Source organism: Acartia tonsa, chromosome 8 (genome assembly GCF_053477335.1).
Source record: "Acartia tonsa isolate MP-2025a chromosome 8, ASM5347733v1, whole genome shotgun sequence".
Taxonomy (NCBI): domain Eukaryota; kingdom Metazoa; phylum Arthropoda; class Copepoda; order Calanoida; family Acartiidae; genus Acartia; species Acartia tonsa.
This window is the reverse complement of record NC_137267.1, coordinates 28,867,781-28,989,676: the sequence shown is the minus strand read 5'-3', so window position 1 is coordinate 28,989,676 and position 121,896 is coordinate 28,867,781. Positions and strand designations below refer to the sequence as shown.

The 121,896-nt window shown below is 32.3% G+C and overlaps 3 protein-coding genes across 4 annotated transcripts; 2 read left to right on the top strand and 1 right to left on the bottom strand.

Moving 5' to 3' along the window:
* The first annotated feature begins 739 nt into the window (after window positions 1-739).
* On the top strand, window positions 740-22,832 carry LOC145325315 (cytochrome P450 3A11-like). Its single transcript, XM_080168258.1, has 17 exons — window positions 740-840; window positions 2,436-2,527; window positions 3,261-3,357; window positions 3,904-4,003; window positions 4,644-4,735; window positions 5,070-5,137; window positions 5,538-5,609; window positions 5,997-6,067; window positions 8,610-8,680; window positions 8,845-8,958; window positions 10,073-10,156; window positions 10,421-10,530; window positions 10,835-10,910; window positions 12,360-12,442; window positions 12,794-12,859; window positions 22,180-22,275; window positions 22,534-22,832. Exons 1-17 carry the CDS (start codon window positions 742-744, stop codon window positions 22,607-22,609), a joined length of 1,467 nt encoding a protein of 488 aa, XP_080024384.1. The 5' UTR covers window positions 740-741; the 3' UTR covers window positions 22,610-22,832.
* A 12,742-nt stretch (window positions 22,833-35,574) lies between these two features.
* On the top strand, window positions 35,575-45,267 carry LOC145326553 (uncharacterized). Its single transcript, XM_080169924.1, has 13 exons — window positions 35,575-35,659; window positions 35,906-35,940; window positions 37,697-37,761; window positions 38,374-38,510; window positions 38,954-39,040; window positions 39,835-39,923; window positions 41,017-41,072; window positions 41,413-41,461; window positions 41,834-41,924; window positions 42,513-42,602; window positions 43,674-43,713; window positions 44,252-44,306; window positions 44,791-45,267. The coding sequence occupies exons 1-13, from the start codon at window positions 35,620-35,622 to the stop codon at window positions 44,872-44,874; spliced, it is 918 nt and encodes a 305-aa protein (XP_080026050.1). The 5' UTR covers window positions 35,575-35,619; the 3' UTR covers window positions 44,875-45,267.
* A 53,750-nt stretch (window positions 45,268-99,017) lies between these two features.
* Window positions 99,018-110,384, bottom strand: LOC145325314 (uncharacterized). 2 transcript variants are annotated; one of them, XM_080168256.1, is made up of 3 exons: window positions 109,635-110,384; window positions 103,194-103,278; window positions 99,018-101,513 (listed from the first exon to the last, which is right to left on the bottom strand). In XM_080168256.1, exons 1-3 carry the CDS (start codon window positions 110,217-110,219, stop codon window positions 100,516-100,518), a joined length of 1,668 nt encoding a protein of 555 aa, XP_080024382.1. In that variant the 5' UTR covers window positions 110,220-110,384; the 3' UTR covers window positions 99,018-100,515. The 2 variants fall into 2 exon arrangements, with proteins under 2 accessions (XP_080024382.1, XP_080024383.1); XM_080168257.1 differs by having other exon boundaries at window positions 103,203-103,278.
* Between the last annotated feature and the right edge of the window lie 11,512 nt (window positions 110,385-121,896).

Genomic DNA, 121,896 nt, shown 5'->3' with positions numbered 1-121,896 from the left:
GGATTTTAAGGGACAAGAAAAAGTACGATAAATTTATATGTATTGTATACCTGTTGATGATAAAAAATTACCCCTTGTGTATATATTAAAATTATTGGTTGAAAAGTTTTGCCAGTGTGTAACTTTCTAGGTCATAAAATATTATCTGTATACTGTTTTTTTAGTGACACATAAGGTTCTGGCTAATCTTAAATATTTACAATTTTGTTTTCACACTTTTATGTTTTCAAATTCTAAATTTGTTGTTGTTATCAGGAAATTAGGGATGGCACCATTGAAAATAAATTAATATTCCACACAAATTAAAAAATTCAATGCCTTAATTATTTTTATAACTTTATGGGGAAATAAGGGTTGAAGATTGATTTGGTCGGCATTGCCCTATCCCTTCCCTCCTGTGATACAAAATTTTTAAATCTTCTTGATTGTTCAGTTTTACTTTTAGTAACTTACTAAGTTACTAGTGGTGTTTTAGTTTAAGCGCATAAACTTTTCTTAAAGTTTAATATTTATAATTCTTAGTGAATAAGGGTTGGTTAAAAAAAATTTACATTTAATGAAATTCAATTGGTTGGTTCCAAACTTTTGAACCAATAATTGTAATCTACTGTGGGGTAAATTTTATTTACCATCTAAGAGATGTACATACAAGTTTAATGTCCATTAATAAGCTCTGACAATTCTATAACTTTGATCTGTTTTTACCTATGACCAAATACATATACATACGTTTTAGATAAAATGGGTTTTGATATAGTAACAGGAATACTGGGTGTAATATTTTGTATTACACTCGCTCTTGTTCTTTACCTTAGAAGAAAATATGGGTGGCATGACAAGGTAAGAAGCGGAGCTACTCTTTGAAATTCTTATTTCATAAAGGATTTTCGAAATCCTGATCTACAGACAAAAACCTTAACCCTTACAGATCGGGGGGGGGGGGGTCATATTGACCCCCCCCCCCCTCTAGTTTTTTCAATGTCATTTTTTTTGTAGGTAAGATGGAGAGCTGTGACTTCATGACTTTTTAAGTTTAGTAATAATGCGTCGGCAAGAGTTGATTTTATTAGGATATCTGGTCTGTGTCGGTCGTGGTGTCCGGTCAAAGTCTGTTGGGTAGCACCAAAATTTAAAAAAAAATTCTAAATAAATCTTAATTTCTACATTATGACTTTTATGTATAAGGTAGAAACATAATTTTTTTTGGTGAATACTGAGATATCAATGACCTTATGAGAAAAGTGGTGTTATGACCGTTTGACCGCACCCTGAACGACTTTATGACCGATTTTTGTCCGGCTTTTACTACAGACATATATCATGAATATCGTGGCTTTTATTACAGCTAGAGACCTATAATTTTTTTTGGTAAATTCTTAAGCAACAATAAACAGATTAAAATATTAATTGGCGCCGCCAACCGCCGTTTTACCGTCGTAACTGCCGAAAATAGCGGTTTCCGTTATTTGCCGTTTTTCGGCGATGATCAGAAAAAGTAATTTTTTTGTTTTGAAAAATAAAAGTTCGTTCTAAAATTTGGCCATCCTAGCTGCACAATTGGCCGCTCTACAGCTGTTTTAAAATTTAGCGGCTGGCCGCTAAAAAGCGGCTAAGGAGCGGCCTGACTGATATTACTAGAAAAAGTAATTTTCTCTAAAAATACACATGAACCACCAGAAAAAAATTGTACGTCTTTATCTGTAACAGAAGCCGAGATAGAGGGGGGGGTTAATATGACCCCCCCCCCCCCCGATTTATTAAGGTGGGAATTGGGGCCTGATCTGTAAGGGTTAATACTTTGTATATAAGGTTAAAATCTATCAATAAACAAGAAAAATACTTGCAGATCTAGGTTATAGAGCCAACTTATCACAAGACATCAAAATTAATCAATATATTATCAAATATTTGATAACATTACTGTATTATAACTTACTGTTGTAATGTAGAGGATATTGGACTGTAAAATACAATTGTGCCAAAAGATTTTAAACTAACATATCCATTTGTTGGCTCAAAAACTTTGGTACTTTAATTGTATTTTAATTGTAGTACCCAAACTTTTCAATCATTAACTTTAATCTACAATTGGATAGTTTTGTTTATCTGCACTGGGGGATGTATATCAATTTATCATCCATTGTTTATCACTTGAGAGACCTGATTATCTAATTGCAACTTATACCAACAACGAAATTACTTCAATAAAATCACGAAACCTGTACTAGATTTTCAGCTGTCGTTGGGGGCAACACATAGTAGAACTGACCACCTTTTTAGCTGCCCCCCCCCCCCCCCCCCAATATTATTTTATATTTATTTCGCTTGTTGACGATACCTTATTCCTGATCTCATTGATTTTCCGCTGTTTATAATCAAAATCATCCTTAATATTAATATTATATTTATAACATGCTTGAAATATATTTTTTTAGTGTGGTTACCCAGTAGTGAAGCCCCACTTGGTGTTAGGAAGTGGCCCATTTATGCTGCATCAAACTAATGTTATAGAAACTGATACTAAATGGTAAATACTAAATACAGTGATGAAATACTTAAATATAAAAGTCCGACTGAATGTCCGACTGTCCATCTATATCGAAGGATCTCGCTAACCGATAAACCTATATGGTTCTCCTATATATGTTGTGGCTTCTCTTTGGTGTTTGGAAGTTTTATAACTAATTTTGAGGAGGGACCACAACCTTTCTAAGAGAATTCGCTCGTAAAAAAATGACTCATAAATTTTTAAAATCCTTTAGTTTTCAAAATTTATCTAAACAGACAGACAAGAAATCTTACTACTCATAGCATTATATAATGAACGACCTTTGTTTGATAGTGTATGGTAATGAATTACGCCTGTCTTGGGCCAAAACATTTACACAACCTTACTATATATATAACTAGCGGCTTCGCCCCTAGCCTCTAGGGGCTTTGCCCCAAGAGGTGATAAAAAAAGTTACGGTGAAATTCGTAAAAAAAATAAAAATAAAAAAGACCAAGGAAATCTTTTACAAAAAAAATGGGGGGGGGATTTTTTTGTTTTTAGGGGGGTTGGGGGTGTCCCACCCCCCAATAAAAAAGCTTAAAACCACCACAGAACCAGTAGGTATGTTCCCTGAAGAGTAGAATCCGATCGGTTCAGTGGTTACCGAAATCTTAAGCTTCAGACGGACGGACGGACAGACGGACAGACATCAAGCTACTTTGTATTATAGATATAATTTACAATATCATCTATTTCTGTATGTAACTAGGACCCAAATGTATGGTAAGATCTTTGGAATATACCAAGTATGCGACCCATGGGTGTATGTTGCAGATCCAGAAATTATCAAACAAATTTGTATCAAGGTAAGGCTAACTTTTCAGAGAAGCTTTGTTTTAGTCAAAATATCGAGGTTTCAAATTTAAACACCTTAACTTTTTTATGTTTTATTAGCAAAGCTTCTCTATAGTAATAATATCTGTCTGTATTTCTATAGTGATGCTCTCTATTTGGTACTCTCTCCTAGGATATTAACACAGTGAGGGAGGGGACATTTGGCTGTTTATTACACTAGTCCTCAAAGTTTTTATAATAACGTTTCGCTGGCTTTACAACTTTGAGGACTTTTATTGAATTTTGATTGGTTGGTTTATTAAGTGAAGTGTCCAAAAGATTCAACCAATAAATGTATTTTTCAGAAAGGGCAATTTTGTGCATAATCATTGGTGATGTATGTAATTAGTTTATCGCCCATTGTCTTATCCCTTTAGATCCCTGACTGTTCTCTCTCCCCTTCATTCCCTTTCCTGCCCCACTACTCTTCCCTTCTCCCTTTTCTTCTTTCATTGTATTTATCAATTTAAAAGCTTCGCTGCTATTAGACGTAATTATCCTAGATTTTTTTATTGTAGGATTTTGAACATTTCCCCGCCCACTCGCTAGCTTTCCAAGACAAGAAATTTAAATCTTTGGACAGCACAGAGGGACCCGAGTGGAAGGAGCTTAGAAAAGGTGATACCAAAAAGTAGAAAATTTGATCATGGAAAGATAACGAAGTAGCGGGTTTCGTCGTATTTTTACAGTAGCTTTTGATAGGTTATTTTAGGTTAGGTAAATTTTAATGATTGCCCGGCAGGGTTAGGAAATTGGTCTTGAGTTGCTAGAAATAGGAGAAAATCTACTGTGAAAATATAATAAAACCCGATAAGTCGTTTTCTTTCCATGATCCGAAAAAAAATATTTCTTCTGTGAATTAAAATCATTGGAAAAAAGTTTGGACACTAAGCACATAATCCTTATACTTAAGTAACAGGATGTCTGTGTGTTTGTACCGAAGGATCTCGCTAACCGCCTAACCGATGGGGATATCCTTGGTTTATAACTATTTTGGGGGAGGGTACTACCACCACCCTCCCAAGAGAAATCACAATAAAAATAATTTTTTTTTATCGAATAGAGACTCGTACGTAACATTGCAAGGTATTGTAGAAACTTGATAGAGACTCCTACGTAACATTGCAAGGTATCGTACAATTTCTTTAAAAACCAAACATTAAAAGTGCCACTAGAGGCCTCTAGGAGCGTAGCCGCTAGTCTAATCATAAAGTAGCTGCACTTCTTACTTCAATCAATGGAGCGATTCTTTTTTCAGCTATGAGTCCTGTTTTCACATCTGGAAAACTGAAGGGAATGATCAGCCTTATGGATGGGGCATTAGATAATATGATCAATTATCTAAATAAGGTGATTAGCTATCTATTTTTTAAATCTTTTATTTTTTTGCACTTTTAAATTTTTTTCCTCTCTTTCCATGTTACTGACTTTCCATCTATGTATCTATCTATTAATTGTTATCTGTCGGTCAATCCATCTACCTAAACATATACTATCTATCTATCTGTTTATCTATTAATCTAAATATATATCTCCTTTTCTAACTATCCATCTATATATCCATTAAAACATACATCTTTCTATCTATCAAATTATCAATATATGTTTATATAAATTTATCCATTCAAACATCTATAAATCTATATACATATATATCCGTTAACACATCTATCTATCTATTTAGGAGGTTAGAATTAATCCCGAGATGAATACTCGACATCTCCTTTCCATGTTAACTATGGACATCATAGGAATACAACTAATCAACATCTTAATTTTGTTAATGCTTATTGGGGCGGGATTCTCCTTCGATTTCAAGTGATCATCTAGAGAACTCAAGGGCATAATCCGCTTGTAATGGAATACAATACTCTAACGCCTACTGTTGGATATTAGGTTAAGTATCATCCAACAGACAACCAACCCTTTGATCGCACGACCTTTGTCTGAGAAGTCCATGTATCTGTGCATGGTAATGAGTTGCGCCTGTTTATGGGCCAAGGCATTCCCCTACTATTACTATTTAGTTTGCGCACCGTAAGAATAATTTTTAACGTGCTGAGCCACGATCGCGGGTTTTCTGGTAACTTTTTGATATCTCTTGAAAAATAAAAATTTAGTTTAAAAAATATTAGTTGCAACTCCTTTAAGGTTTGACCGCTTTCAATCTAAATCTGAACTGCTTCGAGCATGAAAATAACCCTATCTCCAAAGCTGCTAAGGAATCTTTTATGCTAAATATTGTTTAAGAAAAATAGCGTGTTCTATAACATACTTGCTCCACTTACTCTCCATAATTCTCTACAAGATTTTCTCGGGTGCTATTAAAGATATAGGTTTGACATCCCTTGTAAATATCCCTTTGGCAAACGAGCATCATGTGTAAATAACTTTAATCTTCTGCTGTAAGATATATGTGTCTAAAATGTATTTATGAAGATTTCTTGACCTATGAACATTTATATAGAAAATGAGAGGCCAAATTCTTATATTATAAGAATATGCTATTCTTATACTGATACCGTTCAACTGTAGATGTTTAAAAGTTGTCAGCTTTACTAGTTCAGACATTAAATTTCTTGTTTAGCATAACAAAAGATACAAATTAGGAGGCTACACATGATTTTAAGATTAAAGACATGAAGGGAAGCATTATGTTTAACTTGATTATTGGACTGTCAGGTTATTATCTTATTTTTTCCAGAACAGCTACTATTTAACTAGAATCTGGTCCGCAACCTATCACTAACTCAAAAAAATAATTGAATCTTCCTTTCCTATACTTAAATTACAAAAAATCTAGTAATTTTTTTAGTTTCTTTTGGGAGGGGGGTAAATGTTTTTTCCAGGGCCATTTTTCTTGGGTGGTTAAAGGTACAATCCTTCTCAGATCGTATGAGTTGCCGGATCAGTAATATTTGACATAAAATCACTTCACATAAATTCATTTCACATAAAATATTTCACATAAAGTATCATTTGACATAAACTCATTTGACATAAAGGTACATTTGACATAAAAACGTTTCACATAAACTCATTTGACATAAAGGTACATTTGGCATAAAGGTATACTTGACATAAAGGTACATTTAACATAAAGGTACATTTCACATAAAGGTACACTTGAAATAAAGGTACACTTGACATAAAGGTACATTTAACATAAAGGTACATTGCATGGCAACCGGTGAACAGAATCTCAGTTCTGCACCACAAGCCTCGCACGACTGAAGTCCCCATGTCTATACAGACATATTTATATGAAAATATTTTTAGAACATTTTTGAATTTTTTTTGAAGATTTTCAAATTTTTTTGGAAGATTTTAGAAACTTTTATTTATTATTAAAGAAAGCAAAATTACCTCGGGGAAAAATTTTCAAAAAAAAATTTAAAAATCTTCTAAAAATATTTTCATATAAATATGACTGTATAGACATGGGAACTTCAGTCGTGCGAGGCTTGTGGTGCAGAACTGAGATTCTGTTCACCGGTTGCCATGCTCGGGGAAAAAAATGACTACCTCGGGTACACTTTGAAATGTATCTTTATGTGAAACGTTTTATGCCAAGTGTACCTTTATGTCAAATGTACCTTTATGTCAAGTGTACCTTTATGTCAAACGTACCTTTATGTCAAATGTACCTTTATGTCAAATGTACCTTTATATCATATGTACCTTTATGTGAAACGTTTTTATGTGAAGTGTACCTTTATGGCAAATGTTTTTATGTCAAATGTACCTTTATGTGAAGTGATTTTATGTCAAATGTTTTATGTGAAATGAATTTATGTCAAATGATATTATGTCAAATATTACTGATCCTGAGTTGCCATACTGTTAAGGAGAATTATATCATTCCAGCGGTTAGCGAGATTCTTAGGTACACGCAGACTGAAATTCATGGGTATCCTGTATTCTATTATATGTAAGGATAAAGAATAATAATATATTATGTGGTTCCACGACAAACGTAGGAGTCCAAACGTAGGAGTGGAAATACATCGGAGTGGACAAACGCAGGAGTCCCAAACGTCGGAGAGGGACAAACGCAGGAGTGGGACAAACGTCGGAGTGGACAAATGCAGGATTTTTGGGACAAACGTCGGAGTGGACAAACGCAGGAGTCCCAAAATTTTTTTTTAATTTTGAATTTTTCTTTCAATTTTGAATCTTTTTTAATTTTAAATTTTTTTTATTTTGAAATGGCGCTGCGGCCATAAACATTTTTTTTGTAGACAGAGGTATATAAAAAAAATTTCAAAATTGTCATATTATTAAAATAGCGGAGACTCCTGCGTTTTACTTAAGCAAAGTCCACTCCGACGTTTGTCCACTCCGAAGTTTTTCCCACTCCTATGTTTGTCCACTCCGACGTTTGGGACTCCTGCGTTTGTCCACTCCGACGTTTGGGACTCCTACGTTTGGGGTAGGACCTACTATGTTAATTATAATAAAGGTAAGTTTTATTGTTAAAAGCGAAGCTTTTCTATAATTAGGGTCGGCCCGTACGTCCGTCCGAGATAGATAGCTTTTATTCGTTAATTTAGGCATGTTAGAATTGTCCTATCGATTTCAAACTTTGCATGTTGATTCCTGTAGTAGTTAGGTACGATTTAGAAAGCGTAGCAACTCTATAATCATTACCAATATGTCCGTACGGCCATTTTAAACATGTTGATTTTTCTACTTTTTTAACAACAAATTTTTATGTGATCTAATTATCCGTTTGATCTGATTTTTGGTCTATTAATTCCTGGGACAACAAAGAACAATAGTATAGGCAAAGAAACTCTATAATAAAGTCCGAAAAATGTAAGTGTGTCCATAAACATTATCCTGTATCAAGCAGTTTTTCAACAAATTTACTTACAATTTTGCTTCGACTCTTTCGATGCTTTTATATTCTGATTATTCAGTTCAGACACTATACAAGTGTCAATGTCCGTTTGCCCTACCGTTACAGTGCTTCGCTTTTATGGATGTTGTCATCCTTGTTGATTTAAATTTTGTTTCGTGACTCTAGATTTTCATCCGTCTGCCTATAAATTCATAGATTTTTGTCATTATTATCTTTAGTGATATTGGATGTATAGATTATTGTCATGACCATATGACAATAGGTCAGGTTTGACTTTAATCTTGAGATCAAAACGAATAAACACAGCCAACAGTTTAAATGATAATACACCAACAAGTTCTTTATAATATAATATTTTAGGATTGTTTGGTGAGATGGATTTTGTGAATGATGGGATTAGAAAATTATGGGATCATGTTAGACGAATCCAGGTATATGTATCATTCTACAATCTACAGGGCTCTTCAGGGACGATAAAATGATCTATTTATATAATTATTATAGACAATTATCTATCTAAAACTAAGGAGGTTCACTGCTTGTTAGAAACTTTGAGGGAAAGCCCAGATTTTTCTCATCTTTTTCTAATTTTCAGAATGAAAGAGCTGGAAGTGGGGCCAAGTACGGGGATTTTGTGGACAGGCTGCTCGAGATGAAAACCTCATTGGTTAAGTCTGGTCTCATCTCTGAGGACCAAGTTACTGCCCAGGTATCACTTTGGGTTGTTTATCTCTTTCTAAGTATACATTAATCTATGGATCTATTGATCTATCTATTGATATATTAATCTATCAATGAAAACCAAACTGGCAAAAACTGTTCACATCACTGAGTTACTTCCCAGGTATGTCTTTGTATAGTTTGTCTACCTGTCCAAGCATACATTAATCTTTGGATCTATTAATCTATTAACTAATCTATAAATCTATGAAATCTATCAATAAAAACCTCACTGACTAAGACTAGTCTCATCTCTAAGGACCAAGATACTGCCCATATATGAATTTGGGTTGTTTATTTACCTGTCCAAGCATCCATTAAAATATGAATCTATTTATCGATTAATCTACCTATCACTTTAGGTTGTTCATCTCTTTGTCTAAGTATCCATTTATTTATGGATCTATTGATCTTATAACCTATCTATGGATCTAATAATCTATCTGTGGATCTAATAATCTATCAATGGATCTATTACTCTATCAATAAAAAACATATTAACTAAGATTGGTCTGATCTCTAAGGACCAAGTTACTACCCTAGTACCCAGGTATTACTATGTATGTTCATCTACCTGTCCAAGCATCCATTTATCTGTGGATCTATTATTCTATTAATCTATCTATGGATTTATTAATCTATCAATTAAAACCTCATTTGTTAAGACTGGTCTCAAGCAAGGATAATTTGATTTTTAAATCTATTAAGAGGTCATCATCTAAATGTGAGGATCAACAACAAATCAATTTATAGATCAATATATTAATCTATTTATCGATCTATCTATACAACTATCTCTTTGTATCCATATATATACATATCCATCTATCAATTGATCTATCTATGGATCTATCTCTAGTACAATCTATAGATGTATCTATATATCTAAAAATCTATTTAATATTTTTTGTCTATCTATTGATCTATCTATGGACTTATCTATCTATGAATCTATAAACATATATGTCTATGCATCTATAAATTGATATAACAATCTTTCTATAGATGTATCTAATCTAACAATCTATCTACTAAACTAACTATGAATCTATTATTGGATCTGTCTATAAACCTATTTATTGAGCTATGATACAATCTTGCAGGGAATGATATTTTTCTTGGCTGGTTATGACACAACTTCCAGAGGCATGTCATCCCTGCTCTACTTTCTCTCCAAAAATCCAGAGGTATCAAATATTATTTAGTAGCACAGCTACCCTACAATTTAGACATGTCCGTCCGTCATACGGAAATGTGTTTTATTTTACATAAAGTGCCCACAAGGTTTGGATCGTAGGTGTTCATCGCTTTTTTCGCGTAATTTTTTTTTGGGGGGGATTAGGGAGAATCACTGGTAATTGTGTATTACATTGACTAGCAGATGCAATCCCTGAAAAGCAAACCATATCCCATATCAAGTCATATCATATCAAACTTGGTGACTGTTTTAGGCATATGAAATCTTACAAGAAGAGATTGACTCAGTAGATGGTGAAAAGTTTGACCATGATACTATTGCTGAGCTACCTTACGTTGAGGCTTGTCTTAAAGAGGCTATGAGGTAATCTTAGAAGCGAAGCTGCTCTATAAGTTAAATGTTTATCCGTTTTGTGCTATTAATTTTATAAAAATATTCTTATTACCATGAAATTCTATCTGAAAGTTAATAAGTTAGATAAAGAAATAATGTAATTTTGAGATGAGATTCTTTGTATTGCTTTGGATGCTTGAGGTTCTCTAAAAAATGAAAACAAAGCTTCGCGGTTAAAGAGGGCCAAATCGGTTCAGCAACATATTATTCTTTTTTAAAAGTTGTTAATTTGTTATTGCTCCGCAACTACTGGACATGATATTTCTTGTTTTAGACTGCTCCCTGCTATAGGAAGAAACGACAGAAAGTGTGTTAAAGATTGGGAGTATAAAGGGTATAAGATTAAGAAGGTAACTTAATAAACTTAACTTAAGTGTGTTCTATAATCTAGTATGTATTTTCGTCTGCATATTTTCTGAGATAAGAGTTATTCCTAAAATTTCTATAAGAAATGAGTATTTACTCTTAATTAATTTTGTCTGTATCTTCCCACATAAAAGTAGTTTTTTTTTAAACTAGCGGCTTCGCCCCTAGCCTCTAGGGGCTTCGCCCTATGAAGTAATGGGAAGTCAACCCTCCTATATAGAAATATTAAAAAAAAATATTCTTTGTTAAATTACTCTGTGGTAAAATTAAACCCAGGTTGTGCGCTTTATGCACAAAAATTTCAATTCGACAAATTAAAGACAGGTTGTTTGCTGTATACACAAAAATTTCAATTCGTAAAAATTAAACCTAGGTTGTTCGGATACACAAAAATTAAAATTTATAAAAAAAAATATTTAAATTTTTTTTTTGAGGGGGGGATTCATGGGGGCTTCGCCCCATGGTGCAGTGGGGTTCCCCCACCCCAATTACTGGTTTTTGTTTACAAAAGTAAAAAAAAAAATTTGGAAGTTGGGTTTTTTTTATTTTTGGGGGGATGGGGTGTCCCACCCCCTAAGAAAATAGCTTAAAACCACAAGAGGACCAGTAGGTATATTCCCAGAAGGGTAGAGCCCGATTTGTTCAGCAGTTACTGAGATTTTACAAAAAATGTAGAAAAAAAATTTTGGGAGGTGGTTTTTTTAGTTTTTTGGGGGGTTGGGGGTGTCCCACCCTTTAAGAAAATAGCTTAAAACCACCACAGGACCAATAGGTATAAACCCTGAAAAGTAGAATCCGATCAGTTCAGTGGTTACCGAGATCTTAAGGGACAGACAGACAGACAGACAGACAGACGGACAGACGGACAGACAGACGGACAGACAGACGGACAGGCAGACGGACAGACAGACGGACAGACAGACGGACAGACATCAAGGTACGGTTTTTTTTAAATAAACAAGTTGGCTTAAAACTTTTTTCAAACCTTGCTTGATTGTGTCCATACTTTTTAACCAATAATATTAATCCACAGAAGGGGTAATGTTTCTGTCAACATTAAGGATGTACAATAATGTATAACCCTTATATTGGAAAAATTTACACTCCTTGCCTAGCTCCTTCATTTTACTTGATACTCTTGAGCACTCCAACACCCACAAAAAGAAATTTCGTTTATATATGTTATCCCTACATGTTAAATCAGAAATTCTGGGGTTATTTTTTTTTTGGGGGGGGGGGGGGGGAGAAGGTTGGAACTACTTTTTATCTACGCATTTTATCTCAAAACGGAAGAGAAGGGAATTCGTTTTTTTTATAATTTTGACATGGCAATACATTGTACTAGCATGCTAATCAAGACTAAACATGAAAAAAATCTTTTGGCCACAGTACAGAAAAATAATATTTGCATAATCTCCTTGTTTTTTTTTCAGGGTACCAAAGTTGGTCTGTTGAACTATATAATCCACCACAATCCAGAATATTGGCCTGAACCAGAAGTATTCAGGCCAGAAAGGTTATTCAGGATATTTCCTTATATTTACAACACGTGACTTCGTCTATAGCCTCAAGTGACTTTTTGCCAAGAGAAAAATGGAGTAAAAAGTGTCCCTAAAGATTGTTTTTTTTTGTTGTTGTTTAAATGGAAGAAAACCCTTTTCTGTATTTAATTTAATAAGTTTAAATAAACAGAAGGATGAAAGGGGAAATGAATTCACAAAAGCTTATTTCATTTCTTATATCTACGAAAGACACAGTATATTAACCCCCCCCCCCCCCCCCTTTTGTCTTGTTGTCTATAATAATTTCTCAGACCTAAATCCCTATTTTATTTGCTCACTGTACAAAATAAGGAAAATATTGGCAGGTTCCTGAAGGAGAATTCTGGCGACATTGTGCCATGTTCTTATCTACCATTCGGTGCTGGTCCTAGGTTAGTATTTTATTGATAAATAGCGGATACGTCCCAAAAGGCCTCTAGGGGCACGTAAAATTTTTCTTTATTTATGTAAAGATCAGCTGTGTACTAAACAAAATATTTTTTCTTACTTCAGTTAGGGAGTTGAATCCATTTTTATAGAAGCAGAACTATAATCTATGATTATGGTTTGGACCCTCTTAAACTGTAATCTACCCTTCCACTTTCCCCTCTCTTGGTGAAGATATCTTCAACACCGATACGATTTTTGAAATGTAAGATTCCACTTTCAATAGAGGCGAAACTGGAATCATACATTCATGTTTACATATCAGCGTATTCATAAACATTGATTTCCTTATTTATATCGACATAATAGTAATGTATCATTCTACTTTCAATAGAGACAAAACTGGGATGATACATTAAAGATAACATATCATATATTTAAATCGACATAGTAGAAATTGTACATATTAGTTAGTTTTTTTTTATATTTTTATTAGTTTGAAGTTTTTAAGAAAAAAAAGGACCTAAAATTAAAGGTTGCTAACACTTAACAATCAGGCCCATTTCCGGACCTTAATAGTTCAACACCCCCCCCCCCCCCACATATCATCTCAGCTCCTATTAGAGTTAGATGGCAAAAAAAAATTGTGCATGTTCCCTGTTAAATAATAAATTTCCGACTATAAGTGAGACAAAGTCATTTTTCGCTTACTTCACCCTTTCATTTAACAAATTTCTTTTTAAGGTTAATTAAAATGTTAAATGGATGTAATTTCCTTATTTTTGAAGCTAGAACAATTTTTTCAGAAAATGTTTATCTTAAAGAAAATTTTATATTAGAAATCTCAAAACATAAATTTTCTTATTCGTTTGCTTAACAACTTTGGAGACTTTTACTGAATTTTGATCTACTATATATCTATAATACAAAGTAGAACGATGTCTTTCTGTCTATCTGTCTGTCCATCCGGCTGTCCCTTAAGATCTCAGTAACAACTGAACCGATCAGATTCTACTCTTCAGGGTATATACCTATTGGTCCTGTTGTGGTTTTCAGCTATTTTCTTGAGGGGTGGGAAACCCCAACCCCCCAAAAAATGAAAATTTCCCCCCCCCCCAAAAAAAAATATTCTGGTGATGCTCATAAATTATAGGCGCAGCACCAGAATTTTTTTTTTTTATTTTGTATTTTTAAAAAATTTTTTAAAAATTACCTCATGGGGCAAAGCTCCTAGAGGCTAGGGGCGAAGCTGCTAGTACTTAATAACCTAACCATTCAAAATCCAATAAAAGTCCCCAAAGTTGTTAAGCCAGCCAATAAGAAAACGTTATTGTAAAACTTTGGGGACTAGTGTAATAAACAGTCCATTGTCCACCTCTCTCTATGCTAGTTCCCAAAGTTTTACAATAATGTTTTCATTTTTGTTTGCTTAACATCTTTGGGGACTTTTACTGAATTTTAATTGGTTAGTTAATTTAGTATAGTGTTGAAACGTTTCAACCACTGATGGCAAAATACAGTAGAGGTATTTTTGGGAATGTACATCCATTTATCAGCTATTGTCTTAAACCCATCAGATCCCTGGTGGCGATAAACTTGAATTAAAGTACCTAGAGGTTTTGGACCAGCTAGGAAGGTAATTTCAGTCCTATGTTCCCTACCTCCCTGGGTACAATAAAAGTTGTATACAGGGAGGGAAAAATGGACAAAAAATTAAATAAATTCTGTCTATAATAACATTAGAAAACAGAATGAGAAGGACAGTAGCACCCTGTAATCGATATCAGAAAGTCCTGAATGTCCATTTAAAACATTTGACGAAGCTTTTTATATACAATATAAATTGATAAGATACATACAAAATGTTATTGCTTCTAAGCGACGTTTTCTACAAAAAGGGTTGGTAGAAGTCTATATGTATGTCTAAAAGAAATCACTCTTATGGTTAGCAGGTTTCTATAACTATGTCTTAATAATAATGCCTATAATAAGGGAGGGTTTAAATTTCAGTAGTACCCAAAGTTTTATAAACATATGTTGGATTTATAAATTTGTTTACTTTTATTTAATCTTAATTGGTTGATGAAAACTGGCAATGTCAAAAATATACAGCCAAGATTAGTAGATCTGTTTTTCCAGTTTTGTTAGTCCTGAAGGGGCGAAGGCCCAGTCTAACTTTACTATTTGTAGAAAAATGTCTGTAATACAATACAATACATGGTTTCAAGTTTGGATTAGACGGGTCTGATCCAGCGAATATTAATTGGTTTCGTAGCCATACTGGAAAATCATAAAAAATCATGGACAGAATGACGGACAGGCAGAAAAGTGAATTGTAGAGTACCATCGCATTTTATTATTTTTAGTTAGTATTCGTATCCAGAGAGGGAGGAGACAACTGACTGCTTATTACAATAGTACACAAAGTTTTACAACAACAATTTCTTATTCATTGGCTTTGGGGATTTTTACTGAATTTTGATTGGTTGATTAAATTGTGTTTATAAATGTTGGAACCACTAATTTTTATCTACAGAAGGAATTATTTAGAGCGTCATCATTATGGATGTGCATTAATTTATCGGCCATTGTCTTATCTCTTTATAGCCCTGATATATTTCATAATTTTATTTGTTAGCTTTGCTTAAAGGACCTGTGAACGAGAAAATTTCTCATCAGATTATCAAACCTTAACATCATCTCATTAATATAATCTCAAATATAGGGCAAAACTGTCTCTCGTTCTTTAAAAAACGGCTTTTTCCGAAAATTTTAACTATGTCCTAGTTTGGGGGAAAAATTTCCGGACTATATAAATGTGCAGTTAATTGTCTTTTTTTCCTCCTATAGCTAAAACTAAACTTTTTGACATAGTTCTCTATTTTTCCTAACGGTTAAGCTGACTTTTAACAATATCCTTGATGTAAACCAATGTATAGTTACTTAAAAATTGATAAAATAAGTAATATTTTTTATTGAAAACCAAATACAATAACAAAGCTAGAAACAGGTTATTTTATTAGTATCCAAGTAACTTTAGATGGCCCATCTCTCGCCCACCTTTAATTACAAATTTGTAAATGATAAAGGTGCAATATTTCTTTATAAACAGTCTGATAAAAGTGTAAACTAATTCTTCAAAGTGGGTTATTTATTGGCCAACACAATAAAAAAGAATATCATAATTATAAATAACCTATGAGATTCAACCCTTTGTAGACTTTGAGGTATTTTTTTGTCAATAATACAAATCTAACCCATTAGTGACGAACTGGGTTTTAAAACCCGGTTCCATCCAGTTCCAGAAAATCACAAAAATAACCGGTTTCCAGTCTTCAAATTGCATCATTCTCAGTATGAATCCCCCCTCTACTACCCTGGTTTTCATTTCCCCCTGGAGCAGGCAGTTTTGCTTACTTCCGTTTGCCGGTATAGCTCAACAAAATTTGAAAACCACGAAAATTTTGGTGAATTCAAAATACCCCTTCTAACTTTTTTGTTTTTATAGTAAAGTTGCTGATTTTTTTGTGAAATCTAAAGTTTATTAACAAGTACATCTATTTGTGAAATCGTTTTATTCAAATTACTATTTTTTATATGATTTTTTTATTGTTTTTTTATGCCCTATTATGACCCGGTTCGGCATGGCCATAAATACCCAGCAGTTTTAAAACCCGGCTCGGCTTTGGTTTATTACCCGGTTTTAACTTTTCAACCATTAAATATTTGTTTATGATTTATTATTCTTGAGCCACCCTAATAAGTATACCCTAGTAATCTCTATATGTGTCCTCCAATATTTTTATGCTCTTTTTCTGATATTTATCACCCAATTTTTATATGTTCTTTTTTGGTAGTGTGTGTGTATTAAAACTTCGACAAACGGGCTTTTTTAACCGAAAAGGGTGGTACCTATAGCCAAAACACTAAATGTGATATAAATTGCTTCGTATATTACTTGTAGCTCTATAGATTACATGAGGTTATGTAGTTTTCAATTACGAATGGTATCAAAGTTCTAAAAAGTGTTCATCTCACTTTGGGCGTTCAAAAGTTACATTTTTCATTTTTTTGTCGAAATAACCGGGTATTTGAAAAAACGGGTTTTAATGCCAGCAGAAACCGCTCAAAACGGGTCTCAATGCCCGTTAGGCATTTATGGCAATGCCAAACCCATTTTTTTTGCAACTTTCCTGTGCACGCCACTAGAGCAAAACAAAATAATTGGAATTTTGTTTTGACCATTATAAAGCTTCCCTGAGATTTTCAGCTCGATCGGCTCATAAAAGTGGCGCTCGGCACTAATAGGTTAAGATAGATCTTTATTACCTAATTACTACGTTATAAAAAAACAAATTGGCAATTTTATATTTCAAAATAAATTCCTTAACAGTAACTAAATTGTTTAAATTGTTATATGACAAGTTAAATACCCCTACAAACATTTTAAGAAACAAAAACGTTCAGATTTTCCTTGTTTTTTCCTTTTTCCCTCCCAAAATACCATAAAATCAATGCATTATTTCTAGATATTTTTGTTAATAGGACGTTTTTGGTTGATCAATGTAGTGAAATGTGCTTGAAAATGTTACGATTTGATAATCAGATGAGAAATTTTTACGTTCACACTCCCTTTAAGTGAAAGCTTTTCATTACATTAAGTTTTAAGTCTTAAGTATGTGTTATAAAATATAACATAAACCAAAGTTAAACTTTATCTGAGAGTGATAGGACAATGGCAGATTGGTTATCACACCTTTTTACATAAAAATGAAATAGTTTTGCAAGGGTAATTAATATTTTATCGTCCTTTACCATTATCCCAAAGTTAATTAAATCTATAAGGCTTTTGAATCTAATTTATTAAGCTATTTAAAATATATTTAAATCTATTTTTACAGTTTTAAAGAATCCTGAGAATCCACCTACAATGAAAGCCAAAATAGAAAGGCAAAATTTCTGGATTCTATTTTGTACTTCAGTTTGAATTTTCATTGGTTTGAAATAAATGCACAATTAAAGTAACCTTTGTTTATTTTTTGTTATTTATGAATCATTCCAGTAATACAGCAAAGGAATTTTTCAACCATATGATTTTTAAAAAGCTATCTTTGTCTTAAGAAATACAAATTTTATCTCTTTCCTGTCAAAATTTTTACACATTTCTTCCAATAACTTAGCCAGATTGTTCTTCTGCAGTTATTCTATTGGCTGATTTAGAGATGGTGTCTCTAAATTTTCACAATTCTTAATAAGTAAAGAATTCTATACCTTAATGTTTAAGATCAAAAAGAAAACAAATAAAACACTAAGACAAGTTAACCAAATTCAAGTCAAATCACAACTGCTGCATTGATTTCACATTAAAGGAAGCCTGCAAGAAATACCACGCTTTAACTGCTGAAAGACTGCCACAAGTAGACCCAATGCTCAAAATTTGAAGCCTTCAGCTTCTATAACAAAAAAAGTTTTAGGCGGTTTAAATGACATTTATGTGCAATGAAAATTTTGAAAAAATCTCAAAGCTAATGTTAGAAATTTTGAAATTAAACTATGTGGCCTAGAAATAAAAAATTATAAGCTTATTTTTGTCATAAATTTAGGTTGCCAGTAACTAATTATATTTTTACAATAAAAATACCCATTTTGATAGTCATAATCATTAAAAAAAATTAAGTTTAACTCACGTTATACCAAGTGTACTGTACCCAATCAGAAGGCTGAATTAGCTAAGCAACCAAACACAGCTGAGCTTGTATTAGTTTATCCCTTTCTTTTCTCTATGATTTTTGTTTACAAATGCAATTTAAATCGAATTTTTTTCATAGATTTTGACTATGAAAGTTGGTGTTTTTATTTTAAAAATCTAATCAGTTACCAGCAATCTAAGTTTCTGACAAAGATAAAGTTATAATTTTGTGTCTAGGTGACGTAATTCAATATTGTTTTTTCTTTTATGAGCATTGAAAATCTTTTAAAATTTTTGTTGTACATAACATGCTATTTTGAAATGCCTATAACTTTTTTGTTATTGAAGCTGAAGACTTGAAATTTGGGGTATTGGGTCTACTTGTGGCAGTCTTTTAGCAGTTAAAGCGTGGTATTTCTTGCAGGCGTCCTTTAAGGGTACTTTTAGGGTTTCAAAGTTGGACAAAAAATATTTTTTTGAAAATTTTTCAGTAGGTGTTAAAGATCGACCTACACAAAAATTGGTAAGACCTAGAACTAATCTGTAAAAACCTTTTTAACTAGGATTGTGCCCTATTTTTCAAATCGGTTGAGAGCTTTAAAATAGAGTTAATATTTTTTTCAAATTGACCAGAGTTGGTGGCGGGGCATTTTCAGGTAATTTTGAAAAAAAATTTAAATTTGATTTTTAAGGTCAATTTTTAGGTTTTCCAAAATTCAATATGGGCTTTTTAAGAATTAGGCCAAAAAGTAGGTAGGACAGTGTTTTTGTATGAAAATATTTTATTTTTCAAGAAAATTTTTGCAAAAAAATCAAATTTCACATCTTTAAAAAAAATGATTTTTGACATAGAAGGAATAGTCTAATCCTTATGAAATTTTTTATGGATAATCACTCTAACCTAACCTAATAATGTCTGATTGGCTGTTTTTCATTGATTTTTTTTTAGGTTGAAAAAATGTTTTTGGTTTAGCCCCCCTGTGGGGTATTAATCGGTAACGACTTTGAGTCCAATTATATCAAACTTCTAAAAGTCCTAGGATAACCTGATAGTCTTTTCCATAAGCTTTCTAATGGTCTTGGTTTCATTAGAAAATATTTTCTTTCTTCAAAAACTGAAAAATTACAGGTTTAGCCCGACCTCACCCTAATGCAAGAAAATTTAACTCTTTCATTTTTACAAAAATAATTAATTATAAATTTTTGATTAATTGTTTATAAGAAATTAATGAAAGTTTTTGTTTATTAGGCTTATATACCAAATCATGCCTTTTTTTGATAAATTACTTTTAAGCAATCAATCAAAATTTTTGCTATTATCCAAATCATGGTAATTTTATGAAAAAATACTTATAATCAATCAATAAAAATTACTGCTTATTTGGCTCATATACCAAATCATGCTGTTTTATGATAAAATACTTATAAGTAATCAATTTGATTGATTGATTGATTAGCCATAGTTTTGTATGATTTTGACCTGGAGTAGGCTGAGACACTTTTCCATAGAAATAGGGCTATCAAGCTCCATGTTCAAGCACATTTTGACTTGATTTGCTATCTCATGAGATCTACTCTTACCTTACCCTTGCGGAATATGGCAGATGTCCCAAATTAAGTCACGGTAATGAATGACGCTCTCCAAAGAGGAGCTTGGGTTAAGGGTAGTACTGTAAGTAAGTGACTACAGGTATCCAAACTTACTCAATAATCCCCTTCTTACACAACCAGGGGATGATGCACGATTAATGTTGTGAATGAGAAATTAGAGTCAACCTACAGAGAATTGAACTTGAACTCTCACCACTGTAGCTCAGTGTGCTACCACTAAGCATGACACCCCTACTAAGTAATCAATGAAAATTATTTGACTTATATATATACAAATTTGATAAATTACTTATAAACAATCAATGAGAATTATTGCTTATTTGGCTTATATACCAAATCATGCCTTTTTATGTTAAATTTCTTTTAAGCAATCGATGAAAATTTTTGCTTATTTGGATTATATTGGCCAAATCTTCAATTTTCGTCATAAACTGCTTACAGGAAGGAAGGGATTAAGGGGGGGGGGAAGTTCTGACACATTTGCATAAACCTGGTGTATAGTCTTTATCTTCGGACTGAGAGGATAGGTTATTTGGGATAAAATCATTCTTATATGATGTATTTCCCCTAGATTTAAGATTTTTGGATAGGCCTCCAGGTTCCGGAGCTCCAGACCTCAAGGTGGTCTCTCTACAGGTAAAAATGAAAAAAAAAATTTTAAGAGTTAGAAGTCAGCTTATGAGACAAAATATGAATGTTTTTTCTTCAAATATGTGAATAACAATCAAAAAGAAGCATATTTTGTTTTATAAGTTAACCTTTAATTCTTCAAAAAAAAAATCTTATTTTTAAGTTTTTATCTGTACAGAGACCACCTGGAGGCCTGAAGCTCCGGAACCTGGAGGCCTATCCAAAAAATCTTAAATCTGGGGGAAATTCATCATATAAGATTGATTTTATTCCTAATAACCTATCCTCTCAGTCCAAAGATAAAGCCTATACACCAGGTTTACGCAAATGTGTCAGAACTCCCCCCCCCCCCTTATTACTCCTCCTTCTTTTTCTTCACTTCAACTGATACAAGCAACTTTTACTATAAGTGTCCATTTATTTACTCCATCCACTTTTAACTCACAAATCAGACCAAATTGTTCAGTAATTGATCAGAAATTTACCTCAAAAATGCACAATTAGATAAGTAATTAACCTTTTAGTGCTTATTTACACGGTGAGAGATTACTAGGGAAATATTAAGATGAAATAAATTGAACAAAAAAATTACAAATATATACAATTGAATTAATTAATAAACGACTTTCTTAAAATAATTTTGATTACTTATTTGATACACTTTTAAAAGTATTTTTTAAATAAACAAAACATCTTTTATAAAAGGCTCTTTGTATGTTTTGTTTAATTAATTAAGAATATACAACAATGTTTAAATTATATATAAAATCTATGCTTTTTTTCACATTTGACATAATTTTAAACTAGTATGGTACATTTCTATTATGTCGATGTTAAAAAAGTAATGGAAGATTACAGAAACATAGATATTAAAAATGTAAACCATGATTCCAGTTTCGCCTCTATTGAAAGTGGAATCTTACATTTCAAAAATCGTATCGGCGTTGAAGATATCTTCACCAAGAGAGGCAAAAGTGGAATCTTACATTTCAAAAATCGTATCGGCGTTGAAGATATCTTCACCAAGAGAGGGGAAAGTGGAAGGGTAGATTATAGTTTTAGAGGGTCCAAACCATAATCATAGATTATGTTTCTGCTTCTATAAAAATGGATTCAACTCCCTAACTGTACTTTGTCCGTCCGTCTGTCCGAAGGAAAAGGTGCTTTATTTAGCAGATTAAAAACCAAAAGAGATTATGATGCTTTTTGTTTAACAAAACTTCACAAGAAATTTCAGACAACTGTTTGAAATAGAGAAAATAAATTCTTCATATAAATTTATTCTGTAACCAGACTAATAGACAAAGTGAGGTATAGACTAAATCCTCAAATTCTTCACAAAAATATGAAACATCTATCTTCAATGTTGACCCCATTATTATATATTTTGTTAAGAGCATGTATTGGAGAAAGATTTGCCATGGTCCAAATGAAAATTGCCATCACGAAACTTCTGCAGAACTTTACAGTTGAAGCCATGGATAGTACAAGGTAAATTAAATAAGGAATATCTAATGCCTACGGGGTGTTTCAAGAGAATGTCTTTTTATGGATAGAATTTTCTTTTTATAAAATGCTTAATATATTTTGAAAATGGTATATTTATGTTTTCCATATATTTAAATTTAGTATCGTTTAAAGAAAGGGTGTAATAATGAAAGTTTATCATATTTTTTACTAAGAAGTTTGTTCTTGTTGTGTAGTATAGCTCTAGCCGCGCGTTTTTTGAGATATTTTTTTCTGTTTCAGGCTTGAGTTCTGCAAAGGTGACATTTTCAGCAGTTCTGTAGAAGATATACATCTCAGATTTGTTCCAAGAAAATAAACATTTTCGTCACAGATCCAAAAATTATCATTTCTTCAAAAAATAATTCACAATGAAGAAAAACATAATCATTTTATTAATTTACAGAAATCGTCAATAAAAATTTCTTTAAAACATTTGGTGCATCTACAATATATTAACAACTGTATATAAAACCATATTCTTTGTGTATTAAATAAAAATATAAAAAAGGATTCATTAATAAACACTACATAATCATAAATTTGTTATTTACAAATCTGATAGAGTTGCAACGCTTTCAAAATTATACCTAACTATTACAGGAATCAACATGCAAAGTTAGACAACGATAGGCTAATAATAGGATAACAACCCTATTTTTACTGCTATTTTTTACGAACGAACAGACCAACCCTAATTATAGTAAAGCTTAGCTTTAAATCACTTTTAAAATGCAGTCCTTTTACATTTTTCCATGTGCCCCATATAATTTGATTTGGACTTTCTTTCATACATGCGAGACAAAATTTATTTGCCTAAAGTTGAAATTTACAGCATACTTCTTGCTTTAATTCTATTTATACATACTATTATTATTTTCACTTTTGATTTATATTAAATTTTTAGTAGCAAAGCCACTCTTTACACCAAATGTCTGTCTGTCAAGATTTTGCTAACCACGACTTTAGTAACATGTAGCAGCGTGGCGCCTCTTCTTGTAAAGGATTGGAACCTCGGCCAAATAACTCAAGACGCTAAAAATAGTTCTAATTTCTGATATGGCAGTTGCTCGACATAATCAGTTCAGGCAGGGCTAATGCTTTTCCGAAAACAGAAAAACTGGCTTAACTACACAAAAGTTCATGAATTGCAAGTGTTGGGTGTCTGCAGGAACTTCCAAGGAGGGGGGGGGGGGGTAAAGGCGTGATTACTTCCCCCAAAAACGAATTTAGGGGTGCCATATTCCCCCCCCCCCAATTTGTTTTATTTTAACCTTGGGGTAAATTTTTAGGTGGGTTATTTACAGATTATGGAGGGGTAATCACCCCCCATAGCAAATTTTACCTCCATGGTAAAAAAAAATTTGGGGGGTAAAAAATTTTACACCTCTCCCCCCCCCCCCCCCTCCACCAAATAAAAAGCTAGGACGAACTTTGTTTGTCTGTAGGACGTTCTGCTAACCACTAAAACCATTGTTTTAAGCAACAAATTTCATACATAGAATCTGAATGACCTAAATATTGGTGCGCAAAAAGCTTAAACTTGCAAACAATATGCACTAACACACCCTTAAACACACACACAAGAGCATACACACACGAGAGCACTCACACACACACACACACAAGAGCATACACACGCACACATACACACACAAGAGCACTCACACATACATTTACTGGTCCGAAGAAACCTTTTTTTGCTTCAATTTACAAGTCCAGTGGCGTTGCATTGTTTTCGCCAAAAAATTAACGTTCCTATAAAAATTGGATACTTTGTGTCAACATAATTCATGTGGACTAGATGCTATCAGATAAAAGTAGTCATCGACAAACTTTTTTTTACTTTTTTTTTCAACAACGTGTTATAAGATATAAAAGTGCCCATTGTTGACAAATATCGACACAACTGTCTTAATTATAATGTTATGTTGATTTAAATACAACACAAAAATTAACTTCCCTTTTAAAATATGCATATCCATCTGCATGTTTTACTAAATACTAGGGATGTAGACGTTGTTTTATTAAAAAGTAAAGTTAGGTTTTTTTTCTCAGGAGAAAGGTATAGCCAACAAGCGAAATAAATCTAAAAAATAGTTTTATTTTAATTTAAAATGCCTCAATAATCTATAACAAAGCTGCTAGTATATACTAATTTTAATGCTTTTCATAATGTCCTTGTTTCCCTCTCTTTTTTGCGTAATCGATGGTACACTTCAAAAATCACGACGAGAAAATACGATTATCATTCAGTCTACGCTCAACGCTCAAACAGTTTACACGATCAAGTGTGTTTATGTGCGTTTTGCGCGCAGTTTGTGATCTTGCATTATTAATGATTAAAAAAAAGTTTTACTACATCATTCTAGAGACGTTAAAAAGTTAACTTCTGCTGCTGTTTTAAGCTATTTCTGGCACCCCCAAACTTTGGGGGAATTTCCTTTTTTTCCCCTAGAGCCAAGGGGCGAAGCAACTTGTAATGTGATGATATAGAAATAATATTATTTAAAATCTGATTAACAAAAAAACATTATATTGCTTAAAAAGAACGCACAGTCCTACTTAGCCTTGGAAGTTTTAGGTTTGTTTTTGCTTACCCTAGGATGATTGATGCATATTTATAACTTATATATCAACAATTTTGGTTTAAAGTACAGTCACTGTCAAAACTATTAGTTTCATAGATATTTTATGTCGAAGTATTTACTGAAAAAGTGGCCATGGCTGTCATGATATCAAAATAACGATCTTTTAATGAAATTATTGTACCTGACTGTTAAAGGAATCTTCATGCCAAAATCTTAAATTAGCACTTGGAGTTACCCGTTAATCCTAATTAACTTAGAAACATTTTCTGACAAAAAAATGCTAGAATAAAGTCTAGATTTCTTGAAGATTCGTAAATACTAGCACAGTATAGTAGATCTATTTGTTTTGGCCTGATATTTGGTTGTTAAACTAATGCTAATATAACTTTAAGGAACCATGGTTGACCTCTGATAATAGATACACATGAATCTATGGGAGAAAAAGGTTGAAATCCATCTAAATTTTAACACTGGATTATGGTTATTTATATGTTAGCTGGGCGATCAGCAGGGATCTAAAGGGATAAGACAACGAACGATAATTCTATATACATTCCAATAATGAAAAACCATTAATAGCTTGAAAAGATTTTCACTTCTAGCAGTATTCACATTAATACCAAGTCAACTTAAAAACAAAACATAAAGCTTAAAACCTGAAAAAGATAAAAAAAAACAGAATAAACGCAAATATACATCGTACATGCACTCTCTTACTCTCAAATTCCTTTCTGTTTTTTTTTACTTTTTCTTATTCTATTTGGTATTAGGGCATCTGTTTTCGGAGTTTTGGGAAATCAGAAAAATAGCCTGAAACTACCCTAAGACTTAAAGAACCCCAGGACTAATGTAAAGCTTCCATAAAATGGGGAATCAGTCAGATCAGTACTTTATCGAAATTAAGCTAAAACAAAAAGTTTACTAATTTTTATAATAGGAGTAGAAAGTTCCAGGACAAATGCAGGAGTGACTAAACATCGGAGTGGACAAACACATGAGTGTATAAAATATATTAAGCTAATTGGGTATTCCTATACAGGTTAGATTATAAGTTTTAGATATGAATCATAGACGTCCAAGCTTTTTATTTTTGGGGGGGTAAAATTTTTTTAAGGGGGGGGGGTAATTCGCTTTTTTTTGGGGGGGGGGTATTTACCCCCCCCCAAATTGTTTGGGGGGGTAAATACCCCCTCCTTAATGGTTGGGGGTGACTATGGCACCCCCAGGGTAGAGGTAAATTTTAAATAAGGGGGGGTAAAATGAAAAAAATTTTGGGAGTGCCTAGGGCACCCCAAAATTCGTTTGGGGGGAGGTAATCGCCACTTTACCCCCTCCCCCCTTGGACGTCTATGATATGAATATACAAATAATTCCCCCGCAGCGGATAGGTTTTTTTAAAAACCTGTAAAATGGTTTAAGATAGGGTAGGAAATGTTAAATGTTTACACTCCTGCGCTTGAGTCAGGGAGGTAGAAGATTAATGGACGATAATTTACACCACTCTCCAAAGTTATAAAACTTAAGATATCTAATTCATTTGCTTAGAAACTGTAGAAACTTTTGTTAAATCTTCGTAGAATTTGTACAAATATATACAAACTTTTTTACTACTAATCTTAATCTACAGAAGGGTTAATTTTTTTTTTTTTTTGAAGATGTTCAATAATTTATCGTCCATACCTGAGTAGAGTAAACAAGTTTCCTCGCGTGAAGCCTCCAGGTACATTGCAATATTTTGTTTGTATGTATGGGAGTCAAGGGGCCCTACATATTAGGGGGTATACATTCCCTCTGCATAAAAAGCTGAAAGATTTTTTTAGTTCAAAGTTAGAATAATATCATTTTCTTCAAAATTGCTGAATGAAGCTCTGTACCTAAGAACACAAACTTTTTGTTTAAAACAGAATCTCAAACCGGAGTTTACGAATTCTTTCTTCTAGTTTGAAAATACCCTTTCCCACAGTTTGAAAATATCTTATAGCTGGCCCTTCGTGTTCAATGCTTGATTTCAGAAATAACAGCAAAAAAGTTTTCCTACAAATTTTAACATTTAATTTTGTTTCCAAGATTTTGGGTGGTCCAACTTTTAATTTCTTTAAGAAAGAGTTAAGAAAGAGCCTTAGCCACTAGGGGCTTTGCCTCTAGAGCGAGTTTGGGGATGACCCCCCCCCCCCCCCACATTTATTTTATATTTCAAGAGGGTTTATGCATATCTCTTATAGGTTGTGTTGCTTCATCCCCCCCCCTCCTCCTACTCCCTAAAGGGCCTAAAACCTCTATTATATAGAGCAATACTAAACTTCTCTGAAAATTGTTAAAGGATCGGACCAGCCGTTTACGAAATATTACCGGAAATTCACACACACACACACATACAAATTCCATACTACATGATAATTGCCTTCATAAACAAAGAATTAAAGCCAGACATTAATCAGAGAGGAAGGGAGGGTACATTGAACTAGAAATAATTATACTGGTACCAAAACTTTCATAACCACGTTTTCTTATTCGTTTGCTCAAAACTCTGGGTACTTTTATTTGATGTGGTTGTTGGTTCCAAACAAGAAGTCCAAAAATCATTACAACAATCAATTTTAATCTACAAAAAGGGTAATTTAGTCTTTCAACATTGGGGATGTACATCAATTTATCATCCCTTTATCATCCTTTAAGATCCTTGTAAATAAAAAATTATAATGGAAGTATGACAGTTTACGTAAAACTTAAAATGTACATTTTAACCTTGAAAAAAAAAATATTTAGATCATGTCTAATATACAAAAGAAAGTATGTTTTTGTGTTTTGAAAATTTGAATGCCGCTTATAGCTAAATGAATAGGTCATTCCGATTGTATGCGTTTTTACTTGAGCCGCGCTCTATCAGTAAGTCATTTGGTCTAGACTATAATTCCAGATTACTTGTGGACCACGGTTTGGCGGTTCTGATGATTTGGAAGAGACTACTTGGGTACTTTTAAAATCTTGATTGGCTGGGTGGGTCATAATTATTTTTATTCTACAGAAGATGGTATTTTATTTATCATTAATGATCTACATTACTTTCTTGGGTATTAGCGACTACGCCCCTAGAGGCCTCTAGGTACTTGAGGAGGGGGCAGTTGAATTCAATACCCCAATTTTTATTTGAGAATTAAAAAGAAAAAGTAAAAAAAATATGAGAGCTGGTAAATTTGAACCATATCGGCTCAGCGGTTATAAGGATTGTCTTATTCCATAAGATTCATTCGTTCCAAAATATCAACGTTCAAATTTCAGACTTGATCTTAATATAAATTCGGGCCTTGAGAAATGTAATTTTGATATATACATACATACAATATACACTTTATACACACATAATTTAAACAAAATCTCCAGCCATTATACCATAAGGGATAGATATTATCACAATTGTTATAAGAAAAGTTTTTTTTTTTTCATGTAGCGTCAGTCTGTCTATAACTGATTGATCTTATCATTTTCTTACAATTGTTTTTTTTCTGTAACAATATGGTACAATTTAATTAGAAATATGAATATTGATTCTTAGGACGATTAGACATAAGATTATAAGCTAATTATATCTGTAATAAAGTCCTAAAATGTAAACATCCTGATTTTTTTTATAAACTTTGGAATAAATTTGAAACTATTTTTGGAGATACCAAATGGTTTATAAGCATCTACTATGTAACTTACGTTGTCCGTACGTCTTAAGCTTAAAACTTAAAACAAAAATTTTTTGTCCACGAAATGCTTCCAAATTTGACTGAATAAAAATAAGATAAAGAGGAGCCTTTATAGAAAATAAAAAAAATAACGAACGAAATTAATACATTAATAAAATGGACTGAAACAATTGAATATATGCCCCTATATACATAGAATATACATTTGAAGGTTATAAAATACGAAAATTATACGTCATTAAATAAAAGTTTCCAACACAAAAAAAAATCACGCAAAAAAATTAAAGTTGACATAAGTAAACAAAATTTTGATTTTAAAGCAGGACTCGGCAGTTGTCTATCAATATTGGCAGCTGAAATTCAACTATAAATGTGACGGCTAAAAGAACGGAGTTGGCTGCTAGGTGAGCAATTAAGACTTATTTGGAAGCTGATTAAATTTTACTTTCGCTTATTTAGCTGCTAATTACAACTGATCATCGCTTTGCTTTTAAGCTATTTATCAAATTTATATTCCAAAACTGTATTGATGTAATTTAATTTACTTTTTGCTCGTTTTATCATAATAATTGTCTGTGTATAAATCATTTAATAAGTAAAAAAAACCATCATTTTCCCATGAAATATGTCTAAATATGATTTATGAATTAAACATTGTTTTGTTTTTAATCTTTATCTGTCTTAAGCAAATACTAAAGAACAATAGAAAGTGAGACAGTGTCTGTCTGAAAGATTAAGAAGATTTTCTAGGATAATCCTTATACGTGCATGTATATAATTAAAAGCATGTTTTTTGTGTGTAGCTTAAGATCTCGCTAACCGCTCCTTTACATTAAGCTTCTCATAGGTCCCGGAATGGTTTATAACCAATTTTTGGAGAGTAACACAAACACTCTTTTGTATTTTATTTATCGTCATTGGGGATCTACATCAATTTATCGACAATTGTCTTATCCCTTATGAAAAATGCTAGATTGAAAGCATTGCGAAATAAATTGTGGTTTGGGATTCATGCAAATATTTAGGGCGTTATGGCATAAATTTCCGCACATGTAAAATTTTATCAAATTATCATTATGTAATCATCCCTTATCCTATTATATAAAGTAGTAAGCTTTTTTGTCTGTAGCGAAGGATCTCACTAACTTCTCAAAAGATATAGGTCTCCTTTACAGAGAAGCTACTTAAGGGTCCAGAAAAAGTTTTTAACTATTTTCGGGGTGGGTACTGGGTACCTCCACTTACCAAAGAGAAATAGTCCGAGGAAAAAATGACTACTTAAAAATTTTGATTTTTCCTATTTAGAAAAGAAAATGAGGGGCGATGTCCATTCCCCCCCCCCCCCCCTCCCCTTTACTTCAATTGCCTCTAGAGTCCTCTATGGGCGTAGCTGCTAGTACATGTATAATGTAGTAAGGATTTTTTGCTAAAGCTTAAGATCTCATTAAATACTGAACCGATTAGGCTTCATATAGGTACAGTGGTGGTTTTTAGGCTATTTTGTTTTCATATTTAAGACTTGGGATGGCATTATGCTATTTTTCTAGCTCTTTTTACCCCTTTCTTCGAATACAAAGCCCTTAGATGCTAGGTGCATATTTAAAATTATAGACTAACTATTTTTCCCCTTTGCTGCAATTGAGCTCTGCATTTGAAGGGAAGTGTCAGTAAAAGGCATAAACCCATTCTAAAATCTAAATGAAATAAATATAAAACTATCCCAGTTGAATGCCTTCTTAATCAAACGGTTCACTGGATTACATTACTTACTTTTCCCATAGCTGCAATTGGAGCTTTCTATTTGAAGGGAGGGGTAAGAAAAATGGTCTAAACCCATTCCAAAATCTAAATTAATGCAATCTAAAACTATCCCCTTGAATGCTCTCTTAAATAAGACACGTCAACCGCGGATATTTTTATTACGAATCAGCCGCGGTCGCGGATATATAAAAAAAATTTGCCCTGTGAACGGATATTTTGTTAGAAAATGGCGGATTGTTTGCGGCTAATTTTGTGATGCTCAGACAGCAACCGCAGCTGTACAATGGCTTAATATATAGCATCGCAGATATAAATGTTTTAGAAATTGGCGATTTTTTGCGGCTATTGCGGCCGTCTAACTTAAAATGCTTCTATGAATTGTTTAAACGTGCGATTTCCCAACTGCAGAACCCTGTTTATCAAGTTATTTATTGGTATTGTCAATATAAAAGGCTTAGCAGCTACTTAAATCGAGGATGGCAAAATCCATAACATACAAAGATTAATTTTGTTTAGAAGCGAAGATGCTTCATATGTAACTCAATGTTAAATTAAAAATTAAAGATATTATTCTTTTTCATTGATTTATTTGATTTATTTAACAATACATTTAAGTAATTTAGTGTTGCTTTGATCATGCATAGCAATGGACCATTATTAAAAACCCCTTCCTCTATTCTTTTGCTGTATAAAACATGTTTTAAGCCTCTGCGGCGTGCTCCAACCCTGAGGGGCAAGATCCATGTGATGTACTAAACCTAAAATAAGCATTATAAATACCTTTTTCATTTCAAAATGTTAAAATAATTCAAAACATAAAAATTTTAAAACATTTATTTATTAAGGGGGGGTTTTTAATGCAACCATCTCGTAATCAATGATTAAATGGCACTTAGAATTCGAATTTCGATTTGAAATTTTACTAAACGGCTGAGCCGCCAGCCGTTACTTTTCCAACTTTTTATTCGATTTAGGGAAAATAGAACTAACAAGGATTACTCATGAAAAATTTCAGATCGAAATTCGAATTCTAAGTGCCATTTAATCATTGATTACGAGATGGTTGCATTAACCCCCCCCCCCCCTCCCTTTTTTGTGAAACTACGTAAATGATAGGAAACTTGTTATTGCTGCGCTACTTGATTATTGATGTTATCGTTTTATCATTTTATAGATATACAATGCAATGTAAATACAATTTCATACATAGATTAGAAACTATTTTAGTTAAAGATTAGCTTCGCTACTAAATATGCAAACTTTTCTTTCAGACATCTTGATGTTGGGCGTTAAACTCCTTTTGCTAAACCTTATATTTTTTTGCTGTAAGGAGGTCAAGTGCTTACAGTCTGGGATTTCAAGGGATAAGACAATGGCCGAAAAATTCATGTGCATCTCTAATGATTTAACACAAAATTATCCCTTCTTTAGATTATATTCAGTGGTTGAAATGTTAAGACATTCAAATTAATAAACAAACCAATCAAAATTCAGTAAAAACTCCCAAAGTTGTTAAGCCAACAAATAAGAAACGTTATTGTAAAACTTTGGAGACTAGTGAAATAAACAGCCCATTGTCCCCTCTCTCTCTCTCTTTGTTATGAAGCAGTTGCAAGCATATATTTTTTTAGTTTGATTGATTTAATCCTTATAAAGAAAAGAAAAGATATGTTTTTTTTACAACTGTGTCACTTTGATTAATGCATTCTTAATATCAGAATTTTAATCATGTGTTGTGTATGGGCATTGGGCATGATAAAAAGATGGAAGGTAGCGCATCTGTTCTTGTGCTATCTTTCTCTCTCTCTCTCTCTCTCTCTCTCTCTCTCTCTCTCTCTCTCTCTCTCTCTCTCTCTCTCTCTCTCTCTCTCTCTCTCTCTCTCTCTCTCCCTCTCTCTCTCCCTCTCTCTCTGTCTTTCTCTCTCTCTCTCTCTCTCTCTCTCTCTCACTCTCTCTCTCTCTCTCTCTCTCTCTCTCTCTCTCTCTCTCTCTCTCTCTCTCTCTCTCTCTCTCTCTCTCTCTCTCTCTCTATCTCTCCCTCCCTCTCTCTCTTTCTCTCTATCTATCTCTCTTTTTCTTTTTTATTCTCATACTGTTAATTCACTAGAGTATTTGTAAGCTTGCTACTGTTTTCCTAAGCTACTAATTGATATTATAGTCTTTTTCTTATAATACCTATCCCCTTCATCTTATGTCAAATTTGCAAGGACTCTTAGAACATGTTTTTAACATTTAAACCATTATTTTCTAACGATAAATAACACCCCCGGGCCCCCCCCCCCCATAACATTTTGAAAATTATAATCAGAACCAGAAAAGGATAACAAATATCATAAGTAGCAAAGGAAAAAAATCATGGTCGGACATACGGACAAATCTGTTATACAGCTCATAATCATAAAAATGAATATTATATTTATAAAATTTTTATTCATGTCATGTCTATTTCTTATGTAGCATGTCCGAAAGACCGACGGACCAGGTAAATTATATAGGCTCATTAATACAGGTAACATTCAAAAAAAATTTAGCCATCTATCTTGAAAAGGGGATAAGAAATTTATCTTCCTTTTACCGTTTCTAAGAGACAGACGGACGGACAGACAGACAGATGGACCGTTAATACAACATATTTGTATCATAGAATCATATATCATCATTAAGTTTTAAAATTTAATTCCAAGGACGGTTAAGAACACTTTTTGCACAAATGATTATAATAAAGTTTTAAAACAACTGGTGTTTGAAGCAATTTTTGACAGATTAATTTTGAATTTTCGAAATTTTAGAGAGAAAAGTTTTTTTTGTGATGAAATAGTCCAATGAAAGAATATGGGATTATGCTGATATGTAAATTCAGATGCATATCTAATCCAGAGAAGGACATTAGACTGTTTATTACATTAGGACCCAAAGTCTTACAATAACGTTTTCTTATTCATTCGCTTAATAACATTGGGGACTTTTAATAAATTTTGATTGGTTGATTCATTAAGTTGAGTGTCCAAACGTTTCAATCACTAATTGTAATCAACAGAGGGTGTTATTTTGTGTATCATCATTGGAAATTTTTTATCAAATTATCGGCCATTGTCTTATCCCTTTAGATCCCTGATATCTAGTTCTCCTTCTTGCTAAATATCTGCAATCACTTTCACAACAGCGTAGCTACTCTACTAGTTCTAGTTGTTTTATTGTCTGTTTGAAACATTCTGACAAATAACTGGCTGTGGCTATGTTGGCTAAATTAAGATTGAAATTTTTAGAAAACGCGCAATTAGTTACTTTCACTTATATGCATTAATGATAAAAACAAACAAACTGACCATCATTTAACAGTATGGGCTGCGACAGAACCTTCCTATTTATTGAGCTTTCTCTAGTGCCTAGCGAGTATAGAAACAGGACCATAATTATTATGATTAATCTGTAAATAAGAGGTAGTTTTTTTCTTGGTGCTTGGTGGATGCCCTAACCCTGCGTGACTACCCTGTACCGAACATAACCCATAAAAATGAAAGTTAACACATGAAAAACAACCTATCATCTTTTTATTTTCAGTTTTTTTTATTAGCTGTTTTTCCACAATTGTAAATTGTTTCTGTAGCCCTAACTGTTTAAAGAACCTATTGTTATTTCTTACCACAAAGAAACCTGAAACCACAACAAAAAAAATTACATATAAATGGTTGTCTATTTCACAGTGGCGTCATTTAAAATAAAACTAAGAAGTTTTTTTTGAGATTTGAACCCCTACTCCTGGAAAAAATGTCTCTCCTAAATTTTTTTACTAAAATTGAAAGTTGAGTGTCGACATTGGCTGTTGTAATCCTTTTGTAGTGAAAAATATATCTTTTTGTAAAGATTTAAACTATAATTAGAGAGATATTGTTTAAATTCCATAAACTTTTCCTGCAAACTATTTTCTAAATGCCATACAATGCAAAAATGCAATTCCTTGTAGGCTAAGGGCAAATTGTAAAAAACTAGTTGGCTCACAAATAAAAGGATATGCCCCACCCTAAAAATATAATAAAACAGCATTGGTACAAAAGACCTATAGATATAACACCTAATGAACAAAAGGCCTAAAGAACCTAAGAGCAAAAAGAACAAATGACTTTATGGCTAAAAATGTCCTCATAATGTCTTTAGCCCTTTTTTTCATTTTCTATGATGGATATTTCATTATTTCTTTAAATATAGTTCAGTTTTTTTTAGTAGAAAAGATACTCTATAACTAACTCTGTCTCTACGTCCGTCCTAACGAAGAAATAATATTCTCGGCTACCATTAGAGATAGATATTTTTGAGCAGATACTGTTAAACAATGAGCATCTACTCTATAACTCTGGACACTATCTGCTTATAGAAATCTTTTATAGGGGAAATATGTCTATACCTTAGCAGATATTAAAAATAGATTTTGATAAGTAGGCATAAACTTTTTAAATCACTTTTTTCTTTCATCTGTCAATTTATATATGTTCTCCTCAGTTGATATTATTAATCTTCTTAATATTGATAAAGCGCACTAATAGCTATAGTTTATGAACAAAATATTTTAATTGCCAAATATCTTATTTTCAGGAATATGCACTAGATTTTGCAATGAGCAATTCGTGCAAACTTATCTAGACTGGTACTATGCATACTCTTCTGCATCATAATATTGTGCTTTGTAATTCCCCCCAAAAAACCCACAAAAACAAATGAATAAAGGGCTTGTTTCTTTATGCTAGTGAAGCAAAGGGGTAGGAACAGATGTGCTGTTATAATAAAACGCGGTACAGGTGTTTTAAAATTGTGAAAAATAGTCGGAATTGAATGCACACTCATTCTCTTATTTCTATTGCGAAATTTCTTAGGGAAGGTTTGAACAATGGTCTACAATTTCTATATATCTATTATACAAAGTAGAACGATGTCTGTCCGTCTGTCTGTCTGTCTGTCCGTCCGTCCGTCTGTCTGTCCGTACGTCCCTTAAGATCTCAGTAACCACTGAACCGATCGGATTCTACTCTTCAGGGAATATACCTACTGGTCCTGTGGTGGTTTTAGGCTATTTTCTTGGAGGGTGGGACACCCCCTACCCCCCAAAAAAACAAAAAATCCCCCTCCCCATTTTTTTTTTTTTTGTAGAAGATTTCCTTGGTCCTTTACGTATTTCGCCAAAAAAAAATTGTATCACCTCTTGGGGCAAAGCCCCTAGAGGCTAGGGGCGAAGCCGCTAGTATATATATATTTCTTGTATTTATAAAGTATTATTTTTTCAGACTATCAAAATGAAGCTGCTTATGACATTATTTCTTATTGTAACTAAAGGTATATTTCTATAAATATGAAACAAATCCTTTAAATATATTAGGCTAGTCTAGGAGTTAGGGTCTAATAAGTCTTAAATTTTCCTTTATATATATGCATGTCTAAGGAAACAACTCTAACTAATAGACTAGTCTAATCATTTTTAGGGATGTTGGCTCTATGAATCTTCTTAATTGTATTGTAATTTATCTATTAAATCATAATAATATAATCTGTTAATTCTAATTTTCATTTCTAATATTTTAGATATGGTCCAAACCAACCAATTAATCAAAATGCAGGTAGGTATCTTTACTCTGTTGGTATTGTCCTACATGTTTAAAACCTATTTTTTTGCAATTCGGTATTTGCATCCGTCTATCTTACAAATCTTATTAACAATCAAGGTTCTGGGAGAGTTTATAATATTTTGAAGGGAGTACCACCACTCTCCATAGAAAAATAGCTCCTAGAAAAAAAAATTACCTCACCCAAAAATTGTTTATTTCTTAAAAAACTAGAATTGGAATAAGTGAGTCGACTTACTGCTAGTATTATATGTATATACTAGCGGTTACGCCACTAGAGGCCTCTAGTGGCACTTGAGGAGGGGAGAGTCGAATTCGATAACCAAATTTCTTATTTCGATTTTAAAAGAAAAAATAAAAAAAAATTTTGGAGTGGAAATTTTTTTTTTAGGGGGGGGGGACTTTTTTTCTTGGGGCGATTTCTCTTGGGAAGGTGGTGGTACCCATCCCAAAATAGCTATAAACCTTCCCAGGACCTATGAGAAGCTACCCTGTTAAAGAGAGCACGATCGGTTCAGCGGTTAGCGAGATCCTTCGGTACAAACAAACAGACATCCTATTACTTTATTATAAGGATACAAGTTTCCCCCATAGAATAAGCAAAATGTAAATTATCTCTTTAACGACATCGTAAAATTTTCCACAGAAATCTAGTTTTAAAAGCGTCATTTTTGTTAGTTTGAGGGTCAGATTTAGAATAATGTAGCTTGACATAACAAGGGCGTACTTAGCATTTAACGATTGGTGCCATTTTAAGTTTTGGTAAAAGAAATTACTAAGGAAAGAAGGGTTATTAAGACAAAACTTTGGGTATACATCCCTGGAAACTTCGCTACTTATGGACCTGGTTGTCTTGTTCATTAATTAAAGGTATTTATCCCAGACATGATTTCACTTTTCAACATGGTCAAATTTTGCATAACATTCCGGTTTTAAAACTATAAAGATGATAATGATTTCAGGGATCTAAAGGGATAAGACAATGGATGATAAATTGATGCACATCCCCAATAATTATACACAAAACACCTTTTCTGTAGAAATACAATTAGTGGTTGAAACTTTTGGACACTCAAATAAGTAAAACAACTAATCAAAATCCAATAAAAGTCCCCAAGGTTGTTGCGCCAACGAATAACAGACCGTTATTATAAGAGTTGAAATAAACAGCAAAATGTCCCCTTCCTCCCTGTAATGATTGGGAACTTTTTCTGCTAAATCTTGTACATAGTGGGGTTAGTTTAATGGTCAGATTCAAAATACACATTAAATTACTTTTATCATGAGAAGGAGTTGACTTTGCAATAGTACCTAAAGTTTTGTAATTTTATAAATTTTGGTAACTGAACAATATTATAATTCTCATTTTGAAAGTGTTACCGTTTATAAAAATAGGTGCAAAAAAATTGGCCCTGTGCACACAAATTTAAAGGAACCTTTTAGGGTCCAACATATCATTCGTTTTACAGGGATACAGTAATAAATAAATTAAAGATAAATTTTGATGTCAAAGGAAATAACTTAAGATATTTTTTATGACACTGACTGTTTTGTCATCGATATGACGACTTTCTGGGATATGTAAGGTTTTAAAATCATCCTCTAACTTAAATTTTAAAATTTAGATTCGAATCTTTAGATTGTATCTCATCATAGATACAATAGAATTTTTTTTTCTTCAATGACTTATCCCTGATCAGAGATAGGCTTAGGGTTTAACTAATGGACATATATCTCTCTATCTATCTAGGTATCCCGACAGAAACCTAACCTACCTCACCATACAGTTTCAAAACGAGACCTCAACATTCTAAGGTTACTTTTTAGAAGTGCATTAAAAATGAGAGAGTAAAAAATAAGGGTGGGGATCAATCTATTTGTCTATGTATTTTTCGATCTATTTATCTATCTATTTATTTATCTATTTATCTTCCTATTTATTTATCTATTTGATACACCCATAACTATTTATTTACTACTCAATTTTATTACACATATCAATATAATTAAGTATATGTTGTTTTAATCTTTCTGTACATATATATACATATATATCATCTAATAGTTTATCTATCAATTTTATCATTTATCTTTTACTCTATCAATATTATTAAAGAACAAACTAAATAAATATTCATCAACCAGTACATTTACTCATATATTTATGTATCCATCCAATAATGAATCCATCAAACCATTTGTAAACTTACTTATTTATATACCTTTGAGCTATCTACCTTTCTCCATATTTAGCAATCCATTCATCAATCTATCTATAAATCAATTTAGAAATCAATCAATCTGTCTAACAATACTTTAACTAATCAAAAAGTATTTTTTACAGCCCTTAAATCTTAATGTATCATCAAAAGTAGCATATGTCCTTGTTCTCTATACCTTTCCACACAAGAATATATGTATATTTAGAAATGGAAGCAACTATGTCAAAACTTTTGCGAGATCTTTACGTACAACAGTTGACTCTGTAGCTGTCAATGTAAAGGAAGGGACGAAGACTCTTATCAACAATGTTGACAAACTTAATTTTCTACATCATCATCAAGGTGAAATTCATTTTCATAAAAATCAATGCAAATAAATGGTTAAAAGAAACGTTTAATGTCCTAAGAGGCTAGGGGCAAATTTTTGAGACAGTTCATAATCTAATTTGGACCATAGACTATTTTCTTTACAAAGCAATATAAATCTATCATTAGCTTTATCAAGTGTTTTCATTGCAGGATTTTTTTGTCTTAAAGTTTTTCAGTTTAAAGACTTCCACTGGCGATACACAAAATTATCCCGTCTGTAGATAAAAATTATTGATTAAACTTTTGAACTCTTAACTTAATAGATCAACCAATAAAAATTTACTGAAGTCCCCAAAGTTGTTAAGCCAACGAATAAAAAATCGTTATCAAAAAACTTTGGGGACTAGTGTAATAAACAGACCATTGACCCCTCTCTCACTCTCTGGAAAATATCTCATTGGTTTTTGTAATTTAAGATGGAGAACCCGAGACTGATACAGGAATGGTTACAAATCCAACTCAACTAGATGAACAAATATTTCTGCTGGAGCAAGAACAAGAAGGTTTGGTTTTTCTTGAGTAGCGCGACATGCACAATAATTATATTGGATCATGGAAGGAAAACAAAATATCGTGTTTCGTCGTATTTTCACAGTAGCTTTTAATAGGTTATTTTTAGGTTAGGTCAAGTAAATGTTAATGATTGCCCCGCAGGGTTAGAGCCCCCTCGGGGACTAGAAATAGGAGAAAAGCTACTGTGAAAATATGACGAAACCCGCTACTTCGTTTTCTTTCCATAATCTATTATTTTTATTGGCACAAACCAGGAGCCTCCAAATATGGTGGCAAAAGTGGTGATTCCATCATCAAAAGAGCTTCGCAAAAAAAATCGGGATTAGTCCCTTTCGTAACATCGCCCCATATGGGGCGATTCGTCGTATTTTTAAAATGGCTTTTTATAGGTTATTTTATTTTAGGTTAGGTTATGTTGAGTTAGGTGATTGACCCACAGGGTTAGGTAAAAGGCCCCGCAGGGTTAGAGCCCCCCGCAGGGGCTAGAAATAGGAGAAAAGCTACTGTGAAAAATACGAAGAATCGCTCCATAAGGCGCGATGTTACGAAAGGGACTATACCCAAAATTTCTTACCCCCATCCCCAACAAAGAAACCATTACTTTTTTTTCAGGGGGCTGGGAATACACCTTCTATCCTACCTGGATGCATTTTATTGACTTAAATTGTTTTCGAATACAAAAACTAAAAGTAAATTAGTGAAGGATGACACTCTGTCTTCTAAAATAAATATGACAGCACCAACTAATACCCTCCGCTGTTTTAATGCTTTGGATTTTTTCTAGAAAAGACATGGTTTGAATCAGCTATAATGTTTATGAGATCAAACAATATAAAAATCAACAACTTTCTCAGAAATACTCTACTTAGGAAAGTCAGAATTTTATTGAATAAAATTTAAAATGTGCTAATCCTATTATATAAGCTAGAACGGGTTTTTGTCTGAAGAACCTGAATCTGAATAACTACTAAACTGATTAGGTTCTCCTTTTAAAGTAATTTTCACATCCGTCCTGTGATGGTTTTATGCTATTTCATTTGCAGATTTAAGTTTTTTTTATGATTTTAAGCCATCACAGTAAACGTTACGAAAAATGACCGGTCTTTAAAATGGTCTAGCCCCCCCTCTAATGAAACTGTAACCCTTTTTTGTGTGAGTTTATTATGTACATGTATGATGGTGTTTGTTGTGGTCAATTAGATCAAAAAACATTTACCGACATTCATAGGGCTATAAAAGAAAATATTCAAAATGTCAAAAATCCACCAAGTATTATTTTAAGTAAATTTTACTTAAGCCGAAAAATCACATAGTAAAATTGATTTTAGCATAGGGATTGTATCTAGTTTTATCTTCAGCATAAAACAAGTTTTGCTTCAATAGACACCTTAACCAGCTTCCTAGCTTTCATTCAAGTCATTTGAGGTCAAAATTTTTGTATCGAGAACTCAAAATACTTGATTTTTCGCCTTAAATAAAATTCACTTAAAATAAATAATCTGTGGAATTTTGACATTTTAAATGTCTTCTTTAATAGCCAGCTGAATGTCGGAAAATATCTTTTCTCGTATTCATTTGAATCCGGTGGATAGGAACCGGTTCTCATGAATACGAAAAAACTATGTCTAGCATCGTATTATATCCAGTTTTCTACGAATATAGAAATGTACAATCATGAGATTAAAACTAGTTTTTTTAGCCGGTGCCTTCGGCACCACGGGGCTAAAAAAACTAGTTTTAATCTTATAATTGTACATTCTATATCCGCGGAAAGCCGTTTATAATACGATACGAGAAATAACTATTATTTAATTTTGCGCAAAAAAACACCATCATATGTGTATATGAGGAGCACACACACAAAAAATAAGGTTACAACTTCATTAGAGGGGGGGGGGGGGCAAGAGCATTTTAAAGACCTGTCATTTTTTGTAACGTATACTGTATTTTAGCTCTTCGAATACAGGCCCCTAGACGCATGGGCGTAGCAGCTAGTATTCTTAAAGGTCCTGATCACATTCCGTAAAGTGCTTGTAGAAATGCATAAAATCGATTTTATGACTTTGAATTTAATCATTTTTATATTCTAAGGTTAGTTTTAAAAGTATGTTCAATAATACATTGACTTTAAAAAGTTGAGTACTTTTATTTAAAATTGATTGTTTATCTTGATTTAGCCAAACTTATCAGCCAATTGTTTTAGTTACGGATTGGGTAATTTTGTTTATAATCATTAAGGATATAATTAATTTATCGTCTCTGCTCGAATGTAATCCAATCCCGAAGTTCTCCCAAGTTTGAAGTAAATATTAATATATGATTACACTACCCCTATATCCCTAAAAATATCTGACTAAATCAGAGGTCCACTTGGAAAACAGCTGATAAAAGAATGGGATGAAGTTATCCAGGTGCTCACATACATAACAACTATTTCCCATTCTAATATCTCTACCACGAGTCTCTAGGGGCGTTTTTAGTAGCGGAGCTTCTAAATAATTCACTTCATAATTCTGTCCGTCTGTAACGCCATGTGGACATGCTAAATTCTCTGCTGCTATTTAAGATACCAAATACACAATATTTATCATATATTTCTCTATCTTTCTTTTTAAGACCACTGAACATTTGATTTATAACTGACTATGTCCTTTTGTCGTGCCATGATTATTTGTACTACTTATGGATGTTATCATTTTTGTTTTTCCTCTAATTGCTGTCATGCTCCTGACAAAGAAGCAGGTTAGACAACCAACAGTTGTTATGTATGATAGAAATTTTAGTACCTCCGAACCAACCCCGAGTATACTAATTACAACAAGGTCTACCAACAATATAAACAGAATATCAACAAAAATTTCGAGGTTTTCTTCAGTAAGTACAGATAGATAGACATATATGGATAGATAGATAAATAAATTGATAGTTAGAAAGATATAGATTATATATGGATAGATAAATGGGTAGTTGGATAGATAGATAGATGGATAAATACAAAAGTAAATAGATAGATAGATATTTTTGATGGACTTGGACAATTAAATGTAAACTAGACAGTCAGCTGATTAGAAATGATAGATTAATAAATTAAAATATTACTAATGTAATCTTCTGTTCATTCAGGATTCATTAAAAATAGTAGAAAAGTAAAATTTTATCTTTTTTTTACAAACGAAGCTTTTCTATAATTAGGATCGGTCCATCCGTCCGTAGCAGTTTAGTTCTTGTTGATTTTTAAAAACAATTTTTTATGTGATATGATTATCCTATTCATCTGATTTTTTTAAATACTGATTACTATTACAACAAGATACAATAAGCTAATCAGCTCTATAACCAAGTCCAAAAAATATAAATACATATGTCCTTAAACAGTATCCTCTTTTTAAGCAGTTAATTCAAATTTACTTACAATTTTGTTTAGATTTTATTCATATAAATATATATATTTCTGATATTTAGATAAAACCCAAGATGCGAATACAAAGATAGAAAATGAGATCAGAATACCAACTCCGGTCCTCTTAACCATTATTACAGGAGCATTTGCAGGTAGAAAGAAAGATAGATAGATAGATAGATAGATAGATAGATAGATAGATAGATAGATAGATAGATAGATAGATAGATAGATAGATAGATAGATAGATAGATAGATAGATAGATAGATAGATAGATGGATGGATAGATAGATAGATAGATAGATAGATTGATAGATAGATAGATAGATAGGTAGGTAGGTAGGTAGATAGATAGATAGATAGATAGATAGATAGATAGATAGATAGATAGGTAGGTAGATAGATAGATAGATAGATAGATAGATAGGTAGGTAGATAGATAGATAAATAGATAGATAGATAGATAGATAGATAGATAGGTAGGTAGGTAGGTAGGTAGATAGATAGATAGATAGATAGATAGATAAATAGATAGATAGCTAGATAGATAGATAGATAGGTAGGTAGATAGATAGATAGATAGATAGATAGATAGATAGATAGATAGATAGATAGATAGATAGATAGATAGATAGATAGATAGATAGATAGATAGATAGATAGATAGATAGATAGATAGATAGATAGATAGATAGATAGATAGATAGATAGATAGATAGATAGATAGATAGATAGATAGATAGATAGATAGATAGATAGATAGATAGATAGATAGATAGATAGATAGATAGATAGATAGATAGATAGATAGATAGATAGATAGATAGATAGATAGATAGATAGATAGATAGATAGATAGATAGATAGATAGATAGATAGATAGATAGATAGATAGATAGATAGATAGATAGATAGATAGATAGATAGATAGATAGATAGATAGATAGATAGATAGATAGGTAGGTAGGTAGATAGATAGATAGATAGATAGATAGATAGATAGATCCATACCTGAAATTATTTATCAAAAATAAAGTAGCCTGAAACCATCTCAGGACTTATACTAAGCATCACTGTAAAGGAGAACCATATTGGTTCAGCAGTCAGCGAAATCCTTCTCTACAGACAAAAAAAGTTTACTACGTAAATAATAGAATATAGTTAGATATAATTTTTTCACTTAGAAATTAGATATATATAATTTAAGATATATTTTTTCTAGCTGTGATATTAAATCCGGTGTTTGAAGACTTTTTCTTCAGGTAATATTAATTTTAATTAATTTTAACTCGCACAACGTGTTCTATATAGCTTTATTCTAGAAATATTTACAACTATATTTTATGAACAAAACTCTTTTCGTCCGAAATCATACCTTAGCTTTTTATTTAAGTATCGTTAAGGTTGCGTGATTTTAAAAAAATAGATATATTACCCTAGAGGTTCAAATATCTAGCAGACTGGGATTTATTTATAACTCAATTCCATATACGAGGACAAAATATTTGATAATATTATTTCCGGATCAAAGCTTTATACTTAGAAATCTTATCATTTTGATTAAATTTAAAAAAAAAATGGATATAGTCACTTTTGTGACAACGCCTAATAAGGGGTGTTTTGTCGTATTTTCACAGATGCTTTGGATAGGTGATTGCCTGTCAGGGTTACTTCTTTCATACCAAAATTTGTACATTATCTGACTAATGGTAAAGTCGAATTGTTCTTACATCATGTCCTATTGGTCCAATTAATTGATTGATCATCTAGACATTCTATATCTATAATCTTTATGTTCAGTTCGTGGTCATCTCTGGATAATATTGGTAGAGAAATTGGAATTAAAATAATCAATGTAAGTTTTTAATTTTTATTTAAAAAGTAGGTATGGATTTTTTATATAGGTTCTTTCTTTGTATATATTTCTGCCTGTCTTTCTGACTGTCTTTACTTCAGGAAAAAGGGGAGGGAATCCGAGGGACTACTTTCAATTTTAATTTTAAAATGAAAAAGTAAAATATGAGGAGAAAGCCTTTGAACATTCCGTGGACCTAAAGAAAGCTTTACTATAGAACCACATCGCTTTAACAGTTGGCGTTATCCTTCGCTACAAACAGACAGACAGACTTTTATGTAATGAAAAATGTTTGTCTGTCTATATTTCAGTGGGTATGGCATAAGTTCCTTCTAGATACATACATGTCTGTCAATCTGTTTACCTGTTTAATAAAAATAATAGATGAAACATTAACTAGCAAATTATGGCTCCTCTGTTATTTATATTGTATGAAAATTTTAATCGGAAAAAAAGGAAACTTAATCTATTTGTAATGCTTCAGTACATGGGTCCCCTACGGCCCACAGGACCCATAATTCTGGGACCCAAACCAAATATACCACCTATACATGTTCCTTTTCCTTAAGAGAATATATTACAATGAATTTCTAAAAAAAATAATAGCTCAAAGCATCAAAAATTGGAAAATCAAACATCCAATCAAATACAATGTAACGCTGTTTACACAATCAAAAATTGTTTTATTTAACAAACAGCCAATAAGTGAACGAATTGCCAAATCTAACAGCCAATCAGTAATAGTGTTGCTCTGTTCAGCTAATTACAAATAATGATTCAGTGATAGTGTTGTGCAGCCAATCAAATATTCTGTCTGGCCAATCAAAAAAGTGTTACTTTGCTTAACCAATAATATTCTTTGTTACTTCTGTTAACAATCAATCAATAACACCATAGCATACTTACAATCAATAAGCTACGGCGTTATTATCAAACCATTCGTTTTTTTGTATGAAAAACTCCTAGAATAAGCCAAACAGTTTTCTAATGCATAGTAAGCAAAACGGGTAAACATATCAAGATATCATACACGATAAAGATCTTTGTACTCAACCCACTTACCTTCGTTACCCATATTTTTTAAGAATCTCTTTCCTTTAAATATTGTATTTAAGCCATGCTAATGTTTTGCCATCCTGAGGTGAATTCTTAAAAAAACTTTTGCCCCACTAAAATCAGTGAGGCAAACTAAAAATTTAGAGGGATAATTTTGCCATACTAAAATTTTAGTGAGGCAAACTGATTTTTGTGGGGCAAATGTTTTTAAAAGAATTTACCTCTGTATTAGTTTATATAATTAATATTGTAATTGTTTAAACCTCTATGATGAATTATCAAACAAATCTGAACAGGTAAGGGAACATTTTATGATCTTTAACGTTCTAGATTTTGTTCTAAATATTTTTAAAGCAAAGCTTTTCTTTATTCAGCCTGTTCGTCTAGTCATTATTCAAGACAAATCAAAATAGTAAAATTGATTTTTAAACTTTGAATTATCATGAAATTCAATTACCTACATGTAGCAACTTCAAATCATTACCTGAAATTCTGTACGTTAATTCTAAACAAACATGCTGATTTTTTTACATGCTATCTACAAAAACTCACTCTTTATTAGTTCAAATGCTTATTAATCCGACTTTTTTATTTGATGTGCTCTGCTTCTATGGATGTTGTCATCCTTGCTCTAATGAATACCTCAAGTTTTATTTGTTATTTTGTTATTTATTTGTATTGTTATGCGCAGCTTTTACATAAAAAGGGCATGCCATCAGTGTATAATAGAGTATTTAACTTAAGACACCATTATTGCTATATTTAATTTTAATGTTAAACCAGGTGAGATGTATTTGGGGTCAGGGTAATCTTATGTTGTGAATATATCAAATTATTTATCCCCATCAAATATTCCCCAACAAAATTTGAGTCAGGTATCAAAAAGCTTACACGTCATTGCTACATTACACTATACTGTGTTTCATGTTTATCTATAAAATTTTGCTTTACTTCTTATCTAACCAGTCACTTAATTTATATAATTATTGTTATTTTTTTCTGTAAATAAGGGAGAGGTCATTTTCTAGTAAATCCCGTAAAGGTGTGTGTTATAAGGCCTAAAAATAGTAGTAGAACGATAAGGTGCTCTATATATTTGTATTTCCTATTGAATAGAACAATAGGGAAGAAATTTTTTTTTTTTTTTTTTTGATAACCGTACCTGGAATATCTGAAATTTCTATCAAACGCTTTGTTTGGCTCAAACTGACACAAATAAAAAAAAATATAATTATAATAAATCAACCTGTAAAGAATGACTTCTTCTTTTGTTTAATGGTATAGATTGTTCTTAACTTTTACCTTGTACCTATAGAAAACATTATTATTATGATTATATTTTTTTTTAATTTTTGTCAGTTTGAGCCAAACAAAGCGTTTGATAGAAATTTCGTATTTTTTTAGATAATCCAGGTACGGTTATCAAAAAAAAAAAAAAAAATTCCCTATTGTTCTATTCAATAGGGAATACATATATCTAGAGCACCTTATCGTTCTACTACTATTTTTAGGCCTTATAACACACACCTTTACGGGATTTACTAGAAAATGACCTCTCCCTTTGTTTTAGCTGCGTTTCTTATCAACATAATTGTTTTGTGCAATGTATCATTGTTAAAAATAAATTATTAAATAAAAAAAATTATTATTTCATTTGAATATGATCTGTAACCGCAAACTACATGATACAAACGATTTCAGTATGGTTCAGAACCGATACTATCCTAAACAGAACGGTTTTCAGTTTTTTTTTAGTAAAAATGTATAAATGGGTACTAAATAAATGAGTGAAGGAAGCAAAAAATGTACCCAACTGTAGACTTAGATAGTGATGGGGGGTGTGAAAATCTTTCCCCCGTGCTTTAAAATCTCAGTTCTATACTTATTTCCTTCTTTCTGGGGTCCAATCGTTTAGGGTTATTTAACAAAGCATTTTTAATGTACAGGTATAATTCACGAAACCTCACTAAATGTAAAATCACCAAACCTTTATTGAAATATTATTGGTTTCAGAAGTCTGTCTTTATTTCTTGATCAATATCCAAAAGTAGAGTAACCCCAATGCTTTTTATTCTTCTTCAATCTCGTGAATTTTAATTTATCAGGTTTTAACTAAATCAGTTTTTATTATTTATCTGTCTTTTTTCTTTATATTTCGCTCTCCCATCTTTCTATCTTTTTTTTATGGCCACCGCCAAACCAAACTTTACCATAACTTGAGATCTTATTGGTCGAAACTTATCATGGTCTCTTTTCTTATTTGCTAATTAGCAAGCTTCTGACAGATGCAGGGATCCTAAGCAGTGGCGTGCGAAGCACTTTGTCTAGAGGGGGGCATTTTGAAGATTTTGTAAAATTTTGCCCCCCCCTAAATCAAAGTGCCCCGGGGGGGCACTTTGCTTTAGGGGGGGGCATTTTGATTATATATACTAATTTTAAATAAGGGCGTTTTAAGGGGTGGGATTATTTGATTATGGGCCTCTTCTTCCCCATCCCTTCCCCAATCCTTATTTCCCATTTATATCCCCCACCTCCCCCCCATCTCTTCCCCCCCATCTCTCCCCCCATTTCTTCTCCCCCATCCCTTCTCCCCACCCTGCAATGACCGAAGGGAAGAGAGCTAGAAAGCATCTTCGAAAAAATAGTACAGAAGATAAATTAACCTTTCCCCCCCCCCCCTCCACCACAAAACATTTTTAATGGGTGGAAGGGGATGTTATAAAATCTCAGCAGGAAGGATGAATAACCCCATTAAAAAAAATTGGGGGGGGGGGGAGATAAAAACACTCATTTTGGAAATAATTTACCAAAAATTAACCTAATATGAAAAAATGATATTAGATATTTCTTAATTGTATGACAACAAGGATGACAACATCTTTAAGTAGCAAAGCACAAAAAATCATTAAAAAGAATACAGACAAGTAGATTTAAATAGCATCTGTTGAAATAAATATATATTTTAAGTAGAAAAAGCCACAAATCCTTTTTCCTGTATGTTGTGTGATGACAGTCAAAGTAAGATAAGATAAGATAAGATAAGATTTATTTTCCTCAAAGGTACAACATATTTTATTAGATATATATCATACATTAAGTTACTATGCTTTGATTGGTTTGATTCTTCTGTTTTGTTATGTTTGATGCAGGTTTGATAACAATATACATAATAACTATTATTAAGTACCTAGCATGGAATTGGCCGAACTTCGTCTCCACCTAGTTACCAGGCCAGTTCGAATAGGATGAAAATAACATTTTACAAGAAAAATTCCATGCAACATTGTACCAGATAGTTGGCATAACCCATTTAGGGTTGTGGAGCCACTGGTGTACTTTGACGCTTGCCAAGCCGATACAATGTTACATACTGGATGCTCGAAACAGCAAGAAATTTTATTTTTTTTAATATTATATTCCACAAAAAAATTTATTGTAGCATAAAAACCAAAGATATAATGAACTATGTATAAAATAAAAAAAAATTACTTGTCCTTTCATTGTGATAAAAAGCAGAAATCATTTGGAAGGGCTCGAAGTGCAAATTTTTTTCTTCAAATATGCAGGGAGGGAGGGGTTTTTGGGCTATTTATTACACTAGTCCCCAATATTTCATAGCAGAAACCATTTGGAAGGGTGCAAAGCACAAATTTTTTTCTTCAAATATGCAGGGAGGGAGGGGTTTTTGGGCTATTTATTACACTAGTCCCCAATATTTCATAGCAGAAACCATTAGGAAGGGCACGAAGTGCAAATTTTTTTCTTCAAATATGCAGGGAGGGAGGGTTTTTTGGGCTATTTATTACACTAGTCCCCAATATTTCATAGCAGAAACCATTTGGAAGGGCGCGAAGCACAAATTTTTTTCTTCAAATATGCAGGGAGGGAGGGGTTTTGGGGCTATTTATTACATTAGTCCCCAATATTTCATATAATATTTTCTTATTCGTTGGCTTAACAACTTTGGGGACTTTAATGGAATTTTGATTGGTTGGTTAATTAAGTCGAGTTTCCATACATTTCATCCACTAATTGTAATCTATATAAGGGGCAATTTTGTGTATCATCATTGGGGATGTACAAAATTTCTTTGGTAAAAAGTTTATATCATACAAAATAAAATACTTCCTATAACCCGGTTTGTTATGTTCAGTGAAAAAAGATTATAACCTAATTTCTACACTAATTTAAAAATTTGGTAAGGTTAAATGAATAGTAACTGTCTGTTTGGCGCGAAGCGCCAAATTTTTTTTTTTGGCAACTGGGATAGTTTTGCTTTTTGTAGGGTAGGGGGCAAAAAGGGGCATTTTTGTTGACCAGGGGGGGGCAAAATGGGGCATTTTTTAACATTTAGGGGGGGACAGGGGGGGGCGTTTTGATCGCTAGGGGGGGGCGATTGCCCCAAATGCCCCCTTCGGTTCGCACGCCACTGATCCTAAGGGATATGGCAATAACAGATAAATTAATGTTTATCATAATAAGCAAAGTAAGCCGTTTTGTTGACTAAATTTATTGATTGATACTGCTACTTTAGAGGTATTCAATCAAGCTCTAGTAAAGGAACCAAAAGGTTTTAAGCCAGACAATAAGAGAGCTTGATTATAAAACCTAGGGTACCATAATAATACCAATCCAAAGTCAATACATTCCTTGGAATTTGGAAATGTGTGTGTTTGTGTGTATGTGGGATGTTTGTTTGTATGTGTATCTGTCTGTTGAGTGAGACTGTTTCAGATCTTAAAAGTGCTGACTAATATGAGTGAGTAAGCTTTTTAAATAACTACAAAAACATATTTTGATATCTTTAGATTAGCATCTAACTTTCTTAAATTAAAAAAAAAATTTATCTTAAGATGCTATATGTACAATTTCCGAGATTTTACTGGACATACATACATCAAGCTACTAACTCTAACTTATTTGAATCATACTTTAAGTATCTTTTGTCTGTCTATCTAATAAATTTATCGTATAGATGTATAACCCGATAATTACCTGGATCTCCCTGTTAAGAACCCTTTTCGTCTGTTAGCAAATTGCTTTCTGCTCTTTTGTGGCGACTTGGCTGTGTTGATATTCCCGACGCTATTAGTTGATTTCCAAAGACCCAATTGAAAATCGGCACAAGGTCCTTGAGAAGCGGATATACAGTTATTTAACCTCTTCTCCCTCTAGTGTTTTACTCGAATGTCTATTTATTTATTTCTCCATCTATGTATTCATCCAACTACCTATTTATATATTTCTTTGTCTGTCTATCCACCTATGTAACTATCAATCTTTCTTTTTATCTTTCTATCTATTTATCTATCTGAAAAATATATTTTGATCAGTAACCTAATCTATCATGAATATTTTAGTTTTTAATTGGATGATCGTATATTCTTTAAAATCAAAGATTGACATTCATAGCAGTCTAAGGGGGGGGGGGGTAAAGTGGGGATTACCCCCCCCCCCCAAAAAAAAAAAACGAATTTGGCACACCCAAATTTTTTTTGTATTTTTTGTGATTGGCTGGTTACAAACTAGTGTATTATTAAAAGGGTTGCTTTGAATCTATTGTTCAATGTATACCTGACAAAATTTGATATTTCGAAGATGACAAAATGTACATTTTCAGGTCACCAAGTTAAATTATTTTAAATACTAAAAGACAATGTTGGTCACCAATAATTCAGGGATCTATAGGGAGAAGACAATGACGGATAATTTGATGTACATCCCCAATGTTAATACATGTTAAGTCAAGAATACATCATGTTGTTGAAATGTTTGGACACTTAACTTAATAAAGCAACCAATCAAAATTAATTAGAAGTACCAAAAGCTGTTAAGCAAACGAATAAGAAAACATTATTATAAAACTTTGGGGACTAGTGTAATAAAAAGCCCAATGTCCCCTCTCTCTCTGCCAATGTTTGATGTGTGTGGGGGTGGACAGAATGACACTACGGCTACAAAACATTGAAATAACAAATATATACAACAAGCCTAAATTGGAGAGGGACATATGCTCATAAACAAATAAAAGACTTCCTTATTAAAACTAAAAGTAAAGATTTACTGCAATTAAGCTGCGTCTGTTTGTACATAAAAGAGATGCAAATTGAATATAACAATAAGGTATAATCCCAACTTCAGCAGTTCTATAACAATTGTCAAAAAGTCCAATGTAAAGATATCTTATTTCTCTTAGTCCGCTTTCTCTTTATCTCTCTCTCTCTCTCTCTCTCTCTCTCTTTATATACAGACAATATCAGGCTTAATATCTTGCTTAGGTAGCAGCATTTGGGTTTTGCTTTTGTAATACCATAAACCAAGGCTTGAAACCCCACTGTAAAAAATTAAATGTAAGGGGGTATTCACCAAGCTTCTTTATGGGACAATCACCTTAAGTCTTAAATTATACTTTAATAAATGTAAAATTGTTCAACCTCTCTATTGAATATTTTTCCATATTTTAAAACAGCACATAAACATTTACCCAACATATGTAAATGGTGTGCCTCAACTTCTGCATATTATCATATCCGCAACCAATATTATGTATCAAAAAAAGCACAAAATAGCAAATTATAAGTGGTAATTATAAATTCTTATAAGTAACATGATATATGTTTGTCTGTAACGAAGTATCTCGCTTATAGGGTTCTCCTTTACAGTGTAGCCTCTAATAGGTCCTGGGTAGGTTTTTTAGCTCTTTTGGGGGAGGGTACTATCACCCTCCCAAGAGAAATCGCAAAAAAACCTAACTAACCAAAAAAAAACATTTTTTGATGAACAGGTGATCTTAAAATAGATTAAAAAAGAACACATTTACGTGCCCCTAGAGGCATCTAGGGACGTATCCGTTAGTAAATGATTAAAGTGAAGCAAGGGGGAGAGTTCAGTTTGTCTTAATGAAATAAAATGCGGTTATGATGATTTGATAATCTGTTATATATACGGAAGTAAGTGCACACCTATTTGTAAATAGCCAGAAGACAAGTTTTGAGGAAAGATATTCAACAAATTGATTAGAAACATGTAGAACATGTTCCTTTGAATATGTCTTATTCGTATTGAGATACGACAATGGATGAAAAATTATGACTGGGAGCGGGGATGGAAAGGGGTATTTCTCTACAGTCAAGGAACACAACCTTATCATTAGTAGTGAAGCTAATCGGAATATCCGTCTATCCGCCCCCAAGAAACGGTACAGAGGATGCGTGAATAACTCGGCTGCCATTAGTCTGTCGGACATACTAAAAAAGATTTTATTACAAACAGGTTTCCAGATTTTTTACTTAGTGCGAAATAAATGGACAAGCGTATACGCTCCTAGAGGACACTAGAGCACTTTAAAGAGAAAAGGGCGAGGTGACTTCACCCACCATTGGACTACATGTGATAGAGATCTTACGGCACAAAAATACAGACAGACACATTGACAGAACGACAGAAAAAAAACAGTTAACAAGTAATAAACAAAGTTAAATAAAATTCTGTATCTTACAATTATTGATTGAAAAGTTGCGACACCTCTAGTTTAGAAGTTTTTGAGCCCTTAAATAAGAAAACGTGTTTATAAAACTTTGTGTACCAGTGTATTTCATAATCAAATGTCCTTGCCTCCCTTTGGATTATCAAGATATATTTATAAGTGATTATAATAAGGTGTGAAACGTCCAGTTTCCGTTTTACATATTAATCAGGGATATAAAGGGATAAGACAATTACCGATTAATCCCCAAAGATGAAAAAAGGGTATTACTTTATATAATAGGATGAATTCTAGCGTTTGTCGTATCTATTGTTTGTCGCCTTTAGAAAAAATCTAGTGTTTGTCATATTCTAGCGTTTGTCGCATTCTAGTGTTTGTCGTATCTAGCGTATGTCGTGTCTAGGGTTTGTCTATCTACTGTTTGTCTGTCTAGCGTTTGTCGCATCTACTGTTTGACGTATCTAGGGTTTGAAAACCTTGAAAACCTTGGACATTCAACGAACCAATCAGAATACAATTTGAGTCCCTAAAGTTGGTAACCCAACAAGCGAAATAAATCTCAAATAACATTTGGGGGAAAATAAAAAGGGTGTCTACGATATTAATTCAGTTGTTGGATACAGCTGATAATTTACAGTCCAAGTCCACTCCCTCCCTGTAGATAACGGAGGTACTCTGAGAGAGAGAGATTGAGAGAGGGTACAAAGGGCTGTTTATTACACTAGTCCCCAAAGGTTTATAAACGTTTTCTTATTCATTGACTTAACAAGTTTGGATAAATTTTGATTGGTTACTTTATTAGGTAGAGTTTCCAAACGTTTCAGCCACTAATTGTTATCTGCAGAAGGGGTAATTTTGTGTATCATCATTGGGGATGTACACATAGGCGTCCAAGGGGGGGGGTAATGGGACATTTGGCACCCCCAAAATTTTTTGAACAATACCCCCCCCAAAAAAAAATTACCCCTACCTTGGGGGTGCCGTAGGCACCCCCAACGATTTTGGGGGGGGTATTTACCCCCCCCCAAACCATTACCCCCCCCCCTTGGACGCCTATGTGTACATCCCCAATGATGATACACAAAATTACCCCTTCAAAATAAATGTTCTTTAAAAAAAATTTTTTTGGGGGGGTGTTTACCTTCCCCCAATTGAATGTTCTTAAAAAAAAATTTTACTGAAAATTTTTTTTTTTGGGGGGGGGGAGGGAGTAATCCCCGCCTCCCCCCCCTAAACCATCCCGGGGATCTATGATGTAATTGTAAAGCACTGAAGATTCCATAAAATAGATACCTAACTAAATAAATATTTCATTAAATAATGAAAAAGAATTTCTATAGGTGATTTCTTTTGGGAGGATGTCAGGGTGTCTCAAAACTAGTTATAAAACTTACCAGGACCTATAAGACGCTTCACTTTAAAGTATAATCATATTGGTTCATTGGTTAGTGAGTTAATTATTGTATTTTTATGTTCTAAAGAATGAGATACTACTATATATTTGAATAGTAGTGGCGCCCTTAGCATCTAAGAACTCGTGTTTTCTAAAGGGTAAAAAGGGAGGAGAAAAATAGCCTAAAACCACTCAAAGGATTGACCTATAATAGTGTGGAACCATCATGGGATCTATGTGAAGCTTTCCTAAAAAGGAGAACTCAGTATTAAAAGTAATGAAATCTGAAGCTATAGTCAAATAAACCTTACTTACTACTTTATGTTATAGGATAGTACTTATTAACTTAATAGATTAGGTAGGTGCTTTTTTTACATAATTAAATTAACCCCCCAAAAAAATTTTACCCCCGGGGTAAATTAGTTTGGGGGGGGGGGGTAATTACCCCCCCAACAGATTTGGGGGGAGTATTTACCCCCCCCAACAGACTTTAGGGGGGGTAATTACCCCCCCCAATCAAATTTTACCCCCGGGGTAAAAATTTTGGGGGGGGGTAAAAAAATATTTCGGCGCGCTTCGCGCGCCATTTTACCCCCCCAAACACGAATTACCCCCTCCCCTAAAATTTTTTACCCCCCCCCAAAAAAAAAGCTTGGACGCCCCTGGATGTACATTAATTTATCGGCCATTGTCTTCAATTGTCTTTAGATCCCTGAGGTACTCTAGTAAAGGAAAAGGAAATACGGCTAAAAATGAATTATGAACACTAAAATCATATGAAAATATTTTCATTGATTTCTTGTCAATCAACAATTATATGACTGATTTATTTATCTTTATATCTTCAATGATAAATGGATAAATAAATTTCCTACAAATTATATAAACAAGGATGACATTAGTAAAACAATAGAGGGAGAAAGGGTTAAAAAACGGTTGGGCAGACTTTTAATTGTGTCTTTAAAAATCAACCAATAGAGTCAGAATATTTACATAGCCAAGTCGCTACAAAATAGCAGAAAGAAATTTGTTAGCAGAAGAAAAAGGTCCTTAACAAATGAATCCAGGTAATTGTCTAAATACAGATCTGTACCTATAGATTTATTTGAATGACAACATTCATAAGTATCAAAGAAAAAAATACCTAGATGGACAATCGGACAAATGGAATTATAGAGCAGATGTTAATAGTCAAAAAAAGAGATAAAGTTTATATAAATGATAAAAATCACAAAACCTTAATACTAGGTGCACTAAAAATTTAAACCATTAAAACTTTCTAATTTCATTATTTATCCATTTCTCCAATTTTTATTGTACTATTTATTTGTCTATCTATTTATCAAATTTATTTAATAATATATTTATGGAAATATAAATATTATAATAATAGAATAATTATATAATTATTTAGAATGCCGACATGCTCTTAAAATAGTGAAAACTACCAACATCTGTACGTCTGTACTTTCGCCCGGCCAATAAAGTAAGAAAAAAACAAAGTACCTTAAACAAAGTTAAAAAAACAGTAACAAACCAAAAAGAGAGAGGGGACAATAGGCTGTTTATTACACTAGTCCATAAAGTTTTATAGTGATGTTTTCTTGTTTGTTTGCTTAACAACTTTTGGGACTTTAGTGAATTTTGATTGGTTGTTTTTTCAAGTTGAGTGTTCAAAGGTTTCAACCAGAAATTTTACGCTACAGAAGGGGTAATTTTGTGTATGATCTTTGGGGATGTGCATTAATTTATCGGCAATTGTCTTATCCCTTTAGATCCCTGGTGATAAACTACTCTGAGTTCTTAATATAAATATAGAAAATCTAGATCCTCAACTCCTTAATTGATCTAATAGGAACAAAGTGTATGAACAACCCTACCACATTATTGGCTACCATTTATTCTTCCATGTATTAAGCTTAGTTGAACTTCTTGGGATAAAGCTCTGATAAAAAAATTCGTCACTCGTAGTATGTGACTGATTCATGTTTGAAGAATCTCTAAGACCTCCAAGATTGCTCATTGTTTCAAATTAATCATCTATTATTAATGCTACTTTTTATACAAATAAATTTAAGCATATTCTTATCTTTTCATTATATTACAGTCTTCCATGATATAAACTATTGTTGGCTATTTTGACACATAATCGTTCTTGCTATATTGTCTACTAACGGCTACTCCCCCTAGAGGCCTCTAGGTACACTTGAGGAGTGGGGGAGTTAAATTCTATGATGATTTTTTCTAGGGGCGATTAATCTTAGGAGGTTTGGTGGTATCCTCCCCAAAAATAGTTATGAACCTTTCAAGACCTATGAGAAGCAACCCTGTAAAGGAGAATCATATCGGTTCAGCGGTTAGCGAGAGCCTTCGGTACAAACAGAAAGATAGACATCCAGTTTTATTAGAAAAAAAGCTTTTATCTTGAATATCAACCTGTACACTTTCTTATGAATAATGTGGTCAGATTGTTTTTACACTGTGTTTCTATTCGTTTCGTTAAGTGATTAAATGTCTACAGTTGCTATATTTATTATAAATTCATTAAAATCACTCAACCTTAGATGTTTCTAAAATTCACGAAACCTACGAAATATGATAAGAGTTATTTATCGCATCGTATTACAGACAGCATTAATATTTGTGAAAATTGTCTGTAATATGAAGCTATACTGGAATAATATATATTCAGGGATCCAAAGGTATGTTCAATTCAATTACATCCCATTCCCCATTGCTGACAAACAAAAAAGACCTCTAATATAGATTGAAATTATTGGTTGAAGAGTTTGGACACTGCTAGTTTGAATCAACCAATCAAAATCTATAAGAAGTATCCGACGTTTTTTAAAGATAACTTGTCTATAATACCTTATCTGTCTGTGATTAATAGATCTAATTAAAATGTTTATATCCACCCATAATTACTATTATTTTTTTATGATAAACATTTTTTTAACTTTTTTATGCTATGCTACTTATAAAGATAGATGTCCTTGGTATTTTTAAAATTACTTTAATCCAAAGTAAAATATTATTTATTCTCTTCTACATAAAGAAAGTGTTCTTATCCGTTTGTAAATAAAGTCATGTTAACATTATCCTATTGGCTTCAAACATAATTCAAATTATCAGGTAGTGGAGAATAATGTAACAAATCTATAGTTTTTACGACGTCAACCGGACAGTAGGTAAAATTATCTTAAATTTTATACTTTAAATGCAAAAAAAAAGTTTTCAGTATCTTGAGGAATGAGCAATTTAAGAAAAGTTTATTATAGGCTACTCTATAATTATTACTGTTCGTTTGACTCATTTTATTTTATCGAGCTCCGCTTTTAAGGATGTTGTGAGTCTGGTTTTCTGTCATTTTAAACAATTAACGGGATAAAAATAAATTTAAAATTGAAATAATTCGTTTCACCCAATTAGTTCCTTTTCTCTCTCGATCCAATCTCATTTCTCTCTCTCTCCTTTTCTCTCCCTCAAAGTTTTCTTTCTCATTTTCTCTCTTTTTCAAAATCTCTCTTCCTTAGTCTTTCTTGTCATTCTTTCTCCCTCTCTCTCTCTCCCTCTCTCTCTCTCTCTCTCTTTCCTTTATATTTGTATTTACCATTGTAGTGAATTAGTTCTCCCAGATTTTAGGTTTCAATTTCTAAACAGAGTTGTTATACCAACATTTTAATGGTTAGTAGCGCATTTACTCTATATGTTTGATTATAGCAAACAAAGCTATTTTTAGTGCTTTCTTTCAAAGTGCCAAGCGAGCACCGACCCATTTCCTCATTTTAAAAAGATCAAAAATAAAGGTTAGGGCATTAAAACTGCGGGGCCTCTACCCACGGTCTGATAGTTATGCGAGGTTACCCTATATTCAAAATATACTATCCTAACTTGACATAGAGAAGAAAAAACACGAAAATCTATGTAATTCAAAATGAGGAGGGGTCTCATTGCTTGGCTAGGCACTTTAAAAGGACTCTCCACAGAAAAATCAACTTTGGATTTTTGAAAATCTAACCTGAAATTATTATTCTCTGTTCAATTTTAAGCATTTTTTGTTTTTGTGGCATCGCGATCGAAGCCCTTTGAAATTTTTTACCTCCTTTAAGTGAATCCTCCCGCCATTTAATTTGTGCTGCTTTAGTGATTTTTAGCTTCTATGTTTCCGCATTCATCGCCCTTCTCCGCCGCTACTCCGCTATTCATTGCTGTACGTCGCGTTTCAATACATGCTCCCCTCTCCCTTGTTCAGAAATTAAATGGAGGCTGGGGGTGTTGTGTATAGCAACGTACGCAATGTATAGCGGAGTAGCGGCGGAGAAGGGCGATGAATGCGGCAACTGCGGCAAAAGATGGTTATATTTGGCGGAGGCGAACACAAACTGGAGGCGGCAGGATTGTCCAGTCAGGGAAGAGGATAAATCGTAGAGCGGCCGGTTGCAATGGAGCAAATGTTCTTTAGCGGCAAACATATATTGAGTGGAGAAAAGTGTAGTTTATATTGTTATAGCGGCAGTACAAATAGGCGGCGGACAAAATTTTCAAAGGGCTTCGATCGCGATGGCACAAAAACAAAAAATGCCTAAAATTGAACAGAGAATAATAGTTTCAGGTTAGATTTTCAAAAATCCAAAGTTGATTTTTCTGTGGAGAGTCCTTTTAAGAGAAACCGAATTAAACTAGAATCATTGTTTTCAAAAAATATGTATCAAAGATATTACAATCTAAGCAATTTTACCAAATACTTTTGATTTAACTGATTTTTGAGCATAGTCATTTGGAAGTTGTACACCTTGTTTTGAAATAAATACATTTATCAACCCTTTGTCCCTAAGTTTCAACAAACAGATGTGGGTTGGGAAACAAGGCTAACAATGCAGAGATCCAAAGGGATTAGACAATGGCAGATAAATTGATGTACATCCTTAATAATGATACACAAAATAACCCCTTCTGTAGATTACAATTGTTGGTTGAAACATTTGAACACTCAACCTAATGAAGCAAACAATCAAAATTCATAAACCTAAAGTTTTTAAGCCAACGAATAAGAAAACGTTATTAAAAGACTTTGGGGAATATTGTAATAAAAAGCCCAATGCCCCCTTCCTCCCTGGTAACAATGTGTAAACAAGGATTTCATTCAAAAAAGCGAATCTCAGTAAATCAGCTGGATATAGGACAAACAAACATTAACAATCTTTAATACAAAGTAAAAAGAGTCTGCTAGTCTGATGCTTAAGATCTTAGTACTGTTTGAATTGTTTTAGAGTAGTTTTGCTACTAAAACAATCATTTATTCGTCTACTCTATTTATTGGTCAATAATGCGAATAATTGAACCTTATTCTGTTATAAAATGCTAAAATAACATTTAAGACATTTTTTTGGTTTTTCTAACAAAATTTGAATTTTTTACGCTTTTAAGGATAATCGCTAAAAATATTTTTATCTTAAAGTATAAAAAGTTTTTGATAATAAGGTAAATATCTTTTATACAAAGTAAAAAATGCCTTGATACAAATAGACTGACAGGCAGACAGACATATAGAAAGATAAGCACAAACATAAAGATAGATAGATAGATAGGCAGATAGATAGACTGATAGATAGACAGATAGATAGACAGATAGATAGACAGATAAACAGATAGATAGATAGATAGATAGGCAGATAGATAGACGGATAGAGAGACAGATAGATAGACAGATAGATAGACAGATAAACAGATAGATAGATAGATAGACAGATAGATAGTCAGATAGATAGACAGATAGATAGATGGATGGATGGTAAAATATCTCACAGCATTCTGACATTCTTGTTTTAATTGATTGTGTCAAATTCAGTTCACCATTTCAAAATATCTCTCTTCTCTTTCTCTCTCTGTCTCTCCCTCTCTCTATGTCGTTCTCTTTTTCTCTCTCTCTTTCTCTCACTCATTCTCTTTCTCTCTCTCTTACTCTTTCTCTCTATCTCTCTCTTTTTTACTTTAAATGTTTCAGTTCAGCATTTCAAAAACTATCTCCCTCTCTTTCTTACTCACTATTTTATCTCTATTTCCCCCTCTTTGTCCTTTCCTCTCTCTTTCTTTCTCTTTTTGTCTCTCTATAGTTATGTATATCTTTTTATCATTCTCATTCTTTCCCTTTCTCTCTCTCTCTCTCTTTCTTTCTCTTTTTGTCTCTCTGTAGTTATGTATATCTTTTTATCATTCTCATTCTTTCTCTTTCTTTCTCTCTCTCTTCCCCTTTCCTATTCTCTCTATCTTTATATCTTCCTCTCTCTTTCTATCTATCTCTTATCTCTTTTCCTCTCTCTTTCTTTATCTATCAATCATATTGAATACGGTATAGAGTAGTTAAAATTATAAAAAGAATTTAAATAACATTTTGGAAAATTCATTATAAACTAATTTTTACAGAAGCGATAGATTTGAATTCACTACACCATGAAAAGTTTATTCCCATGTAAGAAATTTTTATTAAATATTATGTTGGAGTTTGCAAAGATTTCAGAGAATTAAACAGGATGCCAATATAAGCGGAGTTTGAAATCAATAGGACAATTATAACATGCAAACAAACGACAGGAGCATTACGTTACAGCCCTAATTGTATAAAAGCTTCGCTTTTGCAATTACTTAAATACATATGAAATACATTTAAAACTTAATCACATTGATGATTCGCTTATAACAAGATGCCTAAACGTCCAAGGAATCACTTTATCCGATACAGACATAAAACATATAAAAATAATGAGTTGAGATTGAAGAACTGCAATAAATGAACTTTTAAAATGATAAACTGATTTTTAATAGGTAAAGATTCAGATTAAATAGATTGATAAATATATGGAAAGACAGATAGATATAGTAGGGCATATATTGACAGGCTCATAGATAGATATAATTTTTTTTGAAGTCTTAATTGTGTAAAATGTGTTATGTTAGGAAATATAAATTTTCTCTTTGTAGAAAAATTGTTCATGGATTAAAGGGAAACTCTCTTTTTCAGTAATTGTTTTAAATTTTATTAAATCAAGGATGCCAACATCCCTAAAAGTGAAGCTCAGAAACATTAGGGCAAACGAAAATTAGAACTTGTAGAGCATCAGAACTGAATAAGCAGAATATTATTGCATAAGTCTTGCAATTGATTAGTGGCGTACAAAGAATTTACTTGGGGGCCGTGAGCAATGAGGGGTTGAGATTGGGAAAGACAGTCCTATTAAATTATTTTCATTTTGGCAACAAGTAAATTTTTAAAAATATTTAAGAAAATAGTTGTTACGTCGGACTACTTTCATAACTTAGTTTAGGTGTATTTTTTACTGTTGGTCATAAGTTAAAGTGATGGGCTGACCTTTTGAGAGTTTTGCCATTGAATAAAAAGATTGTCCACGCTGAATTTTTCACGCAGATATAGCAATATTAGGTGTTGCCATATTTAAGCAGTATTATAAATGCTACAAATACCTATTTCTGCTTTGTCAGTAGTCTGATTTTAAAAGGCAGGGAACTCAAAAAATTTAACAGACGGGACTTGCAGACAAATTTTATGAAATTAAAGGGTAAGTTTTTTTCTGTTGGAAATAGAGTATGTGAATTACTAATAGACGAACATAATAGGATTTATGGCTGTAAGACCATCATTACATTGTGCCGTTGTAAAGATCATGTTCATAGTATATCAGACATGGTAACTTTTGTTAAATGCTAAAAACGTCGACAAAATTGATTGAATATTATATGAAAATCTAATTTCGCAGTATTGTATAAATACTAATTTGTAACAATATTGTTGTTACTGCTAAACAGTCGGGCGGGTGAAAGTAATTATAATCTCTTAATATTTCTAAATGCAGTATGTTTTTAGGACAAAGGACAAAAGTATTGCTTTATTTAAAGCGCTTACCATTGACAGTAGTCAATAATCATTAACGTAGAACATTTTGAATAAGAAAAAAACATTCTATGGTTTTCAACAAAATATGCCTTTAAAACTGGTTTTTCAAAATTACCTTTTTTTAAGACTAATAGAACATGATCAATTTAAACGGTGTGCAAAAATGTAATGTATACACTTTTTAACTTTAGATTGCGGGGCTTATGTTAATTGCAGAAAAATGTTATGAATACCATATATTATTCTGACACCTAAAGCTTATAAACTCATTCTGTTATTTGTTGGCTTAGAAACTTTGCGGGCTTATCATAAAATCGTAGAGTATTCTTGCTTCTAAAAGGAGTACAAAATATGTTCAGTTTCATACTCCCAACTCCTAAAATTTAGCTGGGTGGTCTTATAGAAAATTTTAGATGAGATGTAATGTAACTAATTCTCAGAAATCTTAAGGGATAAGACATTGTAAATTTATTAACTAACACTCCCAATTATTAAAAACAAAATTACCTCTTCTGTATATTAAAATTATTGGTAAAAAAGTTTTGACTCTACAAACCAATGAATATTTAACAAAAGCCACCAAAAGTTTTAAGGCCATTGAAAAACCCGTTTGTAAACTTTGGGAACCAGTATAATTTACAGTCTAGTGTCACACCCCTTCTGCCTATTCTAGAACCAACTTATAAGAAGCAAGATAGTCGTGTTCCACAAGTAGCACAACAAAATATTTGAGCATACTATCCAATAGCATTGTTGTAGGTTAAGTGTGTATCTATGTTTTATAAAATCTTGTAAACAGCTGAATTGATTGTTCCACTATTTAAACTATTTTAAAAAGTTTACTATCGGTCCAGTGAAAATTTTGGGCTATTTTGAAGGTAGGGAAACTCAACCCTTCAATTTCTATGTTATATATTAACTAAAAAGTAACAAAAAAATTTTGTTAGGGAAGAGTATTGTTTATCAGCAATTTCTTTTGGGAAGGACTAGATTACCTCCCCTAAAATAGTTACAAACCTTCCTTGAAACTCTAAAAGCTTCACTATAAAGGAGAACTATATCGGTTCATCGTTTTGCAAGATCTCTCGCTACACAGACAGATCACAAACACCCTATTACTTTTATGCTTGTTATGCATCCTACCTTTAAATAAGAAGTCAAAATAATTGAAAAATACAAAAACAAGGATGACAGCATACACAATACCAGGATAAGTTTTGTTTAATTGTTACACTTTTATTTTCTCCCCCCCCCCCCTCCCCATCTTTACTCTCTCATTTGTGTTTCTACAATGAAATTTATTTAAAATTTATAGCAAAAAAAAAGAAAACATGTAAAAATTACAAATTGTAATACAATTTGACATATCCAATTTTTTTTATAATATTATAGTTATAAAGTAATAATTATTTGGATTAATAATAAGTAAAAAATTTGCTCGTTTAAAAAAACGTCTCGAGCGGTCAAATAGGATAATACTTTTCCTGCCCCTCCCCTGTTTATTTTTCCTCCTTAAGCATAGTAGCGCAGCTACTCTATTTTGTCTAACAACCGTCTGTCTGTCCGTCCGTCCGCCCGTCATTTAATTTTATTTCACTCGTTTACTGAAGTATTATAAACCTAAATATAAGTTTTTCTGTAATGTGGTAAATAGTGATTTATTTACAATACATGCTAATGATTTTTAAAAGTGTACATCATTATGATTTTATTTTCTGTTTAGCTAATTATGGAAATAATTACTCTTGTTAAGGGGGGAGTTTTTTTTGTTGGTTTTTTTTTTTGGGGGGGGGGGGTGTAACTAATTTAATAATAAGCATTGTGTAAAAATTATTGATTATCAAAATGTTTTCATTAATTTATTCATTCAATTTCGTTTATTTATTTTTCATTTTATATCTCAATTTATTCTTTAAAAGTTCAATCATTAAAAAACTGTTGTAGAAACCCATAGTGATTGTTTGAAAAGACAGAAATAGTCTACTTTGAAAGTAAAATAAATTTTTCTATCTTTTTGTATAAAAATCATTCTTAATGTATGTCTACAATGTCTATCCGTCTCTCCAAATAAAGCATAACATCTCACCTACTGCAGTACCGATTGTTCTCTGCTTTTCAAGGAATATACACTCGTGACTCGGGCATACAAAGGTTTAGGCCAGTTTCTAGATGGTGACACCCCACAATTGAAAAAAGAGAAGAAAAATGAATTTTGTTTAAATTAATTTTTAAGTATCAATCTTTTCAGATTTGGAACCTAAATATTTTTAAGTATTGAGCTTGTGTTTATTTTGTTGATTTCAAAAGGAAATGTCAACACGATTGGATTTGAAAGGATGGTTCCAAAATGTGCAAATTAAAATTATTATGACATCCCAGTATCAGTGTATATCAAACTCTAATTTTGCTGTGATTATGTTGTGTCTAAACGCCAAAGGAATCCTATAAAAATTAGGCCAAAAATAGATCTTTTATGATTTTTAAAATTAATGTTTTGTTAAAGATAGAAATCCTAATATATTATGTTTATTTTTCCATATTGAAGCTTAATATCTCGTAAATGGTTATACTTCTAGGTTCAAAAGCTTGGCATAGTCTCTGGGATGGGTTTAGGCTATTATTATACTACTGTATATATTGTTACTTGGAGCTTACACCAAATTTTCATGTTCTTTAATAAAGAGAAACTTTCAGCGGGCTTAAATAACTATTCTCTTCCATCCACCCTCTTCACCATTTCCCCTCTTCTCCTATTAGATGAACGAACTGTCCACTAAGTGAGTTAGCAACCTAAATTGAATACAATTTTTCCCCTGTCATAATAAAACAAGCAAAATAGTCAAAACTGTATTAAAATTCAATATTTATCGGTATTTTAATTATAGGTTAAAGAATTCCCCCCCCCCCCCCACAAAAAATCAATATTTACTTAATTCTAAAATTACTTATTGACATTACTAATTACAACATAGATATTTTGCTGCCATGGTTCTAAAAGATATCTCTATGCTCCAATCTATTAGGTTTTCCCTTTTATGGAAACTTTATTATTTAATCTTTATATTGGTAATAAGCAGGTTTTTTAAAATCTTTTTTTTGAAGTAAGGTTGAATAAAGAAAGTATGGAAATTTATTACCAATAGAGCACACATAAATATCTAAAATACTATAAAATAAATTTGATAGCTTAATAATGATTACAAATATTTACTTGATAGGCGAGAGAGAGAGAGATAGAGAGATAACCAATGACAATAAACAAGATTACCCCTTCTGTAGCTTAATATCTTTGGACTAACCAATCAAGATTTAATAAAAGCATTCAATAACATATGAATCGGCGAATTAGAGAGCTTGTGTTAATAAAACTTTGGGTACAAATATATTTTACAGCCCAATGTCTCCTCCCTCCCTGAGCAAAACTCAGCGTGAACAAATATTTTCACAAATTGAGAAGGATAGAGTTTAAGGGAGACAGAGAGAGAGAGAGAGAGAGAAAGGAAGAAATAGAGATAGAGAGTAGATCGAAACAGACAAAGACGTCACTTTTGAAGTTTCGAAATTTCATAACTATTTAAAAATTACAAATCCTCTCAATACTACTCTATAACTTACATTTTCTGTCCGTTCGTCTATAATATTATTTACTGATACAAAATGTAGAAAAGCTTTTCAACGTTTAGGGTTAGTTATTCCGTACATCCATAGCTATTTTAGCTAATTTAAGTAATTTTAAAACAAAGCTTTTCTACATATAGACTGTACCAGATTGATTTTATCGTTAATTAACCCATATCAATGGAATTCAAACTTGGCATTATGATACCTCTAACATCTAAGTTCAAGTTAGAAAGGATAGCAACTTTATACTCATTCCTATAAAGTCAGTATGTCAATTTTAAACATATTAATGTTTTGCTTTTGATTACATTTTTATCAGTTATTATGTTTGACATTAAATGTGGTTATATACTTATTTATGACTCTTCGTTTCTCTTACCACCTGTTTTGTTGAGCTTCGCTTTTTTAGATGTTGTCATCCTTGTATAAATGTACATTATATATCTCTATTTCCCGTACATGAACAAGCATCATATAACACAAATCATGCAAAGTTAAGTTATGATCATTTACAAGAAGGTGCGAGAGGGAGAGAAAGAGAGAGACAGAGCGAGAGAGAGAACGAGAGAGAGAGAAGGGGGATAGGGAGAGAGAGGGGGAGAGGGAGAGAGAGGAGGGAGAGGGAGAGAGAGAGGGGGAGAGAGAGAGGAGGAATGAGAGACAGAGAGAGAGAGAGAAAGAAGGAGAAATGAGAAAGAGAATAAAAAGAGGTATAGGTATTCAGTAATTTCAATCACTGAGTTTTTTTATTGTCGTCATGGTAATCACCACCTGTTAATTATTATTCTTATTGTATGTTAATTTGAATTTAAAATTGTTGTGGTCAACGGAACTAAAATTACTATTTTTTAACAATAATCATAGAGTTGCTACGCCCTAAATATTACTATATTCTTGCAGGAATCTTCTTAGTATTAGATTCAGTGGCATGCACCGTGATTTACTAGGGGTGTGTGAAACCGTTAGGGGGTGAAAAAGTTAAAGGCAGGCCTTTCATATTTAATATTAGTTAAAATATGAGTAAAATAAAACAAGAATGACAATATCCAAAAAAAAACGAAGCTCTGAAACGGTAGGACAAACGAACATTAACACTTGTAGAGTGTCAGAACTGAATAAGCAGACTAGATTCTTCTAAATTAAATTTACAGTATAACTGCCCCCCTTCCTAAGTGATATATCCATTTCTATGATTTCACACACCATTCTTATATCATTCTAGGCTCTACAGGAGGGATATCTATATATCTATATCTATCTATCTATCTATCTATCTATCTATCTATCTATCTATCTATCTATCTATCTATCTATCTATCTATCTATCTATCTATCTATCTATCTATCTATCTATCTATCTATCTATCTATCTATCTATCTATCTATCTATCTATCTATCTATCTATCTATCTATCTATCTATCTATCTATCTATCTATCTATCTATCTATCTATCTATCTATCTATCTATCTATCTATCTATCTATCTATCTATCTATCTATCTATCTATAAAAGATATCGCTGTCTATAAATCATACTTTAACACACCATTCTTTATACTTTATATAATATCACATAATTCTCTTTTATTATTTCTTTCTATCTGTTTTTTTCAATGTTTCCTGTTAGATCTCATAAACGGTTGGACCAGAGCTCACTTGGGCATTGGCTTTAGGCTATTAGATGGGGGTCAGGTAAAACCCCTTAGCTGTATGTCTTTTAATTTTAACCTGCCCCCTCCTAAAAATGGCATGGATCATTTCTTATCATTCTTTGTCCCATTCCTAGAAGTTAATACCTATAAAGCTATGTGTGAATTGATGAAATTTTGTTACACTTTCAAGTGCCGTTTTGATTGATTATCTTATTTATCTTCTTCTCTCTCTCTCTCTCCATCTCACACACACACACACACCCGCTCAGTCTCACCAATAGAATAAGTTAATATTCAATTTTCACCTTTCCCCTCTAATCTTGCCATTTCCCTGGTAGGAAAGGGATAGTAGACTGAAAATTTGACTGGTTCTAATAGTTTTATAAACTATTTTTCTCATGATTGTCATTAAAACGTTGGATACTTCAGATTTTAAAACATTTTGGTACAAACCTTGTTCACCGATAACTACAGAAATGGTAATTTTGTCTATAATTTTTGTAAGTATACAACAATAAATCTTCCATTGACTTATCCCTTAGATGCCTGGATTGTTATGATTGTAAATATGTTTATAAAACATTTGAAATGATTGTATTGTCCCCCCAACAATACTTCCACCCATTTCCCACAAGTACAAAGTTATTGATATACATCCAGTGATAGGACAATTGTACTATATGTACATTACTAGCGGCTACGCCCCTAGAGGCCTCTAGTGGCACTTTAAATGTTTTTGTTTGTTAAAGTTAATTTTTTTATGTATGATACCACCTTAATTGACGTTGAAGTCTCCCTTAAAGAAGTTGTATCAACTTTTTTGCTTTTTATTTAAGATAGCTAGCCGGTTCTTTCAGTAAGTAGTAGATGTAAAATTTTTCATAGAATTCAGATATGCAATCGGTTTTTTTGTAGACCTCTTATTTTTTAAGTAATTTAAGTTTTTTTAAAAAATAATTAAGTCGGTTTTAAGGTACTAAAACGCAACAAAATAAAAGAAGAAAATGGCCAGTATGAACAAAAATAGTAAGATCTTTAATTTGACACCTTACTTTTAAAATTCTGTTGAGTAATTATTGAAAAAATCTATTTTTTTAACCTCGGTTTAATAAAAACTTTAGACCTAAATATTTTCTCAAACAGACATAAAAAACATGGGTTCATATATACCTTTAGAATCAGAAAAATATTACGAATCTATTCTAAGCAAAATTGAAAAAGTTTTATAAAACTATTATAAAAAAAATAAGTTTATTTTAAGAATCATAATTTTCGGCTTTAAAGGGTTAGCTTGAACCAAACCTGAACAAAACCTAAACAAAAATCAATGCAATGTAGCAGATATTTTTTAAACGCAAGAAACAATAATGTATTTTTAACTGCATTGTTTTGAAGTTTATAAACAGACTGATGCATATTTGTTCATAATTTTTCATTCTTTACATGTTCTTTAATATCACTATATTTATTGTAGTATCTATTGTATATATTGTATGAGCGTTCTCCTTTTTTTCTGGCAATTCTATAGGTTAATTTTATAGATTAAGCTTCCCGATTCGTCAATTTTTGCGATTTGTGATTGGCTAGTTTAGTAGTTACAATTCTTAAAATAAACTTTTTATTTTTTCTATTTTTTATTACAATTTTTTTTAACTTTTTCAATTTCGCTTAGAATGGATTCATATTATTTTTCTCATTCTAATGGTATATATGAACCCATATTTTTTATGTCTGTATGAGAAAATATTTAGGTTTAATGTTTTGATTAAACCGAGGTTAAAAAAATAGATTTTTTCAACAATTACTTAACAGAATTTTAAAAGTAAGGTGTCAAATTAAAGATCTTACTATTTTTGTTCATACTGGCTATTTTCTTAAATTACTTAAAAAATAAGAGGTCTACAAAAAAACCGATTGCATATCTGAATTCTATGAAAAATTTTACATCTACTACTTACTGAAAGAACCGGCTAGCTATCTTAAATAAAAAGCAAAAAAGTTTATACAACTTCTTTTTAAAAATTTCGATTTTTTTGTCATTTCTCTTGGGAGGGTGGTGGTACCCTCCCCCAAAATAGTTATAAACCTTCCCGGGACTTATGAGAAGCTACCCTGTTAAGGAGAACCCGATCGGTTCAGCGGTTTAGCGAGATCCTTCGGTACAGACACACAGATACACACACAGACACACAGACAAACAAACATCCTGTTACTTTAGTATAAGGATAAATCTTTATATTTTAGACGACCAGAGGCACACCCATGAGTAGCAAAGCAAGCCCACATACTTTATTTTTATTCCTGAGCATTCCCCTAAAATTTTCTCAATTGCTGAAAGTCTTATCGTAAAATGACAGATTGGAACAGTTTTTCACATCACTTTCTACTCATTTTCTATTACTTTTCGAAGAACAAAATGAAATAGTAGTATGCTATGAGGCTACCTTACAAGAGCTTAAAGACTGCTAGAGGTTTCTCTGTTTAATGAGGTATGACACGATCAGGAAATATTTACCCTGACAATAATGGTGCTACACCCCAGTAAATTATGAAATTTGAAATACGTCATATGTTTTAGGTGTTTATAAATCCAGTGATCTTCAGGGATGGGACTATAGCTAAACTTAGATGGACTAACAGACGAACAAAGTGAGATATAGAAAGATGATCATTAGTGAGTGATATTTTCACAAGAGACTCCAGCCGTCTGTCTTTAATTAAAGCTGACTGACTGACTTACATTGAGTTTTTCAATCAGCCTTTAATCTTTAATAGCAAATGAAATTTTTTCCTAATTTAATTTGATGTTCTCCTGGAGCATTGCAGACAGTCTAACAGACCAGGGGAGTTTTACAAATAACAAATCATTGGTCAGAGGAATTTACACAAGAAAATCCACCCATCTATCCCCAAAAACAGCCAAGTAAATGAGATTTCTATCTTCAAGGTGAATGGAGGGACAGACAAATTTAGTTATATACAGGGTGTCCCTCGTAAACTGGTTTTTTTGAAATGCTTATTACTCCCTTACTATTTGAGCTATCTTAGTAAAATAAAAAGTATTTGACAGCCTACTACTGACCATTTAATGATATAGTGATGAAAAATCCGCAAAGTTAACAGAAAAAAATCTACAAGGTAATACATAACAGGCTGATTTTAGTGAATATAAGACTAATCCACAAGAAAAATATGCCTTAGTTAACTTTTAAAGCAGCTGTTGGTCAAACGGTGGATCACAAAGACTTAGTCCAGACATTATAAGAACTGGCATTGTATTATAATTAAAAAGTCTGGTATATTTCAGGTTCTTGTGTGCATTTGAAGCGAGCTCACATGAAAAATTAACAAAAAAGATCAATATTATGCCTATTTTTACGTATTGTTCACTTATATTACACTTCAGATTCTTGAATATTGAGAATTTCTGGTATGCCATGTCAAGCCTATTCCATTTTTGTGCTTAGAAAGTCTGAGCGACCAGCCGTTTGAACCTTAGCTAATCTTAAAGTTCACAAAGCAAATATTTTCTTATGGGTTAGTCTAAATTTAATAAAATTAGCCTCTCATGTAATACCTCGTAGATTTTTTCCTGTTTATTTTGTGGATTTTTCATCTTTACCCCATAAAATGGTCAGTAGCAGGCTGTTAAATACTTTTTATTTTACTAAGATAGCTCAAATATTAAGGGAGTAATAAGCGTTTCAAAAAAAAACAGTTTACGAGGGACACCCTGTAGATACTTTTCTTCTAAAAATGCCATGCTGAGGTATAAATGATTATTTTGTATGAGACTATAGAGTAATTGAGAGGCCACCCCCCTTTTTAAAGGAATTTTATTAAAAGCAAACCAACTCTATAAATGATCAGTGGATGTTTGTTAATAAATAAATTCATATAAAATATCGTCTCAAAACATCACCAAGTTATTTAGCTAAGAATTATTTCTTTTAGAACATATCATTAATATTTCATGTATTGATTCATAGTTGGCAGTGCATCTAATATGTAACTGTTGCTTTTCCGTCCGCCGGTACGTCACATAAAAGATCGTTAGAAATATAGCATGTAACACAGATTAACACTTTTTTCATTTTCTCATTCGTTTAATGCTTGAAAGCTTTAAATGTTTTTATTGAATCTTGTTTGAGTGATAATATTATTATTATTGCCCAAAATTTTAAACGTCCAATTTAATGTAATGAAATTATTTTTTGGGATAATGTACATCAATGTATCGTCCATTGTCTAATCCTTTCATATTCCTGTGTATCACTGACTGGCTTCCCATAAAGAAGGAATTTTAATATACAATCATAACTTCATTTTTATTAATCAAAGGAAATGATAAGAGATTTATATTAATATTGAGCAATGCACATTTAGGCAGACAGAGAGAACGGACATTGGACTGTTAATTAAACTAGTCCCTAATTTTTATTGTATTCATTGGCTTATCAACTTTGGGGACCTTGGTGAATATTTTTCAATATTTTCAATCTACATGGGGTAATTTTGTGTATCATCATTGTGGTTGTACATCTATTTATCGGCCATAGTCTTATCTCTTTAGATCCCTGACATTTATGAAATAAGTATTGTTTGTGTGTGATGTCCCTATTCCGATAGGTTTACATTGAAAGCTTCGATAGACAGACTAAGATATTATTTTTATAAGTTACTTTGTCCATATTTCCATCAGCAAATTTAATTTACTTGGCTGCTACTTCAGATAATCTTCTAAAACTCAACAACGAACATTTACTCTATAAATCTTTGTGTCTCCGTTTGTATTTTTTGCTCTTTTAGTGACTTTTAAATTAATTAGGCTTCTTGCAGGGAATTAAGGGGATAAGACAATTAGGGGATGTAGATCCCCAATGATGATTCTCAAAATTGCCCATTGTAAATTACAATAAGTAGATGAAAGTTTAGATACTCAACTAAATGTACCAACCAATCAAAATTTAATAAAAGTCCCCAAGGTTGTTAAGCCAACCAATAAGAAAACGTTATTATAAGACTTTGGGGACTAATGTGATAAACAGCCCAATATCCACTACATCCCCGGCCTTTATTTGCTAAATATGGAGAATTTTGATTCAAGATTTAAATTGAAAGTTGGTGAGAATTTGAAGTGTTATGTTAAAATCTGATTGTTTGATTGGAAAGAGGGTGTTCAATCATAGCCACGTATTTTTCAACAATTAGCAATAATATGTGTCTGCAGATTTCGCCTTATTAACATTTGAATTAATGATCAGGATTCTTAAGGAGTAAGACAATGGAAGATAAATTGATGCGCAACTCCAATAATGATCAACTAAATAACCTTTCCTGTTGAATAAAAATATTATTTGAAAAATTTAAACCATCTTATCAAAATATAATAAGCGAGCGAGAGAGAGTAAGAGAGGGAGAGGAAAATAGAGAAGATAGATAGATAGTTATGAAGTTATATTTTAATCTGATTATTACTATAACAGAAGGACAAATAAGTCCATAAGTAGTGAAAAAGCTAGCAACAAAGTCAATAAAAACATTAACTAACTAACTTTTTACGTACAGACGGAAATGCTATATTTTTTTAGTGGCTAAGCTACTAAAAAATTTCTAGAGACATACAATATGTTTGAAATACAGTTCTTATAACAGGTTGTCATAAGCATTGCTGCTTTTGTGATATAACAAAATATGACTTTAGACTTTAAGAGAAGGGAGAATGTTTAGAATTTTAAAGGACACGACACTGGAAATGATGCACCCAATTAACCTAACCCCATAGAAAAATTATTATCGGTTGAAAAGTTTGGATTATGCTGGTTTGGACCAACCAATAAAACTAAAATTTTGAAGCCAAATAATGAGAAAACATTTTTTGTATTACCAGTTTAATTTCCATTCAACTTTTCCCTCCCTCCCTGTATATAATACATATATCAATGTGATCTGTTTGATTTGAGCCGAATATTTATGCGCAAGTTTATTAAAGATCCGACAGATTCTCTAGTGGCTGCCCTAACTAAAACACAGTTGAGGCAACTACAGAATTCGGGGTTGTACGAAACGAATAATCATTTGTTATGAAATGTAAATTTTAGAAATACCCTGAGAGTTAGGGGACACAAGGCTGTAAAAACACTGGCACCTAAAGTTTTTAATGAATGACAATACATTTTTAAAATTTTAGAAGTTGAGACGAAAATTCTATATTAATCTTTCTCAAAATTACTATATCAATGCCTTTACTTTTTTACCAAATTAAATATTGATAGAAGTATTCTAATGTGCCTAAATCAACAAGATCGTTTAACAAATACAGATACACAGACGTCATACAGTTAGGGAGTTAAATCCATTTTTATAGAAGCAGAAATCTAAATCAAAAATCATATCGTTATTGGTGATATCATCACCTAGATTTTTAGAGGGTCAAAACCGTAATCATAGATTCTGCTTCTATAAAATGGATTCAACTCCCCAACTGTCATACATCTTTTATATAAGAATATTCAACCTGTAATACACAAACCTTCGTTGTTTACCCAACTACTATAGACAAGACATCTTGTATATCTTTATATCAATTCTTAAACTTCAAGGATAAAATGATAAGTTTAAAGTCAAGTAATTCGTGAAGTAATAGGGTCAATTTTAGACATTTTTTCTAACAATATATTGTTGTCAAAAAAGTTAAATCAACAAGGTTTAAATGGACCTACAGAATAGCTACACCCAATATTCGTACTTAACTGTTAAAGGAATCATCAAACAAAGTTTGTAGTCGATGGGACAATTATAACATGCCTAAATTTACTATACAAGCTTTTTGTTTTTAAACGATTATAAAATCGAACTTATTAAGCTTTAATCCAATTACAGAAATCGACTATATATATCTCTTTATCCCGTAATAAATATTTCATATCTTTAAATCAATTTAAAATCCCATATAAACTTAATATTTATTAGAGATTGGAGGTGGATTCTATGAATTTAAGTAATATTATAAAATAAGGATGTCTTCATCTATAAAAGCGAATCTCAACTAATCAGATAATTATGGCTTATTAGCTTTAAATAAGCAGAAAATTTCAAAGTTTAAACAAAATTTGGATCATGGAAGGGAAACGAAGTTGTGAGTTTTCACAGTAGCTTTTTGAAAGGTTATATTAGGTTAGGTTATGTAAATGTTAATGATTGCCCAGCAGGGTTAGAAAAAAGGCCCCACAAGGTCTAGAAATAGAAGAAAAGCTTCTGTGAAAATACGACTAAACCTGAATTTCGTTTCCTTTCCATGATTTCAAACTGTTATGCACATTATTTTATGCAAATCTGCTTAAATACAGAATGACAAAGACATACTTACTTAATTTTTTAGGATTTTATATATATAAATTCTTCGCCAATAATATTGTCCCTTGTCGTCATAGGAATGAATCACTAATTAAAAATAAGATTATACGTACGGACCACAACTAAATTAGAAAAGGGTGACACTTTTTGCATAATTGTACACAACATTATGTTAGTAGAATGTAAAAATCATTGTCTTATTTAATAAGCTTCGCTTTCAATATTGTAGCTGAACTTGTTTTATAGCTAATACTATATTCACAGAAATAAATTCTATCATAATAAAAGTCTAAATTTGTAGATAGTAAAAGTTTTTAACCCCCAAAAAATAGATATTCAAATTCTCTTTTTTTCTGTCGCTTTCGCTTACCCTCTCTCTCTTTCTTTCGTTGGTCAACATATGTATCGCTTTCTTTTTCTCTTTTTAAAAGCGAAGCTAATCGTTAATGTAGACAGGTTGGAATTGTCCTATCCATTTCAAACTTCATATGATTACTATAACAAATAAGTAGGATTTAAAATGTTTAGAAACTCTATGATCAATACGAGAAAGTCTGAGCATTTATTTAAACATGCTGCTTAACTTTTTTACAATAATTTTAAATGATATAATTATACTATTCTTATCAGTTTTGGAACGATGATTCATTATACAACAAGGTATAACAATCGGAGCATCATTATAATCAAGTCCTAAACAATGCTTTCATAAATAATGTCAACCCAAGATATAGCCGTATTTTAGATCTTTCTTGACAACAAACACACTTATAGAGCTATATATTTGTGTAAAACTCGTTGATGGCAACATTTATTTTTAAAATATACTAATCCTAAAACTTTTATATCCTAGTATTTGTTGTTTTATACATAGAGAAGCTTCTTAACTATTAGAAATCTCCGTATGTCTAAAACATTTTGGATAAACTAATTCCCTCAGTTCCTATTCAAGATAGATGGCTGAATTTGTTATGTTAAGATCTCTAATAAATGAACCTATGTCCATGTAAGCTAATAAAGACTTATAAAAAGCAGCTCAAACAGTTCATTTGTGGTCCACATGTGAATTGAGGGGAAATCTCCGGTTTGTATAATCTTTTATTAAACACAATGTCAAAGTCAAAGAAACAAACATGATTAAAATCAATTGAAAACAAAGATCTTGCAAACCACTGGGCCGATATGGTTCTCCTTTACAGTGAAGCTTCTTACAGGTCAAGGGAAGAATTATATCTATTTTTATGGTAACTCAAGCCCTTGAGGTGACATTGCCAATGGAATAAGATATAAACCTTCCGTTTTTATATTTTTTCTTAAAAAAAAAAAAATTAAAAGTCAACTTTCCACCTTCCCTCCCCTTATTCCTTCTCCTCCAAGTGCCCCTAGAGGCTTCTAGGGGGCGTAGTCATTATTAAAATCATAAAGAAGAGCAAACTAATACAATAGCAAAAATAATTTGCTATTGTTAATATGTGTAAGTGAAAGAACACCATTATTTAACAGGAAGAAAGGAGAAAATGGGCTGTTTGTTACACTAGTCCCCAAAGTTGTCAATAACGTTTTCTTATTCGTCGGCTTAACAATTCGTGGACTTTTGTGAATTTTGATTGGTTAGTTCAATAAGTGGAGTGTTTTGTTTCAACCACTAATTTTAATCTACAGAAGGGGTAATTTTGTGTATTAACATTGGAGATGTACATAATTAGTCTGCCATTGTCTTATCCCTTTAGATCCCTGCCATTATTTGATGTATATTGAAGATATTTCGCGTGATTGGTTTGTGGCGCCCCTGATAACCATCATAAGGTCTCTGTCTCTCTCTCTCTATCTCTCTCTCTCTCTCTCTCTCTCTCTCTCTCTCTCTCTCTCTCTCTCTCTCTCTCTCTCTCTCTCTCTCTCTCTCTCTCTCTCTCTCTTCTCTCTCTCAAAGTATCAATTTAAGATTGAGACATCTTAAAACTAAAGACAGGAATTTTTTCTTTCTTATATGTATAACAAGACAGCTTTTGGGAAAAAGCCCAAAACTTTACCAAAACCACAATTTAGCTCACCTAAAAGTGTTAGAAATATACTGTAAGGCTAGTTTTAAAATATTTCAGAAAAAAAGTAACTAATAGTTATTTCTCGCATCGTATTATAAACAGCCTTCCGCGGATATAAAATGTACAATTATAAGATTAAAACTATTTTTTTTTAGCCTCGAGATGCCGAAGAAAGCTGGATATAATACGATGCTAGACATAGTTTTTTCGTATGGATGAGAACCGGTTCCTATCCACCGGATTCGAATGAATACGAGAAAAGCTTGTCTTAAAAAGGAAATAAAACTCTTTCTGTGGTCGTCGAACAATATTCACTGTATAGTAAGAAACAAATCAAATATGTTTCAATATTATTTGTGGGGGGCGAAAGGGGAGGAAAGAGGAGGATGCTTTGGAGGATAGTTTTTTTCCCTGGCTTAAATGTAAATTATTGAAAGCTTTCTTACTCGAAAACTTACTATGACCAACCGTCTGGATTTACTTAAATTTTTTCTTCACTACAAATGGATGTCATCTTTGTTTTTTTTTGAAGAGACTCTACAAAGTATCGAAAAAATGAGCCGTGTGACGTCAACAGAGCCATCTCTTTTTATGGGGTTTCCTTTCCCACTTCTCCTCTCATCTCTCCCTTTTATGATGTCACACGGATCATTTTTTCGGATAGTTTGTAGAGTCTCTTTTTCCTAATACTTGTCCCTTTGATAAAAAATCATTGAAGCAAGTGTAATGTCAAGCCACATTATATACAAGCTCATATCATATCTTAATCTATCTATCTATCTAGTTTTAGTAGCGTATCTACTCTATAGGGATTTGTGATGGTCTGTTTGTCGGCCATGAACATACTTCTTTTTCTTTTATCAAAAAATAGCTATCTATCTATGTACTTATATGGGAAATATTGATTTAACTTTAATTAATCTATCCCTCTCTTTCTTTTAGTTTTTCCTTCCCGTCTCTCTCCTCCTTTTTTCTATGTCTCTTTTATGATAAAAATCTAATCCCTTGAAATTTGAAATATTTGTATGCTAGTTGGTGTGTATTCAATTCCGCACTTCAATACGTTAACCGCACATCATAACAACAGCACAAACTGACCCTTTACCATTAACTTTACTATCATCATTCAACAATAAAACCCATTTAAAATTTACTACCGGCTGCTCCCCTATATTTGAAGGTATGTGGAAGGGCAGAAAAATAGCCTCAAACCATACCTAGATTTATCTATAAGAAAAAACTAGATTAAAACCACTTAGGACCTGTAAGAAGCTTCACTATAAAGGAGAATCTTATCGGTTCAGCGGCTAGCGAGATCCTACGTTACAGACAAAAGACATTTCTATTTTATTCATAAGAATTTGCTATTAAATATGTATGCGAATATATAGCACATGTGATAATATGCGGAAATGAATGCTAACCCTTTATGCTAGTTAACTTCTAAATGCTTGATTGTCAAAGTCCACTTAAAGGGACACACTAGTGTTTCAAGATCTCAGAGACTTTTTGAATTTAAAGACGTTATGAAGATAATTAAAATCTTATTTTTTTGTTTTGTTTAAATCAATACAGGTCGTGTTATCTATGGGCTGTTTTATTTCCTTAACTTAAGTGATCTATGCCAAAATATTCTTACATGGAAGCTTTTAAAATGATTTAGATGGTTTTCTTATTTTTAAAGAGATATAGTTAACCTCTCTAAAGAGAAAAGTCTAACCAAAAAATTAAACTTGAGTAGGAAGTAATCAATTCTCCCTTCAAAAGCAAATGCCTTTAAGGCTATGGGCGAAACCACTAGTAATGATAGAAAAAAATAAAGTAAAAGAAGTGCCCATTTGATATTTAGTTATCTGTATAAATATTTTTTAGTTTAACTACCAAGAGTTTAACCAAGTGTGATCAAACAAGGATGACAACATTTACAAAAAAAATCTCTAAAATCAGAGGGAAGGAAAAACGAACAATAACCCTTGCAGTGATAGAACTTAATAAGCAGAAAATTAATTTTCAAGTCTAAACGAAATTGTACATAAGATTGATGCAAAATTGCTTTAATATGAGATACAATAAAAGGACATCACCAAATTTAAGATTTGGAATTAGAGTTGCCTCGCTTATAATACTTTACCTCGTTGTCATAATAATTATCATTCCAAAAATCAGATGAATATAATATCATATCATACAAAACATGCCTAAATTAACAACAAAATAAGAGCTAACCGTCCCAGACGTAAGGACGGACCGACATTAATTACATAAATGCTTCGCTTTTACCAAGGACAATAATAAACATGAACGCGAGTGAAAATTCTGTTGGAAATGTATATGTAGTAGCCTAGGGTTAAGATAAATTCATAGCTTCATATAATAATACATATGACAATCCGTTTATTTACTACTTGCGGCTAGCTGAGGGCAGAAAAATAGCTGAAAACAATGCTAAGACTTTAGTTTAGAAACAAAATAGCCATCCCAGGACCTATGTGAAGCTTTCCTGAATAGGTTGAGTGGTTAGCGAGATTTTAACACACAGACAAATCCTTACTAATCTGATTTACAGGATAAGCAAGTCAATTTCACGTTTAAGAAGCAATCAATAGTCATATGTTTTTTTTAAACAAATAAATATACGAACAAGGATGAAAACATCCATAAAGCAAAGCTTTACAAATCAGACAGTCAAACAGACAAAGGCACATAATAGAATATCATATAAAAGTATCATATTAGTTCAGCAGTTTGGAGAGGTGTTTATATTTTTTGCAGGTAGTTCAATAAATCAAAAGGGCAATATTTCTGAATTTTTGGAAAAATTATAAATATTAGATAATTTTTAAACAGTCAATAAACATAGAAAAGGCATAATGTTCCATTAATCTTGCAATAAATGATTTCAATATTTTCTTGAATAACACCAAATTCTGACCATTTTTTTGTTATAGATTGATCAAAATTTGACAATTGTCTTTTATTGATTTCCTTTACCTGGTCGGACAAACGAACGGAAAGAACATAATTCTATAGTAGATTAAATATCCATTTGTAATATGACGTTTTAGTAAATAAGTATTTGAGAATGAGAGAGAGATAAACAAAGTGAAAAATACATAATATTTTCTTTTAAGGGAGTAGGAAGCCAGAAGGTGGGGGAGGGTTTACACCCCTCTCCAAACATGATTAAACAAAAGCCCATAAAATATCCAAGAATTTTCTAACACATTACAGATATCATTTAAATGCTGTGAAATCATGAATGATATTAAAACAAGAATGACAACATCCTTTAAAGCGAAGTCTACAAATCAAAATTATTTTTGAAATTGAATACACAATGAAGTTTAGCATACTTAGCATAAGCCTTCCAATTCTTCTGATTCTATTTCTAATCATATAGTAATTTTGACAGTAAAATTGCAAATCTCAAAATAAAAAAAAATAAAAAAGTAACAGGATGGATCTGTCAATTTCTGTCTGAAAGATCTTACAAACCACTGGAACTTTACATGGAAGTTTGTTATTTGTTCTGTGAAGGTTTGTGTCTATTTTTGTCATTTACTCACTGAAGAAAAAAAATTTTTTTATAATTGGTACAATTCTACATGATTATAGAAAAGTCTTGCTCTGAAAAAATCATAAATTCGGGGGAGGGGGGGGGGTATTAAAGGATAAAAAGTGATAAAATGGTCATGAATTTCAGGATAGGAAATAGCATTGCCAAAATTAATATTTAACAAGAATGAAAACATCCATAAAAGCGGAGTGGACAAATAATACAGCTGAGAGAAGATTGTCAAATATTAAGAAGCAGCTCATAAAAATTGACGTCATACAATACAAATGACCAATAAGAAGGCCAGTATACATTTTACCGTTAATCAAAGCTTATACTGGCTTATCATTGTTCACTTGTATTGTATGGCCTACTATAAGATGCTTTAATATTAAGCAACAATGCATTTAATTAAACAATATTTAACAGCTGTCCAACTGTTACTGGAATACAGAAGACAAACCTAAGTTCACTGCTTCATGTTTTGTTAAATTGGAAGCTATTATCTTTAAATATCTTTCTTCATGTTTGTCTATGTTAAAAGTATGATAAAAGTTGGTTTTGCCAATACAAAGAACTTTAAAAGGTTTTGCTTTGTTCAACCGTTCAATATCAAATTTGTATCAGTTATGAGTGTTCATTCAGGGTAGCGTATTTTTTGGTAGCGAAGCTACATTACAAGTAATTTGTCTGTCTATCGGTAAAGTAACTTCTTCGCGGAGGTTTATGATATGATATGATATGATTTATTAGCAGTAAATTACAGATTAATTTTACAAATAATTTAATACATTTTAAATTACATCATTTTTATAGATATATTTATTTATATTGGCATAATTAGGGTAACTGTACTACAGGGCCTTTAAAGTCAATCTTGACTGTCCTTCGGCCCAATTTTCATTTAATTTTTTAAAAAAATATTTACAAGTTTCACAAATAATATAAAATAATATTAGCTATTTACAGGGTATGGCATTAAAGTAGCTTACTGGTTGCGATATTCAAATTATATTTATATTTTTCCACAGGGATAACACTTTCTCTCCCTGCATTGAAATGTTTTGTACTTTGATATACACTTATTTTTTACATATTTTTTAACAGCTTTGGATGAATTTAATGATCTTAGCTCACCTGCCCAACTATTCCAAATTTTCGGGATTTTTACTGAAGGGAAAGTTTCATAGATTTTATAATTTGGCTTCTCTACTCTAAGACATTTTGATCTAGTATTTTGCAATGGTGTTAGAAAATTAAGCATACATTTGGGAAGTTTGTTTTCTAAATATTTAGAGACAAATTCAACTACATTTGCATCCCTTAGGTCAAAAATGTTAAGAATATCTAGTTTTCCCATCAGGGGCTCGGCATGCACATTGTACTTAGCATTTAAAACATTTCTTACAGCTTTCTTCTGTAGGTTATGAATTTTTGTGATATGCTCATCCTTTGCCGCCCCCCAAACAATTAAGCCATACTCTATGTGGGGCTTAGCGAGGCTGTTGTAAATTGTTTTTAAAGTAGTGGTTGGAAAGAGCTTTTTTGTTTGGGATAGGGCATAGACTGAGCTTGCTATTTTATTTTCTACATAGTTTATATGTTTGTCCCACTTAAGTTCATCATCTATAAGAACACCAACAAACTTGAAAAATTTAGTATTACAATCTCTGCCAATTCTTTCAATTTTTTCCCCTCCTATTTTTAATGTGCATAACTCTGGATCAAATGGCTTTTTATGTGGGCGAAAAATCATATATTTAGTTTTTGATACATTTAAGGCTAGTTTATTTGCTCTAAACCAATTTTTTGCTTTATCAAGTTCTAAATTAGAATCTGCAATTAAGTCATTTAAGTTGTTGTTTGATTTGCTAAAAGTAGTATCATCAGCAAATAAATTTGTTAAAAAGGATGTTGCATTTGGTAAATCATTTATGTATAGAATGAATAAGAGTGGGCCTAAAATACTTCCCTGTGGAACCCCTGTTTGAATGATTTTTTTAGCTGAATTTACACCATCGATTGTAACAGACTGTTGCCGTCCTATTAAATAGTTTTCAAACCATTTCAATGTATTTTTAAAACCATAGTGTTCAAGTTTGTTTAAAAGAATTTTTATATTTAGGACATCAAAGGCTTTTGAAAGATCTAAGAAGATGTTTATTGTATATTCAGGGTTCTTTTTATTTAGATTTTCATAGATATGCTTAAGTAAATTTAATAAAGGCTGTGTTGTGTTATGATTAGGACGAAACCCATATTGATATTTATATAGGATATTACAATCTGATAAAAATTTGATCATTTGTAATGCAACAACTTTTTCTAAAATTTTGCTAAATGCTGAAAGAATAGAAATTGGACGATAATTAGTAAACTTATTTCTTTCTCCTGCTTTAAAAATAGGTACTACACGAGCAATTTTGTAATTTTGTGGTATGAATCCTGTTTTTAATGATAAATTAAATAGGTATACTAACGGATCAATAATTTCATTTATAACTTCTTTGATAAGAAAGATTGAGATGTTATCCTCCCCACAACTCTTTTTGCTTTTAAGTTTATTTAGAGCATACAACAAGTTCTTTTTAGTTACAATACCAAAATTGAAATTAGTATTATTTTTCTCCCCAAGAAAGCTATGAAAATTGGATTCAGAATTTGGTATATTTTCTGCAATTTTAGACCCAATACTTGAAAAAAAGTCGTTGAAACCATCAGCTATTGACTTTGCCCCTGAATATGATTTTATGTCATCATAAAAGATGTTAGGTAGACTTTCCTTATGCTTTCTTCCATTTATAACTGAGTTTATAAGAGTCCAAGTTTTCTTAATATCATTTGATAATTCTAGAAATTTATTGTGATAATAATCTTTTTTTGCCTTCCTTAATTTATTTTGGTAAAGCCGATTTAAGTCCCTCCAATCGTTAAAATTAGTTTCATTAGGGCATTTTATGCGTTTTTTAAATAACTTATCTTTTTGTCTTCTGATAGAAAGTAGTTCTTGTGTCATCCATGGATTTTGGGGGTGTTTTTTTCGATTTTTTCTTTTGTTTGAGAAGGGAAAACTTTCATTAAATTCCTTTTCTATTTTATTCTGGAATGACTCAAAAGCTACTTCCGGCCTAATTTCATTCATAACACTGTCCCAATTTGATTTTGCTAATTTTTCTTTAAAAATATTAATATTTTTCTTAGACATACTTCTGACTTTATCTTCACTTATACTATCCCTTTCCTCCTTCCCCTCACATGTGTGTGCTAAAAAGACAGGTAAATGGTCTGTAATATGTTCTAGTATTAACCCACTTTGAAAATTTAAATTTTGTTTGTTAGAAAATATATTGTCAATACAAGTGGCTGTGTTTTCACTTATTCTAGATGGTAAAGTTATAGTAGGCATAAAGGAATGGCTAAGCATCAATGATAAAAATCTGTTTGTAGGGGCATGATTTAGATGTGATAAAACATTAATGTTGAAATCTCCAGAAATTAAAATTTCCTCTGCATTTTTAAATTCCTTACAGTCAAGCTTTTTGAGAATAAGTTCTAAGTCTTGTAGAAAGATATCAATGTTACTATTTGGTGGGCGATAAATGTTTCCTATTATCTTATATCTGCCGTTTTGTGTAAATACTTTAATAAACATGCTCTCAAGAAACCCCTCTTTAAAGACATTTAAATCCCTTAACTCCTGAAAGTTTAGCATTTAACTTGACCCAAAAGGTTGACCCATTGCAAAATTTTTGGGGAAAAATATTGTTAGTACTTATTTGAGGATAGGTTAGGTTAAGTATAAGGCATGAAAGCGCCGTAGGGACAGTATCAGAATTTACTAGCTGCTATAAAAGTAATATTTTGGTGTTTTAATTTGACACCATAAGTTTTGGTTTTAATAGATGTACTGAATTTTAGTTTCCGAAAGTGTACCTATCTTCCGCGTCCTATCTCAATATTTATTACTAGCTAAAAAAGCCTTAAACTTCCAAAAAAATCTAAATTTCAAAAATTAAAATTTTTAATGTACAATGTATACTTCGTTTATATTGCTTTTCTCTTTGACCGGAGTAGCTGATAGCGTTTGCAATAATTGGGTTATCTGCTGTACAACTTTGGAAATTAGGGAAGAAATAGGCAATCCATATTCAGCACATCTTTTAATATGAAGGATAGGGATATGGCAATGAACAATAAATTAATCTTCCCCCCCCCCCTTATAATAAAACAAAAATTGCCTCTTTCCATATTAAGAGAAAAAGTTTAAACACTTTAATAATTAAATCCAATCCTAATCCAACCTTACCCTGCAATATATTTGGTTTTAAGAACATTTATTAGATTTTTAAAAATCTATCAAATAAATAAAACTTTTTATACTATTTAAAAACTTATCAGAATAGAACACCTAATAATGAATTCAGCAAAACTAAAAGGATAACTTATATTGTAGTAGATATAATATCTAATATTATGCTTTATAGACACCTGACAATAGTTAAACAAGGTTATTTATTGAAAAACTCTTTATTATAAAGAGCGCTATAGTTAATTCACAATTTTACTCTAAGGATTTTTCTCGTATTCATTCGAATCCGGTGGATAAGAACCGGTTCTCATCCATACGAAAAAACTATGTCTAGCATCGTATTATATCCAGTTTTCTACGAATATAGAAATGTACAATCATCAGATTAAAACTAGTTTTTTTAGCCGGTGCCTTCAGCCTTCGGCACCACAGGGCTAAAAAAAACTAGTTTTAATCTTATAATTGTACATTCTATATCCGCGGAAAGCCGATTATAATACGATACAAGAAATAACTATTAACGGCTTGTACAAGTAAAAAAAAATAATTTAAAATGACAGCTTAAAATAACCTTGAACACTTCGTGTAGCTTTTCTACAATGGAGAACGCAATCAGTTTAGTTGTTAGCGAGATCTTAATGAACAAACAAACAAATCAAGGATGACAACATTCATAAGTAACGAAGCTCAAAAACATTAAAAAAGAAAACAAGCAGAATATCAAAGTAACATTTAGAGTGATTTGATAATAAATCAGATGAATCATCTAAAATTTTTCAAAAATTGATTTTATAGACATACAAATTCTTTATAACGACGCGAAAATAAATTTTGCCCTATAGACAACCCTTTATTGCATGACCTTTATCTTAGAAGCACTAACTCTGTGCTTATACTTTATACATTACTAGCGGCTACGCCCCTAGAGGCCTCTAGGGGCACTTGAAAAGGAGAGAGTCAAATTTTTTTTTTTGGGGGGGGGGGTTGCCTGCCCCCCCTCATTTTTAATTTTAGTCAAAAAAAATAAAAATAAAATTTTTTTCGGGGTGGGGATTTTTCATTTTTTTTTGGGGGGGGGGGTTGGGGGTGTCCCACCCCCCAAAAAAATAGTTATAAACCTTCCCGGGACCTATGAGAAGCTACCCTGTTAAGGAGAACCCGATCGGTTCAGCGGTTAGCAAGATCCTTCGGTACAGACACACAGATACACAGACACACAGACATCCTGTTACTTTAGTATAAGGATAATGGGTTGAGCTTGTTTTGGGCCAAGGCATTCCCTCTACTTTAACTATTTTTGTCGCGCACCTGACTTAGTAGGTAAAAACCATTTTTAATGTCTTTAGTTATGACACGGTGTTAAGTCGAGATTCGAATTTATGTACCAATGACGATGAGCGAGTGCGCTATGCGTTGAGCCACGGATATACTAGAGTTAACCTGTGAATATGATAACCTTGATTAAAGCATCGAATTCAATAAAATTTTTGCGTGTCCATAACTTTGGCTTCTTTCTTTAGATAAATTCCTGCAGTGACTTTTCTTAATTGTATGACAGTAGTATTTTTAGGCCGACTAGGATGATATTGTTCCGTCACACTACTATGACCTTTTAACTTTAGGAACCAACCTTTCTTTATTCTTTATCATATAAGGGGTAAGAGTGATAAAATGAATAACGAACAGTTTTAGATAGATAGATGAAAAAATAAAAAATAGAGAGAGAGGAGAGAGATTAAGAAATAAATAAATTGGGTAAATACTAGATATAAAGAAAGTCAAAACTTGAAGAAAAAAAACTTTAGTCATTGTTTGTAGCTATCTTACAATACTGAACAAACTAACGATCCATTACAATGCTAACCGTTCCATTTAAACTGTCGAAAAGACATTAATTGTAAAAAACTTCGCTTCAAAAAGGCTAAAAAACCATTTCATAAGGACAATAAAGATTTTTGTGGAGAAAATCCAAAATTGATTTTTGTATTTTTCTTTTGTTAACAAATATTTTTTTAGAAAGGATTTTTGATTCATTCTAAAATTCTAGATTTTCAAATAACTTATATAAATATTTATCTATAGAGATGGTTATTAACAACGTAGATCCAGGCAGTTATAGTGATCCCAAGGCAGGCGCTATCACACAAAACAGCCTCTTGAGCATTGGTAACCCTCCTCCTCCAAGTGGTATTTTTTACGTTTTGTTTGTTTTTTACTTTAGGTCAGGTTAGGTTAGGTTGTATTAGGTACAGGGTTGCCTCGCGGTATAAAGACCCTGTAAGGTTAGAGCCCTCCCGCAAGGGGTTATTTATTTTCAATTTATGCAAAATAAGTAGGGAGGACATCATTAACCGGTCACTTGTGGAAAATTCCGATGCTGCGCAAAATGGTACAAAAAAAAGTGACGTCATATGATAAAATAACCAATGAGAGGCGAGTATATATTTTACCATTGGTCAATTACAATGTATACTGGCCTCTCATTGGACAACTTTATAGCATGACGTCATTTTTTTTGTACCATTTTGCGCAGTATCGAAAATTCCCCAAGGGTTTAACATCCCAAATATAACAGATAACCAACCCTTTGATTGCACGACCTTTGAATGGAACTTCTTTCTGTGCATAGTATTCAACAGTGCCTCTTCGACCTAAGGCATTTCTTCTACTCGTACAACTTTTAACGTCTATAAATATTACGGTTTAAGTAAGAAGATTAAAAAAGAGAGTGATTTAGATAAAGATAGATAAAATGAAATTAGTTCTTAAAGTAAGAAAAGAACTTGCAAATATTACTATTTTGAATTTTTATTGCTGATTTTATCAATAAAATTTATAAAAATTTTAATTCCTAAATATTACATAATTGATCTGTATGGTATTTAACAAAATTTTTCTTTCTGCCCGTCTGTCTGTCCGTCAGTCTCATTATGCTTGCAAAAGTAAAAATAAACATGGATCGATAATGAAAACGAAGTACCGGGTTTCGTTGCATTTTCACAGTAGGTTTTCTCCTATTTCAGAGCCCAGCAGTTCCTATTTCCTAACCCTGCAGGGCAATCATTATTATTTACCTAACCTAGGATAGCTTATCAAAAGCTACTGTGAAAATACGACGAAATTTCGTTTTCTTTCTATGATCCAAAAATATTTTAATAACTTTTTTTTAAAAATTACTTTCATTGGACTTTATAGTTTTTGTTTTTTATTCAAATTTTTAAAATGCTTATGGTTGTTATTTAACTCATATATTGCTTTATAAGGGTTTTCTGAAGAATAATCCTATTATATAAAGTAGTAAGCGTTTTTTGTCTGTCCCGAAGGATCTCTCTAACCGCTGAACCGATATTGTTCTCCTTTACAATGAAGCTTCTTATAGGTCCAGGGAAGGTTTTGAATTATTTTTTGGGAGGGTGTCTTCAACCCCCCCCCCCCAAAAAAAAAAATATTGTTTTAATCTTTTAAAACTCAAATTTAAAATGGGATGAGGTCGACCTTTCCCCCTCCTACCTTAAGTGCCCCTAGAGGCTTCTAGTATTAAATAATTCAATAGTTTCCTATTATGTAACATTTATTTTGGAAGACTTATTAAATTGTAATAATAAAAGTATATCTTTATTCAGGTTTAGATTTTCATTGGTGTAAAAATTCCTTTTGTTGGTTAAATTATTGATGGAAAAGTTTGGACACTAAGAGTTTGTACAACTCAATCAAGCTTTATAATAAAAACTTTTAAATTTAACGAATGACAAAATGATTTTTCAAAACTATGGGTAGAAATATTATTTACAGTCCAATGTCTCCTCCCTCCTCTGGTTAACAGTTAACGTTCGGAAAAACGTACAACACACAACTTATAATCTTGCCTTGCTGCCGTTTAAAAATATTACCAATTCCAAAACACATGTTTTTAAAAGAAATGTATAGAGTTGTTCAAGGAAACGAACGTATATTCACGATTTTTGATAGATTCAAATATGTACATATATGTCTTTTGGTGATTTTTAACTGTTAAGATTTCGCTAACCAATAATCGGTTGTATTCTTCTCTTTATGGATCTTTATAGGTATCAGTTTGTTTTAGATTTATTTTACCCTTTCCAATCAGAGCCCCTAAATGCTAGGGGCGCATTTGTTTTTAGAGTCTATTCTTACCTAAGGATCTTTAGGTAACAGTAATGCGGACTTCAAATTTGACTATGGGCAGAAGTAATATAAAAGTTATAGAGGTGCTATGCTAAAAAATTTAATTTTTTAAATGTATACAAATATTACATGATTTAAATGGGTGAAAACCTGACCATGTGTGTATATTGTAAGTAATATTTATAGTCATGAATAGATACACTTAATAGAGGGTTGCAGAATAACATTTTTTCGCTTTTACAAAAGCACTGAAACCCACCTTTTTAAAACAATTTGAAAAAATGGGAGGGGGGGATAGTTTGTTAATTACTTAAGGTTGGGTTGGGGTAGGTTATATTGAGTACTAAGTAGCCCTGCAGGCATAGAGCTGGTATAGTCTGCAAGGGGATAGGGACCTCCGAAGGGGTTAGAAACAGTAAAAAAAACCTTCAACTTTCAATTTGTTTCAAAAATAGGGGAAGGGGAATTATTTATGCTCAACAGGCTACAATACGATGCCAATATTTATTGAGCTATTTTTAAAATTTGAATTTTATTATGAAATTTCATTAGGCTTATTTCAAAGTTTTAACATTTTTCTAAATTAACTTGTAACTTGTTCATAATAAATACCTCAAAATAAAAACAAAATACTTTATGTGAGTGCCTCTAATAAGAATATGAATATATAAAATGTGTAGGTAAAACATTTATTTAAGCCTTCTTTAGTTCCTATAGTTGTAGAATATAATAATATTACAGCTGGGTATGAGCTCTTACTAAAGTCATTATGTTACTTTAGAACTTTACTAATAATATCCATAGAAACCATCTTTTTCAAACATTTATTGACACTTTATCAATGCTTTTGTCTGTTAGATATCAAAGGGTAATAAAAATGGGTATAAAAATAGATAGATATTACTTAGTATCTTTTACTTATGTATACATAGAGATTGATAAATTTATAGATAAATAGATAGATACAGATAAATTTATTGATGAACTGATAGATTTAAATATAAATTGATAGATACATTGATAACAAGTTAGATGTATATTTGATTTGATTTTGATAGATGATAAGAAAAGTTGATAGAAACAAAATAAAATATAAGATATATTATAATTGGCCTCTGGAGATTTTTTGTCAATAAATAATTGACCAAATAGTAGCACTTAAAGAATATCTCCGCTCCTTACTATAATAATGGATATAATATAAGTGGATATAGTCGTTGATTCAGTTTGCTCCTTTGTCCTCAGTTATTGGTCAGTACTTTCCTCTAGTAATGGGGAGGTGATGAGGTTAAAGGGTAAAAGATGAGTCGTTATATTGGCCAGCTAGAAGGACCATTTTATTCGAGTAGTCGAAAATATGGTGCAACATCCAAGTAATTATTTATCGATTACTGTAATATATGAATTACGTAGGTGTGAAACAAATTCGTGCTTCAAGAATTAAACCATGGAATCACATACAAAAATATTTTTACTTTGTTTGAGTTTGAAGTAGATGGACAGTTAGATATTGCGGATTTATATTGCTATGCTGGATAGATAAAGCATCAAATAGATTGATAGATTGATAATAAAATCAATTCGACCTCATTTGAAATATTATTTGTTTTTTACCAAGACGTAAAATTTAAATTTTGAATACATTTTTTTCTGCTAAAGAATCTATTGAGGGGTGGGGGGAGGCATAACATAACAACAACCTCATGCAAAATAGCCCAAAACCTGGTTAAGACCCTTACAAGGGTTACCTTAAATTTGTGAAACTGATAGTCAACTTTACAAAAAGCCGTAATCAAGTACCAAGAAATAGATAAGTTTTGACTAATTTAAGATTATAATGTATAAGGGTTATCTTGCGGCTTAATATTTACTAATATATCTTTTTGTAGGTAATGGTGGTTAATATCATTTATACCTTTATGACCATGTGACATATATAGAACAAATATCATTGAGGCTGTTGGCAAAGTCGCTAGGTTTAAAGTAACGGAATGTCTTATGAAGCGAGACCGGCTTTGAAGAAAGAATTTTGACAAATTTCCTTATTTTAGAAATGGGCAAACGAATCCACCCCCCTCAAAAAATCTATAGTTATTCCCTCAACATAAGAATGTAGTTAAAATATATGTAAGTATAATAAAGTTTTGTCGATATAATGTCAGTATTGACCATTTTTATCGCATACCATACATAAAGTTGACATTATTAAATTCATTTTATTGTCAAATAATCGACATAAATGTTGCATTTGTCCGAGTCTTTCCCCTACTTTATGTTTTTTAAAAATGGGGTGGGGGGGTGGTTGTGTATTACAATGACTGACAACTAAGGGGGTTTTAACCAAAATTTCCAAGTAGCCATTAATTTGTAATATTACCTATGAAAAATTAAATTGCTTTTTTATTGCAAAAAGAGTTTTTAAACGTAGCAAAGCTTTTCTTGATCCAAATAGAAAGTAATTCGGTATCGCATTTCTTCCCAATAAAGTACTACATATATATATATATATATATATATATATATATATCTAAATCGCTCCATAAAAATAATAACAGTTGCGACTCTAGCATCTAAGTAGAGCAACAAAAAAATAGCCTGAAACCATCCCAAGACTTATATATCTAAATATGAGAAAGCCTAAAACCGCCCCTAAACAATCTAAAGCCTCCCTAAAATTAAGAACTTAATTGCCTTAAAGATAAAAATTGTAATGAGGATAGAAAGTAACCCAAGGATACTTTAATTTTGTTGGCTTAAAATGAGGTAGAAAAATGAGTATTGCTGAACAGCTATAACCAAATCTTATTTTGTATCTTTAAGTTTAAAGAAAATTTATTTGCAGAAGATATTATCCAACTTTTGGAGATTTTTAATAAGATTTTAGAAGATCTAGAAATAAAATTTCGTGATTTTGCTACCAAAGCCAATTAAGCGATACTTGTTTATTAAAGAACCAACCTATAGTTATTTTTTTAGAAAGCTTCACTACATATGATAATAATCATTCTATTTTTATTAAATTCTTAAGAATATTAGCTCTGAATAAGAATTACTAAACAAAGAGTAAATTATTATCCGTCTTTGTTATATATTCACATTTAAAATTGATGTTACTGTAAAAGTTACATTAATGATTCTATGTTAAATTTGTAATTTGTTTAAATATCATTTTCTAAACATCCTAATTAAAAAACATATTTTTTAGAACGTAAGTTTTGAAACACCCTAATGTAATAACATAATTTGTGGGTCACCCTGAAAAAGTGTAATCTAAGTAGATAATTCAAATAATATGTATGATAGCTTTTGACACAAAAACTGGTTTATCTATAATACAAAGTAGAACGATGTCTGTCTGTCCGTCCGCCTGGCCCTTAAGATCTCGGTAACCACTGAACCGATCGGATTGAACTCTTCAGGGAATATACCTAATGGTCCTGTGTTGGTTTTAGGCTATTTTCCATAAAAAAAACTCCCATCATTTTTTTTTAAATCGAAAATAGTGGGGGCACCTCCAATTTTTTTTTTAATTTCCTTATGGGGCAAAGCCCCTAGATGCTAGGGGCGAAGCCGCTAGTAATATAATAAATAAACGTGATTTTTGAAACACCCTAATGTATTAACATAATTTGTTGGACACCCTGGAAAATAATATGTATTATAGCTTTTGACATGAAAAATGTTAAATAATATAATTATTTAAATAAACGTGATTTTCAAAACACCCTAATTTTATAGCATAATTTATGGGTCACCCTAAAAAAGTGTAATCTAAGTAGATATTTCAAATAAACTGTGGTGTGTCTTTTAGCACCCAGAGCCCCTTTGCATTTAGCCGCATGGGGTGGTCCAACATTATCACCAAAATAATTCGGTTTATAAGTAGCGCAGCTTTAAAAGTAGTAGCGCATACTATACTATATTTTGCATGTTTGTTCATCGCATGTGTGTTTAGTTTATTAAACTGTTTGTTATTTTGTTTGTCTGTCTATCCCTTATGTCTGTCTGTGTTTGCTTCTGTAAGCCTAAGAGTATATCTGTCTGTCTGTCTGTCTGGCCGTTCGTATATCTGTCTTTATACCTGTCGGTCTGTCCGCCGGTCCGTCTGTCTGTCTGTTTGCCTGCCTTTACGTCTGCATTCCCGACCTTAAGATTGCCTTTGTTATACATATTTTTCAAAATTATTTGCTTAAATATTATATTGATTTAAATGAACATTTGATTTCAAGATATTTCTCTATATAAACAATAAACATATAATAGGCGGATTTCAGAGTCTTTTTTTCACTTTAAAAACACCATTATATGTGGAAAGTAAAGATTGTTATTCTACTATTAAAATTAAGTTAAATTCTTAAAATAACACTTCCTTAAAGATTTGTTCATTAAACTGAGTTGTCGACTTTAAGAATAAAAAACAAGTATATCCATTATCCGCGGACATTAAATGAAAAAATTAAAAGATCGAACCAGTTTTGTTAGCCCTGAAGGACCGGACTAAAAAAACTGGTATTAATTTTATGATTTTTATATTAATATTCCTGGGAAATTATCTGTAATATGATAATATACATGATTTTTCAGTATGGCAGAGGATCTGTTCAAATCCAGCGGATATCAATAGGTTTCGAAGCATTGCATAAAATAGAACATCTTTTTTTATGCAATTGATATTAAGAAATTGACACTCTAGTTGCCTTGGCAAGCATCGTAAATCAGAGAGTTGAGGACATTGGGCTATTTATTACAGTAGTCCCCAAAGTCTAATAGCGAAAATCATTGGAAATAAACATAAATTTATCGGCCATTGTTATATCCCTTTAGATCCCTAATTGTAAATATATCGTAATATGTTTTTTGAACGTTGATTTGTAAATTATAATTCTAGAACCCTGAAATTGTATTTATTTAAGTATCAGTTTATAATATAATGTATGTAAACATATGATTATTATTATATAGTTATATCTATTTCTATCTATCCATTCATCTATTTATAAGTTTCATCTATCGTTCATTATCTAACTTAATATCCATGTATTTATGGTTAGAGTACAACAATAGAGGGGGAAGGGGTTGATTAACTATGTATTACCCACCCCGAGGACCCTGTACCGACTTTAAATTAGGTCTTTGAAAATCAATCAATAGCGTTGAGAATATTAACACAGCCAAGTCGCTACAAAAGAGCAGAAAACTATCAGACGAAAAAGGTCCCCCAACATTGGAATCCAGGTAGTTGTCTGGTTATCCATCTATATTTATACATTTATGTATTTATTAATCCATCTATCTAATTATCTAATCGTTATAGTTGACTATTCATGCATTCATTTATCTATCTATCTTTACATATGCATCTATCTATTTATGTGTCATTTATATCAATCAATCTATTTATCTAACTACTAAAAATACTAAAATTCTAATCATATATGTATGTATAATTTTATTTTTTTAGCAATCCACCTACCTATCAGTATCTATATATCTATCTATTCATATGTCATTTCTTTTTTTAAAGCGAAGCTTTTCTATAATTAGGGTCCGTCCGTACTTCCGTAACGGATAGCTTTTTTCGCTAATTTAGGCATGTTAGAATTGTCCTATTAATTTCAAACTTTGCATGGTGATTCCTGTAGTAGTTAGGTACGATTTAGAAAGCGTAGCAACTCTATAATCATTACCAGAATGTCCGTACGTCCATTTTAAACATGTTGATTTTTTTACTTTTTTAACAACAAATTTTTATGTGATCTAATAATCCGATTTATCTGAATTTTGGTATCCTGATTCCTGGGACAACAAAGTACAATATTATAAGCGAAGAAACTCTATAATCAAGTCCTAAAAATGTAAGTATGTCCATAAACATTATTCTGTATCAAGCAGTTTTTCAACAATTTTACTTACAATTTTGCTTCGACATTTATATTCTGATTATTCAGTTCTGACAATATACAAGTGTTAGTGTCCGTTTGTCCTTCCGTTTCAGTGCTTTGCTTTTATGGATGTTGTCATCCTTGTTATCTTTCCATATCTATCTTTATATCTAATCATGATTGGGTTGTTCTATGTAACAATTTTTACATTTAAATTATTGGATCATGGAAAGAAAACAAAGTAGTGGGTTTCGTAGTATTTTCACAGAATCTTTTGATAGGTTATTTTAGGAAAGGTTAGGTAAATGTTAATGATTACCCTGTGGGGTTAGAAAATAGGCACCGTAGGGGCTTGAAATAGGAAAAAAGGTACTGTGAGAATACGTCAAATCCCGCTACTTTTTTTTTCTTTAATTTGAGTAATTATTTAATTTAATTAAGGGATAGTTACATAATTGTAATTCATAATTGGTATCATTGTCTTAGCACTATATCCCTTATGATACTAAAAAATGCGCAAATTTTATTCACTTAACATAAAATGTATACAAACAAAATTTAGAGGAAAACAAGTTATAGGCTAATATGAAGTAATTTTGCGGTTTCCCTTAAATTGCATATGGACCATAAACAAAATTTTGATTAAATCAGTTTCCCGATCCTTGTTTTAGGTTAGGTTAGGTTAAGTATATGCTAGAACAGCCACGCTGGGATAGTACATCGTAGCTATAAAGTCCTTAGAATCTCCAACGGAACTAGAAATAAGTTTGTTTTCAAAGTTACTTTAAAAAGTGTCTCAAAATCAGCCATGTGACGTCATAAAATTTAAGGAATTATCCATCTTTTGTTTAGGGGTTTTCTTTCCCACTTATCCTCTCATCTACCTTATTTTTATGACGTCACGTGGCTGATTTTTTAAGACACTTAGTAAAGTTACTTTTCAAAAATACAAAAAGGGGAAGGGGATTTAGGCATCAGACAAATCTATTTCCTTATTAAATTAAAACCCACGCCTGTTCTGTTCTAATTGTTGATTTTCTTAAAAACACTGTAATCGTATCCAGTTTAGAAAACTACTTTTTTCGGCATTTCATTTGGCGGTATTTTTCAAATGCATATTTTAGGTGTTACTGATGTTTCCCTGTGGGTCTATCATAACCTTTACTTATTATAACCCAACTTAAAAATGCATCAAAAGATTTCTTTAAAAATTTTGTTTGTGGTCCACATGCGATAAGAGGTAAATGGCCTCCTTGTGAAATGTACACTTTACCCTACGGATTCAGGGATACGACAATCGACGATAAATTCATATTCTTACTATAAAAAATCTGTCCTTGCATCTTGAAAATACAATGATATGAAGATTATTTTGTTATCCATGGTCCCCTCCCTCCTTCTCTAACATTATGCCAAAATAAAAAATGCCGAAAACATTGATGTAAACTTTACTCAGTGATTCGGATAATTATTTATGTAATCCTTATATAAAAGTAACCGGAAGGCTGTCTGTCTGTGTTTGTGTGTCTGTCTCCACCGAATGATCTCGATAACCGCTGAACCGAAATGTTTCTCCTTTACAGTAAGGCTTCTAGTAACGTTTTTTTTAAGTACTCTCAAGATAAAAATGACCTAAAAAATAGCCCTCCGGGCCCCCCCCCCCCCTACCACCAAAAACAAAATCCCATCTCCCCCTCTCACCACTTAATATTTTTAGAAATTTTTCAGAATTCCTTCTCCTGTCTTTTCTGCACTTAGAAACAGTTTTAGAGGCAATGCAATATCTAAATTATTTAAAATAAGACTTTTTAAACATCCCCCTTTTTAACTAATGGCAATGCTGCAATTTTTTACTTTTAAAAGCAGAAAAAGCTAATATTAATAGTAAGTTTTTAGAATTGCCTAGAACTGAACACAGTAATAGTGTCTGACTGATTATGACGTAACAAAAAAATTAGCCAATGAGAGGCCACTATAAATTTTACCATTGGTCAATAACGGCCTCTCATTGGCGACACATTACAAACTGTCCCAATTTTGTATAACTTTTGCGGAACATGTCCCAGTTACGTCATATTTTCTCCCATCTCTTTTTTCTTCCCCCCTTCCCTTTTTTTTCTTTCCCCTTTCCCTTTTTCGGGAAAGAAAAATATGACGTAACTAGAACATGTTCCGCAAAAGTTATACAAAATTGGGACAGTTTGTAATGTGTCCTCATTGGCTAATTTTTTTTGTTACGTCATAATCAGTCAGGCACTATTAATGTGTTCCCTAGAACTGGTTCTATTTCAGCGGATATAAATCGGTTTCAAAGCCATACTTGAGTAACTTTAAGTTGTTAATAAAAACCAGAACCACAAAGGATGAATAACTCCGAATATGTAAAATAATATGTTCACAAGAATTACTACATCCATAACAGCGAAGTCAGATAAATAAAACAGTTACATCATACAAAAAAAAACAGCATGCTTCAAATGGACGTACGGACTTTCTGGGAAAGATAATAGAGTTGCTACGCTTTAAAGATCATTGCAGGAATCGTCATCCAAAGTTTATAATCTTTAGGACAATTCAAACATGCCTACTTTAACGAAAATTTAATCGTTACTTACGGACGGACATACAGACCCTAATTATAGAAAAGCTTCGCTATTAAAAAGGGGGGTCATATCAAATTTGATGGAAAATGAACATTCTTTTGAAATTTGTTTATCGATGAAAACTAAGTTTAGAAATATTTATATCAATTCTCTATTTAATGACAACAGTGTAAAGATACCGATATACAGAAAGGTAGATATATACATAGGTAGATAGATAGATAGATAGATAAGTAGATAATTAGATAGATAAAAAGATGATATATAAAAATATTTATATCAATTCTCTATTTTATGACAAGTGTGTAAAGATACCGATATACAGATAGGTAGATAGATAGATAAATAGATAAACAGGCAGATAGAGAGATGATATATTAAAATATTTATACCAATTCTCTATTTCATGACAAGTGTGTATAGATACCGATATACAGATAGGTAGATATATACATAGGTAGATTGATAGATAGATAGATAAGTAAACCCCGAACAAACATATTATGCAAATCTGAATTTTCAAAATAGCAGCTTTATTATTCATTTAGGATGATTTTACAATAAATATGAAATGTAGATGCCTCTTTTGGTTACAAAATTCCACTGTTATTTTTTAATTAATCAGCACCAATAAAGCACAAGATCTCAAAAACAGCATTTGGGGGAAATACTGGTGAACAAACATATTATGCAAATCCAAAACAAAGCAAAAAAAGGGTTTTTTGGCACTTTTCTCCTCATTTAAAGATTGATTATGATAAAATAATATTTTTTTAAGGGATTCATGCATTAATTATTATGAAGTATAAGGTAGAAATTAATGATTTTTCTAAATAAGAAATGTTTGAAAAAAAAATAAATTCGATCCCTATCACTTTAGAGGACAGCTGCTGACCCCCAGTCTTATGGATGAACCTAAATACATGTTAAAGATAAAAATTACTCTAAAAAGTATACAAAAATGTTATTTTATGTGTTAAAAAAATTCATTTTAAAATCTTGATTTTGAGCATGATGACCTTTCAGATGCTCCTGTTGGTGGTGATGGTGAGCCAAATGTTATCTAAGTACATGCCCATTACAACAACCCGTCAAAATAGAAAAAAACATTAGATTGCCCACTCAAACCTTTGAAACCAATTATTTTAGCCTCTCAAAGTAAAAAGATTAGACGTCCCAGTACTTGTTGTGTAGTTTTGCCAATAAAAATTGTTATAACACGCAAGGAATACTTGTAGCTGAATTAAACATCTCTAAAAAATATGGCCCAGAAAAAAATCAACACCCCCCCCCCCCCTTCACAAAAATAAATTTGTTGTGGGTAACTGGTACCTAAACTGAGGTATGTCGAAGCTTATAACAGCCGCAGACATCGTTACAGAGTGAGGGAAGCTATACTTTGTATATGAACTTGCGGATACGCCCCATAGAAGCCTCTAGGGGCACTTGTGGGTGAGGGGGTGGAGAAAGTTCACCCCTTATTATCATTTCAAGTAAATTTGTTTGAGGGGGTAATTTTTTAGTGGAAAAGTGGAGACATCCGCATCCAAAATAGTTGAAAAACCTTCTCAAGACCAATAAGAAGCTTCGTTTTAAAGGAGAATCATATCATAGCGAGATCTTTCGTAACAGACAAAAAAAGCCTACTACTTTATATAGTAGGTTGTTATATTGCGTGTAGAAAAACAAAACAAGTTTTTGTTAACAGTTTTATTAATGAATTAACGAACATTTGATTAAAATTCAAACAACATATAAATACTCTTTTGACTTTACAATTTTTATCATTTTTTAGAAGACCTTCAATTTGATTTTTCCATTTTTAATTTGTCTTCTTTACTACATACAAACCATTTTTATACGTAATTTTAATCATTTGAATCAAATATTGTTTGTGTGTATTAAATACCCTCTATTTTCTGTACCAATTTCCCAAAACATTTGACACAAACGGCACATAATTAAAATGGTTTAAAAACATCAACATTAAATAACTACAAATATATAAATATTGATCACAGTTTTTCAACATTTTTTTGTTGGTGGAGGGAGGGGGGAGGTCAGATTTTGTTGAGTGCAGCAACTCTATAACAAATTGTATTTACTAGTATTGAAAAGAAATCGTTCAAAAACCTACATTTAGATATATTTGTTTTATTTTCATCTTTTTTTTGGGGGGAATGTAATTTTAAAAAAGAAATTAAGTGTTAGTTTTTTAATAAGTTAATAAATTAAGTTAATCTTATTAACATGACTAAAAAATGAGGGATATTTTATTTGAATAAAAACTATTTTGTCACAAACTTTTCTCTCTAATAAATTAACCAAAACCAACAAAGATATTGAGGCAAAATAGTTTATCTTCTGAAAAAAATATCCCCTCCTTCATAACTACTACAGAATTAAGTCCATCTTATTTTTATTAAGTACATAAGTTACAATTAATTTGACACATTTTTATCTAAAATAAATCATTAAGGTACTTTTTTCCATTTATTGATTATGTTTAAATTTCAGAAATATGTTTTTCTTGTAAAAATTATAATAAAAACGCACCTGACGTTGTAGCAGGAAGTACATTTTTTTTTTTATTTTGAAAGCTTTGCATTGTTTTATCTTTACATTGCATTGAAAAAATATAATCAAAATTAAATTTTTGATTAAAAACAATTATGACCACACTAATAATAATAATTTAAATTAATCTTAATACTCTAATCAAAAAAAACATTTAGATTCATAATTAGTTCAGCAAAAACACGCTATTTCGAAAAAATAAAAATCATTTTAAAGTAGATTTTTGTATATAACATTACTTTTATCTTTTTTAAAAATTTAAACAATACTGACAATTTTGGACGTACTCACTTTCACAAATCCAAGTTATAAAGTAGCTTCGCTACTAAAAATAAACTTAGAAAGATAGTAAATTTGCTTTTAGAAATATCACCATTTTACCTCTTAAAACATAATAGTAAGCAATAAAAAAGAATGTAATACGAAGAAAAAAAAGAAAAAAAAGATAGGAAAATTAAAAGAAAGACTTAAAAGATATATTAAGAGGCAAATACATTACTTTTAATAACATTAAAATACCATATACACAAAATACAAATACATTTCGTTGACTTTCATTTCTTTAAATCACATAAAATTTATTTTTAATTTCAATATTGTTTATCCAAATTTTTTCTTAATAATCTAACTCCTCTTTAACAGTTAAACCATTATTCTGCGGCTGTGAAAACCGCTGGGCGGAAATTAACGGTATCGCCGACATGGAATGTGGCGGAGAAATACCGCCATTGTTTAAAAAGACAGCTGCATTTGACGAATGGTAACCGCTGCTACTTGTAATTGGACTAGAACGATCGGCGGGGTTTGCAGAAAAGTTCGGCGGTGTACGCGGGGTTGAGCTGCCGCCGCTGTAACCTCCCGGTGAGCCTGGCCGCCCGTTAATATCACGTGAAGCTGGTGGAAGACCTAGGGCAAAATGCGGGGGACCAGCGGCAAACGGCGATGTTCTGTCCGCAAACCGCGCGGCTCCAGGAAATTGTTGCAACAGTGCGTCGCTAAAGAATAGGCGGGCATTGTTGGCCGCCATTAGGCTGGCGGTTGTGGAGTGGGGAAAGAAGTTTATGTGAGGCTGCGGCGGTAGACTGCTTTCTGATGATGTAACTGTAATTGGTGGCGGGGAACACCCGTTGTTTATCGCCGCAATATCATCCTTGCGGTCTACTGGCGACTGACTGCCACGTTCATTGTTGCCAGTAGGGCTGTTGGCTGCGGCTGCGCTGCGAAGCAATGGTAATGACAACTTGGGTAACAATAGATCATGGGGAAGTAAGGAGAAAGGCGGCTGTGATCCTGGACTGCCATTTTGCGGCCGGTTGGCACCGCTGCTGGCTGCCATGGCGGCTAAATAATTAGCAGGATACCCGGAAAGTGGCGATGCGGCCGAAATTGGTGGCATTCCAGGTGGAAGCGGGGGCAAAGGACGGTTGGCTGCAGCCGCAGCCGCTGCCATAGCAAGGTTTGGTGGGAATAGGCCGGGCGGAAAGAGACCGCCATGGACAGGCGGCGAGGACTGGAAGCGCGGAAAGCCAAGGCTCATTCCAAAGTTGCGGAACGCGGCCAGACGGCTGCGGGAGTTCATTGTTGATCGCCGCCGTAGCTTGCCAGTTGTACCCCCTAGAACAAACAAAAAGATTAGTTTCAACAATATTTTCAGTTTTGTTTCACTAAAAAAGGACATATCTAATTTTTTGGAGTATTCCGTTTCAGGCTGTTGTCATGCTTGTTGCATACTCGTCTATAGGAGAATAATTCATCTTCCAATGATCTATCCTTGTATGCTAGAATGTCAACACTAGTGTCAACAAGAAATTAAAATCATATTCAAAGGCTATGCGGGCTAACAGGGGTTGGGAGGGGGATTATAAAAAACAGAACAAACAAATATATAAAACAATACTATCTAGAGGATCTAGAGGCTCTAGATTTAAAGATTTTAAAATAGCCTAAAACCATCTTAAGTTTTGAATAAAATTCAAAATAGCTGAAAACCGCCCCTTAACCTATTTGAGGCTTCCCCTCAAGGAAGAACTAATTTGGTTCAGAAGTTATTAAATTGAAATCTTAAGATTGAGACAGAAAAAACCTTACTATTACTAATATACAGACATTAATAAAAAAAAAAAAATTGTTTGTTTGTCGATGTTTAGAATACAATTTTTTAAGCTACAGAAAGAGAAAGTGATAAGAAAAATTTAAATTTATTTAAAGCATTAAAAGTGACATTATAAGTAAGATATGCGGGTATCTGTATATCTCTCTCTATCTTTCTATCTAACTATATGTCTAGTCTATCTAAATATATCCCCCTAACTATCTATATGTCTGTCTTTCTATCTATCTGTCTAATTATATATCTTTACATATCTCCCTATCTATCTAATCTATATATATCTGTCTATCTATCAAATTATCTATCTATCTACATAACTATTTAGCATAGAACATTTGAAATAATTCAATAAGAACTTTTTTCCTTCTTTTTGCAAAATATAAAACTGATTGAAATATAACAGAATTACAATTGTTATAGCTTTTTGTCCCCAGTAGGTAGCGAAGCTACTTTGCACTTGTAGTATGTTAGTCTATACGCAACTATATTATAAAAAGTCTTCTTATAACGATTATAAAATTGGTACGCTTTCTAAATAGTACCTAACTGTTACAGAAATCATCATGCAAAGTTTGAAATTCATATTAAATGCCAGAATTAACGGTTAAGAGCTATTATATTTCGTACAGATGGACGTATGGGCTAATCCTAGTAATAGATATGCTTTGCCTTTTAAAAAAGGTTAAAAATCTGTTTTATTGTTGCGCTACTCTGGACATTAATTTTCTAGTTGAATGTGTGTTTATGAGGGTGTGAAAAAAATTTAAGCAATTGCGTTGATTGGCCTAAATTGCTTTGCGCTCTCTCTTTATCAATCTATCTATCTTACTCTCCTTCTCCCAATTTCTTTCTATTTCTCTCTTTCTCTCTCTGTATTAGTAAAACATTGTCATAGTAAAACAAATTATGTAGCAATATCCCAACTATTCATACTTGACCCCCTTTTTGTATATCTCCCATTCCCCTCAAAACTTTTAGTAGCGAAATGATAAACAAAAATATAAGTCTGAATTTTTTTACCTATCTGTCTTTCTATCTACTATCTATCTATCTGGCGATCTGTCTATCTGCCTACCTATCTGCCTATCTATCTGTTTTTCTATCTCTGCCTATCTATCTGTCTATATATCTTTCCATCTGTCTATCTATCTGTCTATCTATCTATATAAAATATAAAACCTTACCTTCCGTACCTATGAAAACATCATCGCATGCTGGATCAATCATCCAGTAGTTACCCTTGCCAGGGTCGTCGTAATGCCGCGGCACCTTAACAGCAAACATTAGATTATTATACATTTGAAGATTTGATGATACACATTTTGAATTGTTTATTTTGTCGACTATATGATATTTTCAAAAATGGTCATTGCTTACATTACCCCATATTTTTTTGAATAACCCCCAATCCAATGTACCAAAATACATATTCATTCAACCAGCTATTTTAGTGTATAGTAAAACTAAATAACGCTACTCTTATAATATAAATTCAAAGTCCTAATTCCTACAGCCAATAAACGGACGTACCCTAAGCATAAAAAGCTTGGCTCGAAAAAGTTAAAATTCTTAGAACAGCTAGGAGTAAAATGGCAGGTATGCTTTTTTCTCAGCAGGAGCGCACACGATACTAAAAGAGATATAGAAAAAAGGAGTTTTATGAAAAGAATTAGAGAAGGAAAAAGAGAGGTAGAAAGAGACAGCGAGAGAGAGAGAGAGAGAGAGATAGAGAAAGATAGAGAGAGAGAGAGAGAGAGAGAGATATTGCCATTAAGCTTATGGGGGGAGAGAAAGGGAGAGGAAAGGGGGAATGGGATTTAAATAAAAAATTTTCGCTTTAAAATAATACATATATATAAAATATGTAGAAATAGCTATTTGTAATGGCGTTTTAATGGAGCGATTATTATAAAATATAAACATTTTTGGTATTCTATATTCATATACATAGATAAGTAGCTGCATGTATATGTGTGTGTTTGTGTCCAGCAAAATCTCTTAAACGGCTAAACCGATCAGGTCTAGAGGCAAGCAGGTTTTAAGCTATATTACAAGGTAACTGCGGGGCTTAAATAAACCTCAACTAAATTAACCAAATTATCTCTTCTGTTAATTAAAATTATTGATTGAAAAGCTTTGACATCACTAGTTTAAAACAATCAAATTTCAATAAACTTACCCAAAGTTTTTAGATAAAGTGGTTTGGGTACCAGTGTAAATGTCCCCTCTTTTTTCTTTCTGTTTTTCCCACAAATAGCCAAAGTTTACAAATATCTTAATTATCATACCAACCTCTCTTTCTCTCTCTCTGTCTCTCTCTCTCTCTCTCTCTCTCTAACTATTGACAAAGGAAGACAGGCTTATAATAAAAGTAAAAATTAAGGGGACACAACAACCAAATAGATGTTTACACAATAATGCAAAAAAGATTGAGAGTTGAAGAAAAAAAAGAAATAGCAAAAACGAAAAAGAAAGAGAGAGAGATAGAGAGAAAAAAGAAAGAGAGAGAAAAAGAGAAAAAATGAAGAAAAAATAGAAAGAAGGCAGAAAAAGACAGAAGAAAAGAGAGGAGAGAAAAAAGAAAGGGAGAAAGAAAAAGGTAAGAAGAGGGAAAAAGAAATGGGTAGGTGAGGAGGTAGAGAGAGAGAGAAAGGAAGAGTGAGAAAAAAAGATAAAAAGAAGGAAGAAATCGACAGAAAATAGAGAGAGAAAAAAGAGAAAGGGAGAAAGAAAAGGTAAGGACAAAGAATAAAAGGTAGATAGGTTAGGAGGTAGAGAGATAGAGAGACAGATAGAGACGGAAACAGAGGTAGAGAGATATATAGAGAGATAGAGAGACAGAGAGAGATAGACAGAGATAGAGAGACAGGGAGTGAGAGAAAAGAGAAAATATGCTAAAGAGAAAAAAACGAATGTGTAAGATAAAAAAAGCTTTAAAAATTCAAAATAGCTAAAATAAAATTTTTTTGGAAAGCTCTAAACGTCAAAAGCCCACAAAAGTGTGAACAACGAAAATTGGGTTCTACAGAAGTTTAAACCCAAACTATAACAGTAGAATTTCAACATTTCAACAGCATGTTACTGTAATGTTATACTAAAGTAACTGAATGTTTGTAAAAACTCGCCTCCAATAATTTATATATCAACTATACAATAGTGGCAGAATTTTCAAACCAAAATGTTGAAAAAAAATATTTGGGACTTGTGTTTCGGATTTTTTGGGTAATTTTTTATTTTAAGGCTGTTTTTTATCCTGTTTCAGCGATTAATAATCAATAAACCAATCAGCTCTCTATCTTAAATATCGGTGGAGAAATCTATATTGCCTCTATAGCGTTACAGAAGGACAGACATGTTGAATTTAATGGTAGCAACAAAAAAGACATGCTCTCTCTATTTTTTCTGCCTAATAAAAAATGAAGTCATGCAATACATATGACCAATGATAGGCCAGCATATATATTACCATTTTGGTTAATTACAATGTATACTGGCCTATCATTGGTCATTTGTATTTTATGACGTGATTTTTTATAAGACACTATAATCTGCTTTTATCTGTAATGATTGAATCGTCCTAAAGTTCAAATGCTTGACAAAACTACATGTAATGTCTCTATAACCAACAATCGCTTTAATTTATGTTTTTTCAAAACAGTCAGAGTGTTGAGTTCCAACAACATGTCATACTTCTGACGTTATAAAATCAAACTTTCATGACAATGACTTATAGAATTGTCTTGGTTCAAAAACAGGCACTAAAAAGGTTTCAGCCAAAATTAATAAAAATCAAAGGGCTGGTTGTCTTATAAGTGTAGCTATAACCAAATTCTCCTAAAGTAGGAATATGAGAAGCCATTGTTGATAATGATTTTCTGCTGAAATTAACAAATATTTGTTTAAATGTAAAAACACCGCCAAAAATCGGTATTTTTCAAAGCATACAGCGGTTTTTCTGTTATTCCATTATTTTGGCTATTCATGAAAACTCGTGGTGTACATTCACTCCCGCACATATGTATCACATAAGAATCGCCAAATTGTCCATTTCCGTTTGCTCCATTCTTATTACTAGAGTCTAGACACCCAGGGGTCTATAGGGATAAGACAATTGACGATAATTGATAAACAACCCCAAAATTTAAAAAATTCTGTATAATTTAATTTTTGGTTGATAAGTTTGGACACTCTAAGTTTGAACCAGCCATTGAATCAGCATTAATCAAAGTACCAAAACATAAGTAATTTTAAAACTTTGGGTATCAGAATAATTCCCAATCCAATGTCCACTTCCTCGAAGAGATAGACTTGCAATTAACAGATTATACCATCTCAAGAATTAAATCTGAAAAAAATAGCCTAAAATATAGAACCCAATGTAAACATTATGGCAGCAATGATCCATTTTATTCATTATTTCATAAAATGATCTGTCGATAATAAGTCAGCTATGCTTCTTACCATGTTGATAGTTTTATATTGCTGTCCTATAAATGTATACAATTGTCCATGTTATGTGTTAGTTTTTTAAACATTTTTTAAGTTCAATGGTTCGGAATAATGTGGTTGGTTTTATTTTTTTATTGGCCGATAAAGGTATACGGACAATAAGAGAAAAGTAGATAAAGAAAGAAAAAAAGAGAACGATAGAGATAAACATAGATAGATAAAGGAAGAGAGAGAGGCAAAGAAAAGAAAAAATAGATAAAGAGATTGAAATAAGGTAAAAGAGAAAGTAAAAATAATTATTTATCGTATCGTATCATAGACAGCTTTCTGCGGATATTAAATTAAATTTGTATTTTAATATTCGTAGAAAATTTTCTGTAATACGTTGCTATACAAGATTTTTTGGTATGGCTGAAAAACGGTTATAATCCAGCTGATATTAACCGGTTTCGAGGCCATACAGGAATGAGAATAGTTAATAAAAAGTGAGAAAAAAAAGATAATTCAAACAAATTAATAGAGAAACAAAAACATTTAGAGGTAGAAAGATGAATAGATAGATAAATAAATAGAGGGACAAGAAAATAGATAGAAAAAGAGACAAGTAGATAGATAGATTTATAGATAAAGCCAGTTTGGTGTTAAATTTAGGGATTAAGACCTCAAAAGCAAAACTACAAAATTCCTTCTAAATATTAAAAACATGAAATCACAGAAAATTTCGAGTTTTTATGAGATGATACAGTTATGTAACATTAATTGTCCACAATGTTTATGAAACCTGCCACCAAAAGGTTTTCCTTTTCCCTATTGTTAGTTGACATCTGTGGGGTGTTGAAAATTTGAAGGGTGGTGAGTGGGGGGGGGGGGGAGTCAATTGTGTTTAAGGGATGTTGATTTTTTTGTTTGGGTCGGGAAGGGGGGGGGAGGTTGAGGAAAGGGTTATGTGATATTTTAATTCCAGAAATTTGTAAATTTCTATTCTCTATTTTCTTTCTGCCAACTTTTTTCTCAATATCTATCCATTTTTCTTTCTCTATCTTTTTCTCCTTTTATCTTTCCTAACCTTTTAGACCAATTTGAAAATGTAAAATGACCAAAACTAAAAATGGTCTCTGGAATGCGCGATCCTTTTCTACCCCAATGCGTTTCAACTATTTTCATCTTTTAAACCGTTTTCATTATTTTTGGAGTGTTGCTTTTTAGCTTTGTCTTATTGGGATTGTTTGTTTTTAACAAGAACAATAATATTCAAAAGTCAGGGAGGGAGGTGACAAAAGGCTGTTTATTACACTAGTTCCAAAGTTTTATAACAACATTTTCTTAATCGTTGGCTAATCAATTTTGGGGACATTTATTGAATTTTGATTAGTTGGTTCATTAAAATGAGTTTACAAACGATTCAACCATTAATTGTTATCTACAAAAGGGTTAATATTGTTTATCATCATTGGGGATGTACATCAATTTATCGGCCATTGTCTTATCCCTTTAGATCCCTGTCCATAAGTACAGGTACAACTTTTGCAATAGAATAAAATATGAAATTTTGCGTATCTTCACCTTTTTTCTTACAGTTTTTATTTTGTTTAGCTTGTGAGTTTCAGAAAATAATTTTCAGACGTTTAATGGAGTTTTTATTTCTGTACACTATGGACAGTATTTTTTTAATTTTCAAAAGGCATCAGTTTTCATGAAAACCAATCCTGTTTAAATGTTTAAAGTTGACAATAAACAAGGAAGCTGAAGCTAACCTACCTTAGTCATAGAGTAGCTGCGCTACTGAAATCGAGAAAATTTGAGAACTAAACTTTAAATATTTAAATCTTTAAATTCTTTATCAAATTAAAAAATATCTTATTATTATATTTTAATTTATAAAACTGTTTTAATCCTTTAATAATATTGTTGAAGCGGATGTTTAATTAACAAATCCGATAAAAATTGCCAAGAAAGTTTATCCAGGGGGGAGATTTCTTCTGAATAAAAAATGAAAGAAAAAGAATATTGAGGCAAACTGTTTCGTTTTTATTATCCTATAATTGCGATGAACAAAATATTAATTATTTTTAAAATTTATTTTCTTATAAAAAACCTTCTTCCGAATTCATGTCATAAAATAAAAGTAGTCGTAGCTGACATTTTAGCGACATATGTAGAAAAAACGCCCCACATATTTAATACTTTTTAATAAGAACTAGCGGCTACGCCCCTAGAAGCCTCTAGGGGCACTTAAGGTTGGAGGGGGAAAAGTCGACATCTTCCCACTTTTAATTTGAGTTTCAAAAGAATAAAAAAAATATTTTTTGGGGGGGAGGGGGGTGAAGACACCCTTCCTAAAAATAGTTTAAAACCTTCCCAGGACCTATAAGAAGCTTCACTGTATAGGAGAACAATATCAGTTTAGCGGTTAGCGAGATCCTTCGGGACAGACAAAAAACACTTACTACTTTATATAATAGGACTAGGCTTAGGTCTAGGCTTGCATATCATAGAGTCCTCAAGATAAAACTCAAGCCAATTTAATTAATACAGTTCCCTTTCCTAAGGAAAATTAAAGATTAAAGAATTACTAAACTTTCTTGAAAGGAAGTTTATTAATTTAGAATAATAGCACACTTACTGTGAGAGGTATTTTATACATTTATTTAAATCTATTAAAACATTTTTATGAAGAATTTCTTTCATTATAGTTTATCCGGTTGTCTTTTGCCAATTATCAATAACAATTTTGAAAATATTCATTGGTATGAAAGAATAGTGCTTCTTGTTTAAAACTATGTATATGATATGATATCTTTTTTTCAAGCAAACTATGTTATACAATAACCATTATTTTTAAAAGGTTAGGTTTATTATGGTCTAATCGAGCCCTTTTGACACATTGTTTAGTGGTTAATGCCGATCATTTAATATATGTTTAAGTGGTCATAGCCCCCCAAACATGTTTTATCTTCAAAATTAAAAATAAGTGAGGGGTGTTGATATGATTATAAGCACCAACATTTTAATACACTACGATAACTTTTCTTATGCAAGAAAAATATTCTGCATACATATTTTATAAATTTTCATTGTATTTTAATATGTTGACTGAAATAAATACTTGATGTTTTGATGTTTGATGTTTAAATTTATTTTGACCTGGATTAATGATAAAATTTTATAATTCTCACCTTAATGAAGCATTTATTAAGACTGAGGTTATGTCGAATAGAATTCTGCCATCCTTGTCTATTATTCTTATAATACGGAAAATTCTTCGTTATGTACTCGTAAATGCCGTTAAGGGTCAGCCGTTTTTCAGGCGAATTTTGAATTGCCATCATAATCATGGCGTTGTAGGAATACGGCGGTTTCTCGGTCTTTTTCTTGCCGCTATCTTTACCGCCGTCTTTGCTGTCTCCGTTATCGGCATTTCCTGCATTTTCACCGCTGTTTGAATTATTATTATCGCCGTTATTTTCATCGTCTGACATGTGTTTCTCATCCGCCGGCGGCGTGACTGATTTACCACCGTTATTTCCCGCCGATTCCGACGAAATATCAATTTCTTGATCGTCGTCAAATTCGCCGTCGCTTTCAATATCCTCGCCAAAATTTCGCCGTTCCATGTCTAGTTCATTGTCTGTCGCTCCGCCGTTATCAATTCTTGTAACGGCGGTAGAACGATCTAAAAGTCCGCCATTAGCGCCGGCCAACAGCGCTCTTATTGAAAAATTGCTCATAATTCTACTTTTATTAGGATTCATAACGTTCATTTTGTTTTACAAAATAATTTAACTTTTCTATGTTTTTATAATGGCACTAAATTATCATTTTCGATGTTTTTTAGTTAAAATGTCACTAAGGGTTTATCAAAAGTTTCAAAATAATATGAAAACTGAAACACCCTAACGGTGTTATAAAGGCTAAGTATAAATTTCAACTACTGCTACAAAATATCTAAATATTACATCTTTCTCTCCTACTTTACTATTCCCTTTTTCTAACTCTCCCCCAACCACCTAAAACCGTCATCCCTTTCTCTCGTCAATCTAAACAAGTATCAGTACTCACGTTATTGACCAATAAGCGGACAGAATCGTCCCACAAGTTTCGACCAATGGGAGGGCGCGTAGCCAGTCACTCGGAACCCTTGTTTGCAAACAGAGCAGGCAAATTGCGCGCCGCCGAATTGAACCCCCCCTTCCCCCCTCCTCCGTTTAATTGCTCCTCTCGCACCCTATTTCCTACTTATTATTGTTTCCCCTTGTTTAAAACTCGCGGATTTTCTACCATACACAAACACACACACACAATAATAACACAAGTTTTGAGAGTTTGTCGGATTTTCTATTCTTCTCTCTCTCTCTTCCTTTCTTTCTATTCACCCCTTTCCTAGTATCACTCTCTCTTTCAAATATATCCTCTTCTTACATATACAGATCAGAGTGGGGGGGGATACATCACCCTCCTGTGGGTTGAAAGAGTGGGGGGGGGGGGGATTGTTATGTTTTAAATTTAAGCTACACATAGTTTACATACGGTAAGACTAAATAGGGGGATACATCATGGATAAAGCGATAAGACAATGCATTATCAATAAATCCCTCCCCCCAAATATCTTATATATGTTAAATTCTTCCTTTTGTATATTATAAATACAGGAGGAAAAAAGGTGTAGATTATTTATCCCCCTTCCCCATGATATATACATATATGCTGGATAGATAATTAGATAGATAGATATTTAGTTTTCAAATTTAGCGGCACTTTGTGTTATTTTTTCTATTCAAAATTTGTCGGTTGTTTAGATTTTGTTTGTTATGTAGTACTCAATACAATATAGTAGTTTATCTATCTATCCATCTGTCCCTCTGTCTATCTATCTATTTATAGTACTCAATGCAATATAAGGAGTTTATCAATATCTATCCATCCATCTGTCTGTCTGTCTATCTATCTATACGTAGCACTCAATACAATATATAAGTTTATCTATTCATCTGTCTGTCTGTCTATCTATCTATTTATCTATCTTTCTGTCAATCTACAAATCCATCGGTACATATGTCTATCTACAATCTATACATCTATACATACATATATATAAATCAAACATACTTTTTATCTATCTATCTGTTGATTTTTATCTATCTATCTATTCCTAATATTTGATATAAAATATTGATTTATGAAATATATTGACAACATACATAAAAGGGAAAACAAAACATTATCAAAACTCTCAAAATTTTCAACTCTAAACAAACAACAAATAAGAGAAAAATATTATAGTTATATTGTTCTGTGTGTTAAATAAGACCCCCTAAATGGCTATACAAATTTGTTTTACAATTTCTGGGTAGCTCTATACTACCTATGGACAGGTTTTAGTCTATCTAGAATAATATGAAGGATTCTAGAGGAAGGGAGAGGAGGGCGAAGATTATTTACACCCACCGAAGAGGCTAGGGGCGCAGCTTGTTAGTGTGGGAAGGAAGGGGAGGATGAAGATTATTTACACCCACCCAAGAGGCTAGGGGCGCAGCTTGTTAGTGTGGGAAGGAAGGGGAGGATGAATATTATTTACACCCACCCAAGAGGCTAGGGGCGCAGCTTGTTAGTGTGGGAAGGAAGGGGAGGATGAAGATTATTTACACCCACCCAAGAGGTTAGGGGCGCAGCTTGTTAGTGTGGGAAGGAGGGAGGATGAAGATTATTTACACCCACCCAAGAGGCTGGGGGCGCAGCTTGTTAGTGTGGGAAGGAAGGGGAGGATGAAGATTATTTACACCCACCCAAGAGGCTAGGGGCGCAGCTTGTTAGTGTGGGAAGAAAGGGGAGGATGAAGATTATTTACACCCACCCAAGAGGCTAGGGGCGCAGCTTGTTAGTGTGGGAAGGAAGGGGAGGATGAAGATTATTTACACCCACCCAAGAGGTTAGGGGCGCAGCTTGTTAGTGTGGGAAGGAGGGAGGATGAAGATTATTTACACCCACCCAAGAGGCTGGGGGCGCAGCTTGTTAGTGTGGGAAGGAAGGGGAGGATGAAGATTATTTACACCCACCCAAGAGGCTAGGGGCGCAGCTTGTTAGTGTGGGAAGAAAGGGGAGGATGAAGATTATTTACACCCACCCAAGAGGCTAGGGGCGCAGCTTGTTAGTGTGGGAAGGAAGGGGAGGATGAAGATTATTTACACCCACCCAAGAGGCTAAGGGCGCAGCTTGTTAGTGTGGGAAGGAAGGGGAGGATGAAGATTATTTACACCCACCCAAGAGGCTAGGGGCGCAGCTTGTTAGTGTGGGAAGGAAGGGGAGGATGAAGATTATTTACACCCACCCAAGAGGCTAGGGGCGCAGCTTGTTAGTGTGGGAAGGAAGAGGAGGATGAAGACTATTTACAATTTTACACCCACCCGTGACCCAAGAGGCTGGGGGCGCAAGCTTCTTATTGTTAAATACAGGACGTACGTACACGTCAATCAATAGATTCAATTTCAAAATAATAAGATGTTTCATAGTAAGGAGGGTGAAAAGTTTTCTTATTTATTAATATTAAGATTCTAAGAATTTTTTAAAAATAAGGGATTATTTTGCTATATCTATACGGGTTTAGAAAATAACCGTTGCCATATTAAGCAAAGAAACAATCAAAATATGACTTTTTGCATTTTTATATTAGCTTTTTAACAGATATATCCAATCTATAATACAAAGTAAAACGATGTCTGTTCTTCTGTTTGGATGAGCTAAAGCTTACTAACCGCTGGACCAATTTGGCTCTACATTCAGGGAATTTATCTACTGTTACTTCAAGATTTAAGTTATTATTAGGAGAGGATGTCACCCCCCCCCCCCCCATAATAAAAATAGAAAATGATAATACTTTTTATTAGCTGAGGACTTTAAAAATATTTTTTTGAAATTAAGAGTCTAAAAGCAACTAAATGTTTGAATAGAACAAAAGTACGTTGATCTTCTCAACTTTGAAAGTGTCATAGTTTGATCTCAAATCATTCAAATCAATAAGACAGTGATATATATTTACAAAATTAAGAATAAAAACAAGGATGACAAAAATCTTTATAAGCAATTATTAAACTGTTACAGAAATTAACATGTCAAGTTTCAAATAGATAGGACAATTCTAAAAAGCATAAATTAACTATAGGAGCTAACCGTTAAAGATGGACATACCACTAAAAGAAAAACTATTTATTGACAACTTATTGAGACAAACTTAATTAAGCACCCTTACATGATTTATTTAAGAGAATATTGGTCACATTGCTTAATGAGCTTATGTTTCGATTTGATGTGCTGAAAATGGATTGCCTATTTCTTTCCTAATTTCCAAAGTTGTACAGCAGATAACCCAACTATTGCAAACGCTATTTTCAGTTACTCCGGTCAAAGGGAAAAGCGATATAATGTATAAACGATTGATACATTATACATTTAAATTTAATTTTTTTTAAGTTTGAAGCTTTTTTAGCTAGTAGCAAATATTGAGACAGTACGCGGGAGCTAGGTACACTTTCGGAAACTAAAATTCAGTACATCTTCGATTTGATATAATTTTTTTAAAAAACCAGGATGACATTATTCAAAAAGCAAAACTGTAATATTATAAATGAAGTAAAAAAAAATAAGAAGTTATCATTTTTAGTCTGACGGAGAGACAGACACTTATGTTATACTAGGGGATAAAAAAATATCGTAAAACCATCCCAAGGTTAAAGTCTAAAATAGCTTAAATCCATCCCGAAACCTACGTGAAGCTTCCCCAAAAAAGGAGAACTTAAACAAAAGCTGAAAAAATTACGGTCCCTTAAACGTTTCAGACGAAAAAAGACAGACTATACCGTAAATTGTCGAGCTATCCGCTAGGAACAAACGGACATATTACATATGTAGAATTTTTTTAGATATTTAGACACGTGTTTTATGAAATGTTAGAAATTTCTACAAATTGCATGAAAACACATTAAAAAATAATTTGAAATAATTATATCGATTCATTAAAATAAATAATTTTCGGACAATTAGTTTTATAATTTCTTTTCTCGTATTCATTCGAATCCGGTGGATAGGAACCGGTTCTCATCCATACGAAAAAACTATGTCTAGCATCGTATTTTAAACGGCTTTCTACAAATATAAAAATGTACAATCATAAGATTAAAACCAGTTTTTTTAGCCGGTGCCTCCGGCACCTCGGGGCTAAAAAAACTAGTTTTAATCTTATAATTGTACATTTTATATCCGCGGAAAGCCGTTTATAATACGATGCGAGAAATAACTATTCTCGTATTCATTCGAATCCGGTGGATAGGAACCGGTTCTCATCCATACGAAAAAACTATGTCTAGCATCGTATTATATCCAGCTTTCTACGAATATAAATGTACAGTTATTTAACCCGTGCCTTCGGCACCTCCGGGCTAAAAAACTGGTTTTAATCTTATAATTGTACATTCTATATCGGCGGAAAGCCGTTTATACTACGCTGAAAGAAATAACTATTCTCGACTATTTTCCCTTTTTAAAAAAAAGTTGCCATTACTGATACAATATTGGTTTTTGTCAGGGATCTAAAGGGATAAGTCAACAATTGAGGTACATCCCCAATGATTATACAAAGTTATTAATCCAACGAATAAGAAAACGTTATTTAAAGACTTTGGGAAAAAGTGTAATGCAGAGTCCATTGTTCTCTCACTCTCTGGGTATATGTCGTTATTTAATCAATTTTAGATTTCATGACCATTATTCAGGGAGCTAGGGAGGGGACATTGGATTGGAAATTTATTAATACAAAGTTTTAAAACACTTGTTGTAATACATTGGCTTTGAAACTCTAAAGTCTTTAAGAAACTCTTGATTGGTTGGAATAAACTAGTAGTATCCGAACTTTTCCACCAATAACTTTAATACAAAATCATAAAAGTAGATAAAATTTAGATAGATAGGTAGATATATAAATAGATAGATAGATTTACATTAAGATAGATAGATAGACCACAAAGTAGTTAGCTATTTTTGTTTGAATAGATTTGAAAAGGACACATTCAAATATAAAATGTGCTAGTGTTAAAAATGTGTCCTAACTATTGTTATACCCATTGTTTTCCTTCAAGCAAAGCTTCTCCACAAAATACTTTTTATGTTTGTCAATATTTCGCGGAAGCTTTTTATAGTGCCTATAAAAAAAATGACGTCATACTGTCCTACCATTGGTCAATTAAAATGTATACTAGCCTGCCATTGGTAATTTAGTCTGTGTATTGGCGTATCATTGGTCATTTGTATTGTCATTTATTATAGGCATTATAGAAAGCTTCTATTTTGCGAAATTTGTAGCTTTATCTGAACGGACGGATGGACGGACATAGATACACTTCTTGGGTGTGATGCTGTACGTATTGGTGCAAAAAATGGGGACAAATTTCAAATTGTTTTGGCGTGTGACGTCATACCCCCATCTCTTTTCTAGGGGGTTTCTTTCCTCCTTCCCTTTTCTTTCCCCTCACTTGAAATAAACAGCCCCGTCAAATCAATTTAAAAATTGTCCCCATTTTTTGCACCAATACGTACAGCATCCTATTTTGGGGAAGGTACCTCCACCCTCCCACGAAAAATCACCACCGCTAGGAAAAATAAACCTTTAAACCAAAATATATTTAATTGAAAACAAAGGTTTATGATATAAAGTAGTAAGGTTTTTATTGAAACAAAGTATCTCTAAAAGAACTGTTCTTTTTAGAGAACCTTATTATATGCCTTGGGTTGGTCTTATTCGAATAACCAAATAAGTAGATTTACAACATATAGTAGCTGCGCTATAATGGAAAAACTTTAAAATGTTAACAAACAATTGAATATTGTTTAGCTTTACTTTAAGTTCAATCTAAACAAGGTTGACAACATCCACGAAAGGCAAAAGCCAAAAAACAAGTATGTTTAGTTATAGAGGGGATGTACTTGGCAAAAAGTTATTTCAATGTACATATGTTAAATGTTCTACTAATTCTTTTTGTAATATTTGTTATATTAATTTGAAACTTTGCTTGCATAGTTCAAATATATGTCCTTTTTGCTTTCATATTTTTGATTTGCTTGCTCTATAAAATTGAAGTTTTATTACACTATTAATTTATCTAAATCATAGTCATTCCTGTTTGACTCTATTTCTTTTTTTTGGAATGCTTGTCCTATTAAATTGAAGTTTTATAAAAAGTTGATTTGACTGGTATTATAATCTCAAAACATCTAGCATTCTACTTTTTAACAAGTTAGACAAAGTACATGAAAGCGAAGCTAAGACTACTTTAAATATGGGTCTATATTAGATCTGTTATTACTTTATTTGCATGATCATTTATAGACGTCCAAGGGGGGGGGGGGGGTGGTAAAGGGGTGATTTTCAATTTTACCCCCCCCCCCCCCCCAAATAAAAAAAAACGCCTCTTTGAAATAAAGATTACCCCCCCCCCCAAAATGAGCACCCCCAAAATTTTTATTAAAATTTTACCCCCCCAAATAAAAAAGCTTGGACGCCCCTGTGCTTATTGGTTCTAATATTAAGCGAAGCACTTTATAAGGCCCATAAAAATTGCCATTGTACAATACAAATAACCAATGAAAGGGCAGCATATATTTTACCATTGCCTTGGTCAATTAAAATGTATGCTATGAGCTGCTTCATATTAAAGTAGTACAATGTTTTCTTATTTTCTATAAAATTTCTCTGAACTCTTTCTATATTGATAGATTAATACTAATATTGCCTGGTAAGGTTTTTATCTATTTTGAGGCATCAACCACTATGAAAAAAAATAGGAACTAAAAACATGTTAAAAAGGGTCCCTAAAGTTATTTTTTTCTTCTAAATTTGAACTCTTTTAATCAAAGGGTGCTTAAGGGGGGTGTCGAGAAAAATTAAGTAGGTGGATACAACCTATTGATAAACCCCCAATAAATACAATCATTGGGGCGCTTCAAGTTAAATTTAAAATAAGTTAGTTTTGTATAAACTGACGTACGTACGATTAATCTTATTGTATAATAACTTCGCTTCTTAAGCACAAACATACAAATATATATATATATATACACACAACCTATTCAGAAAGGTAAAAAGAATTAGGCATGAACGGATTTTTAAAGATTTTACACTAATATTTTACAACATTACACCGCAGTCGTTTTAATAATTTGGTCAAGTTTGGGAAGGGTAAATTGGCGGAAATCTACCAGCTCCCTACCCCCCCCCCCCAAAAAAAAAAAAATATTACTAGAGTGAAACTTAGTGTTATTTGGGGTGTTATCCCAACAGTTATGGTGTAAGAAATGTAAAAATTCACCTGATTTTTTTTATAAAGTTAAAAGCTTTGAACCAGACACAATAAAAACTGTCCCGAATTTGTATTAATTTTGAGGAACACGACTCCAGTTACGTCATATTTTTTTTTCCCGAAAAAGGGAAGGGGGAAAGAAAAAAAAGGGAAGGGGGGAAGAAAAAAGAGATGGAAGAAAAGGGGGTTTTCCCCATCTCTTTTGAAGAGATTTTCTTCCCCCCTTCCCTTTTTCGGGAAAGAAAAATATGACGTCACTGGAGTCGTGTTCCTCAAAATTAATACAAATTCGGGACAGTTTTTATTGTGTCTTTGAACCATTGCAAAAGATAATTTGGGGGTTAAAGATTGATTTTAATTGAAGAATGAAGGTGAAGGGGGAGGTAAAACCTTCCTAAACAAATTTTGGTTTTATATTGTATATATTTAATAATAAAAAGGTGTAGCTTTACTTAGCCCTGACCTATTGAGATTTACATAGAAAGATTAATATACTTATCAAAATAACAGTTGAACCCTTTAAATTATTTAATATTTTTAAAAATAGCTTAAAAGCATGAATAGTATATTCCCTGAAGAGTGGAGCCCAATAGGTTTAGTGGTTATCGAGCTCTTAAGCTACAGATAGAATTAGACAGGCAAGGGAACAGACATCGTTCTACTTTGTATTATAGATACATTGTTGTTTGATTTAAATATAAACGTTAAAAAACTGTGCTAACCCAAATCTTGCCGCCAAATTAATATATCAGCTCTCAACAAGTCCCGACCAATCAGAGTCCAGGATTCCGTCTGAAGCGGCACTTATCCAGCAAATCACAGTCTAGGGATCAAGTTTTGGCGGCAAATGTGAGGTGTTTGCAAACAAAAAGCTCGGCATTGTTTGGTGCTCAAAAAGTGACACTACACACACACGCACGCGCTCACACACACACACACACTAAAGAACCGGATTAGGCACTTTCATTCCTGAATTACAAGAGAGGGGAAGGAAGGGTAAAGAAGAAGGTATACTCAATTTTAGCTAACTTGTTAAAAAGCTCATAATGTATATCTTTTCTTTATATCTATTCTACCAGATGCTAGATGCTAAAGTAATACATATTATATTGAATTGCAATCTGGTTGAATGAATTATAATTATAGCAATCTCTCCACATGTATTCATCGAGATAACCTTGTAAGAAGATTCTATGACAATGTCGCATTGCTTTGATATGAGTCTTTTTGGTATTCAAGTAAGCCTAAAGGACCTGTGTGTATAAAAAGATATAGACACTTCTCATTTTTACTAGAAATATAAGTAACTTTGTCTGCCTCTCCGCTTTCTATATCATTCTTATCATGTCACCAATAGACTTAGCAAATTTAAACAGGTAACTTATAGACAAAGCGCTTAGTCTATTTGCCACTTTATGTTCTAATTCTATTTTTTCTTCAAAATAAAGTTTTAATAGTTTCAAAGTCGCCATTTTTGAGTTTGTCTACTAATCTTGGAAGAAGGAATGACATGGAGCATTTTTAAGCTTTGTGTCTTGTAATAAGAATAAGGTGTAAATCTTTAGTTTAACTTTTTTATTTAACTAAATATAGATGGATAGATAGCAATTTTAATTAATAAGTTAAAATTTTATTTATAAATATTTTGAAGTTTAGTTAGACATTATTTTTTATAAAATGGTGAATGAATCTCTTGGCTAAAGATTTTAAGACAAGGGGTAATAAGGGATAAGAAAATGGAAAATCATTTATTGTATGTATATTTATTTCCGATAATAATAAACAAATTGATTCCTTATGTATAAATTATTGGTTACAGGTTTGAACCAACTTATCAAAATTAAATAAAAGTGCCTAAAGTTTTTTAGTTTTAGAAAAGAATAGAATACCATTTAAATTTAAGGTCCAAAGACCACTCCCTTCCTCCTAACAAGTCTACAACTTTCAGCGAAGCTTATAATTAGTCCAGGGCAGGTCTAAAGCTATTTTGCTGATGCTGGAGACATGACCAATGGAAAATCATGAAAACAGTAAAAGGTGTCTAACTATGACGTCAGAAAAAATTAACAATTAACCAATGAGAAGCCAGTATTCACAATGGTAAAATATATAGCGGCCTCTCATTGGTTAATTGTTAATTTTTTCTGACGTCATAGTTAGACACTTTTACTGTTTTCGAAAATCATAAAAAAACATAATGCGAGGAGGTTTTAGGGGCAGTAATTATCCCCCCTTAATTATCTTAATTTTTGTGGACTAAGTCACTGCAATAACAGGAGGCTTTTTATAGTCCTTATAAAAAATGACGCCACACTGGCCTTCCATTGGTCATTTAATATGTATTGTATACTGAGCTGTCATTGGTAATTTAGTCTGTTTGTTTGCCTAGCATTGGTCATTTCCATTGTATGACGTCATTTTTTATAAAAAGCACTATAAAGGGCTTTCTCTGAAAGATTCAGTTTATCTCCCTTACTAATTGTTATATTTAAAACATTTGCCTAGTTAAGTACCTAAAGTATTAACATTCAGACAAGAATATTTTAACAGATACTAGCGCAGCAATAATAGAAAAAAAGAACATTTTGTACAAAAAGAATACAAAATAGCCTAAACAAGCCCTGCAATCGGACAAGACAATACCACCCTTTAAATTATAGACACATTTTTACGGTCGTTTATGAGATATTAATAAACATGTGGACAGACAGACATACGTACTGATACTCCAGACTATCTTCCTTACTCCTTCTTGGATATTAAGATTAGATTACCTAGATTACCTCGTACGGGCGGGATTGCAGTACCGGACCTTATCGACTTGATGTACTGTCTAGGTCCTGGTCCAGCAATCCAGGAGAACCAAGGATGACTAACGCACCCTTCTCTGTCCAAACACCCAAGGATATTAGGCTAAGTAACATCCATCAGACAACCAACTCTCTGTGATGCACGACCTTTGTCTGAGAAGTCCCAACTATGCATGGTAACGACTCACGAGTTGCGCCTGTTTTGGGCCAAGGCATTCCCCCTACTCTAACTATTTATGTCGCGCATCTGACATAGCAGCAGTAGAAACCATTTTTAACGTCTTTAGTTATGACGCGGTGTCGGCCCGAGATTCGAACCTATCACCTTCCCGACGACGAGCGGATGCGCTACGTGTTGAGCCACGGTCGCGGGTTGGATATTAAGAGATTACTGACTTTAAAATATATTTGGAAATACATAAATTTTTTCATTTTCTGTCACTTTTTATTATGTGTTTACGGAGTACGGAATTTGAGTAGGTCATGCTTATATATATGCTTTCTGTTTGTCTGGGTGTTCCGACAGATGTGAACCGATATGGTTCTCCTTTACGGTGTAGCTTCTTATAAGTCTTAGGCAGGTTATGGCTATTTTGGGGAAGGGTACCCACCACCCTCCCAAGAGAAATCAAAAATTTCACGTGCCCCTGGAAGCCTCTAGGGGCGTAGCCGCTAGTAATATAGTAAAGTGGTTTATATTTGCTTAAATAAGAATAGTTAAATATCTATGAGTAGCACAATTGCAGTTGAGAATCCACATTTTTCAAATGTTTGTATTTTTAATATCTCCCCTAGATGTTTCAATGGATGTTGTCATCCTTGTTTCCACGTATGTAAAACTCTTTAAAATTGAATTTAGGGTATTAGAAAAGGTTTAAGTATACATATGTAAGAAAGTTACAAAAATCTATCTTTCTATTATACCTCGAATCTGCATCTATCTATCTATTGATATATCAATGTACTAGCGGATACTCACCAATACTCACCAATTTTTTCCATGGGCGATTTCTCTTGAGAGGGTAAAGGTGTTCCCCTCCAAAATAATTATAGACCTTCCCTGAAACTATAAGAATCTTCACCGTAAATTAGAATCCTGTCGATCCAGCGGTAAATCAGATTTAAGCTACATCCTGTTACTTTAATATTAGGATAGATTCTGTTTACATAAAGGGTGAGCAAAAAAATGCGTACCTTTTTAAAATTCAAATTGCGCGGTTTGTGTTAATAGTAGAAAAATGTTACGCATACCGTTAGAACCGCTAAGAAGTCTATTTTTTGGAAAT

Bases quoted from the DNA above. Each gene is read 5' to 3' on its own strand.
- LOC145325315 (XM_080168258.1), top strand. From the start codon at position 742: ATGGGTTTTGATATAGTAACAGGAATACTGGGTGTAATATTTTGTATT. The intron at 4,736-5,069 runs GTGATTAGCTAT...CTATCTATTTAG, and splicing joins TGATCAATTATCTAAATAAG to GAGGTTAGAATTAATCCCGA. The intron at 5,138-5,537 runs AATACAACTAAT...ACTCCTTTAAGG, and splicing joins TTAACTATGGACATCATAGG to TTTGACCGCTTTCAATCTAA.
- LOC145326553 (XM_080169924.1), top strand. From the start codon at position 35,620: ATGAAGCTGCTTATGACATTATTTCTTATTGTAACTAAAG. The intron at 37,762-38,373 runs GTTACTTTTTAG...ATGTATATTTAG, and splicing joins CGAGACCTCAACATTCTAAG to AAATGGAAGCAACTATGTCA. The intron at 42,603-43,673 runs GTAGAAAGAAAG...TATTTTTTCTAG, and splicing joins TATTACAGGAGCATTTGCAG to CTGTGATATTAAATCCGGTG.
- LOC145325314 (XM_080168256.1), bottom strand. From the start codon at position 110,219: ATGAACGTTATGAATCCTAATAAAAGTAGAATTATGAGCAATTTTTCA. The intron at 103,279-109,634 runs GTGAGAATTATA...TTTGCTGTTAAG, and splicing joins TTAATAAATGCTTCATTAAG to GTGCCGCGGCATTACGACGA. The intron at 101,514-103,193 runs GTAAGGTTTTAT...TGTTTGTTCTAG, and splicing joins TGTTTTCATAGGTACGGAAG to GGGGTACAACTGGCAAGCTA.